Source organism: Pelodiscus sinensis, chromosome 1 (assembly GCF_052426305.1).
Source record: "Pelodiscus sinensis isolate ZL-2025 chromosome 1, ASM5242630v1, whole genome shotgun sequence".
NCBI lineage: Eukaryota > Metazoa > Chordata > Testudines > Trionychidae > Pelodiscus > Pelodiscus sinensis.
Genome location: NC_143052.1, coordinates 168,192,355 through 168,336,073, shown reverse-complemented (window position 1 = coordinate 168,336,073; position 143,719 = coordinate 168,192,355). Strand labels below are relative to the sequence as shown.

General features: G+C 45.5%; 4 protein-coding genes and 1 long non-coding RNA gene across 6 annotated transcripts; 2 read left to right on the top strand and 3 right to left on the bottom strand.

The window, feature by feature from the left end:
- Positions 1 to 9,267: 9,267 nt before the first annotated feature.
- LOC106732098 (uncharacterized) lies at positions 9,268 to 17,925 on the bottom strand. 2 transcript variants are annotated; one of them, XM_025185246.3, is made up of 4 exons: positions 15,454 to 17,925; positions 14,382 to 14,717; positions 11,359 to 11,465; positions 9,268 to 10,692 (listed from the first exon to the last, which is right to left on the bottom strand). In XM_025185246.3, exons 1-3 carry the CDS (start codon positions 15,617 to 15,619, stop codon positions 11,362 to 11,364), a joined length of 606 nt encoding a protein of 201 aa, XP_025041031.2. In that variant the 5' UTR covers positions 15,620 to 17,925; the 3' UTR covers positions 9,268 to 10,692; positions 11,359 to 11,361. The 2 variants fall into 2 exon arrangements, with proteins under 2 accessions (XP_025041031.2, XP_075765620.2); XM_075909505.2 differs by having other exon boundaries at positions 9,268 to 10,346.
- Positions 17,926 to 29,280: 11,355 nt separating this feature from the next.
- PDZK1 (PDZ domain containing 1) lies at positions 29,281 to 45,372 on the top strand. The gene is made up of 9 exons (XM_006124248.5): positions 29,281 to 29,436; positions 33,831 to 34,042; positions 34,384 to 34,624; positions 35,519 to 35,655; positions 37,663 to 37,858; positions 38,659 to 38,855; positions 41,563 to 41,754; positions 42,483 to 42,782; positions 44,300 to 45,372. Exons 2-9 carry the CDS (start codon positions 33,833 to 33,835, stop codon positions 44,375 to 44,377), a joined length of 1,551 nt encoding a protein of 516 aa, XP_006124310.3. The 5' UTR covers positions 29,281 to 29,436; positions 33,831 to 33,832; the 3' UTR covers positions 44,378 to 45,372.
- Positions 45,373 to 45,543: 171 nt separating this feature from the next.
- GPHRB (golgi pH regulator B) lies at positions 45,544 to 87,106 on the bottom strand. Its single transcript, XM_075909471.2, has 14 exons — positions 86,946 to 87,106; positions 80,874 to 80,933; positions 78,785 to 78,888; positions 75,525 to 75,631; positions 74,570 to 74,671; positions 71,198 to 71,318; positions 70,832 to 70,912; positions 63,583 to 63,692; positions 62,694 to 62,782; positions 59,855 to 59,947; positions 59,384 to 59,479; positions 47,647 to 47,736; positions 46,326 to 46,391; positions 45,544 to 46,219 (listed from the first exon to the last, which is right to left on the bottom strand). Exons 1-14 carry the CDS (start codon positions 86,985 to 86,987, stop codon positions 46,013 to 46,015), a joined length of 1,368 nt encoding a protein of 455 aa, XP_075765586.1. The 5' UTR covers positions 86,988 to 87,106; the 3' UTR covers positions 45,544 to 46,012.
- Positions 87,107 to 98,467: 11,361 nt separating this feature from the next.
- On the bottom strand, positions 98,468 to 115,559 carry GJA8 (gap junction protein alpha 8). The gene is made up of 2 exons (XM_089773402.1): positions 115,506 to 115,559; positions 98,468 to 102,580 (listed from the first exon to the last, which is right to left on the bottom strand). Exon 2 carries the CDS (start codon positions 102,568 to 102,570, stop codon positions 101,344 to 101,346), a length of 1,227 nt encoding a protein of 408 aa, XP_089629528.1. The 5' UTR covers positions 102,571 to 102,580; positions 115,506 to 115,559; the 3' UTR covers positions 98,468 to 101,343.
- A 4,959-nt stretch (positions 115,560 to 120,518) lies between these two features.
- On the top strand, positions 120,519 to 130,078 carry LOC142820477 (uncharacterized). Its single transcript, XR_012897712.2, has 4 exons — positions 120,519 to 120,600; positions 123,794 to 123,875; positions 127,235 to 127,296; positions 127,881 to 130,078. It is a non-coding gene; the product is annotated as an uncharacterized LOC142820477 (long non-coding RNA).
- Positions 130,079 to 143,719: the final 13,641 nt, after the last annotated feature.

Genomic DNA, 143,719 nt, shown 5'->3' with positions numbered 1-143,719 from the left:
ATCCAGCCTGCAGAGTGCCCTTTCCCCAGCCTGGGCTAGAGAGACATGTCGACTGTTTTAAAACTGCCGACGTGTCTCTCTACCCACTGCACACTCTTGTGGAATGAGGAAACTTCACGCACGCCCCAGTCCTTAGGCCTGATTGGCCTGGGAGCAGGGAGAGCATCTGAGGTCTCCTCCTACTAGGCATCTAGAGGGAACGCCAGCTGTTTTAAAATAGCTGGCATTTCTCTCTAGGGGGTGGGGCAGGAGAGGGAGTGAGAAGATTTCTCACGCTCCCTCACCCCAAGCCAATGGAGTGGGATGGGGAAGGGCACAAGAAGTCTCCTGGCCCCACCCATCTGCCCAAGGCCCCACTCCGGGGGGGCCCCAGGACCGCTTCAGAAATTTCTGAAGTGTCCCTTTTTAAAAATTATTGCCCACCCCGATCTAGGTGGTGCTTGGTCCTGCCTTGATGACCTCCCAAGGTTCCTTCCAGTTCTAGTATTCTGTGAGTCTAAGTAATTCTCCGACTACACTTGACATTGATAAGGCCTCTAATGGAGCATTGTATCTAGTGCTGGGTGCCACACATCAAGAAAGATGTGGACAAATTAAAGATAGTTCAGAGGGGAAAGAGAAAAAAATTGGGTTTGTTTAGTATGAAGTAGAGAAAACAGAGGGTGAGGGGCCACACAGGTACACAAAGAGCTAACTGGTTGTTATGAAAAGGATGATGATGAATTGTTCTCCTTGTCCTGTCCACAGTGGACAAGCAGCAATGGGCATAAATTGCAGCAAGGGAGGTTCAGGTTAGACATTGGGAAAAACTTCCTAGTGGTAAGGTCAGTTAAACACTCGAACAAATTATCTAAGGAGGCTATGGATCTCCATCACTGGAGATTTATAAGAACAGGCCAGATGGACAACTACCAGGGATAGTCTACATCAGTGATTCTCAGTCTGCAGCTCGTGAGCCACATACAGCTCTTTGAGATGTTGCCTGCAGCTCCTCAGGGCTCCCTCCCAGAGCGCTGCAAACAGCTGACTCGTGGCGCTCCTGGAGGGAGCGCAGGAGGATTAATGCAGGAGTTTTAGGGGCTGTAACCCAGGGCCGCCAGCTAAGGAGGCCCACCACAGGGAGATATCTCTGGGCTGCTAAGAGTCCAGATCTTTTTGTGGGGCTCCAGGCTGCAGCCACTACAGTACCTGAATTGATCTGGCTGTCAGGGAGGCAGCACCGTGTGCTGCTGTTCCCACCTACCCGCTTGGGCTGGAGCTGCACAGTGATCATGGAGGCACCAACCCTCAATCCATGCGCTGCCTTCACTCACAGGCAACGTCCCTGAAGCGCCCATCAGCTGGGAATCATGGACAATGGGAGGTGTGGGGATAGAGCCTGCAGGCAAGGGCAGCATGTGGAGCCACCTGCCTTCCCCTGTGCCAGACACTTCCAGGAGTGGCAGAGGGCCAGGGCAGTCAGGGAACCTGCCTCAGCCCTGCTGCATCACCAGATGGGAGCTGCCTGAGGTAAGTATCCCACCCCCAATCCTGAGAGCTCCCACATCCTAAATCTCACCCAGACCCCACGCATCCCCAACCTCCTGCCCTGAGCCCCATTCTGCATTCCAAACCCCTTCGTCCCAGCCTGGAGCCCCCTCCTACATCCCAAACCACTCATCCCCAGCCCAGGGGCTGCACCCCAATCAGCTCCCTCATACCCTTCCACACCTCAACACTCAGGTCTGCTCCAGCCTGGAGCTCCCTCCTATATTCTGTACCCTCATGCAATAAATATAAGTGAGCTACATTTAGTTTTTAATTGTACTGAACATTTGAAACATTTAGAGTATTTAGTTATATTTATAGTTGTGTATTTAATATTATTGTATGTGTGTGTTCGGTGGGGAGGCGTGCAGGGCATACACTAGTCATGTGCCTCTTTGGGTTCATGGCAGTTGCAAATGTGGCTCCCAAGTCACATAACTGCGAGTACCACTGCTATACATAACACTTTGTCTAGCACTAGTGCAGAGGACTGGATTATATGATCTACTGAGACTTCAGTTCTGCATTGCTAGGATTCTGTAGAAAGCAGAGACAGGGTTGGAGAAAAGAAGAGAAGCAGAAGGGAAGAGAACAAGAAAAGACAGGCAGAAAAGAACAGAGACCAAATGCACAGGGACGAATCTGAACTGGGGCATAGATAAGTTGAGGATATCCATCTGCCAAAGCATCCTAAGGGGACACTCCTTGAACAAAATGTTAGGAACCATCAATTTAGTCTGAAAGCTCTTCTGGGCAGGGACTTTATATGGACTTGTAATGCACTCTGGATGCTGTATAAGAAAATAAAAATAGATCACTGGTAACTAGACCCAAAATTGCAGGCACTCCTGCACCCAGACAGATATAGCTGTGTACAAGGAGTGGCAGGTAAGCATTAGTAAGCCTCACAGATGACTGCTGCTGCCCATCCCCTGCTGCTAGGAGACCAGAGTTTAGCACCAGGTGAGGAAAGGAGATGAGGCCTGGCCAGTATGACTCCTTTCCTGTACTGATTCAGGTCAGGTCTGGCCTCCTTATTCCATTGGGACATCTTTCGACCCACCCTTGCTGGCTAGTGGCCTTACATAGGTGACAGGGACAGAAGTAGTACCATGAATGCAGTTCCCCTCCCCCAGTCCTTCAAGTCCTACCAGTGCCCCATCATTCCATGGGAGTGACCTGAGGGAGAGGCGAGAGCACCGAGCAACCCTAGGGTGCAGTGACACGACTGGGGATGAAGCGGGGCTTGCTGAATGCAGCACTGGCTGCCTTGAGAAGAAGCGAGGATAGAGGGTGAGGATTCTGAGATGAGGGTAAATGTAAACACAGTCCCTGGGGCCAGAGATGACAGTGATGAGGCTCCATAAAACTGAATACAAAGTATATAGCCCAAGGGAGGGGCAGTTGGATGGGAGGGAGCGAGGCAGTCTGTATAGCCGAGTAGGAAAAGCTGTCAGGAAGCAGGAGGGCAACATGTGCAGCTGGGCTTGTGGCACAAGGGAGGGCACAGCAAGTTGGGGAATGTTCTGAATGGATCCTGAAATTCTGCTTGGCCAGAATCTGCCATTTCCCTCTGCTTCAATGACTACACCTGCTCTGAGGCAGAAAGCCTAGAGCAGTGGTCTCCACCCTTTTTACACCCAAGATCACTTTTTAAATCTCAGAACAAGCAAAGATCTACCACCTCATCCTTCCCCCAAAACCCCACCCCTTCCTTGAAGCCCCGCCCTCTCTATTCTCCTGCTCTCCATCACTTGCTATCCCCAGCCCTTATACACTCTACACTGCCACTTTTTCCCCCCAATTCTTCTGTAGGAAGAGGTTTTTCCAACACTTGGCCTGTCTAGACTGGACTAAATGTTAGAAACCCCCCTTCTTTTGGAATCCCCCTTATTCCTCGTGGAACGAGGAACATAGGGGTTACTGAAAGAGCATGTTTGCTCTTCCACTAAAAATAGCAGAAGAACAAATGCACCCTGGATGCGGAAGAGTTTTTCCGGGATATCTCTGGAATCCCAGAAAAACTCCTTCAGCCTAGCTGGACCCTCACTGGGTTGAGACAGGATGTGTGGGCTCTGGGGTGGGAATGAGGGATTTGGGTGTGGGACGGGGCGAGAGGGGCAAGCTCTGGGAGGGGACAGGGTGCCAGTGGGGGTAGAGAGTCCCCTGCACCAGCCTCCTCCCAGGACTTCCTCTCCCCCCAGAGGAGGGAAGCCCCCGTGTGCGCTTCCTCCAGGGCCAACTCCCCTTCCCGCAGAGGAGGGAAGCTCCAGCACGCACCTCCTCTGTGGACCCCCCCGCAAGTTCCGGCATACCACAGACCTGAGGTAGGGGAGCAGCCAGCACACTTCTGGAACCCCCGGAAGTGGCGTGCAGCTGCAGGACTTACATCCACCCCACAGGAAGCCGCCACTACCTCCGTTTTCGCTGCAGGTAGGTGGTGCGATTGACTGGTCAAGCCCTCACCATCGACTAGTCGATTGCGATTGACTGGTTGATGACCACAGGCCTAGAGAAAGAAACATTGTGGCTATAACAGGATTGCTGCTTCTAGGGTTACCAGGTGGCTTCAAAAAAGATACGGGACACACTTGATCTCAGATGAGGGGTAGGCAGACAACCAGCCGGGAGGGGAGCATAGTAGGCCAGGAGGAGGTGTGTGGGGGGGAGAAACGGGTCAGCAGGAAGCAGGGCTGGGGGGGGGGGGAAGAGGGTCATGGGCAGTGGGGCTGGCTGGGGGAGATCGGGGTGCGGGGCGGCTGGTGGGAAAGCAGGGCTGGCCGGGAGGGAGTTGAGGGGAGCAGAGCTGGCTGTGGGAGATCGGGAGGAAGAGGGGGAGAGAACCGGCTAGCGGGAAGCAGGGTTGGTAGGGGGGAGCAAGATGGGGGGCGGGGACAGGCCGGCAGGCAGCAGGGCTGGCCAGGAGGAGGAGCAGGGGGAGAGAATCGGCCAGCGGGGAGCGGGACTTACCCGGACGCATGCAGGTCTCGGGGTACTGCCCGTCCTGGGGACAGTCCCGGCAAATCACTAACAAATCCAGCCCCGGGGATTCCCTCCTGCCCTGGCCCCACGTAGTTGTGTACTGCCTGGCTAGTAGACATGCGCATGCAGCATGAGCGTGTCTACCAGCCAGGCAGTTCTCAAGTACGTACTGATACACCTAATAATAACCTTAATGAATTAGAAAATACCAGACATTTTATATGTCCGCTATTTTCTCAATTTGTTTCCTGGACAGAACCCTCAAATACCGGACTGTCTGGCTCAAATCTGGACACCTGGCAACTCTAGCTGCTTCCTGAGTCCCTATTCTTGCCAAAGGTGTCTCTAGAGCAGGGGTGAGGAAACTTTTTTGGGGTCAGAGGCCACTGACCCACAGAAAAATCAGTCGGGAGCCACACACCAGTGAGAAGTGAGAAGGAGAAAGACACTCCTCACATTCCCCTCACACATCAGCACCTGTGGGGGGCCAGGCTAGTAGATTTTGTGTGCTCCAGCCCTATGGGTGGGTAGCGAGGGGGGCTGGAACACCAGCATATGCTCCCCGAATCAAGGAGGGAATCCCTGAGCCTCGGGGCCAGATCTCAGCAAGCCAGAGGCCACATCCAGCCCATGGGCCTGAGGTTTCCCACCCCTGCGCCAGAGGCTCTACTTCTTTGTTTTGCCTCTGTTCTAGGCCCTTAAGGACCCACAGAGGCTCTCTCTAGTTAAACGAGTCCCCTTCAGGGATACTGTTAATACCAGAACCCGTTTACAACAACCTACAACCGCACACTTAACTCCAGTCTAGTAACACAAAGAAAAGTCCATACTTGCTCTAGCCTGTTCTCTCAGCTTCAGGACTCCTCTTCCATCTGGGTCTGATCTCTCAGCCAGTCCTTCCTTGCTAGGAGGCTGACCAGTGTTCCATGTAAGCTGTGCACCACTTGAAAGGCCATCTAGGAGAGATTCCAGTGCCACCCAACTGATTAGCAGAGCATATCCAGCATGTATTTCTACTGACCGTGCACATCTGCTCATAACTTGGTGTACATAACATTTATTCCACACACAAATGGAAAAAAGGTAGAAGGAACACTGGCATCCAATCCCCCAAAACAAGATTTTTCTGCCCCTCAGAAGGCTCCTGCTCACCTGGGCATTACCCTCCACACGCTCTACTATCATGAGCCTACCAGAATGCTTTTTTCCCCGAGCTTTCCCCTTTTGGTACAGCCACCTTCTGTTCTTCCTAGAAAACTGCCTGATTCCTCTCATGTGGGACTCATTATGCAATTAGATGGGACATAGCCCTAGGCTCTCCAGCTGCAGTACAAGCTGCCTAGCTACAACCCTGGAGAAACCAGTGTTAGGGCCCAACCTCTGAGGTGTGGGCCCTTGTGTATGACTAACTGAAATAGGCTCGTTAGAGCATTTGTCTCTATCAAGTACCTGAATTGTGTGTGATTGTTACACTGCATGTTGTTATGGCTCGCTTCTGAGACACTGCTGTATATGTCTGCAACAGCTGAACAGCCAAAAAGATATAAAAATGGATCATGGGGAGGTATTAGCTGAACTTTTGAACTATGCTAGTGTAACCCACACACCAACTGGGTGTGGATCACTGTCCCATGTTGTGGCACTTACAGAGAGAGAATGCGTGGGCTCAACAGCCTTTGCTGAAAACCAAATAGCTTTGTAGCTCAAGCTGTAGCGTAGAGGCTTATACACTAAGCTCCAGAGATCCTAGGGTTGGCTCTACCTGTGTTATGCTAGCTTTTAGCAAGCCATTTTTAATTACATTGTTACCTACCTTATAGCTCTATTTAAACTGTATTGTAACTTAAATTGATGGTGCCTTCTCTGATCTCCGCATGGAAGTCACTGAAATTTAACAAAAAATCTCTTGTATTGAAAATCTCATCCATAATCTGTGAACTCAACATTTTAACACTTAACAATTTTCTCAACAAAGAGACAGAGCGGGTCAACAACAAAAATGCTGTCCCTCAGTTGGGGTGAAAGTAACTTACGTTTCTTACAGGTATTGTCATGTTGCAACCCCCCTTGGGGACTCAGGGCAGGCGGTTGGGAAAGTGGGGAGTTCAGAGCAGGGGTGGGGACTGCAGGAGTCAAGGCAGGAGGGGCTCATGGCAGAGGATTGGGTGGGTCAGATCTCATGGCAGGAGGTTGGGGTGAATTTGGGGCTGAGAGTGTGTCCACCACATCCTTGGGGCTGGCTGGGGCACAGCTACTGCACTGCCTGGAAACCTGACCTCCGGGGCTGGAACCTGGGTGCACTGTAGCCATGTAACCCAAGAGCTGTGGATATTGGCTTGGGCCCACCAGGGGCTGTGGTTTGCTTTTCCCCACAGCTATCTGGCACTGGGGCCAGGGGCAGAGTGGGAGAAGCTCCTGTAGGGGGCAGAAAGGAGCACTGGCACAGGAACCTTACCCATGGATAGTAGGGTTTCCAGACGGTTTCAACAAAAATACCGGACACACTTGACATTACATCACAATCTACATCACAACTTATTTAGAAAATACCGGACATTTATATTTTCTCAATTTGTTTCCCCAAACAGAAAGCTCAAATACTGCACTGTCCAGTTCAAAATGGGACACTTGGCAACCCTAATGGACAGTAGCTGGCAGCATCCAGAACCCCATCCCCAGCTGGACAACCTCTTACTCACGCACTGCACTCGGGCACACGGGCTTACTTTCACCTTTGGTCCCAGCCAGTTGTGCTTTGAAATCCTCCAGCAGAAAAAGATACTAACAGCATGAAGCTGCTTGGCCTATGGCACAGCTGATCAGAAAAAAAAATTCCACTAAAAATGTCAAATTTTCAGCCAAAAGTCTGTGAGGGCGAGAGGGAGGGAGATAGTGTTTGTCTTGTTTTAGAATAAGTGAACATTTTCCAATGAAAACTTCATTAATTCAAAATTTCAGTTTTCTACAGGTTGAACATCTATGATCCAGGACACTCTGGTCCAGCAACATCCATGGTATGGCAGGACCACAAATGTTTCTGGCCCAGAGAGCCCCAGCCTCCGAGGTTGCAAGGGGCTGGCAGGCCTCAAGGCCAGCAGCCGAGAGCAGGGAGCCCTGCTAGCCAGAGGTCCGGAGTCCTGCTGTGGCCAGAGTGAGGCTGGCCCAGAGAGAAGCCCCACCCAGAGAAGAGCCTGACCAGGTGCAGGGAGGGAGCCCCTGGATACAGTGGTGCCAGCAGCCCTGTGAGGAGACCAACTAGGGGGCTAGGGGCAGCCGAGCCCAGCAGGTGGGATACAGGGAGCACACTGGCTGGGCTGCAGCCAGGAGGGGAGCGCTGGGAAAGCCCAAAGCTTGACCTCCCCTGGTCCAGCAAACTCCCTTGTTCAGGACTGCTCAGGTCCCCAGGGTGCCAGACCAGGGAGATCCAATCACTATATTGAAAAACGGTTTTGATGGAAAATATTTTTACCAGCTGTAACTAACATTCCAAACATGTGTGTCTCCCCATCCCATACCAGAAATAAAACAGTTCCTTAACCCCCTTATCCAAAACTGCCATTTTATCTGTGCCCAGATCCCCATGTCAGAGCTCCCACAGATACAGTCCTCTAGACCTTCATTATGGTTAATGAATCCCACTGATCTGAGTACCTGCTGGCTGGCAGAGGGAGGGGAATAATACTGTGCTCTCCTAGAGACTGTGTTGGTAAGACCTGTCACCTTAACTCTGCATTTCCCTGTTTTACCAATGGTTGAAATCGGGAAATCAAGCTCTCCCATGCTAGAAGGGCTCTAGGAACACAGGGCTACAGCCTGTCTACAGCCTTAGCTGCATGTTACAGGTTTTTTGCATGTGGATATTTACATCTAACAGGGACCCCGCTTTTGGTCAATATTGGACATATAATCTGTAGCTATTCCATCGAAACAGGAGTCATAGTGACTGTGGCTTAACTGAGGAATAGACTGTTTTATTCAAGCCATCCTATAAACACACACACAACTCTCTCTAAAGAAGTGCTTCACAGTCTCTTATTGATTGTGGCCCTGCTGTGGTGAAGGATTGTGCATTTTACTGAAAAGATTACAGATAACCTGGGGGTTGTAGGCTGCAGAAAATTGTTTTGGTGATGCTGTATATGAAAAGGCATCAACCTGGTATGTTGAATAGAATATAAAAATGCAAGAGCGTTCAAAGAGGTTTTAACTTCTTAAGTAAAGTATCTCTCTCTGTGGGTACAATCCTTACTTTTTCTTCCAATGTCTGGAAAAGTTCAAAATACAAGAATTTTCATTAGTCTCTTTATTTAATTGATACCCATATATTCACCACTAGATGGAAGTAGAGATATACCATGCTAACGAAATAGAATAATGCTCCAGTGTAGCTTTTGGGAGTACTGTCAGCTGACTAATAGTCCTAAAAACACCTCCAGTAGAGCCTGGTCCTCTCATAGAATCCTAGAATACTAGGACTGAGTGAAAACTGAATGGTAGCAACACAGTGTTCTTCCTGTCCAACATGGCTAGTGATGCACACATACCGTACACTGTCTCTGCAAGGTGAGGAGGCCCTTTAAGCACCAGGTTCTGTCAGGCATAAACAAACGCTTTATTATTTGAACAACTCAGATAGAGATTTATTATCAGGTTACTTATGATGAAAGGAACCACAAAGTATACATAAAAAGAAGCACAGCCCCTCACAGTTGATAAATAACTAGGTTAATTGACAGTGATAAACAGAGATAGACATCACATGACTTATGTATTTTATTCATTTATAGGATAATTCTCTGCCTTTACATTCCACATAGCCCGCACAACTATTACAACATGGCACAGGTTAGAAATGGTGATCAAACAGCAGCTTCAGGGCAGCTCCTCATGGACTTTGAAACAAAATGATACCAAGAGGCTTCATGCTCAAAACTGTGCCAACAGATATGAACACAGCACCATCGCACATAGATTTGATAGCAAGCTCTTTCTAAAAAGAGTTCCCTAACCCCTTACAAGCAGATATATACAATTATATTTGCAAACATATTTTTAAAAGCATACAGTCAAGATAAAATACTGTATTTAAAATCCTATAATTAATTAATTGGAAGAATTTAAAAAAATCATTTGCACATTTATAATCTCCATAGAAAAGTTACTTTAACTTTTAGTCTTTTAATCTTTGGTCATTTTCATTTTCCAGTTCTCATGCACTAGTCCAATGCTACTGTGCTTAGATTTACAGTTAGTACTTCGTTATTTCCGGTAGGTCCCATGGTGTGCTAATTTTGCAAATAGAGAAGGTGTTAATCCTGCTCTGAGGAGCCCACCACATACTCAGAGAGGATGTTCAAGTTCTCCCCAAAGAAGCTGTTGTAACTGATTTTTTTTTAAAGACTTCCATTGCTCTCTCTCCTCACACACATACAAGCTAACATCTAGGAGCTAAATCCCTAGAGGGTTTCTTTCCACTCCCCTTCCCCCCCAAACAGACCCATAGTATAAATCCAGTGGGAATCTATCCTAATGCTACAAAACCTGCAAAACCCTCTTTACAGAATTCTAACCCCAGTTTGCTTGGGATTAAAGAAGAGCTTCCAGCACCTTCAGAGCAACCCAGAAAGAGAAGGTGGTAGGACAGAACACGTCAAAAGACAATGCAGATCAGAAAATGGCGGCAGGCTAGAAGCACTGTAGAATCTCTCTTTAAAGAGAGAGAGAGTGGCACGTTGAGGCAACGAGGCTTAGAAGATCTCTTTGGGTTGGTCCAGAAAGAAGAGATGGAAAGAAATCTCTTCCTGCCCTTTAAATGTAAACACGGAGACATCCATTCTCTGAAAGAGTGAAAACAAAACACACAAGACTGGCATCACAGACTACAGAATTTCACTTGCGATGCTGATGACTATGTGAATCCCTCTGGCTGATGTGGAGTGTTGACAGGTTAACCACTAGTGCAGTAAATAATCCTGCAAAGCTAGTATCCAGGTGCTCAGACATTAAGCCCCTGAAAATCCTTCAGAAGCAGTGTTCCAAGAAATGATGAAATACAACTGGCTCTGTAGTTGATACACTGAATTTGCTATTACAACTTTATAGAAGTTTAGTCTATTAACTGTTACTTTGCTGTTTAGTGGACTCTTCCCAAGCATCAGAAACCACATCTTCATCACACATGTCCTAAGAAACAAACAAACAAAAAACCCTAGCAGCCCATTAATGAGTCGAGTGTTATGTCCACATTAACAGAGCATATGTTTGTCCAAACACAGACCAGCCTAAATCCCCAAAAGCCATCCCAGAGTTCATGCTGAAGGGCCATCACACTCCTAAGATGGCCATCTCATCTTTAAATCAACTACAAAGAGTCCATACGCAGTACTTGTTTGCACAATGGCTCAGATTACATTACTACAACTCAGGACTAAGAATCCCACCAGCCTCCTGGTCACACTTAATAAGCAACAAATGAAACCCATAAGCTAAATCTGCTCCAAAGCCACATGGCCTGCTTCATACACCAAGTCAGATAACCACAGATGTCACTCTTGCTGTCTGCAGGAGACCAAGGTTGGAGCAGTGTCACCTTGTCCCAAGCCTAGGAAAGAATAGGCATTAATACAAGCAGGGTTCACTCTGACTTCCTGGCTGGGGACTCCAGTCCATTAACTTCTATGATATGGCAGAAATGGGACCGGCAGTATTCTACAAAATAGTCGTTTCCTTATGAAAAAGGAAAGCAGGGTCATGTTGGAAATCCCATTGTGTGGCTCTATTATAATCTTAGAGGATGGCACATCACAGGATCTCTCTCCCAAGAGAATTTATGCATCTTTCTTTTCCTACCTTTTAAGGAAGAATCATCCAGAGTATCATGATGAGTGTCCGTATCTTTTCCAGCCAAGAATCCATCCTCAGAACTTTGTTGCCTTCAGACACAGCCTCTGGATTCCCTGTTGCGTTCAAAGAACTCACATGGTTTAATTCTTCTGCTACAAGCATGAACAAAATTAGGGTAAGCAAAAACAGTTGGTGGAACTACTCTATATCTCGCTGTAAACTCAAACCACAGTGGCTTTCTTAAGCCACAGAGAAGGTAACGAAAGAAAAAAAACTGAAAAGTGAGATGAAATGTTTTGGAGAAAGCTCCAGGCAGCATGAAAGACACTACAGTGAATGAGAATATAATTTTGATGCATTGTTAACAATTAAACTAGGTGAACTGCTTGGAAAGAAGATGAACCTGCTCCTTCTTGCCCTATTCAGTTCAGCCATGTCAAATCAGAGTACTGTAGCATGGATGTGACTGGCAGGCTTTGACCCACCACCACGCTGGGGTGGTGCCATGCTGCATTGCATTGTGAAGACGATCCATGAGAACTGGTAAGGTGACTCCAGTGTGGACACAGAGTTCAGGTTTGGTCATCGCTTACAGTAGCTGTGGTGCAGAGCTCACTCTGTGTGTACAGATGGGGGGAGAGCAAAAGCAAGGATAAAATAATATTATGACTGCAAGACAAATTCTTTCTTTGTGTAACTTAAAAGTGGAGCCAACTGATGGTTGCAGACTAGAGGAGTTGGACTCTGGAACACAGACAGAAGGAAAGGAGAGGGTGATGCTGAAGTAGGAAGAGAGACATTTAAAGATAGAATAGCATTTTGGTTCATGTTTGTGGACAAGGAGGTGGAACAGAGAATGTCTAGATTAGGGAACTGCTTGGATTCACAGGGGCAACAGCTTTGGCATTGCCTAAATGCATAGCAAATGGCCAAGCACTGTCATAATGTCAAACACACACGTGCTACATGTATCAGGCCCTCATCCCTCAAATTGCAGCATAGAAGTCCACAGTGTATTGCCTGTACTCAAGGGTGTATTCCAGTTGTGGCATTTAACATGCCTTGCAACCAGCTGGCTATACCCCATGGTATGAATGATTCCTCCTAGGCTGAGCTTCTACATGGTCTCCTTTCTCTTTGACTTCCCTGTTAGATTAGTTGCCCTGAACCTCTACCCTGAACTTCTGCAGTTTGTTTTTAAGCACTCTCCTCTGTCTGGCTCAGGAGCATTCTATATCCAGCGCAGGAAAGTACTGAACATCTACTTTGTGTCAGAAATGACTTTGCCTCAGAGATACCAGCAGGGACTTTGGAAGGTTCAAGGGAAGGGATGAGAGCTTTCTTTCGAGCATTGGGCAGGGGTTGCTTGAAATCTCAGATGAGAACTTTCTGCATGATCACCCATGAGGATTTAGAAGGGAAAGTGGCAGGGACCCTGGTATAATTTAGCCATTCCTGTCCTCTATGCAGCATTTTTTTTTCTTATTCATGTGGAACAGAAATGTAGTTCAACTCTGTGAGAAGTAGTTCAGCAATGCTGGCTCTGACCTCATGAGCTCCATGTATGAGAGCACCCACCCTCCCAAACCATACATTCAGCTCAACGAAGGGGTGGGTGATCCTTACCAACACCACCAAGGAGTGAATGCTCATATACTTTAAAGCATTTCTTTGCCGTGTGTTAATTTATCAGGTTTTGGGTTAAAAACAAGAGTGAATACCGGGCAAGCCAGTGTGGGAGTGAGCTTTGCCTCTGAGTTACGGACTGGCAACATAGCACTCTCACACTCCTCTCATCATGCCCTTGTTTCTTCCTCAACCCCCATAATTACAGGAACTGCTTTGGTACTGAAAATCCAAACCACACTGGAGGCTGCTCTCACCTCCTGTAGATGAAGTGGGGCTACCAGCCATATCCACAAAGCCAGTTACACCTCATCATAGAAGCTAATCAGATTGGTCAGGCATGATTTGCCCTTCATGAATCCATGTTGACTATTCCTGATCACTTTCCCCTCTTCCAAGTGCTTCAGAATGGATTCTTTGAGGATCCCCTCCATGATTTTTCCAGGGACTGAGGTAAAGCTGATGGGTCTGTAGTCCCCTGGATTGTCTTGCTTCCCCTTTTTAAAGATGGGCACTACATTTGCCTTTTTCCAGTCATCTGGGATCTCTCCCAATCTCCATGAGTTTTCAAAGATAGTGGCCAAAGATAGTGGTCATCTGTCCAAGTTTCCACTTCTTGTAAGCTTCCTTTTTGTGTTTAAGCTCACCAAGGATTTCCCCAGTAAGCCAATCTGGTCACCTACCATATTTGCTTTTCTTGCTGCAAATCAGGATGCTTTCTTCCCGTGCCTTTAATAAGGCTTCTTTAAAATACTGCCAGCTCTCCTGGGGTATGTCCAGACTACATGGCTCCATCGACGGAGCCATGTAAACTAGTTTACCCAGCATAGGCAAAGAAGAGGGGATTTAAACAATCCCTGCTTTATTAAAATAAACATGGCCGCTGCGCTGTGCCGACGATCAGCTGATCTGGCACAGCGCGGCAGTCTAGACGCGGATCTGTCGGCTGGGGAAGCCTTTGCTGACCGATCCTGTAAACCTTGTTTCACGAGGCATAAGGGATCGGTCGGCAAAGGCTTTCCCAGCCGACAGATCCGTGTCCAGACTGCCGCGCTGTGTTGGATCAGCTGATTGTCGGCACAGCGCGGCAGCCATGTTTATTTTAATTAAGCGGGGATTATTTAAATCCCCACTTCTTTGTCTATGCCGGATAAACTAGTTTACATGGCTCCGTCGATAGAGCCATGTAATCTAGACATACCCCTGGACTCCTTTCCCCTTCATGTAAGCATCCCAGAGAATCCTGCCCATCAGTTCTCTGAGGGAGTCAAAGTCCGCTTTTCTAAAGTCTAGGGTTCACTGACATTTTTTAATCAAAGGTAAATGTAGAGGACAAGAATGTATTGCTTTTGCCCCTCTAGCACTTCTTGGCCCAAGCAAACCGTAAAGCTACTGCTACTTACCAATTACTTTCACTCTGATATAGTGACCCACTGCAGACTTGTCTCTCCCACTTGCTCTGCACTGGTAACCACCGCTGTGTGACTGACTTACATTATGAAGCTGCAGAGACAAGATGACCCTTGCTTGGGGATTGGAGTGCTCTGTTGATGGGAAGTGTTCCAGCTCTCTGCCAACCTTAGCACAGTCGTTCCGATTGTCTACATGTTTACACCAATAGACATTCGGATCTGAAGACTGGTTCAATTGGTACCTCACTGTGCAATTCAAGGTCAGGGAATCACCTTCTTTAAGGGTAACGCTGTTTGATGGGTAAATGATTTCAAGTGTGTCACATCCTGGGGAGTAAGAGAGAAGACACAACACACATTAACTATTGTATGTGCATTACCTTGCCTAGTATTTTTCAAGTCACTTGCAAGCTCTTGGGGCAGAGTGTCTCTCACTCTGTGGGAACAGTGCCTGGCACAATAAGGCCCTGATCTTGGTTAGTGCTCTCAGGTGCTGTTCTAATACAAATAATTAATCATTTGGCTTTTCCCATAGCCTCAGTGTTACTTGGCGGCCCTGCCACAGAAAGGTGTGAGGAAGAGATATCCCTCAGTATTGTCCTACAAGGTCTAGACATGCAGGTTGGCCATATATTTTTTGCTAAGGCAAGCTTTGACAGAAGATTGGATTTGACAAATGTCAGTTTTCCTCCCCCCAAAAAGTGTATTTTTGTCAGAAAGCCTAAAAGCCCAAAATTTTTAATTTTCAGTTTGATTGAAAATGTCCAGTTTTTTAAAAGAATAATCTCATTGTTTTACAGGGAAAATAAACTTTTTTTTTCCAGTCAGCTCTAGATACTCCTTCCCCTCAGAGCAGAGTTCAGCTTCTCTCTCAGGCTTTATCCACAAACCAAGTGAAAGGTGCAATTATAACATGGGCTGTCAAACACCCTCCCCCCACTTAGCTGTAATCTAGCCAGCAGCGGTAACAAGAGCAGTGTAAAGATAGGGCACAGTTTCAGCACAGGCAAACAGAGTATGTATATACGGTACCTAGAAGGCATATTTGCAGGACTCTACTTACCTATATCTTTTATTCCCAATGCTGTCAGCAGGAGAGCCACAATAAGGCTGCCTCTTCCACACTCAATCAGCGAACCCCTGATTGTTCTCATTTTCTGGATGGCCATCAGATTGAAATCTTGGACAATTTTCGGCACCCCTTTCCTCTCACAGCAGAGAGAGTGCATTAGAAACCTGTATTGTCACCTATGAGCTGTCTGCAAAGTACAAGCTTCTCCCCTTACGAGTTCCGTGTTCACTATTTAAACCACACTGTCATTTAGCTTCATTTAACAGATATCATGGTGTAGAGATCTTCTTAAAGAGCCAGAAGACCGTTAAAGCTAGTCCACCACAACACACACACTCCCCCCCCACACACACCTACCTACCTACCTAACCAAAGGAGGCCTCACAAAGTTCTATTTCTTCCAAGGCTGGCCATCTGCAGCCAAGAGCATTGAGAATCACATATTCCTAGAATGGAGCTAAATAATCATCATCATTTCACTTTGCACCAACTTCAGTGACATTGTGGAAATTCTCAAGTATTTGACCATAGTCTTTATAGCTTCTCTCCTTTTTCAGCATGGCTTGATGATAGCAAACTGTATTTAAAAAATTTAAAAAATCCCAGTTTATTCTCTGTCTCATTCATTACCACGTACCAGAGAAGGCAGACTTTCTTTTTCCCACGGAATTCAAGTTTGCACTGAGGTTTCAGTGGAGAATTAGCCAAGCGGTTTTTTCTCTTTTCATTTGTAACCTACTTTGCTCTGCCTACTTTCACTTATTACTACTTAAATCCTACTGCTTCCACTTATGAATTCATTTGAATGCTCAGAGCAATTTAAACTGATAGCCCAGGTAACTTTTTACAAATATTTGATTTTAGTTGTTATGAAGCATGAAAAAATAGTGTGAATTCTGTTGCTTTTTCAATAGCTTTTTAAAGGGTGCTGGTTAACGTGTGTGTGTGTGGGGGGGGGGAGAAATTAGTGAAGCCACAGCAGTTTCAATAATTCATAAAGGCAATCAAGACCATAGACTGTGTTTGCAGAGGGGAGGTCAGCCTCCTACACTAGTTCAGAGTCTGAGAAATAAAATCCTCTACTTAGCAAATCAGCTTCCAGCAGCAAACTAAATGTGAACGACTTTAATGTTAGTGAAGGTGCCCGACGGACAACCCTTAAACAAGACATCTTCTGCCAGCAGAGCACAGAAGACTCAAGCAACAGTTGAAGATTCTCCCACATTGCCCTTCCTATCTTATCCACCCTTCATCATGCCTCAGTACTACCCTAGAGGGGCAAGTTCTGATGTTGAGAAAAGTATTTACCGTCTAGGGCCCATTAAATATCTGGCCTCCGCTGAGAGTGCTCACCCAGATAATATACTGTGACGGACCTTCCCCCACCACATTCTTTATGAAATGGACTCACGGACATGAATATACATAACTCAAAGGTGGTTTGAGTGAATTATTTCATGTAACTCATCGATCTTCATGTAATGATCTGCTGGTTCTGTTTATCTTACTCTATTGTATGTATCATTTGTGTGTGTAAAATTAGACACATGGAGTGGGGAATACTTGGTGAGTTTCAAATGTATGAATGGGAGACATGCAGGGTGTTACCTGCAACTTCTAGATGAGCCACTGTTAAACAATCTTTTATCTTTAAGTCTGAGCAGTGGTTGGTAGGGAGTGGCCTCAACTCCTTAACAAAAGGAATAGGAAAGGAGAGGCCTGGGTCTTTTGGCTGGGCTGCACCTGAAGGAAGGGGCCAGAGACCCCAGGGTGGGGAAGAGAGCCCTGGTTTAGACTGGTAGCTGGAAAAGAGGTTTTAGGGTGAGTTTAAGTTTGCACTGAGGTTTCAGTGGAGAATTAGCCAAGCGGTTTTGTTTCTTTTGATTTGTAACCTACTTTGCTCTGCCTTCTTTCACTTATTACTACTTAAATCCTACTGCTTCCACTTAATAAAACCATTTTTATTTTCTCTCAAACCCAGTGTAAACGAGTGTTACCTGGGGGGGGGGCAACCAGTGTGCACATTCCCCCTTTCATTGATAAAGGGGGCTTACCTGATTCTTTGGGGTTTGATCCCATCTGGGGAGTGATATCCCAGGAGGCTGGGCCCTAAACTGCACTCTCCTTGGACCTGAAGTGGTTCAGTGTCTGTACTGCTTCTCAGTGGGGGCAGGGACCTCAGCTCAGAGCCCCAGAGAGCATGAAGGTGAGTGGCAGTGGCCGGGTCAGCACCCCAACAGGCACCCTCAAGGGGCATCTGTGACTACATCATAGTCACTGTGATGGGATGCAATTATGTGGATACACATCGGCTACGTCTAGACTGGCATGATTTTCCGCAAATGCTTTTAAAGGAAAAGTTTTCCATTAAAGGCATTTGCGGAAAAGAGCGTCTAGATTGGCATGGACGCTTTTCCGCAAAAAGTGCTTTTGCGGAAAAATGCTCGTGCCAATCTAGACGCACTTTTGCGCAAAAAAGCCCCGATCACCATTTTCACGGTGACTTTTGCCCGAACGGGAGCAGCATAGTATTTCCGCAAGAAGCACTGATTGCTTACGTGAGATCGTCAGTGTTCTTGCGGAAATTCAAGTGGCCAGTGTAGACAGCTGGCAAGATTTTCCACAAAAACAGTTTTGCGGAAAAACTTGCCAGTCTAGACACAGCCATCCAGTAGAAACTGAACAGAAAAGCCTCCCTCTTTTCACACCAACCATTCTACAGACCTCAGAAGGTTAACTAAGAAACTTCAGGCTAATTGAAGCTGGCAACTTTGAAGCCTATTACCACTCCCCTGAGCCACCCACTTTCCCATGAGGCTGTTGGATTTTTGAATGAAGCAGCAAGGTGTCAGGAGCAGCATGTGAAACATAAACATGCCAGCTTACTTTATATAGAGCTACAAAAAAAAAAATATTCAATCAACCCGTTCTAATCCTCAACTAAAGAAATGAACAGCAAAATTCTATTCCCCCATTCACATGAAGAAATGAATGTTTGTTTTAAAGCAAATAAAATCTCTTTAGATTTACCAGTACCTGTAATTCCTCAGTCATACTAAAGTGTGGAGTGCAATTTTTGCCCAAAATGAATGTTTTCATGACAGTTTTGCAAGGGAAGGGCAAATTAGACAGGAAATGATCTACAATATAAGATGATCTAGTCTCTCCTTGCCATTGTGGAAGTGCTCCAGCGTGTTCATATATTCCATGATTTTTGTACTCTGCAGAATTTTTCCACACAGAAAAAATATTAAGAGTCCAGTACTTCTATATAATGCAGAGATATCAAATAGCACCTATATCACAAAACTAGGGTTAGTTTCAAAGCCTAACTTTAAGTATTTAAATGCAGTCACTTTTAAATTACTTTGCTAAAAAAAAAAAAGTCAAATTGTGTAATGATTAGAACTGATTGGAGTCTTTGGCAATGAAAATTTGGCAAAATGTTCTGTTTCATCTAAGCCAAACTGTTCCAGGAGGACACGTTGGTTTCCAAGAGACATTCACCAAAAAGACATTTTGAGAAGAATGCCAGGATAAATGAGGCTATCGCTGAATGAGAAGACTACAGGCCAGGGAGGTGTACTGGTCTCAGTGGAACAAATTTTGAAACTCAAAAGTTGCCATCAAACAGAATTATCATCATCTAGTCAGCTCTAGTGATTAATGGACAGTTAAAAGCTCCATAATTTGTCACAAACTGTTCTATGTGCACCCATATGAGATGGATGAGAGAGTTTGGAACGTCTCAATTTTTTATAAAATGGAGAGTATTTTCCTTGCATTTTTATGAAGATATTTTTGTCCCTGAAGAGGGGGAAAAGAGGAGAGTATATTTTCCCCAAGGCCAACTGTTGTGAGTGGAAAAAAGCATAATTACCTGGATATAAAAATTATTCCATTCAGATGATGCAGATTGCAACCACAGTGACAGGTATCTAGCTGGATTCTACAATTACACATCGATGTAATCACAGTAAATGCCCACTAAGATTCCACCAAATAGCTTAAAAAGGTAACTCAAGTATCTAGATGTGTAGGCTAACCAACCACATAACAAGTTCCAACCTCCATGAGAACTAAAAACTTGTATTGATATTATAAAACTGCTTCTCCCCACATTATCCCCTAGTTCGCTGGGATTTTTTTTTTTAAAAAAAGAACCCTATTGATTAAATGTCTCATTGGTTATTTTTACTTCTTGACATGCATCTTTCGGCCATGCATCTGCTCTGGGGAGAGTTAGCACCTGCATCTAGAGTCTGCAGCAGGCTATAATCAGCCTTTATCGTCTCCTCATCCTGTCCCCGGTCATAACTCTGAAGAACTGAGGGTTTGTTCCCATGACCACCATGCTGCCTGTAGTGTCAGACACAAGACTTTCAAAACCACAAGACGACAATAGCTCAGGGAGAGCAGGCACTCTCCTCCCCCACATTTCTTATTAGCAGTTCCACATAGTAGATACACTGCCATGCATTACCTCAGAAACAAAGCCAAATACAAATCATCTCAGAAGTTCAAAGATAACAGGAAACTAGCACTCAAAGGGCTGCAATTAGGTTGCCTCGTCATCTTCACAAACATGTTTAGACTTTCCAGTGCGCCCACAGCAGTGAGAAGAGGTGAACCCTACTGCAGGTCAAGCTACTTTTTGTGGCAGGACTGGGTGCACTCATTAGGAATTCTACCCCAAAATATGACACATGGTACATTTCATTCGCACAGTACTACCTAGCGTATTCTTCCAGCTCACAGCTATTTTAATATCAACTTTGCAGAAACTTCAATATGGAATTGGGAACAAGACCTCGGTTGTGCCTTTGGATGCATCAAGGTCTCTGAATCAGGGGCTTAGCTATAGGTGGGTTGGATGGGCCACAGCCCACCCACCTAACATCCAGGAGTTCGCCCTGCCTCTGCAGGGAACATTCCCTTCTCCGCCTGGGACTCCAGCTGGGCTTGGGGACAAGGGTCAGCAGCTTGCCCTGCTCTACTTACCTGGTGTTCCTGCCAGGGAGTGGAATCAGGGGCTTAAAGCCCCCATACTTTGATGCTTCTCCCTAGCAGGAGCACCAGGCAAGAGGAGCTGGGGAAGCCCCCACCCCTAACTCTGCTCACAGGCTGGAAAATCATGTGGGCAGGGGACTTTGTCTGTCTTTTTTCAATACCAAAACTTTTGCTCTTCTCCCACAATGGAATGGTAATTGAAAATGTTTCCGTATCATTTATAATTAAAATTTTGAAGTTAAACCCAATTTATGCTATCTGATTAAACAAAAAAGCAGGTGGAAACGACGTTTCTCAACACTATCTAATATAGTTTCCTTTGACTCAAACATGAATGCTTGTGACACTTTTCAGAGTAAAATGTTATTTTTACTCATAGCTATTCTCAGGCTAGTTATGTGCCACATCTCTGTGAGCTTTTACAAAGCTCGTTTACGCTCTCACATCCATACTCATTTTAACACACACCACTAAAAATGCACATTCATACCTTCAGGCAATATAATTGGTCCCGTGATATTACAAAGACAAGGTCAGTGAAGTAATATCTTGTATGGGACCAACGTCTGTTGGTGAGAGGGGCAAGTTTTCAATCCCTAAGGCTGTGTCTACACTACAGGGTTTTTGTGCAAAACCATCTGGTTTTGTGCAAAAACCCACAGAGCATCCACAAGCATCTGGTTTTTGCACAAGAAATGTACAGTAAAATGGCAGAACAGAGGGGTTTTTGCAGTGTAGTTATACCTCTTTCTATGAGGAATAACTCCTTTTTGCGCAAGAACTCTTGCGGAAAAAGACGTGTGTGGATGCTCAACAGGGATTTCTCGTGCAAAAAAGAGCCTATCAGAAAAAGCACAGGCGCTCTGATGGCCATTCTGTGCATGCCAATCAGAACTTTCTTGCTCAAGAGCATCCATATAGCGTGGACGCTCTCTTGCACAAGAGCACATCACTTTTGAGGTGTGGATGCACTTTTGTGAAAAGTTTTTGCAGGAGATCTCTTCTGTGAAAAGCTTCTTGCGCAAAAACCCTGCAGTGTATACAAAGCCTAAGTGTCTCAAAATCATGTGTGTCTCACCAACAGAAGTTGGTCCAATAAGAGATAATACCTCACTCAGCTTTCTCTGTTAATATCTGGTCAGCATTGGTGATGTGCGACTCCTAGATTGTGGTCCTGCCCCAAGGCCTAACACTACCCTGCTCCTCCTCCTCATGAAACTTGGTCAACACTTGGCCCCCTCCCTGATATCTCCCCCCACCACTCACATCTCCTTATCCCCCTCAGCTAGCCCCCTCACCATCCTGTTGCTCCTGCCGCTTTGCCCTTTCCCCCAGGCCACCCACCTGCCCATCAGCCAGCCAGCCAGCCAAACCAGCTGGCCAGGCTACCAGCCACTTGCACACGTGCAACTTCACCCCCCCCCCCTCCTCTGCAAGACTCCCATGCAGGTGGAGCAGGGTGGGAAGAGAATGAGCAGGACCGGAGATTTTTAAAAATCCACTAAATTCAAAACTAAACTAAACTAAAATTAAAACATGAGACTGAATTCTAAGTCTTAATTGCTGAAACACACATTCATGCATCTATTTCTGCATCTTCCTTCCTTCTGTCTCAAGACAAGCATATTATCAAAAGCCTTTTTTAATGCAATCATTTTTACTTGTTTTCCAGTGACCTGAGCAGAAACCAAAATAGCTGTTCATTTGACACTCATTGTAAAAGGAGAAAAAGACATTTATTTATTTATTTATTACAAACCTACATTTTTAAATCCACAGACAGCCCCAACAATTAAATAGTCATTTCAGTACACAGACCAGGAAAAAAAATCATGATTGTATATCTATGACAAATAACAAGAGAGATTTTTTTATGGAGTCATAGATTCCAAGGCCAGAAGGGACAATAAAACTTTCCCAAAATAAGTCTTGTTTGTACTAGAACATCTCTTAGAAAAAAACAGAGTCTTGATTTTAAAATTGCCAGCAATGGAGAGTCTACCATGATAATCTGGAACAATTATTCATTTAATTACTTACACAGTTAAAAGTTTACAACTAATTTTCGGTCTGAATTTGTCTAGTTCAACTTCCTGTACTATACTTTTTTCTGCTAGATTTAAAATAAAAAGCTTATCAAATATTTGTCCCCCATGTAGGTATGTATAATCTGTTGTCAATCACTTCTTAATCTTCTCTTGTTAATCCAAATAGATCGAACTTTTTGAGTCTATCATTATAAGACACGTTTTCTAATCTTTTAATTTACCTTGTGGCTCATCTATGAAGCCTCTCTCATTTATCAACATCCTTCTTGAACTGCGGACAACAGAACTAGACACAGCATTCCAGTAGCAGTCACTCCGTTGCCCAATACATCTCTGCACAACCTCTCCTACTGAGGACCACTGAGTTAGAGCACAGGGCAAGAATTCACAAAACTTGGGTTTTATTCACAGATTCTCCTATCTTTTTCAGTGATCTCAGGCAAGTCCTTTAAACCTTCTGAGCCTCAATTTCATTTGAAGACAGGGACATAACAGTTACTACATGTAATCTGGATGGAGGTGTTAAAGAAGCTCTAAATGTTATTTTACTTACTAGCTTTACACTTATTGAAACCTGGACTTACCCGTACACTCTACAATTAAACAAAGGTTTTTCTCTTAACACATCGTGCAAATACGATCCTGTAACTCAGTGATTCCCAACCTTTTTTATACCACGGGCCTACAAATCCATTCACAAACTTTCAGCAGGCTGGTAACATTTTATTTGTGTATTTGCATATTCATTATGCAAATCATGAAAATGCAAATATGCACATAAAATGTTTCTCATCTGCCAAAATATGTACCCCAACTCAGGCCCTCAGAGTCGATGCATAGCCGCCACCATGTGGCTAAGATTTAGTCCTGGATATTTTTGGCAAAAGTCAGGACAGGTCACTGCAATAAATAAAAATTCACAGTCAGTGACTTCTACCAAAAGAGTTCCTGGCTACATCTCTACTTCTAGTGCCCTGCCGGTCTGTGGGGCCCCTGCTCCAGAACTGTGGGTTGACACTCTCCCTGCCCCCACACCACTCCCAAGCTGGACCTCCAGATGCCCCTGTGGCTGCTGCTCCACGTGCCCTGAAATCGCTGTTGCTCAGGTGCTCCTTGGGGCTGCCCCAGAACCATTGTTTGGGCAGTCCACAGAACCAGCCACACTGGCTGCTGCTTGGGTGGTCCTGGAGCCAGCTGTCTGGAGCGTCCTGAGCAGCAGTGGGTGAAGCTGACCCCAGGTACAATAGAGTAGCTGGTGCAGCTGGCTGTAGTAGACTCAAGCAGTTTGCCCTGGGGCAGTTGTCCCTAGAGACAGCCACTGCAGAAGTCATGGAAAGTCTCGGACTCTGTGAACGAATCACAGCTTTATTTATAACCCCACCCTAAATTTTCAGAAAATGACTTTGGGGGCCCAACCCCAGGTTCCTTTTTAAAGGGGCTTGATTTTTTTCCAGAGGCAAAGTATGTGGGTAGGAGTACCATATGTATAGGTTTTCTTGGACATTTCCTCTTTGTTTGATACTCAGTCCGGGTGGATTTTTCATATGAGGAGAGGTCTAGGATTTTTGCAAGCAAACATTGCAAAATGTTCACAAACAGCCCCAATTTGGTTCCTCCCCTGCATCTGCAGCTGCTGGATCCCCCCACCCAGGTCCTGGCTCCTGGCACTGGGGAGAAGGAGAGGCAGGAAGGCTCTGACAGACAGCTATCACTGCATCCTGGGCCTGCATCAGCTGCTCTGTCGCTGACTGGAGTGACACTCTCCCCACCTCGACAGGGAGGCTGCAGATATCTTGACCATCACTATGTCCTCTTTTGGGGAATGTGAAATATGCTAACCCTATGCTCGGGACTTTCTGAAAAATCGGGTCCCTATTTAAAGCGACTCAAATTGGGCTCCCACCCACAACTCTGAAAATGTAGACTGTGCAGTTGAATTTAGATTTCAGATGAACTCCACCACAGTGCCAAAGCTTGCAGAAACAACATGCAGAAGTCCAGATTAATTCTGAAATTATCTGTTATTCTGATTTACTGCAAGGCTTGTGAGAGTGGATGTGTTTTGTAAGCTCCCAGATCCTGGAGTCATGGGGTATGAGATCCTTGATTTCTCTCCCCTCTGCTCCCCCTTAAAAGAAAAAGAAAAAAACCCCAAAAATTCTAGTCTACATGGTTGCAGAGCAAAGCTTGAAACATAACATGGTAGGAGGGGGCACCAGCCATGTGCCCCCTCAGCCTGGGGAAAGGCTGGGACAACTCCCCTCCATCTCAGGTCCTGCCTCTCACCACCCTTGCTCCACCTTTTTCCACTCCCCTGAGCTATGCGGCCTCGGGGACTAGCAGAGCTGGCAGCAGGGGCTGTCCTCTTCCCTCCTCCCCATACTCACCAGCAGCAGTGAGGCAAGTGGAGCAAGGTGGCCCTAGCTTGCTCTGCTTCCCCAGCCCCAATGCTCTGCTTTCCGGCAGTGAGTGTGGAGCCGTCCCGTCTGTCCCGTAAGAGATGTGACCAAAGGAGCACTGCAAGCTGGGGCCGCTGCTCCACTTGGCCTGCTGCTGGTGGTGAGTGTGGCAGGGGGCAGAGCCCAGCTGTAGGTACTAGACCCACCTCCCACTAGTTTCCCCGTTGGCTACTGGCTGGTCCCTTTCCCCTCCCACCCAAAGTGCTTGGGAAATTCATGCCACGTGCAGGCAGATGCTGGAGCTAAAGCTGGCTGCTGTGCGGTGGCTCAGGGGGCCAGGGCTGGGGTACATAAATATTAGCAGATGGGAGAACCTGAAAAGGCAAATAGCTAAGATGGGAAGGAACAAGAGCGAGCAAGTGCACTAACCAGGCCCTGAGCTACCACAGCCAGGATTTAGGTAAAGATGAATTAATCAAGGAGAGAATGACAAGGTTGTCATTGTTATAAATGGAACTCACTGCTTGTCTTGGAATATTAGAATCACAGTATTAAACTGTCCTGCCTCTGTATTGACAAGTCGTGCCATACTTGATGTTTCCTTAGCGCTCCTGCTCCTGGAATCAGGTGATTCTATGTGAATATCAACTTTCTATTTTTGAACTAACCATCTGGACCCCACAATGGCAGAGATATGTAGAGCCCTGTGGTGAGACAAAATTGGGATCCACAGCTGCAAAAATGATCCACAGATGCCCATGGACAGGGCTTGACAAATCATGTAATATACTCGCCTGTGGCGAGTAGATTACAAGCCGGCACAGCCAGCGTCACACGATCTGCGCATGCGCAGCGCGATCTACACATGCGCGGCTTGCAGAACTGTGCGGCTGGCGAGTGGGGCTCGCCGCCACTTGGCGAACCCTGCCCATGGACATAAGGCAAGTATCTGCAAATTATGCCTGGTTCTAGATCCAAAATGATATCTGTAGCTGCACCCGTATCTGCAAAAATGAGTCATGGATATCCGCATCTGTGGATATCAAGTGCATATCTGTGGATTTGCAGGGCTCTAGAGATATGCTTGTAAACCAGCCTTCCCATAGGGTGTGCAGGTGGGGAGGTTGATAGATATAGATAAGCAAGATACTGTATTAATCAGCAACACTTCAGGTTTCAAATATGTGCCTCTCCTTGCCAGCTGAATGTGGCACTGCAACCACTCCCTGCCTCCATTTTTTAAAATTTTATTCTTTTATAACACAAATCTTCAGAAGCATTTTACAGCTTAATGATAATCTTAGTAGATAAAAAGTACTCCAGTATTAATTGACCTGTGGAACCAGGCTTTTTCTGTTGCCCTTGGGATTCACGTGGCTTAGCCCTCTAGCTGGGTCACGCTCAGAGTTCAATTCTCTTCTGGGATCAGAGAAGTCCAAACAAAACAAAACATTCTTTCACACCCGGCTTGGGCCCCCCTCAGCCCACCCTCTGGGCTCAGGCTATCTTTTAATCTTTCTGGGATGCAGGGGCCTCTCCCAAGCTCTTTCCTTGAAATCCTCTTACAGTCTTGGCCCCTTTGGGATATCTTTGAGTCTTCCCTGCTCTGGAAGACCCTGCTTCAGGGCCCCTTTATAGGAGTATAACTTGCTCACTGTAGTTCCTCCCCCAAAATCAGTTCCTCCAGCCCCTCTTATGGGGGCATCTATACAACAAAGTGGCAGAAAGTCTCAGAGCCTGGGGCAACAGCTTCATGTTTGTGTGATGGTGCTAAAAACAGCAGTATAGACATTGTGGCATGACCCATGAAGCACACACTCCTCCCTAAGCTACAAAGTCCATGTTTTTTATTTTTAGCACTGTAACATGAGCTCAAGTCTCTAGTCTCGGGCATTGAGAATCCCTGCCACTTGCTGTGTAGGTATATAGGGTTGCCAGGCCTCCAGGATTGTCCTGGAGTCTCCAGGAATTAAAGATTAATCTTTCATTAAAGACTGTCATGTGATGAAACCTCCAGGAAATCACCCAACCAAAATCAGCAACCTTAGACATATTCTATGAGGTCCAGGTGTTTCAGGCAATTACATGATGCCTATTAATTCAGCCCATTCCCCCATCCGGAGCCTGGATGGCAGTCAAGCTCCAGTGGATGTCTGGTGCAGAAACTAGCTGCACTGCAGTGCCAAAAAGCATTAGCACTGGCCACCTCACTACCCACTCAGGTTTGGCCCCTCTGCCATGAAGGAGGGACAGTATGTTAAAATTTGAGTGATTGGCATTGCAACCTGATGCAGAGTGCAATGGAATTCTGGTTGACTCCCTTTGCCTCCCCCAAATTGGCCCTAGGCACATGCCTAGCTTGTCTATGCTTTAATGTGGCCCATATGCTTGCTTACTCACTCAATACTGCACCCTCATCCTTCCACAAAGCCCCATGCCCTGACCTCATTGCTCTACTGTTCGTGCACCCACATGCATTCTCCTACCCAGCTGCTGGGTCAAACCCACCACACTCATTCCCAAAGAACATTGCCAGCCCCATTCCCATTTACCAATTTTCCTATAACTCACTCACCATAGGAAGAGAATCCCAATCCCTCACCCTCAGCTGGTAGACACTCCCCAACACTACCTCCCTCAAACCCCTGCTTGCCCTCTGGAACCTACCCACACAGCCTACCCCCCTTCTTCTGCCCCTCTGGCCATCTCTGCCTCTACTTCAGTTGGAAGATGTTATAGGCTATGTCTACACTGCATGCTTATTTCAAAACAACAGAGTGTGTGTCTACACAGCAAGCCCATTATTTCAAAACTATTTTGAAATAACAGGCTTCTTAGTCCGAGCTCCGTAACCCTCGTTTCACAAGGAGCAAGGGAAGTTGAAGAGAGTTCCTCCTTCGACTTCCTGATGCGTAGACAGCGCCAAGAGCCAAGTTAAGCTACTTCAACTTCAGTTACGCAATTAATGTAGCTGAAATTGCATATCTTGACTTTAGCCTGCAGTGTAGACATACCCATACAGGCACAAATTACTGTTCTCAAAACAACATGTGGGCTGTTAGAGCCTCATCTGTATCCACCAAGCTCATTGAGTCAACTGGCCCTTAGTGAATATCAATGAAGCTACTTTGCATCAACAAAACCTCCCGACACATTACCCAAATAGCATGCTGCTCCTAGAGACTTAGGTTCTAGTCCCACCTCCACAACTTCTGGGTGACCTCAGACATGTTGCTTTCCACCTCTCTGCCTCTGTTTCCTTATCTAGCCTTTGTCACTCACCTGTTTACATTGCAAGCTGTTTGAAGCAGGGATTTGGTCTTACCATGTGTTTGTCTAGCACCTACCAGAATGGGGCTTCAATCTTTATTGAGGCCTCTGGACACTATTGTAATACAAATAATTCCTACCCTCAGAATGCATATGGAGTCCCATGTCCAACATCCAGAAGGAAGATTTTCATGCATTTCCACATTCATCCTGCCTATATGCAAAGATCATATTAATGCAATATTCAGACAGATTTCGATGCCTTTTACTTCCACCCCTCTAGCCTGTTGGGACTGTCTGTTCCTATTCTTTAGCTCATAACAGACATGGATATAATGCATCACAGATTCCCAGGCCCGCCCATGGAGAGGACGGGGCCAAAGGAGCAACTGTTGTCGGGCCCAGCAATACAAAAGAGTATTGGGGTCTTATCCACCACTACCGCAGTAGCTGGAACTCTGGGCCCTTTAAATCACTGCCAGAGGGCTGGGAGGAGGGGTAGGGACGCTGTGGTCCAGGCAGTGCTGAAAGGTGGCTATTCACAGCCATGCCTCCTTCCACCTGAGGCCCCGCCCCTTTCAGGGGCACAGAGTAGGGGGCTCTGCCTTGCTCAGGGCCCAGCAAGGCTGTTGGCCCCACTGCTGATTCCACAGAAAATTTGCTCACGGTTACACAGGCAAATATCTTAAGTTTACTTTTCCTTGTCAACGGAGCTGATTTGCTAAGGAAACAATCAGATATTAACCATGGAACCTCACAATGCCATTTTGCAACAGTGTAACTAAGGCAGTTATTAATTTGGAGACTATAACCAGTAGAGGTACAACAGACGCGTTCTTTCCAATAGCTGAGTCCCTGTCACCAGAGCCTGCCTGCCAATGCTCATTTCTAGTGGTTGAAACTTGTCTTGGAACTGCTCTATGTGAGCCCTTGTCTGTTTTAGGGGAAAGCTCTCACCAAGAGCAAAGATCAGGCTTATCTTGGATCTGCTCCCTGTGAAAGTCTGAGTTTGAGAGTATAATGATCAATAAAACCCCAGAGCAGAATTCAAAGTTGCTGAGAAAGGAGAAGTGATTTGCACCACTGCAGGCAGGTTATCAAGGAGGTGAATACATGAAGTAAGACTCAGTTAAATAGATAATCTTTTAACTCAACCTTTGCACAGTCCAAATTCAGCTGTACCTACAGGCAAAGCCACAGGAGAGACTGCTGAGAATTCCCTAGGGGACAGCACCCTGCAGACACAGGTAAGAACTTCCCTTCTTTCTTTACTAACCCTTGCCCCCAAACCTCCCAGGAGTTACTACCCTGGTTACCTTTTTAGGTTGTTTACCCCTATTCCTCAAAGCTTTTGTGCAGCAAAAGGAGTATTAGCATTAAGCCCCGTGCTAGCTTCCCCACTTCCCCCCCTGAAGTGCATGAGTTCAATATCTGCCTTTTCCGGCACCTGCAGATTTCTTCGGCTTGGTTTTCGCTGGGATTTATCTCTATTTCAGGGACTGGTGAAAACTCCTAGGATATTTCTACACTGCCCCCGTTTTGCGCAAAAAATATGCAAATGAGGCAAAGCATGGAATATCACAGCACTTCATTTACATAATTAATGAGGCTCTGTTTTCGTGCAAGAGGCTTGTGCGCAAAAAAGAGCCATCTACACAGCTCCTTTTTGCGCAAAAACCCTCTCTTGTCAAGAGCCATTCTTCCTGAAAAAAAATGCGGAAGAACAGCTCTTACAAAGAGGTTTTTGCGCAAAAGCCTCTTCCGCAAAAACGAAGCCTAATTTATTATGCAAATGAGATGCAGCGATATTCCACGCTTCGCCTCATTTGCATATTTTTTGTGCAAAACGGGGGCAGTGTAAACATAGCCCTAGAGCAGGGTTTCCCAACCTATGGGTTGGGACCCAAATATGGGTCGCCATTACATTTCAAAAGTGTCTCCACAGGTGGCTCTGCCTCCCCACCTCCCCCCATTTTTGAATTGCCTTGGGTCACCAAGTCTTCCTGCATTGTCAAAATGGGTCCCCATCTGGAAAAGGTTGGGAACCGCTGCCCTAGAGTATTTAGAACAAGCCACTATGCGCTGCAATTTTCACAAATGCAGCCTGCTCCAGTTTAAAGCAGGTCAGTTCCACAAGGGCAAGTGGTTGCTTTGCCTGTCTACATGGAGGATTTGTCATAATACCAGTGCATGGGGGATAGAATCAGGGCAAATCGTGACTTTTCAAAGGAAAGGCAGGTAAATCGTGTGCTGTGGTCTCCTCTTTACCTATAGGAGAGCTGTGTTTGGGATTAGAATCTCTACCAGGAGAAATTTTCAAAATTGGGTTTAGGAAAGGATGCACCTGCTACAACTGAATTTACTTCAGTCTTAATTTCTCTTTTGTGGATATGTTCAGTGCTAAGTATTGCAGTATATTCAATCTTTCCAGCTATGGGCAGGGTCCTAAGCTGACAAAACTGTATCTTCCTTCAGCTTCCATAACACATCTGTGCCCATCTGACTTTCAATATGCTAGCTGACCTAACTCACCCATATCCTTTCACCTATAGGGGCAATCATCTTTTAATAAACGGGGAGGAGGAGATTGTTTTTGAGCTTGTTTATACATGAAAATTAACTTATTATGAAATCTGGTGTGAATTTAAAGCATCTTTTCCTTGCAAACCTTTGCGGGCACTCTTATTCAAGAAAAAGAGTATCTTAAATTCTGACTTTGTTAAATAGCACCAGAATGAGAGGGTTCACACAGAGAGTTAATCTGGAATAATTATTCCAGATTATAATCTGATTGTTAAGAGTGATATGTGCATGTGGGCCTGTCTATCCATCTTTAGGGGGATAGCAACAATACAGAGAACAATTTGGAGGGACAAGTCAGCAGCTAGAGCTTCGCTGGCATTAATGGGATCTTGGACAAATTTTGTCAATGCTTCTTAGAAATAGTCTTGTTAATTATCTCCACACCCACGAAGTCCTAGGCCAGACCATCCCTGCAACATGGGCCTATTTCTTTATAAACGAGCCCAATTTATTTTGAATAGCTCTCTCTCTAGTCACAAAGCTTCTCATGGACTCTGCTGACCTAGGCTAGCATCCTGTGGGTGGTCAGAGAGAGTAGTTCAGAGTCACAAAACTGAATTGATTAGAATACCAGACAGCTGAAACGAGACAGAGTTTCTACATATATCATCCACAAGGTCTGGCGCATAAGGAGAGAAACACAGAGTACCTAGGAAATCTTTACAGCAGGACAGGTGATCACATGGACTGTATTTATCTGGGCTGCGATTAATGTGTAATTTGTACATCACAGCTTGCCTTGGTCACATGACAGCTTTTTCTCTTAGTAATAAGCAGACAAAAGTCCATCCAAAGGGTTATCAGTCATTAACTACATAATTACCGTATTTTCCGGCGTATAGGGCGACTGGGCGTATAAGACGACCCCCTATCTTTTTAATTAAAAGATAGGGTTTCATCTTATACCCCAGCGCCCTTCCGCCTCCTTTGCTCCCGGTGTCCCTGGTCTGCTGGAGATGGTCCCCAGCAGACCAGAGGCACCGGGAGCAAAGCCGCCAGGAGCGCCTGGGCTCCCCCCGCCGGAGCCCCTCCGCGGCTTTGAAAGCCTCGGGGGAAGCCGGCGGCGGGGCATCCCAGGCGCGCATGGGCTGCCCGCCCGCCGGAGCCCCTCCGCGGCTTTGAAAGCCTCGGGGGAAGCCGGCGGGGGGGCATCCCAGGCGCGCATGGGATGCCCCCCCTCCGGAGCCCCTCCACGCCGCGGAGGGGCTCCGGAGGGGGGGCAGCCCATGCGCGCCTGGGATGCCCCCCCGCCGGCTTCCCCCGAGGCTTTCAAAGCCGCCGAGGGGCTCCGGCGGGCGGGCAGCCCATGCGCGCCTGGGATGCCCTGCCGCCGGCTTCCCCCGAGGCTTTCAAAGCCGCGGAGGGGCTCCGGCGGGCGGGCAGCCCATGCGCGCCTGGGATGCCCCGCCGCCGGCTTCCCCCGAGGCTTTCAAAGCCGCCGAGGGGCTCCGGCGGCGGGGCATCCGGCGTACAAGACGACCCCCGATTTTTGGGGGATGTTTTTTAACTTCAGAGGTCGTCTTGTACGCCGGAATATACGGTACACAGATTTTTTTGAAGAGCCAGTCAGAGAAAGATGTGTTAGTAAACCACAACACTCACTAGGATAGCTCTTTGGCAGGAGCTGTTGAACAGTGAAATTGCCACCCCCTGGACCTACTCCCCAGAGTGAACCTTATTTACCATGTATTACATTTTCCCTTGTTGTGAATTTTATAATGGTCAGGCACAGAAAAGAAAAAAAAAATTCCATCCCACCGACTAGTAATATCCCAAAGACCCATCTGGCTACACAGTCAGCTGGCCCTGAATTCTGCCAGAAAGTGCTCTGGTTTGCATGGCAGGCTGGGGCAACAGATTGGAAATTCAGCATCAATTAATACTTAAAAACTTGAGTTTTTCAATGAATTAAATGGAAAGTAATGAACCCAGTCCATACAGCAACCTACTGTTTCTGTAATTCCTTCAAGATATGCAATTTCCTCCAAAGTGTGAAAATATTTTTGTACATCATTGCACTGTAGAGGTCATCAGGGCAGAAAGCTGGAAGATCTGGCAATTAGATAGGTAGTGGGCAGAGATCTTTGGTACCTGAGAATACAGGTTAAGATTGTGGTATAAGCACATTATCTAGACATTTGTGCTCTAATGACCAGCAGCAAAAGATTTAAAACCCCTTCCCAAACCCACAAAGCCTTCTCTGTGCTAGCACAGCCCAGTTTTGTAGGTGTGCATCCAAAGGAGTTTTTCCACAGGTGTAATATTACTACCTGAGGGTATGTCTACACTACCACCCTAGTTCGAACTAGGGTGGTAGTGTAGACATACCCTTAGGGACATTAGCCCACTTCTGTTAATATACCTGCATCTACACTGAAGGCTTTGGCAGCATAGCTATGTCAGCGGGGGGGGGGGTGGATTTTCACACCTCTGACCAACATAGCTAAGCTAGTATAAGTTTTAAGTATAGCTCAGGATAGAAGGGACTCAAAATATTTAGTACACCCACATTTTTTCCTTAGCATCTTTTTCTTCTCTCCTCCATTACAGCAGAAACATCTGCAATAGCAACGCCTACCTTTAGTTCTCTGCTCCTGAAGTCTGAGTATGAAGAACACTATCAGAGCCAAAGGACTTTCGGCCCCTTCTGTCTCAGATATTTGAATTTCATATGTGGGACTGTCAGCACTTAAAGGGGACCAATGAAGTCCTTGGTTTCACTTCAGATTAATTCTGTTTAGCCAAAAACACTAAAAGGGTCACTTTGCTCAAAACAAGCAAGCAAGCTATCTAGCTTGCTTTCTCTTGACCTCCTCTAAGAATCCAATTTTAGCCACACCTCAATTTTCTTTACTCAGCAATGGAATAGGCTCTGATTACAGTTTTCCTATTTTATTTTCTTTATCATTTTGCCTTCAGTCTCGTCCTTAACAACATCAGAGTTGGAGGACAAAAGCATTTTCTTCTTTAACTTTGTTAAAAGCACTTTGGCTCAAATGACATGCCTCCTTTCACCTAGTCCTGTTTTGACATACCCCTTTTCCATTCTACTTGGCAGAAATGACCTTTGCTCCCCAGCCTCGAGAATGCAAAGTAACCAAACAAGAAGGGGAGAGTTATGGATTCTACCTGCGCATTGAAAAAAACAAATTGGGTCATCTCATCCGGAATGTGGAGGACAGCGGTCCAGCTGACAGGGCTGGGATGAAGGATGGAGACAGACTTCTGAGGGTCAATGGGTTGTTTGTGGACAAAGAAGAACATGCACAAGTAAGTCTAATTATATTAGTCCTCAGACAGTCCTCAAAACTTCAGCCCCGCTTTGGATATCTGGTTCAGCAAACCTTTATCCGCCACTTCTCACATAATTCCTGCTACAAAAGCTAAGAGCTGAATAACTGAGCATACAGGATTATTTTTCTCTCTCAGGCATCAACAGACCTCAAGTTGCTCCAAAGGAGCTTGAAAAGATCTTTGATGAAATGCCCCAGTAGGCAGGGAAAGATGCAGAACTCCCATGTGCTGTGCTTCAGTGATAGGGGAGATTTTATATAGGCCATCTGGGTGCTTTTCTGCATTTACCACCTCCAGGCTCATTCTATCCATTGCAGGTAGTGGAGATGATCAAAAAGAGTGGGAATTCTGTAACCGTCCTCATTCTGGATGAGACAGCCTATGAAAAGGCAGCGAAAGAAGGGGTGAACTTTGAAGAGCTGGGTCAGAAGACAACTCAGCAGCAAAAGAAAGAGCCTCCAGTCATGAATGGAGTAACAGTTCCAGTTCCACAGCCTCGGCTCTGCTACCTGGTGAAGGAGGGAAACAGTTATAACTTCTCCTTGAAAACCACAGTTGGTGAGAACAATGGGCGTAGGCGGTAGGCAAGTGCCAAAACATACAACTTATAATTTCCTGACTGCATATTTTCTCTGGTTAGGTGGGGGGATAGGAATTGATTCATCATCCTGTCCTATTTTCTGCCAGCTGTTGAAGCAGACTTGCTAAAACCATTTGCACCAGGCTCTCAGCTGCCAAAAGCACCCAACAAATGATGGCTTCAAGTCCAATGCACCTTCTTTGAATTACCTCAGGGTTCTGGAGCTTATTTAAAGGCAACCATCTGAGAGGGGCTGAACCATAGTATCACAGTGTACAAAAGGAAAAAAGCTTCTTCCAATCTATGTGTATTCACATGAGAAGCAAGACATTTAGGATTTTTTTTTCTTTTGAACCCTCTTTCCACAATGCAAGTCAAAAGAATGGGCAGGATTCTGTAGACCTGTACTGAATTTCTCCCATGAAGCTAATACAATGTAAATAACACCGTGCCTAGAATAACTCAGGGACCACATGTGGAAGTCTTTCAAACACAAGAAACTCTGAAATATGGATAAGTCACATTGAATGACAAAAGTGGGCCTTAATCAATTCTAGCTTTAGAAAATAATTCAATTCTCCATAATACTAAGGGTCAAGCAATAATCAGAAGAGAGGTGCACAATAGTTTGGGTCACAGATGAAGTTCCCTCTCCTCTCTAGAGGTTATCCCTCCAGGGCCAGAATGAGGCAACACAGGTGTGGCTGGGTAGAGAAAACTTGTCATTGTAACTGTTCTGTGGATAAACAGAGCCCCTTGGTCTCCAAGGCAGTCATTGCAGAACCTTACATCAGCATGAAATTTGCTTGGCAATCTGTGCAGGCATGTTCCAGTGACTTGCTCTGTGCAGTAAGTTCTCTTGCCTCTTCTAGGTCAGAAAGGCATCTTCATAATAGGTATGTCTCCACAAGGAGTGGCTGCGAAAGCAGGAGTCCAACATAATGACCGCCTGATCGAAGTGAACGGGAAGAATGTGGAAAATGACACACATGAGGAAGTGGTTGAAAAGGTATGTTAGAAGAACTCCTCTTCTTCCTTCATTTAAGCCATTTCCTCAGCCTGAGGCTACTAATGTCATTCAGAGAGCAAGTGAAGTCAATACAGTACGTTATCTGCAGTATTGCAGTCTTAATGTAGGCGACTACTTTGGCTGTGTTTCTTGGGTGGGTCAGGGACAGAGTACAAGGCTGCGGAAAAAGTTGGTTGTTCTTGACAAGTCTGGCATCAGACATTATAAGCTTGCTTTGGAAGAACACTGCCCTTGAGGCAGGCCTGAGTGACATAAGCACCATAACTGTACTGTTGCCATAAATCTGAAAAAAAAAGTGGTGGCACAGGCCTAGGAATTCTGAAAATCTTTCCGGTGCTTAGGAAGATGAGTTAGTCAGCATGTCTGGGGTGGAGCCCAGTAAAAGAGGAATCTTTCTGATATTCAGATGGTAAGACTGGAAAGCAAAGCAGATTGTACTCCATGAGTTAGATGAAGGGGGAGGAGGGTTCATGTGAAGATCTGGATAATTGGGGGGAAAAGGAGGATGGGATTCTCTCCTACTAAGAAATGCAAAACTAATTTCAACAGTGCCATTTACAGACTCAGTCAGAGCCAAACAACGTAACCTAGCGATCAGTAAAAACAAAGTGTATAGCAAACCTTGCATGAAATGTCCTGTTGTCACAATATACAACTGGTATATTCTTATTTGTGGTGAAGGTGGTTTAAAGATCTATTCTGTATTAGGAAAAATAATGAACATAATTTGAAAAATCAAACTCGACATTGATCCACTGAGAGAAGTGTCAGAGGTAAGGATAGAAAGAAAAGAACATGTGATTTTTCCATTAGTCTCTTTTGGAAAAAAAAAAATCACATATGCGGATGCTTTAAGCATTCAAACACCAGTATGCCTATGAAGCAACTTGAGCTAAAAAGGCTTTTAGAATATCTAAACTAAAAATCCTACAGCATTTCATTGTAATAGTGCTTCTCAAATTATGGGGCAGGCCTGAGGATGTGTCAGGGGAGATGTGAGCTGTGTGTTTTGTTTTGTTTTGTTTTGTTTACAAGTGCTCTGGCTATCAGCCCCGGATGTATGGGGCTCATGTAGAAGCCAATGAACTAGCAGAAACAGGGACAACCAGAGCCTCATCTCCCAGGCTTGACTATCCTCTCCCTGCCCCCTCAACCCTCCATATCCCACAAGGCTCAGAGTCTCCTCCTCATCCTCCCAATCCCACACCGGGAGGTGGCAGGGCTCCTGTTGTCAGTGCAAAAATAAGGATGGCAAATAGGGCACTAAGTCTGCTATGAAAAGTGATATTGCTGAATATTTCTTTTCACATCACCGCCCTTACTTTTGTGCTGCTTCTGGCACAGTGCTGTCTTCAGAGCGGGGCACTCAGTCACCAGCCGCTGCTATCCATGTTGCTATCAGAGCTAGGTGGCAGTATATGTACTTGAGGGGCAGGACAAACTACTAGACGAGAAGCCCAATTAAATAAGTTTTAGAACCACTGCGCCATACTGATCCAAATCACTATACTAACTACAAAAAACTGTAGTGCTTGTGTTGTGTGCTGTTATTGCAACACTTTTTAGAAGGAGAGGAAACATAGAATCATAGAATACTAGGTCTGGAAGGGACCTTGAGAGGTCATCGAGTCCAGTCCCCTGACCTCATGGCAGGACCAAACATACAAATTTTGAAGATGGAGGTAGAGAAGCAGAGGTACAATGGGGATAGACAAAAAACACATGCAATGGTGATGGCAGTGTAGGGTGATGGAAATAGTTCCAGAGCAGTTAGAGATGAATGTTATAGCAACATGTGGTAGGTTTAGTGGAGTCAACAGTCATATAGGCATGTATTAGAACACCACCCTGCTGTCTAGTCTTTGTAGACCCTACAGCCCATTTATCTACAGCCCAGCATTGTACATTAAAGAACATGCCAACATAAAGCTCTCCACAGCCCCCACACTCCATTCAAAGGCCTTTGTGTGTGTGCACCATTAACAGGTGAAGAAGTCTGGAAGCCACATTGTGTTTCTGCTGTCAGATAATGAAACTGATGAGTATTACAGCAACCACCAGATGATGATGAAGAGAGAGACAGCCAGCCTGAAACTGCTTCCCCACAAACCTCGAATAGTGGAGCTCAAAAAAGGAGATGACGGTTATGGGTTTTATCTGAGGATGGAACAAAATGGTAACGGTGAGAGCTCAGCCATCAGCCATCCTCCTGTATGCTCTGTAGTACTCTTTTATGGGGCCCTGAAGGACTCCTACACTCCAGTGCCCAGTGTCCATCTTGGACAGATCATTTTCTACCCTGCTACCAACCCAATTCCCTTACCCCACAACACACTTCATCACACCATCCCTCAAAGCACACCTTGTCACAGCCAAACAACCCCAATCTATAGCCTATGTTATTCAGGAGACCTAACTAGATATTCACAAATGGCCCCTCCTGGCATTGGAATATATGAATCTCCATCAAACTTTCCAATCTGAGGTGGAACTTGTGATGTTTGTGGCCCTCCCCACCTGCTACAATCTAGCTCCCGTAATTATCACTACGAGGCAGTCTCCAACCCCTTCATTTTTGAGGGTCAGCAACATGTCCAGAGTAACGTCTGGTGGTTTTTTACAAAAGAACTCTACTTTATCTGAATAACTTGAAAAGGATCCTCAGATGCTCTCTCATAACTGGGTTCACCAAAACCACAAAGTTCTCAAGTTTAAGTAGACCACATTTTTGCCTCCAAGTAAATCACAACTTTAATTTGGGGAAACATTTTCAAGTCACTTAGAAGGAGATCTAGATTCTACACTAGAGTTAATATAGAATGAGCTAAAAATCAGGAATCTTATTTCAACCTGAAGTCAGAGAGTGAGTTTCTACTGTCCTACATGTTTTTCATTATCTTAACCAAACTTCACCCATGAAATATCTGCTTTTCTCTATTAAAACTAGATCTGTTTTTTTTCTGTTTGTTTTTTTGAGGTCAGGTCATTTAATTAAGGACATTGATTCTGGCAGCCCAGCAGCCAAGGCAGGTCTAAAGGACAATGATATCCTGGTGGCTGTAAATGGGGAGTCAGTGGAGGCACTGGATCACGACACTGCAGTGGAGAGGATTAAGAGGTGTGGGGAAAAGACCACATTGCTGGTAGTGGATAAGCAGACAGACACCATGTATAAATTGGTAAGGAAATGCAGACTGGGGTCAAGCTTGTATAGCTCCTCACTAGGTTAAGGAATGAACAAGCAAGGAAAAGATGGGTCTATTTTGAAAGAAGCACCATTACAGAGACTTTCTAATAGCTCTTATTCAAGTACTCTCTACAATGAACATTTGAGATGGGCTCATTTCTGTCTTACTCAGGGGAGACTTCTACAATAGGTCACTAAACTTCCCAATTTACTCTTGCCCTAGACCAGAGGTGGGCAAAACCCTCTCCGCAGGCCAGATCCGGCCTAACCAGGGCTTTGATATGGCCCCGCGAGGCAGTTCCAGGCCCTGCCCCATAGTGCAGGGGTCGGCAATCTAGGGCATGCATGCTGAGGGAGCTCAGCCCCGCCCCTCCTCCCCGGCACAGCCATTGGAGAGCACTCCCTCCTCCTTGAAGCAGATTAGGCTGCAGTGGGACGAGGCAGCACTGGGGCTGAGACTCCTCAGCAGGGACCGGAGGCACTGCAGCCATGCAGTCCAGAGCTCGCCATGGAGGCGCCACTGCTCCAGCCACGTAGTACCTCTAGCCTCAAGGGCCAGTTCTGGATTACATGGCAGCAGTGCCGGCCCCGGACTGCAGGGTTGCAACAGCGGTACCTCCAGGGTTGGCTCTGGACTGTGTGAGTATGCTGCAGCGGCGCCTCCAGCCTCCGAGACCAGCCCCAGACCGCATGGTTGTGGCAGTGGTGCCTCCGGGGCTGGCCCCGGACTGTGGGGCCAGCTCCCTTCACCTGGCCAGACACCCTATTCCCAATCAGCTTCTGCACCCAACCTCCCTCCCAGATCCTGTATCCTATTCCTATCCTACTTGTGGCAGCCCTGTCCCACATACTCTACCCCTCACATTTTTGTTCCTACCCCAGAGCCTAAGGAAGTCCATAAAATCCACTAATTCTGGAACACCAGAAAAGTAAATCTGGTCTATGGGAAGCCCTGAACCTCAGTCCCTACCTTCCCTTCCCCTCAACCTGGGGAGGAGTGAGGTGTCTCAACTGGGACTACAGTGAGCCCTCGCTACTTCGCGGTTCGACCATCGCGGATTCACGACTTCGCGGACTTTTTTCAAAGCCTCGGGGGAAGCCGGCGGGGGGGGCATCCCAGGCGCGCCTGGGCTGCTCCCCCGCCGGAGCCCCTCCGCGGCTTTCAAAGCCTCGGGGGAAGCCGGCGGGGGGGGGCATCCCAGGCGCGCCTGGGCTGCTCCCCCGCCGGAGCCCCTCCGCGGCTTTCAAAGCCTCAGGGGAAGCCGGCGGGGGGGGGCATCCCAGGCGCGCCTGGGCTGCTCCCCCGCCGGAGCCCCTCCGCAGCTTTCAAAGCCTACTTCGCGGATTTTCAGCTATCGCGGTCGGGTTTGGAACCTATCTACCGCGATAAACGAGGGTTCACTGTATATCAGTGAGTGTTGGGGGGTTTTGAAGGAGGTTTTTTTGCTTTTCAGTTTATACATGGTACCCAACTGATTTTTCTGTGGGCCAGTGACCCCCCCCCCCAAAAAAAGGGTTCCCCACCCCAGACATAAATAAAGAAAAAGTTGAAACTTTGTGTTGGACATAATATTTTACTTTATTTGATAAACTAACATGAGAAAGTTAAAACGCTTAATCAGTTTCATAAGTTAAATTAAACCATTTTCACTAGCTGCAGCTGGTTCAGAAAATAAAGTCACTGTACCCAGCCTGCCCTTGCCTTCCCTCCCCTGGCACACAGATCCATGAATACGTTAAATCTCATTAGGCCACTTCTGAAAGGCTGCCGACCTCTGCACTGAAAGGTAAGATCTGCATCTTTATTTATTTATTAATGAAGCTGCTGTAAGTAGGACTATTATTGACTTTTAAAAGTATTACAGGCACTCAGACCCGTACATAGAGGCGAATAAGTCAAATCTCAGCACTCCACCTCTGAAAGGTTGCTGACCCCTGCCCTAGTGCATTGCCTAGGAGCCGGAGATATGCGAGCCCTTTCAACCGCTTCTATTTAAAGGGCTCGCACTGCTTGCTGGGTGGCTGCGTTGCCTGGCAGGTGCAAGCCTTTTGAACAGAAGCAATTGCAAGGGCTCGCAGCTCTCAGTCCCACTGTCCCGTTGCCTGGGAGGCATGAGCCCTTTCAACTGCTTCTATTCAAAGGGTTTGTGCCTGCTGGGCGGCTGCCAGGTAACAGGTTAGCAGCATGGCCAGGAGCTGCCAGCCATGTTATGTGAATTCTAAGCCTCCGCCCCAGACAACTCTGGGAGGAGGCTAGCCCCCAGTACCTCTCTCCAGGTCCCTTCCATTGGCCAGAAGTGAAGGGGCAGGGACCCCAGGTCAATCAAAGCTCCCAGCAGGGTAGTTCTCCTGTGGCCACTTCCAAAATTTGTGAAGTGCCCTTCCTTCCAAAATTATTGCCCACTCCTGCCCTACACCATCCTATATACTGCTGAAACACCCGATTTGAGGAGGTCGAGAGCAACAAGTTAATCAAATGCAACTATGAGGCAGTTTCTGTATTAGACAAGAGATCCCTGCTCACGTTTGTGCCCATATTGCAGCTTTGTATCTCGTTTACTGGATAGGTTTTAATAAGCAAGTAGAATCCATAGGGTCGGATCTATACTATTGTAAAGATTTCAAACATAAAATGTTTAGACAGATATCTGTGAGAGTTATTACATTAATATGGACTTTCCTTTGCTTTGGTCTTTCAGGCTCAAGTTTCCCCATGTTTGTACCTCCGGGAAATACAAAAATCCTCTCCAGTTGAAACAGAGGAAGAGCCGATATCACATGTTGATCATGAGGTCAACCACAAGCCCAAAATCTTCAGGCTGGTGAAGGGTTCTAGTGGATTCGGCTTCCGTTTAAATAGAAACGAGAATATGCCCACACAGTTCAAAGAGGTACTAACCTAGGGCTTCTAGATTGGGAGAAGCGGGAGACACTAGAAGGGAGAGTATGGGCTACAATTAGACATCCATTTCCTTCATTCTGTGCTGTGACTGAACTTGGAACAAGTCATTCTAAACTATATGTAACAAAAAGGCAAGGTTTGTCCTATGTGCTCTTGGAGGATAAAGAGTTTTAGTCCATGAACTCAGGATAAAGTCATATCCCTAGAGATGAAAGGGTGATCTTGTGATCAAGGTACAGGAGCAAGAGTGAGACGACCTGGGGTATACTCCTAGCTCTGCAAGATTTCTGGGGTAAAATGCATAACTTTTGTCTCTCTTTCTCTTCTTCGTTAATACTTATCTAACCCACAGGGGTGCAATATTAAATTAATGGTTGTAAAGGACCTGAGTCTGACAAGATACTATAAAAATGTAAAATACAGCAAGCCATTCTCTCATTCCCTAAGCACCACAGTTAGCACGAGTCCTAAGCCTCTTCCTCACAAAGTCAAAACCCCTTATAGGACTATTAATAAAATATATATTGGAACGTGTTACGGAACAGACATTTCTCCAGATAAGTTTTGCTCAAATTATTTTTTTCTAGTCTGTACTCTACCCCCTGTATTAGGGAAAAAAACCACATAACATTCATTTTCTATTTATTATACTTGAGCATTAATGCACCTTTAATGGTACTGTGCTGGTATCACAGCTTGAGAGCCTGTTATTTACAGATACAGAAAGGTGGGCCAGCTGACACAGCAGGACTGAAAGAAGAGGACATTCTGGTAGAAGTGAACGGCGTGAACATGTTGAATGAACCCTATGACAAGGTTGTAGCAAAAATCAAAGACAGCAGTGACAGCCTGACTCTACTGGTGTGCAGCAAAGCAACTTATGAATACTTTAAGTCTCAGAATATTCCAATTACTGCCCCTCTGGCAGATCAGCTCTGTGACACTACTGATCCTCCTGCTTATACAGAGGACCCACCAACAGAGCCAGAGAACACCTCCTCAGAACCAAGAGACAGGGTAGGTAATCTTGAGGTAACCAAATCTTGGGGAGCAGGGGGTGGGGAAAAGAACCTGAATAAGACATTACATTTGCTTGAGGTAGGAACTATGAATTCTATTTGTATTCTGGATTTACAAAATCCTGATCTACAATAAATAGTATGCAATGGCACAAGCCTGGTTACAGAGGATAGAACTGCCTCCTTTTCTTAAGCCACACCAGACTATCTACTGGATCCAGGGAGGAGAAGAGAAAGAATGTGTGTTTGTGTGCACGTGCCAATGTTAGAGAGAACATAAAAGGCAAGTGGAGATACTATGCTGTTGCAAGTAGGTCTACCAATATAGCATTCGTTAATGTAAATGAGAATAGTGATAGAAATGTAGCCGTGTTAGTCTGGGGTAGCTGAAGCAAAATGCAGGACAATGTAGCACTTTAAAGACTAACAAGATGGTTTATTAGATGATGAGCTTTCGTGGGCCAAACCCACTTCCTCAGATCTGAGGAAGTGGGTCTGGCCCACGAAAGCTCATCATCTAATAAACCATCTTGTTAGTCTTTAAAGTGCTACATTGTCCTGTAAATGAGAATGACATAATCAGGAATCTTTTGTTCAACCACAGGCAGCACAGGCCACAAACAGGATTTAAATACAACTATGACCATGGGGAAACCATGGGAAACATTCTAAAATGATGCAGACTCTGGTGGGCATGAGATGGGTACACTGTGACACACTGTGACCAACGAAGGTCCCAAAAAAAATATTGGTGCCAGTAACAAGTTTGACATTTGCTATTGTAAAAAAAAATGAAACCTCTATTCAACTGCTCTGACTCCTGTGTGGATTCAGAGTTTTATCTACTTTGCTGTGAAAAATAAACAAGTTTTTACTCATGTTCATTCAGAAGAGACACCACAGCTAGGGAGGAACAAACTGGATTCTATTCCTCCACATGTATTATCCCCACAATTGTTAACTAAGGCTTTGTCTACAGTAAATAGAAGATTGCCACTACTGTGACCGATCTTCCGGAGTTCGATTTAGCAAGTCTAGTTAAGACTCACTAAATCAAACTCAGAGCACACCCCCACTGGCATCCAGTACTCCTGATTTTGCGACAAGTAAGGGAAGCCAACAGGAGCGTATTCTACATACCTGGAGTTGCATACCTTAAGCCAAGCTGCCTGGTCTAGTGTAGACATGTCTTAAGTTCCAACTGCAGATTCTTTCAATGATGTCTTACACCCCAGGCTGGATTTGCAGAGCTATAGTTAAACCCTTCTTTTTATCTGTGACCTTGGTTGATTTGATAGGGAAGTTGAACAAGCACATGGAACTCCCACTAGACAATTTAGTTGCTTTGTAAAGTGCACTTAGAAGAATAATTCACTAACTCCCCATGCAAAGGCAAATACCTAATGGGCATAGATTTGGAAGAGACTGATAGAGATTCCTCATGCCACTGTAAACTATCAGACATGTTAGCTGCAACCTTAAAATAATAAATTTCTACTTATTGCTTTTCCACAGGCTAGCTCCTCTTCCTCCTCCTCTTCCTCCTCCCTCTCAGTAGCTTCAGCAGAAGAGGATGAAAACACCCAGTTATGAGACAGACTACAACAGAAGCTAATCAAAGAGACATCTTCCAAAGCTTAAAAAAAGAAGTTCTCTTCCTCTGAGCGGTCTTTGTTCTTTCACTTCTCAGAACCACACTATGTTATGGAACTTCACACTTGTGAGGGCTGGAACAGCAAGTTCCTTCTACTTAATTTTTCCTGAAAAGGAACACCCCACCACCACTCCCACTTACCTAATGGGAGTTTATTGGCCTTCTGCCTGGAGAAGCGGACAGTTCTTTACTACTTATATTGCTCTGTAAAAGCTTAAATGACTAATAAGGAATTTCTGCCACCTTATGGGGGGAGGAAATGTGATTCACAAATCAATAAGTATTGTGGCCTTTTAAAAACAAGGAAGATCCTAAATATAAAAACTGATTTATCATATTCCCCACAAGAGACTTTTTTCCTCTAATCAAACCCCATCAGCTAAATCATTGTGAACAACACTCCTTCCACTTGTTAAAAAGCTGTAGATATTGTCTCTTCCAAACAACCAGTTAACTGTTCGCTAGCCAGAAGGTACAAGCATCATTCCCTCCACGCCTCTCTTGTAGCTCAGATTGTACAGTATCTGTAATTTATATGTAGTCTGTTTGACTACACGCCAACATCTTGTCTCTAATCAATGAAATATGAACCAGCTCTGTAGTACCAACAGTATATGCTGTACCTCCTTGCTGTAAACTTGAGACAAAGCATAAATAAATCAGAGTGGCTATTTCTCTTTCCTGGGTCTTACACTCCTGCTCTGATGTACACTCCACAAACAACTTTGAAATGAGCAAAATCTAGGAGTGGTTTTCAGGAAGCTATATGTTTATTTGCATAGGTGAAATTTTCCATAGTGACTTGCATTAAGGAGCATGAACTGATGTAGCCTATATAGGTTGGTGGGGAACCCAAAATTTCGAGTGTATAATGTAAACTTGTTATAGCTGCCATCTTTGACTTCACATTAAACTCTAAGTGATAGTAACACAAGGCTGGACTCTAATTCATTATGCATTAAATGGTAACAAAGGACTGACTTATACTAATCACACAGACCTCGCCTGAATCCCAAAGCTTTTCCCCTTTTGCCAACAGTGACACATTCACACACTTGCTCATCCACATTAAAGTCTCTGGGACTGATACAAACAATTGTGATGCTTGTGTGAGGTATTACAGAAGCTGATTTAATTAAACAGATTCAGACATTCAGATCCAGGATCAACATCCTCCAATGCTGGATTAAGACTGATTTGTTTTTAAACTAAAATCATGTTTCCTTGGTGCCTTCTATGCAGAATTCTTCTACCCGTGATTTTAAGAGGCCTCTCCTCGGACCATCCTTTGCAGTTTTTTCAATATCAGAAGATACCACTGTCCCATGGAATGTCCTATTCCATGGCCCTCAGTTGTCTTCCACTATTCTCCCACTTCTGCTGTTTCTTCAGCTCATGGCCTCCTCCTCTCAGGATGAACCATATAGCTTCTAAGAGCAACTGTGAAAGTCAGAACAGACTGATATATTATCAGAACACAGCTGCCCTTCCACTCTCAAAATCCTGTCACCCCTGATGAGTTGCAGTAGTCTGCCAGAAGTGATTACAGAGCAGTAGGCAGAACTGGAATAGATTCAGAGTGCCATGTGCTTCTCTGGGGCCTGTTTGTGCGCCAAGTAGAGGAAAAGGATGCTGGAGAGAGCGCTAACCAGGAATATCACATCAAACCAACGATGATAGAAGTTGAACTGCAGCTCCCCCAAGACTTCTGTAATGATAGTGCGATACTCTGGGGGCATACTCATCCGGATTAGGAGCACTGAAGAGACGAAGTACATCCCCTGGAGATAAGATACAGGAAGTACATCAGTTTTCCAATCCATGGGTGGCTATACTGTTGAGATGGGACAATATGACAAAAGCTCACTACCTGCTCTGGATACTCACCATGATCTGTGCCAGCAACAGAACAATAACATTGGAGGACTTGCTGCTGGAGATGGCATAAAAGAACTGTAACAGAGGAGGAAAAAGTACTGAAAATTGAATTGATCACCAGACAACTTTGTGCTCCCATCTATAGGAGCATATAACTAAAACATGCTCTAATCATTCCCCTTTAGTCCTAGAAACCAGCACTGAAGAAGAAAAAAAGACATGCTTCCTAGATGTGTATGTACATCACACTTTTCAAACGGTACACACCTGGACCTTGACCCGAGTAGAGCTACAAGTTAAGCATCTTTACATGGGTCCCACTAACCCAGCTATTAATACTGCATGGCCAGCCAGTGTGGAGAATCAAGTTTAAAAAAAATTCTAACCAACATACCACTAAGCATACCACTAAATTTACAGGTCAGCATCAGGGTCACCCCGTTATGTGTTGTAACAATTAGCCCCATGGTTATATAAAAGAATTAATCCTCTACCTGGCTCCCCAGAAAAAGGCAGCTGTTTAAATGAGGCAATGCAAGAACTCTTAATCACCATTTAATACCCAATACTAAGAAACCAAGGCTGCCATATCATTGTTAAGCACTGTTACACTTCCTCTCTTAAAATTTCCTAATCTTTCTACTACTAATGGTAAAAAAAAAATGGAATGGTTCATATAAACTGCCCACAGGCAGCAACCAGGGATTTAATCACTAGATATGTTCTGAACAGTTACAAAGCCTGCAAATTAAAATGTATAGGTAGCCACTTTGGGGGAGGGGCAGGGAAGAGGAATCTAGTGCAGAGTCAGTCTCACAGATTATACTAAGAGTTTTAAAATATTTATAATACTATTTAGAACCCCAACATCCACACTATCCCTACTCAACTTTGACTGGAGGCACTTACAGACTATGCATTGCATATAGTAACTGAAATTGATGAAAGAATTCTCAAGAGGACCAGAAAAAGTAAACCAGAAAAAGTTATCCTCCTCTAATTCTGCCACAGGTAACTTTTTTCTCCATCCCACTCCTTGCAAGAATTTCTATTCCAGTTCTCAATGCCCTATTTGTCCACTAACTGAATATAAATCAAAGATCCTACATTTTGTACTGAAGTTTTATACCACTGGTTTTCAACCTGGGGTCCAAAAACTGTGTTTCAGGTTTCCAAAGTGGGCCGAACTTCCATTCAAGATTTTTAGGGATCCACAAATGAAAAAAGGTTGAAAATTTCTTGTTTATATAATGCGCTCTTGACTGTGTTAGAAATAGATACAAGCTCTCCTGGACTACTGTTGCATAAAGAGGTCCCTAGCCAGCCATACCTTTGTGAGTGTAATCAATAAGCCCCTGATGGAGGTTACGATGATTATTCCAACGAGGATAAAGGAAATGTGCTGAGACCAGAATTTTACCTGCACCAATAGAAAAAGGAAACTGTTAAATCCCTGGAGCCATGCAGATGAAGAATGTGTGGGGATATGCACTTAACAGGATCTCTGAATTCACATACCATGCAGGTATTCACCACAGGGAAACTTACAAACCAGTATATATTCTCCAGGAAGGAGACATACATGGGTACTTTCATGTGCAAGTACTTACTCTACACACATGAGAGATGAATAGATCTAGCTTTTATGGACTTTAGGGAAGGAAAAGACAGTTACCTGTTCTCGTGACTGGTGTTCTTTGAGATGTGTTGTTCACATCCATTCCAATTCAGGTGTACACATGCCGTGTGCACAAACATCGGAAACTTTTTCCCTAGCAGCTCCTGTAGGGTCGGTTGTGGAGACCCCTAGAGTGGCGCCACTATATCAGCATATACATAATACTGCCGACCATACCCTCCCTCAGTTCCTTCTTGCTGGCTACTCCGACAGAGGGGAAGAAGGATGGGTATTTGAATGGACATGAACAACACATCTCAAAGAACACCAGTTGTGAAAACAAGTAACTGTCTTTTCTTCAAGTGCTTGTTCACACTGATTCCAATTCAGGTGACTCCCAAGTTAATTACCCTATGGAGGTGGGGTCAGAGTTCAGAGACACTGACTGAAGGACTGCCCTGCCAACTGCTGCATCCTCCCTGGAGGATTTACCAATTTTGTAATGGACCATGAATGTGTGAATCGAAGACCAGGTAGCTACTCTGCAGATTTCCTGCAAGGGGACATGTGCTACAAAAGCCGCAGTTGACGCTTGGGTCCTGGTTGAATGGCCTGTGACTAGAGGGGGAGGAACCCCAGCTAGGTCATAGCAAGTGCGTATGCAATGCACCATCCAGGACGAGATGCACTGAGTGAAGCCTGGATCTCCCCTCATCCGTTCTGCTATAGCCATGAACAGCTATGTGGATTTCCTACATGGCCAAGTACGGTCAATGTAGAAGGCTAAAGCCCTCCTTACATCCAGTGTATGCAATACCCTCTGCCTATTACTACTGTGAGGCTTAGGGCAAAAGACTGGGAGGAAGACCTCTTGCAACAGATGGAAATGGGAGATCACTTTCAGCAGAAAAGCTGGGTGCAGCCTAAGCTGCACTTTGTCTTTGTGGAAGACCGTGTATGATGGGTTTGAGGATAGGGCCCTAAACTCAGACACTTGTCTTGCTGATGTGACTGCTACCAGGAAAGCTACCTTCATAGACAGTTGCAGCAAAGAACATTGAGCCATCAACTCAAAGGGTGGACACAAAAGTTTGAGCGCTAGATTCAAGTCCCAAACAGGTACAGGTGGATGACAATATGGATACAACCTGTCCAACACCTTTCTGAATCAGGTCACTGTGGGATGGCCAAACAGGGAGTATTGGGAACGACCAGAGTGGAAAATGGACAACACCGCCAAGTGCACCTTGACTGAAGAGGGTGCCAACCCCTAATATCACATGTACAGCAAGTACTCCAAACACCTCTGGGATGGGCGCCTGCCCTGGGGACACATCCCACTCCCCACAACATTTAGAAAACCTTTTCCATTTGGCTAAATACACCACTGGTAGAGAGCTTTCTGCTGCCCAATAAGACCTCCTGTACCTGGGCTGAGCACTGAAGCTCCAATGGATTGAACTATCCAGCTTCCACAGTTAGATGGAGGGAGCACAGATCTGGGTGCCTGAGGGACCCCCGATGCTGCATCAGGTCAGGGTACAGGGGAAGGGTTATTGGGATTTCCACCGACAGGATGAGCAAGGTGGAAAACCAATGCTGACATGGCCATGCAAGTGCCAACATGTTTAGACGGGCCCCATCGCTTTGAGCTTCCCAATCTATCAGGGAGACTGGGGGAAAAGCATACAGGAAAGGTGCCTCCCCTAGTGGAGCGCAAACACATCTTCTGTGGAACCCTGATAGTGATTCTGGAATGAACAAAAGGCTAGGCATTTCTTGTTTTCTGGGGTGGCAAACAGGTCTAAACGGGGAGTCCACCACCTTCAGAAGATTGATCTGATCACGTCTTTCCTGACCAACCACTCGTGGATCATAAAGGTCCTGCTGAGGGCATCTGCCAACATGTTCTGTAGACTTGAGAGGTACCGGGCTTCGAGATGGATACTGTGTTTGATACAATAGCGCCATAGCCTCTGTGCCTCTTTGCACAGGCAAGATGACCTCGCCCCCCCCCCCCCCCCCCCCTTGTTTGTTTATATAAAACATCGCAGTTGTATTGTCCGTACACATCGATATGCACTGGCCCTGCATCTGGATTCAGAACACCCAGCATGCCAATCCGACCACTCAGTTCCTTCACATTAATGTGAAGACTCGTATCCATGGGGGACCATAGTCCTTGCGTCCTTAGGATGCCCAGGTAGGCTTCCCACCCCATGTCTAATGCATCTGTCACTCGAGTCAAAGTGGGGTTTAGAGGAGCAAATTGTATGCCCTCCCACCACCTGAGGGACTCCAACACTTTCTGGGGAATGGATACGACCATGTCCAGGTTGTGATATACAGACACGTAGATCGAAGCAAGCCACTCTTGAAGGGGCCATAGGCGTAAATGAGTGTATCTCTGTGATGGCGCAGTCGGGGTTCCCCCGATCCTGCACCCCTGTAGCAGCCAGAACAGTTTCCACCAGCCAGAAGAATAGAAAGGGGTTTACTGATTTTCCAGAATACAGCACAGCATAGACGTGATGTGGCAATAGGAGGGGGGCTAGGATGCCCCAGACCCCTTAAGACGGGATGCCTGAGCCCCTAGTCTCCAAGCCTACTCCCTAGGCTATCTCCATCATGTTTCCAGCCCAGACTAACTCTTCCTCCGAACACTCACTTCCCTAGTTCCCTTGCTGCCCCAACTCATCTGACCGGTTGGGTCTCTGTCCACATGACTTGGGCAGCCCACCTGCTGGGCAGTGCTCACAGGCAGAGTCCAGTCGGGGTCACTCACAGCCCACAACCCAAGCACAGCAACCAGCAAGGTACTGACACTACATCACAACATCTGGGAGAGTCAATGGGTATCACACATCACATCGTAGGGGGACACCGGGATACAGAGCAGTCAGCACCGCCACTACGCCACAATCTCACCATTTAATAACATGACGTCGTGCGGCCTATAAGCCTGAGACACATCCTTGCAGTCGTGATAAGATACCACATGAGGGAGTCCATAAGGTCCCTAAGGCTCTGGGCCATGGACTCCGGCAGCAGAGCCTTCCCTTGCAACATGTCCAAGGTTGCCCCTATAAACTCTATCCTCTGCACAGGGGTCGACACTGACTTCTCCTTGTTGAGGATATCCAGTGCTTCAAAGAGCTCTAGGGTGAGGTCTATGTAAGTCATGAGTTGAGGTCTGGAGCAGGCCTTTATCAGCCAGTTGTTTAGGTAAAAGAAGGGAGGCTTCCTTTTGAAGGAAGGCTGCTACAACTGCCATACGTTTGGTGAACACTCGTGGTGCTGAGGAAAGGCCAAAAGATAGTACCGCAAAATTGGTAGTGTTCCCCCACTAATGTGAACTTGAGGTAATGCCCGTGACAAAGAAGGACTGAAATATGCCTCCTTCATGTCAAGGGCAGTGAACCAGTCTCCCGGATCCAGACAGGGAATTATAATGGCTAGGGTGACCATCCTGAACTTCATTTTTCAGATATATCGGTTGAGTTCCTTAGATCTAGGATAGGCCTTAGGCTGCCCTTTGCTTTTGAGATGAAGAAGCAACCTGAATAAAACCCCAGAGACTTCATGGTTAACCTGGAGTCCTTGAGGGAGTGTAGTTTATTGTCAGTCTGAGAACAGGCTACTATCCTCAAATGGTAGGTCCTGCAATGTAGACTGGACCCCGGAGAGGGGAGGGGCGGAGGCCTGATGTCTGGAGCTATGCAGACAGGCACATGGCTGCTCCCGTTGAGAGGGTTCATGCCACTGAGTCCGCAGTGTTTAGGGCTGCCTTGAGAGGTTCTAACCACTGCGCAGCTCTCCTCTAACAAGGCACTGAACTCCTGCCTATCGTTGTGGGACAGCCTCTCTCTAAACTTTGCTAGGGCGTCCCATGACTTGAAGCTATACCTGCTAAGGATCGCTTGTTGATTAGTGATCGTCAGCTGTAGCTCCCCTTCCTTCCGAACAGGTCGGTTCTTTTGGCCTCCTTTGACTTGGGGGCCAAGGCCTGCTGCGCCTGTCTGTCCCTCTTGTTGACTGCTGAAACCCCTATCGATAAGAAGTGAGGGTGGGAGTATGACAACTCATAACCTTTGAGTGGGATAAAGTACCTCCTCTCAACACCCTTAGCAGCCGGAGGAATAGAGGATGGGGTCTGTTACAGGATCATGTAATTCAGCTGTATTGTCTTTATGATTGGCAGAGCCACCCTGGATGGCCCCTCATGCGAGAGGATGTCTAACACTGGATCCTCGAGTTCCTGTATCTCCTCCAACAGGAGGTTCATGTTCTGTGCTACCCTCAGCAGTAACTCTTGATATGCTCTGTGGCCCACAGGCGGGGATCCTGACATGGAGATGCCTGCCACTGCTTCATCTGGGGAGGACGATGAATAGAGCTGGGCCAGGGCACTGTCTTCCACCGGTGCCTGGGCTCTGTCTTCGGGATCCACTCAATGTCCTTTCCCTGGTGGCTGTTCTCTAGCCTCAGGAGGTGGGCTGTCCCCTCGAGGTGGGCAGGACTCCACAGATGGTGTCCTGAGGGGAATGGGATCTGCAACTCATGAACACCAATAAGCAAGGAGCGCCCTGGTACTGATGGTATGCCCGGGGGTCCAGAAGAACCATTGCGCTGGTGGCGGCCAATGCTGTTGCCATTGTACTGGCTGGTCCCTTGCACTGCACCAAGAGCAGCTGCGCCAAGACCTGCACGACACTTCATCCGACTCCAATCCCAACTGGGACGACCGTGGTGGTGCCGATGCCGAGTTACAGGACCGTGTCTGGGATCCCGACTGATTCGGAGGAAGCTTGGAAGGGGAGCAGCATCTCAAGCTCCTAGATTGTGACCTTAACCTGGAGACCGAGCTCTGCGCCGAATGACAGTCTAGTATTCAGTACCAGACTCTCTCGTCGTGCCGGCGGCAGGGAACATTGCGCCAGCAATGGAGGACCCTCGGAGGAAGAAAAGCCCTCCCAGGACCTCTCAGTGGACTCTGGTTGATGGAGCATAGCAGGCTTTCCCCTTGAATGGTGCAGTCCCTGAAGTACTAGGAGTTTTGTCTCACACCGTGGACACCTTGGCCTCTTGAGATTTATATCAGGTCTCTGGCCACTTCGAAAGTGTCCGGCACTGAAGAGGAGTTTAAGACCTGCACCGGGCTCATGTCTCTCAGGGTATGTCTACACTACAGCACTAATTTGAACTAACTTAGTTCGAATTAGTTAATTCGAACTAAGCTAATTCAAACTAACGCATCCAGACTAAAAAACTAGTTCGAATTAGCGTTTTGCTAATTCGAACTAGCATGTCCACATTAAGTGGACCCTTAGCCGGGGTTAAAGATGGCCGGAAGCAGTGCCGGCAGGGCATCAGATGAGGACTTAGAGCGTGGTGATGCTTTCTCAGGCTAGCCGAGGGCGGTGCTTAAAGGGACTCGACCCCCACCCCGGACAGACAGTTCTCAGGGGTGCCCCGCTTGCAAAGCAGTCCTGGCTTGGATTGCCTGGAGTACCCACACTGGGCACATCACAGCACTCGGCCATCAGACCAGCTGCACTTGCCGCAGGCTGCCATCTGGGGAGAGGGGGCAATTAGGGGGCTGCAGGAGAGCTTCCACCCCCAGAAGCCCGCAGAGCCAGCCCAGTCCTCCCCATCAGGGGCTCGTTCCCCATTCCTCCCTCACCTCCTTCCACTTACCCCTCCCTAGCCCCCCTTCCTGATGTACAAAATAAAGGACACTTGTGTTCAAAAACAGAATCTCTCTTTATTGAACAAAACTGGGGGGGACTGGGAAAAGGAGGTGGGAGAGGGGAAGAGAGAGGGTGGGAGAGGGGAGGGCAACTACAATGATGAGGGGTTTGGAACAGGTCCCATATGAAGAGAGGCTAAAGAGACTGGGACTTTTCAGCTTAGAAAAGAGGAGACGGAGGGGGGATATGATAGAGGTCTATAAAAGCATGAGTGGTGTGGAGAGGGTGCATACAGAAAAGTTCTTCATTAGTTCCCATAATAGAAGGACTAGAGGACACCAAAGGAAAGGAATGGGTAGCAGGCTTCAAACTAGTAACAGAAAGTTGTTCTTCACAAAGCAAAGAGTCAACCTGTGGAACTCCTTGCTGCAGGAGGCTGTGAAGGCTACAACTAGAACAGAGTTTAAAGAGAAGTGAGATAAAGTCATGGAGGTTGGGTCCATGGAGTGGTCTTAGCCAGGGGTAGGAGTGGTGTCCCTGCCAAAAGTATGTGGAAGGCTGGAGAGGGATGGCACGAGACAAATGGCTTGGTCACTGTCTTCGGTCCATCCCCTCCAGGGTCCCTAGGGTTGGCCGCTGTCGGCAGACAGGCTACTGGACTAGCTGGACCTTTGGTCTGACCCAGTACGGCCATTGTAAGCTCAGGGCTCAGGATCGGGGGTCTCAGTGGACCACCTTGATTTTCATGCACACCTGCTCCTGCGTGGCCAGGCTGGCAGCTCTCCTGCCCTAGACGGCCACTTTCCTGTGCCTAGTGCGGAGGTCGTGGACAAGGTCCACGATGTCCGCACTAGACCAGGTGGGTGCCCGCCTCTTGCGGTCCCGGGCAAGCTCCCGGGAACCGCCAGCCTGGTCCCAGGAAGAGGGGGAGGGCTGGGGGGCATCGGGTGGGTGGTTCGAGCCGTGCCAGGTGCAGGGTCTGCTGGCTGGGTGCTGGCAGGCTTGCACCTGGCACGGGCACCGTAGCCAGCCCGTGCCCCTTTAAAGGGTCCGGGGCCGGGAGAGGGGCAATAGTTTCCCCCTGGTGTTGGCCAGAGTGGCCACCAGGGAAAGCTGGGGAGGGCTAGCCTCCCACTAGTTCGAATTAAGGGGCTACACACCCCTTAATTCGAACTAGCTAGTTCGAACTAGGCTTAATCCTCGTAGAATGAGGTTTTCCTAGTGCGAACTAAGCGCTCCGTTAGTTCGAATTAAGTTCGAACTAGCGGAGCGCTTGTGTAGTGCCTATCAAAGTTAATTCGAACTAACGTCCATTAGTTCAAATTAATTTTGTAGTGTAGACATACCCTCAGTGGGTGGCCATGTGCTGGACTCGACAACCCTGGAGTCAGAGCCAATGGCAAGTCCTGGACCTCCTGCACCAGGGATGTCCTCTAGACATGGTCCTGTCTTTGCCGGAGCCTGTGGGGGGACCTGCCTCTGTCCTCTCTCCTGCCCTGTAGTGCTGGCAAGGTGGATTTATGACTTGGCACTGTTGTTTTTGGTGCTGGGGATCCCCGGCACCAAGAATCTTCAGCCATGCCCGGCTTCTGTGCCACGTCTCTCATGAAGGCTGGGATGTTGCACACCAAGCTGGCTCCCAGGACTGATTTTTCAGTCTGAGGGGGTTTTAGCACTGCTTCCATCAGGAGCTGTTGGAGCAAATGCTTCCTGTCCTTTCTGGTGCAGGGCTTGAAACTTCTGCAGATTCTGCACTTCTCAGTATGGTGTTCTTCACCCAAACAGCAAAGGCACACATCCTGTGGATTGCTGTTGGGCATATGGCACTTACAATCTGCGCATGCTTTAAAGCCTAGGGTGTTAGGCATGCCCCGGCACCTCAGGGGGCTAACACTTAGGAACTTGCTCACTGTTCTTTTATTTGCTTGAAGATCCTTATCATAAAACCAAGCTGAAGACTAGGAAAACGAGAGCTACTACTAGGGACTAGGCATTTGCTAAGCAAAAGTCAACTACAGTTCCAACATCGCCACGGATGGTAAGAAGGAACTAAGGGAGCATAGGGTTGGCAGTGTTATATATGTGCCGATATAGTCACGCCACTCTAGGGGTCTCCAAAAGTGACCTTATAGGAACTGCTAAGGGAAAAGTTTCCGACATTTGTGCACACGGTGCACATACACCTAAATTGGAATCGACATGAACAAGCATTCAAAGAAGAACTGGGTGTTCAGATATGAATATTTATCAAGTAAATACAGAAGAACACATATTATATGGTATAGAAAGTTAACTGCCAGCGTTTCCATTTGCTCACAATAAAGAGGTGAACCACTGCCCTCTTCTGGGTAGATGGTATAAGACTGCAGCAAACAGAGGGAATTATTATTTTAGGAGGGGATGGTAGCCCCATTTATTAAAGTTGACCAACATATTTCATTATAAGAAATTTGTTATAACTTTGTCAAATTGTAATTATTTGGGCTAAAGTTTCCATGGAAGGTGTCTACCTCAAAAATCCAAAAACTTTCAGTCCAAACAATTCAACCAAGAAAAAGGATGGGGGAAAATACATTGTTTTAAAAAAAATTAAAAATTCTTGGGACCTTTATTTGAAAAGCAGTAGAGCCCCAATACGCAGAAGTAATTTAGGAAGGAGTGACCGTTGTGGTCCAGAACGTGCCTTTTGACATCCTTGTGAAAATCCGCCCAAATGTGTCCAAGTTACATAAACATGTGGAAAACTGCAGGTTACAAAGATTGGTGGAAACTTGCTAGAATGCCATTATGTTCCCTGCCTAGTAAATTCTTATTGAAAATGCTCCAGCCATAGTTCAGCAGGACTTTGCCTGCAACTGAAGCTCTTGAGCTGCTGAGGTTGTGCCGGGTGGGTAGATGAAAATCCATTATTTTTATTTAAAACAGATTTTTTTTAATTGTTTAAAGTCTAATAAGTTTTTCTTTTTAAAATAAACCTGATTCAAATAAAATCTGAATTTAATACACACTGCATTAAGGCCTAGCCTTCTAAAATTTATTTGTTGTAAATGGGAAGTATTTTGGTAAGAGACATTTATATATACAAAATATTTAAGATTGTTTTGTTAATATACATATCATATGCTGTTTTGTGTATTTAAATAAATTCCAGTTGCCATCCTAATACAGCTTGATACAAATGATTGAGCAAAAAGTTAAATATATAGTAAACAAGTAATATATCGTTCACCATTTTAGCATACTAAAATATAGAATTAATAAGAATCTAAAAATATTAAGCTATGTAATTGCTTAAATAACTATATATGTAGTATTGTAACCTTCCTAGGTAGCAAAAAGGTACATCAAAACTAGTGTTATATATAGGGATATATTTAGTTGTAAATCTACATTTAATGATTACATCACCCAATGAGAATTACCTTCCTTTAGAAAATAGCTGAAGCACAAATGGAAAAGTTGATTAAAATTAATTATTAAAATAGAGACTTTCCACTTGGTGATTTAAATTGCCTTGCAGTTCAGGCTCCTAAACTGAGATCAGGGAGCCTGTCTCTATTGGGCTCTTAATTATTCCTCTTTTCTCCTCCCCAAGCTGGTCCAGCAAGCCTGAGGGAGGAATGGGGAGAGAGTGTACCAGGAAAGGGAAAAAAAGAGAGGAGAAAATAGAATATGATCATATAATTACAGACTGTACCAGAATGCACATGCACAAGGAAGCTGAATTAAGTCAGCAGAGACAACCTTAATGCTGGCATTTCCTAACTTTTGTGTGCTTTCGCACCCTAAAACATGACCTTTTAGTGTAGTTTTGCATGTGTAATTATTTTTATGGCACAAGAGAATTTACAAGAAAAAAAACTAGTATAGAAACTGCAAGTACACACATTACTATTCATACAGAATGCTCGTTGTAAATATTGTCTATCCAATGAATACACTAACATGGACAGTAAATTCCGCAGCTCAGAGACTATTTCTCTCATTCACAGCTGAGTATATTTGTCCATCCTTATTAGCAAATGCTAATTTAAGTCCTCAGACAACTATTCACATGAGCTGTAAATTCAAACACACACATTGCTCACTGTGCCCCTTCACATTTTGACATGTCAAGGACAGTAACTTCTACAGTGCCTTCCATTGAAGTGCTCTGTAAACAGTTAATGAGGTCTCTACATTCCATAAAACAGGTGGTATTATAAATTTACGGATGGGAAAACTGAGGCTTATAAGGGTTAAGCAATTTCTCCAAGGACACAAGTCAATGGCAAAGTCACAAACAAAAATCCAACTCTCCTGACTTCCAGTTCTCTGCTCAAACCATGAATTTCTGCTTCAGTGTTATAAACCCACATATGGTAATAACTCCATTAAGATGGGGCAAATGGAATGCTCACACCTTATGAAGCTGTGACATTAAAGCTCAAAAGACCCTCTCCTTCCTCTAGGACAGGGAATGCAGCAGAGAGCGCTACTAGCATGTGCTAGCTCTGTTCTGTGGACAGTAGATTTCCTCCAGCATTAACTTAAACTAGAAACATGGTTAAAATGATGCGCTTTCTTGAGGTGATACCCAGAGGATAATGCTGCATTATATCCATCTCTAGAAAGGGGATAGGTGTAGACTTGGGATATCATAAAAGATACTTGCACAGACAAGTCATAACTTTACAGCGAATGGAGTGTCCATTATATTTGCTAATGTGCTAACAACGTTAATCATAGAATCACAGGACTGGAAGGGACCTTGAGAGGATATCTAATCCAGTCCTCTTCTACACCCATGACAAGACTAAATATTATCTAGACTAACAGGTGTTGTCTAACCTACTCCTAAAAATCTCCAATGATGGAGATTCCAAAATCTCCCTTAGCAATTTACTCCAGTGCTTAACTACCCTGAGATGAACAACTTAAACCACCCTTGCTGCAAATTAAGCCTATTGCTTCTTGTTCTATCCTCAGAGGTAAAGAACAAATGTTTCTCCATCTTCCTTGTTATAACCTTTAAATACTTGAAAAGAGTTAACATGTCCCCTCTCGGTTTTCTCTTTTCCAGACTAAACAACAATTTTTTTTCAATCTTCCCTCACACATCAAGTTTCTAGACCTTTAATCATCTTTGTTGCTCTTCTCTGTACTTTTGCCAATTTGTCCACATATTCCTGTAATGTGGCACTCAGAATTGAACACAATAGCCCAGCTGTGGCCTTATCAGCATGGAATGTAATGGAAGAATTTCTTTCCATGTTTTGCTTACACTTCTGCAAATACATCCCAGAATGGTGTTCACTTTTTTGCAAGTGTTACACGGCTGACTCATATTAGCTTGTGATTCACTAGGACTCCCAGATTCCTTTCTGCAATACTACTTCATAGGCAGTCATTTCCCATTTTGTATTTGTTCCTTCCTAGAGTACTTTGCATTTGTTCTTACTGAATTTCATTCAAATTATTTCCAACTTTCTCTCCAGTTTCTCCAGATAATTCTGAATTTTAACCCTATCCTCCCACTTACAACCCCTCCCAGCTTGATGTCATCCACAAACTTCAAGTGTACTCTCTCATCTAAATCAGTGATATTGTTCACTCTATTTTGTCCACACTGTATTTCCCACATTAGAAACTGATGGAGAAATCTAAGAACCTTCTCACAGCACTGATAATCCCACCAGCTGCTCCCACAATATCAGTTCAGTTAGTAATAGATAAAAATAGAAATTACTGATGGAAGTGGGGTTTTAAATGGTTCTCACATCAAACTGGATTCCCAGATAATTTACAGTGATCTCAATTCCTCTTGTGACTGGATCAGTCTTCCCAACTCGATCAAATACGATATTAATGGTTGCCTACAGGAGAGAGAGCAGTGCATCAGCACTAAGGAATGTGATACACAGCACAACTGTATCTATGACACACATACATGGCCTTTGTTCTGTATTTCATCATAGAACAGTCCCATAGAGTTAATTGACAGTTTACAAATTATATGAAAGCACACAATGCAGTAAAAAACAGAGTTATCCCAAAGAGATGTCAATTTCGTTCAAAGACTTAATTTCCAGGAGCAGGACATTTGAAAGCAATCTGGAAGAATACTCTTCAGGAGCAGGCAAGAATCTGTGTATAAAGTCTCCCTATCCATGTGTGTCAAACACAATCTAAACAAGGTGGAAGCCTCCAAGCAAAATGTTTATAGACAACAATATACAATATTTACTTACCATGAAGATTTTCCAGACACAATAGATGGAGAAAAAGTAACCCAGGAAATTAAAGTATTTCCCCTGGAAAGTTTTGGAGTATTCTATTCTCTCCTGAAAAGGAATTGAAAAAAAACCCAAAAACAATCCACACATTTAATATTTTCAGGTTTAAATAAAATTCAAATGTATACGTTTTAGCAATTACCAGTAAAAACAGCAATGACTATGTCCTTCTACAGCTCTTGCCACTCAAGTATTTACAAACACTTTACATTTATGAATTTACCTCAAGTCCCATGTGTGAGACTGTAACAGTAGCTCCTCTTATTATAATGGGGAAATTGAAGCAGTGACTAATTAAGTGCCATGGTGTCATAGCTAATAAAGATCTGAAAAGAAAATACCTTGTCTCTATAAAGCCATGCCACATTAGAGATGTTAAAAAAATGGTTAAAAAGGTAACCACATAACCATTAAAAATCCTTGTGGTTACACATGCTACAGGCTCTGCAATATAAAGTTTATACTGCATAGCCTGCAGCGTGGGGTGCCAGCCAGCTCCCCAGGAGCAGGGCCGGGAGCCAGCATAATGGAAACTAATCCATTTGAACAGTTACACTCTTACATCCGAATGCCACATCCTTACATTTTAGCATTGATGTGTATTAAAATATATGAACTTTTATAGAACATAAGAACTCATCACCTCAGTACATTGTGAGGCCAATCCACAGAAGAAAAGACTAGCTTAGGGCCTTATTAACAAGGGAACTGAGCAGAGGCCCTTAGGTTACTCACTCTCCTCTCCCAAAACAGTTAGGGATTTCTGGCCCGAGACAAGGTACATGTACCACTGCACATCTGAACTGGGGAAAAGTGTTTGCTATCTGACCTTAAATATCTAAGAAACAAACTCTCCCAATACAGGCAGTCCCCGAGTTACGCGGATCCGACTTATGTCGGATCCGCAGATACGAACGGGGATTTTCTCGCCCCAGAGGACTGGAGCGGCAGGACGCCTGGTCCCGCCGACCGCCTCCTCCGGGGCGAGAAAAGCTGCTCCCAGTCTCCCTGGTCTGCTGCGGGAGCCAGCAGACCAGGGAGATGGGGAGCAAAGCGGCGCAGGACCTGGGTCCGGACCCGCAGCCGCTTCCAGATCAGCTGGAAGCGCCGTGGGTCCGGCCCTGGGTCCTGCGCCGCTTTGCTCAGCGTCTCTCTGGTCTGCAGACCAGGGAGATGGGGAGCAAAGCGGCGCAGGACCCGGGGCCGGACCCCCGGCGCTTCCAGCTGATCTGGAAGCGCAGCGGGTCCGGCCCGGGTCCTCCGCCACTTTGCTCCGCGTCTCTCTGGTCTGCTGGAGGGGACGCAGCCAGTGCCCCCCTCAGCAGACCAGGGAGATGTGGAGGAAAGCCCGGGGCCTGTGGTAGAGCAGGTGGGGCGCTGCCGGTTGGTCCCACAGCACTGCTCCTTGGCGCTACTGGACCAACCCGGCAGCACCCCAGCTACTCTGCTCCAGGAGTCCTGATTCAGCCGCTGCTGATCAGTTTCAGCAGTGGCTGAATCAGGACGCCTGGGGCAGAGCAGCTGGGGTGCTGCTGGGTTGGTCCAAAAGCGCCGAGGAGCGGCCACGCTACTGGACCAACCCAGCAGCACCCGAGCTGCTCTGCCCCAGGCGTCCCCAAGTTAGCCGCTGCTGAAACTGACCAGCGGCTGACTACAGGAAGCCCGAGGCAGAGTTGCTCTGCCCCGGGCTTCCTGGAATCAGCTGCTGATCAGTTTCAGCAGCAGCTGGCTTGGGGAGCCTGGGGTTCTTAAGTTGAAGCTGTATGTAAGTCAGAACTGGTGTCCAGATTCAGCGGCTGAATCTGGATGCCAGTTCCGACTTACATACAGATTCAACTTAAGAACAAACCTACAGTCCCTATCTTGTACGTAACCCGGGGATTGCCTGTATTGTGTTAAATCTGAGAAACCAGCTGCTGTTTTTGTTGACAACAGCTGAATGGCTTTAAAATTACTTCTCTGAAAACTTCCACTCAATGTGCAGCAGAGGTCAAAAAAAGCAAACAGAATGCTAGGAATCATTAAAAAAGGGATAGACAATAAGATATTGTCTCTATATAAAACCATGGTACACCCACATCTTGAATATTGTGTACAGATGTGGTTGCCTCATCTCAAAAAAAGATATATTAGCATTTTAAAAGGTTCAGAAAAGGGCAACAAAAAAGATTAGGGGTTTGGAACAGGTACCATATAAAGAAACATTAAAAGGACTGGGACTTCTCAGCTTAGAAAAGAGAAGATTAAGGGGGAGACATGATAGAGGTCTCTAAAATCATGACATATATGGAGAAAGTAAATAAGGAAAAGTTATTTACTTGTTCCCATAACATAAGAACGAGGGGTCACCAAATGACATTAATAGGTAGCAGGTTTAAAACAAACAAAAGGAAGTTTTTCTTCACACAGCGTAAAGTCAACCTGCAGAACTCCTTGCCAGAGGAGGTTGTGAAGACCAGGACTTTAGCAGGGTTCAAAAAAGAACTAGATAAATTCATGGAGGTAGGTCCATCGGTATTTATTAGCCAGCATGGGTAGGAATGGTGTCCCTAGCCTCTGTTTGTCAGGGGCTAGAAATGGATAACAGAAGAGAGATAACTTGATGACTTCCTGTTCTGCTCACTCCCTTTGGGGTGTCTGGGCATTGGCCACTGTGGGAAGACATAATACTGGGCTAGATGGACGTTTGGTCTGACCCAGTATGGTCGTTTTTATGTTTGGCCTACTCTGATTCATCCTCTCCCAGACTATCAATCTGTCCATCAGACATCTGTACTGGCGCTTTGAGCTGTACCTTGGTTGCATGCAGGTCAGCAGTTTCCAGGAAAAGCTGCCGACTCAACTCTTCCAATGCATCCACTTCTTGCTGGATAAGGGATAGATCTGGGAAACCAAAAGAGTCAAGGGTAGAATCCTGCAAAACAAACATCCTGAGGTTCCTCCATTCTGGGGCTCCCTACACAGACACAACTTCAGTTTAAATTGAACCAAACCCCCTCCTGTGATACATTTCAAAGCACTCCATTATAACCACACTGGGTAGCATACTCCGTTCAGCAGGGAAAGATAACTGTTCTCTGTATAACAATCAAATGAACACACACTACCAAGTCTCTCAAAAACTGCTTTGTTTTATAACATCTCCATTCTTTAATCTCCACTAAATCTTCCTTGTGCAACTGGCCCTCCATCATCATCTACAGGACTTCTGCTGAGAGTTACAGACTGGTTACCAATTCATTTGAATATACTTCCACACCATCCAATACCCTTATACACCTTTCTGATGGCCCAGGACCTTACCCATATGGCTCTAAGCAACATTCCCTGCCCCCCTGAAGCAGTTTGGGAGATTTGAATCTGAAAGCTCAGCACAGATAGGTTAGCAATAGGTTTCTGTAATTCCCACTGTTTGCCAAATCCACCCAAAACTCAAGAGGATTTCTTTCTACCCTGTTCTCATCAACCCTCTCTCTACACCAACCCTTACCTGAGCAGATGTTCAATATTTTTGTTGTACTCTACTGTGAGCACTTTGGGGCAGAAAATGTTCCTTTGCTTAGTGATGAGCTATGTGATATATTCATGCTTAACAACTGGCCTCCCCATCCTTTTTCCTAATTAAATACCATTTCTTCTCAGCAGGAAATAGCCTGGAGCCACATGGACATGAGAAAGGATACTTTCACTGCCAGGGGCCGATGATGTAACACTTTTTATCATTCCCCAGAAGCCAGTGGGTTTGTTGTGCACTTCCCCTCTTTGAAACATGATCCTGTGGGCCATTGCCATCCTGAAAAGAGAAAAGATTCAGTTCTCAGCAGAGGTGAAAGCAATTGAAATTTCTTACAGGTACTGTTGTATTGCGTGCACACACCCCAGTGGGGGGGGGGATGCTCAGAACATGAGATGGGGGGGGGGGGAGGTTGCGATACAACAGCACCTGTAAGAAATATTAAAGGTGGAATGGAGTGTGGGAGCCTCAGGTCAAGGGTTGGGAGATGCAGGAGTCAGGGCAGGAGCTTGGGGGTAGGGCTCAGGTCAAGAAACTGGGTGTGGGGTGCAGGAGTCAGGGTTGGCATGTGTGAGGAGCGGCTCAGGGCAGCAGGATGGATTATATGTGGATTGGGAGAGTGTAGAGGGGCAAGGGTGTTATTTAGGGGGGCTGAAGATTCATACCAGGATGCTGCTTGTTGTCCTCTTTCACTCTTGGGGAGCGAGAGGGAATCTCACAGCATGGGTCATTCACTCCTCTGCCCCCTTCACTCCCCAGCCAGGAGTGAGAGGAATGCAGGCATGCTGTGTGCTTTCCTCTTGCTCCCAGATGGGAAGAGGAACAGCAAGCAACATTCCTGTATGACTCTTGGTGGGAGTGGGCTTCAGCCTCCCCTGCACTCCCTAAATGGTGTTCTTGGGAGTTGGGGCTTGAGCAGGCCCAGACCAGTGGAAGAATAGGTTTCCAGACAGCCCCTTTAAGCTGTCTGACTGCCTGCAGTTTAGTAGAAAGCCACTGGAGCTCAGCTGGGAGCATGCCATGCCTCCTCCTGCAGCGAGTGCCCCACCCAGATGGCTCTTTCTTGCCAGAGCAGTGCATGGGGGTGTTCCAACTTACTGTCACCTCTGACTCGCAGAATAAGATGCATTCTGCTGCAGCCATTTGTAAAACTTACTCAGGGCAGAGAGACGTCCCAATCATCCACCCAACCACCAATCCTGCTCCAAAACAGACATCTCACTCAGCTCAGGAACGAAATCCAAACCTAATTAAATAAGCTGCCAAGCTATTCATATTTCAACAACACAGAATGGATTTCACACCAATTAAAAATAAAGATTCAAATGGTGTCTCAATCATGTGACTTGTCAGCTTTCCATGTCTTCTTCCAGATCATGTGACTTTCCGTGACCCCACAACCGATCAAATGCCTCTTTTCCATGGAACCTCAGTCACTATATAACTGTCTTCTCCCCAGAGCTATAAGGACTGGACTGAATATCATTACTGGGCTGTGAGACAAGCTTTCATAAAGCAGAATCATATAAAGCCATTATAGGACTAGACTGTTTAATGCTGTAGACCAGGGCTACTCAACATGCGACCCACTGCCCATTTGTTTGCAGCCTGTGATCCGGTTTGTGTTTATGTGGGGCTCAACAAGTGGTTCCTTGAACATGGCCTCTACTGGGAACACACTCCACAACGGCAAGGCATCTCCCAGGTGGAGTGAGCACTGAAAAACACATGTGGATGGGCTGGCTGGAACAGATGGGAACAGGATGTCGGCTTTTCTAGCCCCAGGAAGGAGGTGCTTTATGTGAAAGAAGCTATTTGCATATACTTGCATATTTAGTTGCATATACATGCAAATATACTTAAGTTGAGGCCCTCAGCATGTGCTGTGAGTATCATTGTGGCACCTGGGGCTTCCAAAGTTGAGTAGCCCTGCTCTAGTCTAGCCCATCTATACAAGACTTCAAGAACTGGATCAAATACAAAATCAGCTGCTGTATACTGTGCTTCATGCTCCTATTTGGACTACAACATAATCCCTATAATCACTGCTGTCACCCACCCTCATTACTTCAACATTTTGCTACACTGAAATGTGAGAACCACTTATCCAGACTTAAGTTGAAACCTATTCTTAGCACTGCCGATGCAATCTATGATTCCACTGTGTTTACTGGTCCCCTTTTTTGTATCCGCAGCCAGTACTGCCACATTTGGCATCATGCCCTTTTTAAGGGCTTGATAATTATTAAGCTAAAGCAGCCCACCCTCCCAACTCAAAATATGGAGCCTTATGACACCTAGCACAGCACAGAGGAGAAGTTCTCCAAAAACAGAGAACTTATAACTATCTAATTCCTCCCTATCACAAAAATATATGGCTGGAAAGGACCTGAAAAGTCATCAAGCCCAGCCTTTGTGCTGAGGCAGCACCAAGTAAAACTTAGACCTGTGGTCACCAACGGGTCAATCACGAGCTACTGGTCGATCTCGAGGCCTTGACCAGTCACTCGCGAGGCATCCTGTCCGCCCCGCCCCCATTTCCCTCCCACCCCTCAGAAGCCCCACTACCTACCTCAAGAGAAAATGGAGGTAGTGTCGGCTTCAGAAGTCCCGCAGCTTAGCGCCACTTCCGGCAATTCCAGAAGTGCACTAGCTGCTCTGCCGGCCCCCTGCACCGCACAGGACAGGTGAGTCAGCCCCGCGGGAGGCGCGCAGGGGATTTCCCGGCACGCGGGGGGGGGAGGTTGGCCCCGGGGCAGGCGCGTGCGCGGGGCTTCCCTGCGCGGGTGGGGGGGGTCGGCCCCCTGGGCAGGCACGCACTGGTTTTCCTGGGGGGTGGGGCAGGAGGAGAATGCTGGGACGAGGGAGATGAAGGGGACTCTCTGCCCCCACTGGCACCCCACTCCCGAGCCACAGAACGCTGTCCCCACTCCCCTGTCCTCAGCTACACAACGCTGTCCCCACTCCCGTCCCCACTCCCCTGGCCCCAGCCACAGAACTCGGTTCCCATTCCTGTCCCTACTCCCCGAACTCTGTCTCCACTCCCCTGTCCCCAGTTACAGAACTCTGTCCCCATTCCCATCCCCACTGGCACCCTGTCTCCAGCTGCAGAAACCTGTCCCCACTGGCACTCTGTCCCCTGCTGCAGAACTCTGTCCTCTGCCCTCCTGTTCCCTCTCCCCTACCCCCAGCCGCAGTACTCTGTGCCCACAAAATGTATAATTATAAATGCTTCATTTTAGATTTAAATAGCATGAATAAAAAACAGACCATTTATTTCATAACTATAAACACGTGATTTTAATTGTATGTATCTCATAATTTAAAAATAAACTGTTTATCAGAGTGTGTAAGTAAGGGCTGGGGATAGCAAGTGATGGACAGGAGGAGAATAAAGAGGGTGGGGCTTCAAGGAAGGGGCGGGGCTTCAAGGATGGGGCGGGGCGGTAGATCTTCACCTGTTCTGAGATTTAAAAAGTGATCTTGGGTGTAAAAAGGTTGGAGACCACTGACTTAGACAATCCCTAACATGCATTTGTCCAATTTTTCTTGTTCCCTTGACAGGGATACCACAACCTCTCTTGGAAGCCTTTTCCAGAGTTTAACTACCCTTAAAGTAAGAAAGTTTTTCCTAATATTTAACTTATATCTCCCTTGCTGAACATTAACCCTGTTCCTTCAATGGACATGGAGAACAATTGCTTGCTATCTTCTTTATAACAGTCCTCAACGTTGCTGAAGACTTATGTCCCCAGCTTGGTCATCTTTACTTAAGACTAAGCATATCCAGATTTTTAACCTGGCCCTCATACTTTTTTATAAATCTTTTCTTTTTTTCTGCTCTCCTTTGGACTCTCTCTAATTTATACACATCTTTCCTAATGTGTGGTAACCAGAACTGGACATAATACTCCAGCTGGGGCCTCATCAGTGTCAATTAGAGCAGGACAATGCCCCTAAGAAAGAACAATCAGGGTGTTTTCATCAAGCTCTCTTCCACTCACCTCTAACATTGACAGGTGTACAACACATTTAATCCCAAATAATCTCCAATTTCTTTAGTGTCTAGATGCTATACTGTGCTAAAGTGAAATGCAGCCACTTCTGGGGTAAAGTGCAACCAGCACACAACATTCTGTACAGCAACACGGGAAGTAAGGAAACATGTGGTCCACAATACAAAGGCAAATCCCAACTCATAAAAAGTGGGCTATTTAATGCCTACAAAGAAAAGGTAGGAACTCAAATTGTAAGACCAAATACTGAAAACCAGACCCAATCTGCATGGAACCCAATGCATCTACTTTGGAAGGAAGAAGGGCTGAGCTGCCCCTACCTATTCATAATTTTAACTATAGTTTTAGAGAATCTATGCAATTCAAACCCAAGGTGCTTCCATCATGAAAGATTTGCCTCTAAATGATATCCTCTTGTATGCCTTGAGGCTGGGGTCTGATTAGTCTGTATGACTGGGCCTAAGAAGAGCAGCACATTAGAGAACAATTTTTGAGCAAAACAAACAGTGGGAAACCTATTTGCAATACTCTTCTATATCTGAACAGAAAGAGGCCATTAATAACGGTTAGTAACAAAGCAGAGAAGCTGCTGGGACTAGCGACTGTAGAGAACAAATTGCAATTTTTTCCTCCAGTTCTACCAAACAACACTATGCTCAGATTAACAGAACTCTGTTTTAAGCTTTTCCTTATATACACACATCAAGTCCAATTATGTGATTGGACATCTGTCTGGAAAAACAAACAAAATCTCAGTATAATCTTACTGTATGATCATAGCAATTTGCATTTTATATGACAGGCAAGAGATTTAAATATCAGGTGTTTACCACACTACAGATGCCATTTCCTAATAGTCTACGGGTGGCTCTGTATCCAGAATGTTTTCTTACTGGTAAAAAGCAGGCCTGATCTGGCAGCAGCAAGTCCCAACCATCTCTACCAACCCTGACAGCAACATGGCAACCAGTGACTAGAGGTCCCAAAGCACTGTACTTCGCAGCTAAGATACTTGGATCAAGATGCAGCATTGTATGTAAACTATGAAGGCCACACTTCTATACTATGAGAGCAGCTATTAACTGTGTTGTGTAACAGTCAATCCACATTAAACCATGGGTTTTGGGTTTGATTAAGTCTCTTCCCACTTACTGTCTGCTAAAATGTCTCTGCAATTACTGACTGAACTTTAGTTCACTAACAGGTTTTGGAATTTCTCCATCTTCTCCCTTTACAATTTAAATCAGATCTAGAATTTGAAGGGGAGTTAATCAGCCACGTCAGTGAATCAGCCAGCAGAGCAGTAAACTAGAAGCCCTTGTGCAGCAGATACATTATAACACTATTATAATGTGTTCCAAAAGCAGTTGTTTGGGGTGGGGGGTGAGGGGAGGGAAGGTTACTCCCATTTCTTTGCTGTGCAAATTTGGTGCCAGGTTGACAGTCTAGGAGAGTGAGGTCCCCTGTAAATCTGCAGAATGGCTACAGCCAGATCTATATTAGGGATGTTAGCTAGTGGGTAATACAGGGGTGGCAATAATTTTAATGGAGGGCCACTCCAAGATTTTGGTAAGTGGAGCACTTCTGTGGAGAGGACACGGAGCCTGGGATGGCGGCTGGGGTATAGAAGGGAGCTTGAGATAGAGGACTGAGGTGCAGGAGGGAGTGTGGGTTCTGAGAGGGAGATTGAATGAGGGGGTTGTGATCTGGGACAGGGACTTGGGGTGCAGGATCCAGGAAGGGTTATGGATGCAGAAGAGGATTCTGGCCTGAGGGAGGTTTCTAGGAGGAGGTGCAGGGTCTAGGAGGGGGTTGTGTCCTAGAAGAGGTGGGGAGAGGGGATACAGAGGATTTCGGTGATGACCTGGGCCAGGGAGTTGAGGGGAGGGAAGGGTTGGGATGCCATAGGAAGGCTCTGGCTGGGAGGCACACACTTGGGCGGCTCCCAGCCAGCAGTTCTGCAGGTACCTAAGATGAGCTCCCTGTCTATGAGCTGGGCAGGCTGCTTCATGTGGCTCTGCTCCAGCACAGGGAGGGAAGGAGGGAGCGGGGGAGTGAAGAGGCTTCATTCGTTGACCCTGATTTCCACAAAATTTCTCAGTGCCTCTTGGCCGAAAACTAGCCAAGGGGGGGGGCTGAGGGATTTTGCTGGGGGGGGGGGGGACATGAATCCTTAGCAGTTAGTGAATAATGAATATAACACATAATCAATAATGAATAATGAATATGCAAATAAAATGTTACTGGTCTACAAAAAGTTTATGAATGGGTTTGCTGGTCCACAGTTTAATACAAGTTGGGAACTACTGCACTAGCGCAAGGAATCTTATCTGATACAATCATGCAACTACTTCCTAGTGTTCCTTGTAAGCTATGTGCTTGTGAGGCCACTCAGGAGAAATTCACACACCACCCAGATGATTAGCAGAGCACCCACAACTAGGTTTTGAGTTTCTATTGGTGGTGCACATTGACACATGCCTCAGCGTACATAAAAAAAATTGTTCTTCATGTGTATGGAAAAGATTAGAGGGAACATTGCCCACCGCTCTGTCCTGCTGGGCCAGAAACTCTGGTCTCCCCCAACAAAGGTACAGAGTTGTGGTAACAGCCCCCTAGCATGCAACATAGGCACTGAGCAACTCAGCTCTAGAAAGACTTAGTTACAGGGACTTGTAAGCATCCAGGAGCACAGTCCCAAATGGGACAAAAACCGCAAATAAATCGGTCTTTGTATCAAAGTTTTACACAGAGCAAGCTCAAACTTCGCTCTTGTTATCAATGAAAGAGATATGCACAACCGCTGTCTTCCTCTCCAGTATCAATTATTTACGCTGGGTTTAATAATAAATGAAAGTGAAGTATAAAAAGTAGGAAAAAAGTAGTTTTTCCAGGTATTCTTGTGTATCCTCTTATCGTGGGGAAACGGTTTAAAAAACCAGCTGAAGATAATAATTGTTTGCTCCTCATCCCTTAAACAGAATTTCCCAAGGGCAGGAATCCTTTGTTCAATTCTCTCCCCGCCACTCCCCTACCAGAAGAATACGAAATTCAAGATGGATTCCAACACCAGGTGGCATGGTCACATGTCTTTGTAGAACCAATCACAGTTTGGGCTTATGGGATAAAACAAAAGTATTTACAGATCATTGTCTTCAGAACCGAACCATTACGTTCCTAAAGCGCCTCTAATGGCTTTCACTAGAAGACCTATATTAATAAACAGGTTTACACTTTATATTTCTAACTTCACGTACAAGAATAATCCATACACATAAATATAGATATTCCTGAACGATAGGTTACTTGCCCCATTTTGCAAAAAGCATATTTGAATTATGCATGTTCATATCCCAGGCTACATTTTCATAAAAAAATACGGGGGCATAATGTCATACTCACCTTTTCTTCTTACTGATGATCATGTCTATGGTTTGGAGCAGACGACGTTCCAGGGCTAAAATATCTGCATCTGTCACATTCCTGAAATTTACAAACAATATCCTTGGTACTCCACTCAAAAAAAAATGTGAATAAGGACAAGCGTGTCGGACAACAAATTGGAACTGAAGAGCCTACGTTAAGAGAGCATACACCAGTGATGGAAAGGGTCTTGCATTGTAGCTGGGACAGCTAGAATCAGCAGGCTTGGGTTTAGGAAAGGAAGGACCAGAACGAAACCTGTGCAAAGGCCTAGGGGAACAGATATGGGAAGATAGAAAAATCTCAAGGAATGTACAGAATAAAATTCCAAGAGGCTGTGGTTACCTGAGAAAGTAGGACATGTACGTGTATGGACAGTTGACAGCACCAAATCCAGAAAGCAGAGCCATGAGTGTCACTCCAATCACACCCACACGGCTGATGAGCTGCTCTATGGACAGGATTCCTGAGACACACAAAACAATGTCAGTAAGGGATTATTTTTACTGCATTGCTTTATACTTTGGTATCCTCATGAAATAATACAGCAATTATTTGATTACTTAGCCAAACTAACTGCTTCAGAGTCCAGGTGTCAGAGGTATTTCAAAACGTATGAGGCAGGTGGTAGGGAGAAGAGGAAGAGAATGATCTCCCAGGGAAGCACATGGAAAACTCAGGTTTTAAAATAGGACAGGAAACTAAAGCTAAAAAGAGTCTGTAGGAGACTAAATCACTGGCCCAGAAGTGACTAGTTTTAGTCACACGATGGCTGTTGGGCTTCATTTTCTAGCAGACATCTGTCCATGTTACCAAGTCCACTCTCACAACTAGCACTATATGGCAACAAAGGGTATCATTCTCAGCAAAATGGCCAAGAACTGATGAAACTTCTAAGATCAAAACTGGCCCCTCACTTGCAGAAGTGAGCCCTCCTACACCCATGTGTCAGATCTGATATGGACAGGGAGATGCTTACGCTGCTGCTGGCTCTGCTATAGCCAACTTATAGATACACATTATCAGAGGTACTGTGGTACCTCTTATGGAAGATCTTATGGAATTACATTTACATATTATTGTGAGCAAGGATTTGAGGGAGAGATGACAAATATTACAGCCTCGAGCAGTACTTTTGAGATCCATTGTTTCATCTGAATAACTATGTCGAGTTCTACTACATGGAACAGGACTCCCTCAGCTCCTCAAGAAACTAAAACACCTGGTAAATAAAGTGTCCAGCGGCCCACCAGGGGCTAGTCCTGGCGAACTTCCTGCAGGCTGCTTGCGGCATGTCTACACTGTGCACTGCTTTCAAAAGAAGATATGTAAATTCGGCGTGAATTTGCATATCTTCTTCTGAGATCATTTTCAGAAGAGTTTTTCACACACACAAAAAGCCATCTAGATGTGGTTCTTCTGAAAAAACCCACTTTTTCGAAAGAACCCTGTACACCTCTTCTTTTTTTTTTTTGGAAGAGGGGTTCTTTTGAAAAAAGTCCCCCCGCCCCCCGAAAGAACCGTGTCTAGACTACTTTTCTTCCCCCCGCCAAAAAACTGTTCTGAAAACGGGATCAGAAAATGTACTGAATTTGCATATCTTCTTTTGAAAGTCACAGGCAGTCTAGACATGCCCTATTGCCCACCTTTGCAGTCATGGGTGCCCTCAAGGGACCACAGAGGAGGGATACAGGTGCAGTTGCCATGAAGTGTGAGTCACTGACATTTTATATTACTGCTAATTTCACACTAAAAATACTACTTCAATAAAAATACACAGACTTAAGCTCTGCATTGCAGCCAATGCTGTTTAATATTTTAATATTAATATTTTATCAAAAAATGGGATTAAGTTTCAATTGTCCTTCCCAATTTTCTCTTGCCTGTCACAAGCACACACCAGGTTTTCATAGGTATCTAGTACCATAGACTCGTAAACACTGCTCACCTTTGGGAAATGGGTTATAAAGCAGCAGCCACACATTGCATGTTTGAAGTTTATATGAATGTGAAGCCGAGGTGGCTGACAGCCAGGCCACATTTCATGCTTCAGAGAAGGGAAATAAATGATGAAAACAATACGAAAGGGCTTTAACAAAAAGGGGCTGAGACCACAGAGTCATGTGCAGCCAATGCAGATTTACACCAATTAGAGAACAATACACTGGCCTTTTGCCCCACATGTTGTTATATACTAGCAAGTAAAAAACAGATGCCTTTAAAAATGACATGTTAAATTGCTTAAAGCAAGATATCCCTAGCTTTTCCTAGCATTTCTCCTCTTCTGATCAGAGAGGAGACATACACAATATTCATTTTATAAAGCCAGAATGGGAGAAACAAAAATTTTAGTGGAAAACTAATTAAAAGTATATATTATCACACTGGTGATGCAGCAGAAGGCACTCTTCTCTCATAGTTTCTTTGAGCCAAGGCCTGCATATAATGCTACGGGGCACTATGTGACTGAAAGTGCTGTGTTTAAGACTAAACGTTAAAAATGAGATCCTTGAAATTTCTAATGGTCAAAGATTTAATGGCACTTTTGCACATAAAACATCCTGGCCAAATTCCAGTTGGATGGCTACAATCTGCCAAACCGAGCTCCTCCTGTAGTTTTAAACTACTTTCCCCCTACTCCTTAAATTGTTGTGCAATGTTGCTCTACACTACTGAAAAGCTACTATATTCAAACCCAAAGAAAAGTAGATTTCAGTGGGATGTGAAATAATCAGGCACTATTTCACAGAGATAAAAAAATGTTTTGGAATCATGGGTCAAGTATCTCAGGGTATGTCTACACTAGCCCCCTAGTTCAAACTAGGGAGGCTAATGTAGGCATTCGAAGTTGCAAATGAAGCCCGGGATTTAAATATCCCAGGCTTCATTTGCATCTTCCCGGGCGCTGCCATTTTTAAATGTCCCTTAGTCCGAACTCCGCGCCCGCGGCACAGAGTAGGTAGTTCGAATTAGGATCTCTAATTCGAACTACCGGTACACCTCGTTCCATTCATTTGCAACTTCAAATGCCTACATTAGCCTCCCTAGTTCAAAGTAGGGGGCTAGTGTAGACATACCCTCAGCTATTATAAGGTCAGACCGCACTGTTAATTTTCCCTTTCTTCTTTGGTCCTTTCAAGGATGGGGCTCACCAATGAGGGAGAATTCATCCATTAAGCATTGAAGGAAGGATTCTGCAGACATTCTTGTGCACAGAATTCTCTCGTTTCAATAGAAGCTGGAGAACACAATGATAAATATCAGGCCTCAAGAATTCAGTACTGACTATTCAGTAATGGCTGTTGATTTTTCTAAGTTTTTTTCTAACATGGACTTACTTTAGCATCCACAAGAAAAGAAAGAGTAAATATGGTGATCAACATTTAAGGCTTACATTTTCAGTACTCCCAAATAAGCAGGAAAAGTATGTTAAGTTCCTCTGGAATCCAGATTTGCCCATCACTTCCTGGCCTGCTAGATTTTTGCTGTTTTCAGGAAGGAAAACAATCCTGATGAATCAAGCAGTCCAGTTTGAACCTGTGTTGCGGTGACACTAAAGGTTCATGGGGGTTTCCTGACTGTCAGAGCTTATCCTCAGGAGTAAGCAACCAGCTATGAAATGTACTTTGGTTCACAGAGTTGCCAGGAGCCAGACAGTGAAATGCTGAAGCACTATCTCTGCAAAGGAGGAGGAGAATATATGCATATGAAACTCACCATGTTTTGGGCTGAGGATAGGAAATGGATCTCCTAGTTTCCAGAAGAAATACATGAACGTCAACCAAACAACACAGGAAAAGAGTAATCTTTGTCTATGCACTGAGAAAAGAAAGAAAAAAAGGCAGTATTAGGAAGTTCCTCGGTCTAGGCTTCATGAAAGGCTGCAGAATCACTGCATTGGTCCCAAAACTGTGCTGCATACAGATACAAAACGAGAGCAATCTGGCACTGCTACAATGCTAGCAGTATCTAGTACAGCCGTGGTCAATCCACAGCTCGCGAGCTGCATGAGTCTCTTGCCCCCCAAAAGTGCAGCTCACGAAGATGCTCCTGCGTCCCCACATCCCTCAGTGGCCCCCGCCCCCTGCTGGCTCCTCCAGGTTTCCCTGTGCTTATCAGGTCAGGGCTGCAGGGTTTTAAAAATGGTGCCCAAGATGGCGGCTGTCTTAACGGGGCAGCCTCCTTTTTAATTTATTTTGGGGGGGGGGGGGAAGAGAAGCTTGACAATTCTGGTGTGGCTCTTCGCATGTCTTCCGCCGCTGTTTTGGCTCTCTTTGTTAAATGGGTTGACCACCCCTGATCTAGTACTTTACTGTTTAGGAAACTGACCAATCATAAAAATGGCTCAGTCACCTGACAGGCACAATCAAGAGTAAGGAGTCATGCAGTGATGTCCCTTTGTGGAAGTTGAGAGTGAGCTCCCAAACAAATAAGGAAACATGTTGCTAAATATTAAGGATCCTCCACAATGGTTAATTAAATTACTTTCAGACTGAACAGTCTTGTCACATTGGAAACCCTGAAAACTTTCTGAGATGAGGAGTTACCCAATCAGAACTGACACAGTAGGAGGAAAAATGGGAGGTATCCTTCAAAGAGAAAAGGGCCTGTCCCACACTGAGGCATAATTCTCAGACTAATCAATCTCACTTCAGTAAATCTGCATACTCACATAGTCGAATATTGCTCACAACAAAATAGCCAATGTAAAAAGGCACCATGAAGACAAGCACAAGCAAAATCACACACAGGTTCAGTTTCCAGTGAAAATACCGGGAGCTGAAAAGAAATCAGAAGACTAGTCAGGGCCTGATCATAATCAAAGGATTAAAGCTGAACATAACTCATCCCCCTCCTTCACACTTTTACATAGCTAGGTAGCACCTGCCCTGAAAGCAGCACTCTGGGACACCCCATACTGTATCTTACTCTAGAGGTCACAAATGTGCAAGGTAAGGAATTAGCATACCAAAACACAGCAAGGGGCCAGCTAATCAAGTATCCTATGTCCACAATGGTCAATGCAACTCCATAATTGAGCACCTAACTGAGCAGTAAAGCAAAAAAAAAAAAAAATCCTAATTCTAGCTAACAATCAATGTATGTCCCAAAGCAGGAAAATCTGAGAACGCCTGTCAATTTTTCCTAACCACTTTAATTATATATGTTCTTATTTGACAGTAGTACTTATGTGGAAATATCTCTCTCACTTAAGTGTATTCTTCGTCTCTGGAACTTGTATTGGGAGAAGTAGATTTCAGTATATCCATTTTAAATGTATTGCCTTTTCATTTCCTTAAGGCTACGTCTACACTACAGGCTTTTTGAGCAAGAAGCCTTTTATGCAAGAGTTTTTGCACAAAAACTTCTTGCACAAGAGCACGCCCACACATCAAAGCACACTGCAAAAGTGATGTGCTTTTGCACAAGAAAGCGTCCTCACTGCATGGACGCTCTTGCGCAAGAAAGCTCTGATAGCCATTCTGTGAATTCTTGCACAAATTCTTGTGCAAGAATTCTTGCACAAATTCTTGTGCAAGAATTCTTGCACAAACGGGAGTCATGCCTCATAAAAGGAGGTTTACCTACGGTGGAAAAAGGCCTCTCTTCTGCCATTTTACTCTTGATTTCCTTGCGCAAAAGCGCATTTGAGGTGTGGACGCTCCATGGGTTTTTGCACAAAAACCTTGCAGTGCAGACAGCCTAGATGTGTGCACTCTTATTCTTGTACCATGGAAAGAGGTAAGTAAGAGCATCCAGTTGCCAGTCTTTATATTTCTGTTTAATCTCCCCTTTTTCTACCGTTTTTTGAAGACCTGATATGTTGAACTCTGTTTTTCTATGGAAGTCATCACTCCATGTCTTCAGTCATTTTAGATTAGTCAAGCAATAGTGATTACAAGATGAGAATGTATCATCAATTTAAAACTTACTGCCATATCATTCTTACTCTTCAGCAAACATAACATCTTATTTGCTACTTTCATCACCACAAAACACTGAGCAAATACTCTCTGCAGCTTTTATAATTACAGACCACTTTGCAAACATTGTCTGAGGGAAACAGCATAAACAGAATCATCATTTTGTAGATGGACAAACTGAGAGGGAGGTACGGGACTTAACCAATTACAGTAAAACTCCGATGGTCCGGCATCTGATGGTCCGGCACCATCAGGAACCCGGAAGTGCTCCGGGCAGCCGGACCATTGGAGCTGCTCTGCCCCCAGCTTCCCCGATTAAACCGCTGCTAAAACTGACCAGCGCTGAATCCGGGAAGCAGGGGACAGAACAGCTGGAGTGCTGCCGGGTAGGTCCAGTAGCGCTGCCCCTCGGGGCTGCGGGACCACCCGGCAGCACCCCAGCTGTCCCGGATTCAGCCACTGCCGAAACTGACCAGCGGCTGACTCCAGGAAGCCTGAGACAGAGCAGCTCTGCCTCTGGCTTTCTGGAGTCAGCCGCTGATCAGTTTCTGCAGCAGCTGACTTGGGGACACCTGGGGCAGAGAAGCTGGGGTGCTGCCGGGTTGGTCCAGTAGCGCCGAGGAGCGGCGCTGTGGGACCAACACGTCAGCACTCCAGCTGCTCTGCCCCAGGCGTCCCCAAGAGCAGCTGGGGTGCTGACAGGTTGGTCTCGCGGCGCCAAGGGCCGGCGCTACTGGACCAACCGGGCAGCACTCCAGCTGCTCTGCTGCAGGCGGCCCCGATTCAGCCGCTGCTGAAACTGACCAGCAGTGGCTGAATCAGGGACTCCTGGGGCAGAGCCGGACTATCAGAAGGGAGGGCTATGAGGGGGTCTGGGGTAGCATCCCCCCACCCCACCTCAGACCCCTCATAGCCCCCCTTCTGATAGTCCGGCATATCTGATAATTCGGCACCCCCTGGGTTCTAAAGGTGCCGGATTATCGGAAGTTTACTGTACCCAGTAAACACCACCCTTATCAAGTGATGCTTACCAGATAACAGTAGGGATATAAGCAGGTAGTTGAGTAGGAACTCAACCAGTTGCTTTTCCCCCCTTGCCGCCTCTATCAGAGAGGCAGAAAGGTTGGGGAGCACAAGTCAGCTCCCCCATGCACCATCTCTGCAGGGGGCAAAGGAAGAAGAGGGCAGTGGAAACAGTGCGAGCGGGAATTGAAACAGTCCCACTCCTGCTGATCCATCTGCTGCTCCTCTCCCTTTTAAATGTACAAAATCCGCCTGCAGCTCTTGTACATTTCAAATGAAGAGGCACAGAGGGGAACCTGTGCCAGTGGGGACTGCTGCATCAGTCCCCGATGGCATGGGTTCCCGCTGCCTCTGTCCCTTTGAAATGTACAAGAGATGTGGGCAGCTCTTGTACATTTCAAAGGAAGAGGCACAGAGATATAGCAAGCGTCCCCTCCCCCCTTATCAACTAAATGAGTAGTCGATGGAAATTCCATTGACTACTCGTTTAGCTGATTAATCAAAATGTAACATCCCTAGATAACGGTTAACTGGTGCCCAGGAGCAGCCCCCCACTTGGGCCTAACACGCTGCAGACTCGGGCAGAAGCTGGGAGTCCAATGCAGGGCCAGCAAACCAGAAAACCTGAGAGGGCTGGGGGTTGCTTCAGCTAGGCTGGAGCAAACCTCTACCCAAGATCCCACTTAATAGGTTAACTAGATAAAACTAATATTTAACCGGGTACTGATTAAATGGGATTTTACATCTCTATCTACCACCCTGAGCAAGATGATAGCAGAAACTGGATGGGAACTCCTGGCTTCCAATCTTGTGCTCAATCATGCATGATCCTACTGCTCAGATGTCTTCACTGAGTTATTCACATTGTTGCTTACACCTTGATATGTGGACATTTAACTCAGAAATTGTACCCAAGCAGATAGAGAATAAGAGAAAAGCTAGGCCTTTATCTAGGAAAGCATGGGCTGGCAGCCCCCACACCTACCTGCTATTTAGCACCCCTAGGATCTCAAAGATGATGAGTTCAAACATGGTGCAGCAGAAGGCGAAAGTCACAGAGAAGACCACCTGCACAACATACTGTCGCACCTGAGATGGAGGAAACAAGTCAGAGACAAGAATCACTTCCATCTTCACAGGGTACCGGCTATGTATAGTTCAGAGAGGGGAAACCAGCCTCAGCACAAAAAGGTCAAAACTTGAGATGCCTGGACCTTGCCAAAAAAAGGTCAGTTTGCAAGGAGTCAGAGGATTACACAGAATTTGTACAACTTTAAGCTGACTGCAGTTACCTTTGTACTTAAGACAGAGGTACAGTACACAGAGGTATGTCTATACTGGCGCGATCTTGCGCCAGAGCTATGCAAATGAGGCTAAGTGTGGAATATCGCCGAGCCTCATTTGCATATCTAATGAGTCGCCATTTTGCGGAAGAGGCTCTTGCGCAAGAAGGAGCTGTCTACCCTGCCCCTTCTTGCACAAGAAAAACCCTCTTGCGCAATGCCGTTATTCCTGAAAATAATCAGCGTAACAGCATTCCGCAAAAGGGTTCTTCTTGTGCAAGAAGGGGCAGTGTAGACAGCTCCTTCTTGCGCAAGAGCCTCTTCCGCAAAAATGGCAGCTCATTAGATAGTCCACACAGCCTCATTTACATAGCTCTGGCGCAAGATTGTGCCAGTGCAGACAGTCAGAGAAATTATATCGGGGTGGTTCGGAACCTAAGGCCTGGGGGCCAAATCCAGCCCCCGGGGCTGAGAGCTCCACCCTCAGCACTGGGGAGCCTGCCCTGGTGCTCCAGCCTCCCTCTCTCTACCGGGCACTCCCCGCCACCCCACCATGGGGCTTGAGCACATAAAGTCTCCTAGCTTGGGCCCTCCTGGGCTCTGGTGTGCAAGTGTCTTTCTCCTCATATGGGGGCCACATCAGTGAGACTTGGTTTGTTTGTGGGGTTTTTTTGGTTCTCGCTTGTGTGCCCCCGACTGATTTTTCTGTGGATTAGTGGCCCCCAACCCAAAAGAGGTTCCCCACCCCTGGACTACATGCTGCAGCCAGGCCATGTGAATCAAGATGGTACATCACTTGCTGACTCCTGTAGTCTTAGCTAGTCCAAACTCTAAATTCTAGACATGGGAAGTCATGGCTTGCACTGCAATGCTCTCTGGGACTGCATTTGGCCTGCAGTTTGACCATTCCCAGTCTACACAATCTCGCTCTCATTTTGCTACACTGTCACAGTTTTATCCTATATCATCTTTTTCCTAACAGTCAAGTCACACTGTCCTTTTAAACACCTTTCTAAAATTTAAAATCAAGGGACGCTATCAACTCAAAAATATTGTCTTTTGTCTGAAAATTTTATACATACTACTATTATGAGGAAGACCAAAGATGAATATAACCCAAAGAGATGAGGAATAAATATTACATATAATATTAAATATATATAAACATGACAAGCATTTTCTACATTTTCAATTTGTTTATATTTAACAGCACTGTGTATGGTAATTTTCACTAGTTTTCCTGGAATAGTCCATTTCCTCTGTTGTCTAGTTGTTGTCAAAGAGCAACAGGAGAGGAAAAGTAATCTTTTTAAAAAACAGGAAAATGTAACTGTAAAACCACAAAAATACAGCTGGGAGAACACAAAAGAAGGTGAACCCAAAGGAAGTACAGGCAGTCCCCGGGTTACATGGATCCGACTTACATCGGATCCCTACTTACAAACGGGGTGAGGCAACCCCGCACTAGCTGCTTCCCCGCCAGCAGACCAGGGAGACGTGGAGCAGCTTTTCTCAGCAGACACCTCAGCTTGAGAATAAAGGACTGAGGGAAGTGAGGTGTGGGAGAATAAAATTGAGCTCTGGAGAAATGTTTGGCTAGTTTCCCCTACAATATGTATCAGTTCCGACTTACATACAAATTCAACTTAAGAACAAACCTACAGTCCTTATCTTGTACGTAACCTGGGGACTGCCTGTATTCCAAACTGCTTTTTACTCATTTTATTTCAAGGTGACAGCTTCATTTCAAGATGTAAAGAGTCACAATTTGAATGAAACGCTCCCGCTCACCTCATAATCCTTGAATAGCCGGCGCATGAAGAACAGCCATCCAAATCCAAAGAAGAGTACCTGTAAGAGAAAGGACAATCCGCAGGTATTAGCTAAGAAGAAACTTCCAAAATGGTAAGTCCCAAACTTGTTGTTAACACTATACCAGACAAATCACAGAAAGCAGTTCCTAAGTATGCAATAACCTAGGACAGTGGTCCCCAACACGGTGCCCGCGGGAGTGCGTATTGGCCGCTCGTGCCCCGGGCGCACGGCACTTGGAGGGTGAGGGGGGGAGCGCCGGCCCCGGGCGCGCGGCACTTGGAGGGTGAGGGGGGGAGCGCCGGCCCCGGGCGCGCGGCGCTTGGAGGGTGAGGGGGGGAGCGCCGGCCCCGGGCGCTTGGGGGGGGGGGCCCCGGGCGGGGGCGCCGGCCCCGGGCGCTTGGGGGAGGGGGGGGGGCACCGGGGGCGCGGCGCTTGCAGGGGGGAGCCGGCGCCGGGAGCGCGGCGCTTGCAGGGGGGAGCCGGCGCCGGGAGCGCGGCGCTTGCAGGGGGGAGCCGGCGCCGGGAGCGCGGCGCTTGCAGGGGGGAGCCGGCGCCGGGAGCGCGGCGCTTGCAGGGGGGAGCCGGCCCCGGGAGCGCGGCGCTTGCAGGGGGGCCCCTCCCCCCAGCACGCGGCTATGGGGGGCCCCTCTCCCCAGCACGCGGCTATGGGGGGGGCGCCCGCCCCCTGGCGCCCGGCAGGCGAACGGCCACGCCCCCCTGGCGCCCAGCAGCCTCTAAAGGTTGGGGACCATTGACCTAGGAGGTCCAAAATGGCTATTAATGTTGGGAGAGGGAAATATTAAAGTGAGACGAAATATAATAGACACAGTTTCACTGTCTTACTGCAGACCCAGTAATGCACAACTTTACAATGAGAGGAAGCAGAGGCAAAACAAGCATCTTGGCTTCCACAATGCATGCTTCTTCTAATTATAAGCAGACATTATGAATAGGGATATGAATACATAATGGTGTAAATGGTTTACCAATAAGCCTGGGGTTATCAGTTAACATTCACGGTTACACATAGGCGCTCGCCCCACTCCTTGGGAGCTGGCTGCGGCTCCCACACTGCTGCCTCTATATGACGAGGCAGCTGCGCAGAAGCAGCAGCCAGCTCCCCAGGAGCGGGGCTGAAAGAAGGAGCTGGTACGCTCTGGGAACTGGCTGTTGCCCCACACTGCTGCCTGATACAGAGGCAGCAGCATGGGGCAGGAGCCGGTGCATGCCAGAAGCCGGCTTTCAGAGGCAGCAGTACAGGACTGCAGCCAGGGAAACGGATTGCCACTGCAGGTGCACATAAATGTGTAACCACTGAGCTTTTCAGTGGTTACACAATTACCCGCTTTTTAACATCCCTACTAACGAAATCATCTTTCATTAGACTAATGAAGACCTAGAATAAATTTTATTTTTATATAGCTGCCTTAACACACTATCACAATATTTTAGAACAGAGATTCCCAAACTTTTTGGCATCACGCGCCCCCCTTCTTGATTTTTGAAAAAACCCTCATGCCCCCTGCCAAAAAAAAAAAAAAAAAAAAAAAAAAAAAGCAGCAAAACTTGTTGAGGGGGGAAAAAAAGGAACTGAGCAGGGCAGCAAAATTTGATGGGGAGATGGAGGCTGGGTTGCCTCGCAGTCCCTCCCCCCCCCCCCCCCCGGGGGGCACATCCCCAGTTTGGGAATCCATGTTTTAGAAAGAGGTTTAAATGAAAAAATATAAGGTGAGAAGCAGCTTAAAGGTAGGGAAAGAGTTACAAGTAAGGCAGAGTGTATGAAAGCCAGATCCTCATCTATAAACAAATTACAGAGTGAAGACAGATCAGGTCCAATAATGCTTTTCACTTACGTGGCACTTGTCATCAGAGATTCTCAAAGCGAAACACTTTATTACTTTACATTAGCTAGGCTTCAATTTTTGGAAGACAGAATACCATATCCTTTTAGGAGATGGATAAACTAAGATGTACAGGGGTTAGATGACTTGTTCAAAATTGAGTAATTAAATTGCAGAACTTAAAATAGGAATCTAGAAACCTGACTGCCAATGCCCTCCTCTAGCCACAGGATCTCACATCTGTTTCTCAAATGGCACAAAATCATCAGTCTGAAAAACAGGTGGGTATAAATTAAGAGAAGATGAACACAAAGAAATTTTTTTAAAAAAATCTTCCATGTTATCTTAAAAGGATAATTTGATGAGATGAGAAAATCCGAAAGCCAAACCGGATGACAGTGATACTGCATCATTTCCTAAAGTAAGGGGTAGCCTGTTTTTTGTCAAGGTCCAAATTTCTTGGCCAAAGTATAGGCAAGGTCCAAATTCCAGAGGAGAGAGAGAAGAGAGAAGAAAATAGTAGTAATCATAAATAATAATAAATAATAATAATAATATGTAAATGAAAAGATTTCAAGGTCCATGCAAAAGTTTCCATGGTCTGGATTTGACCTATGGTCAGGGCTGGTCTTACCATGAGGCGAACTGAAACAAGCACCTCAGGTACCAGACTGGGGGGGAGGGGAGGGCGCCACTAGGACCCGGAGAGTAGAAAATTGTGTCTGCTGCTGGTGCAGTGAGAGGGTATGGGGGTATCATTTGAGCTCCCCACCTCAGGTGCCAAAATGTTGTGGGCCGGCCCTGTCCATGGTCCACCTACTGACTACTCTTATCCCCAGAACACATTAAAAATGTAATAGCATTATGGCAGACAGAGCAGTGACTGAGGAGGAACAAATAAATAAATAGTAACAAACAGTAAATGAGCACTAAGAGGACAAATTCTGTCTAGACTCCCAAAATGGAAGAACGACAGTCAGAGATAAGGAAGACATGGAAAGAATGAGTCAAGGAACACCAAACATTTTTGCCTGGAAAGCAAATTAACATTTGAATTAAAGAGAGTGATTGAAAGCAATCAGAGAAAATGTGACAAAAAAAATATGTTCATTGAACAACCGATAGCAAAAGGGTAAGAAAGGGGTATGACTTATTCTCTAAGCCTTCTGTCTGAGGGTGAGTTAAGAAAGTATTATAGGTGTTACCAACATAAAGTGTTTATTCCAACGCTGAGGCTGACAAGGAACAAGTACAGAGGGAACAGAGAAATACATACTAGAAAACTATGAACACAGACAAATTTTTACCTAATGTCATAAAGATTAGGACTCATTTGATACTTACATTGGACAAACACTCGGGAAGACACAATCTGAAGAGTTCATGGTCTAATTTAAGATGCTACAAGTGAGTATTAATATAAAGGGCTTAGAAGAGAAAGAAATACAGGCAGTCCCCGGGTTACATACAAGATAGGGACTACAGGTTTGTTCTTAAGTTGAATTGGTATGGAAGTCGGAACTGGCTCCAGATTCAGCCGCTGCTGAAACTGATCAGCGGCTGACTACAGGAAGCCCTAGGCAGAGTTGCTCTGCCCCCGCTTCCTGGAATCAGCCGCTGATCAGTTTCAACAGCGGCTGAATCTGGACTCCTGGGACAGAACAGCTGGGGCACTGCCGGGTAGGTCCCCACAGGACCAACCCGGCAGCACCCCAGCTGCTCTACCCCAGGCGTCCCGCAACAAAAGCCTGGTCTGCTGGGAGGGGGGGGGGGGGCGCGCACTAGCTGCACCCCCTCCCCCCAAAGCACAGCAGGGAGACCCAAGCAAAGCCGCACAGGCGGCGGGGTCCCCCGCCTCTGCGGCTTTGCTCCTGTCTTCCTGCTGTGCTGGGGGAGTCCCACCCAGCACAGCAGTGAGACCCGAGCAAAGCCGCACAGGTCTGCTGTGCTGTGCGGCTTTGCTCCAGGGCAAAGGAGCAAAGCCGCACGGGCAGCGGGGTCCCGCCGCCTGTGCAGCTTTGCTCGGGTCTCCCTGCTGTGCTGGGGGGGGTCCCCCCCCCCGCACAGCAGGGAGACAGGAGCAAAGCCGCAGAGGCGGGGGACCCCGCCGCCTGTGCGGCTTGCTCCGGGGCAAAGGAGCAAAGCCGCACGGGCAGCGGGGTCCAGCTGCCTGTGCGGCTTTGCTCGGGTCTCCCTGCTGTGCTGGAGGAGTCCCCCCCCAGCACACCAGGGAGACCCGGAGCAGCTTTTCTCGCACCGGAGGACGCGGTGGCGGGACCGCTGAGCTCTGGGAGGTCCCGCCACCCGCGAGCTCCGGGGCGAGAAAAGCCCCGTTCGTAAGTGCGGATCTGACGTAAGATGGATCCGCGTAAGTTGGGGACTGCCTGTAGCAATAAATTGGCACAATTACTCAGGCTAATTTAAGTACCACTTTGATGTTTCTGGAGATGATGCAAAGCCTCCACAAAAACAAAAGAGAAGCAATTTAAGGTGACAAGATATCAAATCAGAAAATTAGCAAAATGGAGAATTGCTCAGGAGAATAGTATGATCAACATCTTCAAAAGCAACGCTGAAAACAAGAAGGATAAGAAGATAATGTGTCATCAGAAACAACGCACAAGTCACTATTATGCAGAAAAATTCAGTACTGCAAAATGGTCAAAACAGAAGTTGTAATGGGAAATAAGCACAGAGGATACAAAGATTTTAAGAACCTCCTCCTCAGGAACTGGGCAGGCAGGGGCTAGTGACTCCGTACTCAGGGAAGCTTCGCTGCAGGCTCTGCAGTATAAAGCTAAGCTAAGCTTTATACTGCAGAACCTGCTGTACAGATAATGTAACCACTGAGATTTTCAAAGGTTACAGGGTTACCCTATTACATGATTTTTAACATTCCTAGTTGTAACAGGGCAATGATCCATTTTAACTGGAAGAACTCCACGTGAGAATATGGCTATGCCAAAAGTAGAGATTATAAAAGATGACTGGAGGAAATGAAAGTGATACAGATGGTCCTAGGTTGCCAGAGCCAGCCCACAACATGTTGGCACCTGAGGCGGGGAGCTCAAATGACACCTCCATGTCACCTTTTCTCTTTCCTGCCTGTTATGTCTCTTATGCCTTCCTTTCTTATGCCCTCCTTCCTCCAGCACAGCACTCCACCATCTCTGTGCATCTAGAGCAGAGAGAATACACCAGCAGCAGACACAATTTTCTACACTCTGGGTCCTATTGGGCCTTCCTCCCCCCCCCTCCCCCCCAGTCTGGCACCTGAGGTAGCAGCCTCAGTTTGCTTCATGGTAAGGCCAGCTGTGTAGGTTGCAGGTGGCTGAAAGGATAATGATGTGTCTGAGCTCTATTTGTCAAGAAAACACATAATAGAAATAGATTAAAATTTTTCAAACTTGGAAAGTGAAATTGCTATAAATGTCTCAGTGCTAAACAGGAGGCAGTGGCCATGAGTAACTAGTGCTCTGGACACTGACAGAGCCAAGACAGCCAGTTCGAAGGACAGCCATGGCAAATCTGGATTTCTACCAATTATGATGGGTTATAGGAATTCAAGTCTCAGCAATCAGTCACACCATCCACCTTGCGATGACAATCCTGAGATTATTCTATTCAGTTGAATACCGGTTTAGTAATGAAAAGATCCAGATTCATCTTGAGATTTTTGGGTAATTTTATTCTGATGCCGACTTCACCAGGTTCTCAAGAGGAATCACCAAAAGATCCTGGGCGGCTTTACACTCTGGAAAGCCCTGATTCCCCCCCCCCAGTGAAGCGTTACATGAAGAGCTCAGGAACTATAAGCGCAAGCGACAGGGCAGGCAGCAGTGGAGCTGCTCTCACACTGGGACACCCCTTCCCCGTGTGCAGCCCCTTCCCCCTCATAACCTCGGGGAGCTCAGTGAGCCCGCCACAGGCCACGCAGCGTGAGGGATTAGCCCAAGGACCGGGCCGTGCGGAGACATTTGGGGCCCCAATGCGCGCCCAGGCGGGGGCTGCCACCGTGCCTGGCTGCCGGGTCCATGGCTCGCAGCAGCCCCCCCCGTCCCACGCTCCCTGCGCCCCCGAGCGCCTCGAGCCGGCCGGGGCCGCAGCTGTTTGGAGGAGCCGGGCCCCCCCCGTGGGGCAGCGCTGGGGGGCCGCGCGGGGTCACACAGCAAGGGGGAGGGGCGGGCGGGCGCGCGCCGAGCGGTACCTGGGAGGTGACCATGATGCCGGAGTCGATCAGGAAGCTCATGGTGGGGGGGAGGGGGGCGCTACCCGGACCCACCAACGGCTGCTCCGACTCCCAGCGCGCGCCGTCGGCCCGGCGTGGCTCCGCCCCCCTCCGCTTCGCCGTCTGCGCGAGGTGGGGCCAGAGAGCAAGGGGAGGTGCCTGCGCAGCTGTGGGCGAGGCCCGAGAATCTGAGGGGAGGGGCGGGGCCAGGCAAAAAAAGGGCGGGGCCTGGGAGTTCTGCGGGGGCGTGGCCATTGGGCAGGGCAGCTCTGCAGGCAGGGGCGTGGCGGGAGCGGGGGCATCGTAACAAAGGCTTTATCCTTCTAGCGCGTGGTATTTGCCTCATTTTTGGGAGCATCTTCATTGCAAGCCAGCCACCCCCTTAGTGGAAGCGTTTGATGCTATGACTTAGGGAGCATTTTGTGGTGGCAAACTTTGGTCTTAAAGCACAAAGGCCTTCATAAAATCTTGTTGGATTTAAGAGAATACATAAACCCGGCAACTCACCTACTTATTATTTGTGCCAGTGTCTGGGCCGGCAGTTAACTGAGCACAGTTTGTTTTTATTTCTAGCAGCTAAGCTGCATTAACTGAAAACACAGTAAACACGTTCCCAGTTTCACTTTTTCCATGTAGTTGACATGTTACTGGGAATGGGAGGGGAGGCAAGTGCTATTATGAAGAGAAAGGATCGTGATTCTCCATGAGTTGTGGTTCATGCTATGCAAAAGTTAGGGAAAGCAGGAAAACACCCTATATTTACATGGTTTATTTTTTGAAATTCCATTCTCTATGCCCACCTATTTAAATGGCACTATTTTTAAAGTAAACATCTTAGTGTATAAAAAAAATAACCATCTGGAACACTACCGGAAATATTTTTTTCCTAACATACCTTTCCATTTCAGAAAAATTAAGTTTCTGGCCATTAGAGTAGGGCTATTAGGGGCTAGTAGCACTATTATTGCTGACAATGAGTTAAATGTTGAGTAGAGGATCTGAATGCTAGACTTTATAGTTGTTTTTAGAGTGCTCATAAGGAACATTGAGGAAGCTTAATTCAGTTTCCTAACTAATGCCAAGCAATGAGACCAGCAACTGATAGGGAATATATGACCACAGAATGTGTACAGGAGGCAGCAAAAGGAAAGGGCCAGCAAACCAAAGGACAGGAGATCAATAAGAGGCATGAGTAGAGTCCCACTGCTTTTTCCTTGTTTAGATTCCTCTATTCCAGTTACATTATCACACAAGTTCTGAGTGCATCATACATCATCTGAGTGATCCAGGGACATCATCCTACATAAGGGGAACAAATTCCACTGCAAATAATAAGTTCCCATACAAGATCCTATTAACTACATATTTTTAAAAAGATCCAGATTGTAAACTGGAGTGATGGAATTTTTCCCATAAGTCTAGTATAAATAGCACAAAAGGGAAGTGAAAGTTCAGCCATGGAATTTCCTGGGATTGATCAGTTTGAGGGTCAGCCCATTATATTATGATCATGCACTTATTTGTATTTAATAGTATTATTTATTGGTCTCTCAAAAATCTGGGCCAAGCCATCTTTAGTCAGAAATTTAAAAAATAACTGTAAACAAAGAGGCTAATGGTTTTGGAGTTGGACAAAGCACAGCATACTGCTGTTTGAAAGTCAGGGACATTTATTAATTACAGTGTATTTTATTATTAAAATTAATCTCCATTGTGTGCTATTGAGTCACCAGATAGATCTTAAAGTCTCACTCCATTTGGGAATTCACGTTGCAAATCTTCTTGCTTTGATTTTTTTCCCTTTTCCATTACATTGTGAAGAAGCAAAATGTCACCGCTAGTGGGGAAATTAACATAGGAGATGTACCGTACAGGATCTGAGTCCTTTCTTATAATGAAACCTACTACCATCCAGTGGTAGAGCTGACTGAAGTGTAAGGGTAAAGGTATGACTGCCCCACCTGCCCAGCCACCTTTAGGTGTATGTCAGTACCTTTTCAAGCCAATAGGTAGACTGGTTTAATAGCAGTGACCCATGACCCTCTCTGGCTCTGTCACTGCTCAAAATCTGGTTCTGATACTGCTATTATCAACTGTAAGGTTGATGTCTGAGTTTTCCAACTTCTTTCTCTATGTACTTATACTTAAAACACATCCTCACTAATTCCATGGAAGTGTTGGATTTGATATTTTATATTAGAAATGACCATTATACAAGGTAAAATTCTGCTCTTGGTCACATCCTACTGACATAAACACATAGTCTGCGTCTAGACTGGCATGATTTTGCGGAAATACTTTTAATGGAAAAGTTTTTCCGTTAAAAGTATTTCCGTAAAAGCGGGTCTAGATCGGCACAGATGCTTTTGCGCAAAAGCATCCATAGTCAGTCTAGACGTGATTTTGCGCAAGAAAGCCCTGATCGCCATTTTAACCATGGTGGTTTTTTGCGTAAAACAGTTCTTCCCTGTCTACACTGGCCCTCTTGCGCAAGTATTCTTGCACAAGAAGGCTTTTTCCCGAGCGGGAGCGTGAAAGTATTTGCGCAAGAAGCACTGATTTTGTACATTACAAAGTCAGTGTTCTTGCACAAATTCAAGCGGCCAGTGTAGACAGGTGGCAAATTTTTGCGCAAAAGCGGCTGCTTTTGTGCAAAATCTTGCCAGTCTAGACACACCCATATGGTATGTCTCCACTGCACCCTTAAATGGAAATAAGCTATGCAATTTGAGCTACGCAAATTGCATAGCTTTTGAGTGTATTTCAAAATAGCTTATTTCATAATTTGGTACAGTCTACACAGCACTAAATTTTGAAATAAAACGCTATTCCAAAATGTCCCTTAATCCTCATGGAATGAGTTTTACAGGGATGTCAGAATAGCACAACCATTATTTTGAAAGATATTTTGAAATAACGAGCACGCTGTCAAGACACAGAATAGCTATTTTGGGATACTAGAAGTATCCTGAAATAGCACCACAATATAGACGTACCCAGGGCTCACTGAACCGCAGCGAGCCCTGCTCACCAGCCACGCTGTCCGGCGATCTGCGCATGCGTAGATCGTACTGCGCATGCACATATTGTCCGAACCCGGCTCTTCCGGTTTGCAATCTACTTGCCACGGGCAAGTAGATTGCATTATTTGTCGAGCCCTGGATGTACCCCTAGAGATGACTCAGAGCAGAATTTGGCACTTGATTTTTAATTGTTCTGTTATTGTATGTGTTTATGAAAATCTTTGAAGTGTTTGTCCTTTGCTTTAAATGGCTGATACCTGAGCAATGGAAGATACACAGTGACTACGTCTACATTGGCATGATCTTGCGCAAATACTCTTTAACGCAAGAGTTCTTGCATTAAAGTATTTGCGCAAGAGAGCGCCTACACTGGCATGTGCCTTTGCGCAAGAGCATCAGTGCCAGTGTAGACGCTCTCTTGCGCAAGAAAGCTCCGATGACCATTTTAGCCATCAGGCTTTCTTGTGCAAGAAATTCATGTTGCCTGTCTACACTGGCCTCTTGCGCAAGAACAGTTGCTCAAGAGGGCTTATTCCTGAGCAGGAGCATCATAGTTCTTGCGCAAGAAGCACTGATTTTACACATTAGAACGTCAGTGTTCTTGCGCAAGAACTCCCCGCCAGTGTAGACAGGCAGCATGTTTTTGTGCAAAAGCAGCAGCTTTGGTGCAAAATCATGCCAATGTAGACACAGCCAAAGGGGAAAAGATGGTTTTTTTAAGTAAGACCTCAAACTCATACCTTCTCCAAAAGAGCTGTGGGAGATGAAAAAAGAGGGCAAAAAGAAGGTAGGATATTTATTCTATAATATTATTTATATAGCACCAGTTGTATCCATGCTGTTTCACAGATATTTAAGAAGACAAGTTCCCAGCCTTGAAGGGATTACAATCTTGATGAACAGAACATGCATGGAGCTGGTGGGAAGAGTTGTACAAAGAAGGGTATAAGATAAAAATGAAGTGATTGAACATGCTTCTTAATAGTTCCATGTTTTAAGTTAAAAAACTCAAACTGTTTAGCTACGTCTACACTGGCATCTTTTTCCGGAAATGCTTAAAACGGAACAGTTTTCCGTTATAAGTATTTCTGGAAAAAGCACGTCTACATTGGCAGGATGCTTTTCCGGAAAAGCACTTTTTCCGGAAAAGCGTCCGTGGCCAATGTAGACACGCTTTTCCGGAAAAAAGCCCCGATCGTCATTTTCGCGATCGGGGCTTTTTTGTGGAAAAGACTACTGTGCTGTCTACACTGGCCCTTTTCAGGAACAGTTTTTCCAGAAAAGGACTTTTGCCCGAACGGGAGCAGCATAGTTTTTCGGGAAAAACACTGACAATTTTACAGTAGATCGTCATTGCTTTTCCGGAAAAGCAAGCGGCCAGTGTAGACAGCTGGCAAGTTATTCCGGAAAAGCAACTGCTTTTCTGGAATATGTGGCCAGTGTAGACACAGCCTTTGGGCTCGTCTACACTGGCCCCTTTTCCGGAAGGGGCATGTTAATTTCAGAGATTGTAATAGGGAAATCCGCGGGGGATTTAAATATCCCCCGCGGCATTTAAATAAAAATGTCTGCCGCTGTTTTCCGGCTTTTAGAAAAGAGCGTCTACAATGGCCCCGATCCTCCGGAAAAAGCGCCCTTTTCCAGAGGATCTTATTCCTACTTTGAAGGATCTTACTCCTCAAAGTAGGAATAAGATCCTCCGGGAAAGGGCGCTTTTTCAGGAGGATCGGGATCAGTGTAGACGCTCTTTACCGGCTTTTCTAAAAGCCGGAAAAAAGCGGCGGACATTTTTATTTAAATGCCGCGGGAGATATTTAAATCCCCCGCGGATTTCCCTATTATGATCTCTGAAATTAACATGCCCCTTCCAGAAAAGGGGCCAGTGTAGACGAGCCCTTTATGTTTAGTTTGTAATGGGAGCTAAATTAAAGGATCTGAGCTAAGTGATGAAAGCTGGGTGGACTGATAGTGGTGGGAAACTAACCCAAGAATTGTATTGTTTTTAAGGAAGAACTTGACACAAAACACACTGGATTTCCAGTATGACGATTACCACATAAGGTCTATCTTATTGGAATTTGCTGACCTCTGAATTCTTGTTAAGAGTCCTGCAAGTGGTACCACATCCACGTGACTTTTGCTGCTGTTTTTCCCATTCACATTTAAAGCTTTAACATGAAATAGGAGTCTGATCCTTCACCTGAAATATGAATGGGAATTTTGCCATTGATTTCAGTAAGTGCAGGATACAGTCTATGTACATAAGATATGGAGGGTTTTTTTTTCCAATTTGGCTGTCTAATGGTAAATATCTAAGTGCATGCTGAGGCTACTAAATAAGTGACCTGATTTCAGAGGTGATGATCATCTGTAGCCCTTCTGATTTGGAGAATTTTGGATGCTCTGATAACAATGCCAAAATATAGACCTAATAATCCCTAATTTTTTTCATCTGTAGATCTCAAAGCACCTTTCAAAGGAAGTGAGTGTCATTATCCCCATTTTATATATGGGAAAACTGAGGGATAGAGAGCAAAATGACTTGTTCAAGGTCATCATGTCCTCTGCAGAGCCAGGAAAAGTACTCACATCTCTTGTCTCTCAGTTCAGTGCATATTGACTAGACAAATGTTAAATATACTGGCTATACTGTAAGGCCATGTCTACACTACAGACAAGATTGAAGCAGCCGCAGCCGATCTTCTGGGATTCAAATTAGCAGGTCTAATGGAGACATGCTAATTCAAACTGAGAGGGTGTTCCCGTTGATGCCAGTAGTGTTGTTTCTACGAGGAGTAAGGGAAGTCGAAGGAGAGTGTGCTCCCTTCGACTTCCTGCAATGTGGACGGCACCAAAATTCAAGTTAAGATACTTTGACTTAAGCTACACAATTAACGTAGCTGAAGTTGCGTATCTTAATTCAAACTTATCCCCTAGCATAGACCAGGGGTAAATGAAAGCAGACTAAGACTCTGTGGAATCTACATTATAGCCACTCATTTTTTTCCTTGCTACTCCAGGAGTCCAAACCTTTCTTGATCACTTGGAACCCAATAAAACTGGGCAACTACTTAACATCATTTCAGAAAAGATCCTGTGGTCATCCACAGAGAAGCAAAATAATCATTTGTTTCTGCAAAATAAACAAGACAACTGTAAGGTAGTAGCATTGAGTATTTTTGCATTTTCTCTTTTTGTTACAAAAACTAGAAGTCCACCTGCCCCATTGTCATTATTATGTTATTAGATGGATGACAGAAAAATCATTTGAAATGTGCTGATAATGAAGGTGCAAATAAAAATAACTGTTTATAGAAACACAGTCGTGACTCATAATGTCTGGTGTTTTTTTCTAAAGAGGGCTGAAAACTTCTTACCTTCTCAGTGATATACCTTTTCGTATCACTTTTATTTTAATTTTTGAATCTTGGATAGAAAAAGAACCAGTGCAGTTGTAGCTCACTATGTCAATTTATGTCACACTAATATGCCTCTGTAGTGGCTGGAATACAGAGCCCATAATTGTATCTGGTAATGGAGATACTCCAACTCAAGTGGTAGAGGATGGTTACATGATACTTTGATGATAACAAGACCACCAAGCAAAGGAAGGAGATGGAGCAGAATGAATGACCTACAGAAAACTAGCATTATACAATCTATAAGCCAAGAGAATGTGTCAATATAGCTCGTATACTGGCAAATGTCTACAGGACATATTAATTAAATTTAGGCTTAGCTGGCAATTGACTATTTTCTTTCATTTTCTCTCCAGTGCATCTCAAGATTAAGATATCTGAAGTTTGGAAGAATCAGACATTGGTATGATTTCTGAACTCTTCTAAATTCATTTGGCGCCAGCTTAGGGTATAACTGCAAACTGGCTCTTACTAGCTACTGGGGAACCTTCCAAAGTTTATTTATGGACTCACCCAGATAAGTACTGAAAATTGTATACGTTTATCCAAACGTTTCTGAACATCTTTGTTCTAGTTCTTCTGAACATCAGCTAGGCTGTAATGACATCAAGAATAGCCTTCCTCATGTTCGTTTTGTTTCTTAATTTTGCCAAAATCGGAAAATCAGAAGAGGTGTATGCATCTTATATATATATATGCTTTAAAATGGTTTCTGAACTTTTTAAAACCTCAGAAAAGCTTGGGTTCAATGCAATTAATGAATTCAGTAAAGGCTAAAGTTCCTTTCCCCTTCCTTTGTTCATACCTCTTACCTGGGTAATGTACTGGTGATTTCAGCCACAACCTAGCCTCAGTCTTCCCCTGCATTCTTATACTTATTTGCTGTGTTGCTCTGGAACCCACCATCCATCTGATGCTAGCTGATATGTACAGGTGCCCATCTGCAATCTGATATCTGCTTGGTGGGTTTGTGCAATCTAATATTTTTGTGCTCACTTATAACCTGCTGTTCTTTTTACTTTCCGCTCAGTTTCATTCTCCTAATTTGCAGGAAGACCCAAGGAAAGGAGCTTTCAACAGACTTTTCCATTTTGTGATTCTACAAAACTATTTCCTTGCCACAAACCTTCATGACATTGACTTACAATCTTGCTGGTAGTCCACTCTTAACTCCCAATGCCATACAACCTTTCCCAATGTGCTAACCAGAAAAATGGTCTGGTTTCCTTCAACCAAACAGTTCTGGATTTAGGAAATGTAAACATTGTACTAGTGAAAGTCAACACACATCATTCTTCTTTCTCATGTCTTCCAAAATAACCTTGAAATCACCATTTCTTCTCAGTTCTACTTCAACCCAGGTCAGCGTGATCCTTGTTCTAAGAGGGAGAACCTTCATTTAATAGAAAAAAACAATGAGGAGGCCCTGGAATCACAGTTCATCCGTGAATTCAGTTCACATGGGAATGGACTCAATTGTGACACTACCTACTTAATAACCACTGAAGGTGCTAACAGCTCTCTGAGTGGTATCCTTCCTGTCTTAGGAATCTATCTATTGACTTTAATTTTTATCTGCTTAGGTTTAAGTACCCATTCTCCAGATACTTAATGATGCCCTGTCTCCCACCTCCTCCCTTTTTCTTTCTCTCCCCTCTCCCCTTCCCCTCTCCTATTTATTTTGAGTTTTCATATCCCAAACTCATAATTCTGCTCATCTGAAGAAGTGGGCTGTGCCCACGAAAGCTCATGATGCCATCTACATGTTTTGTTAGTCTATAAAGTGCTACCAGACCATTCGTTGTTTTTTTCTGTAACAGACTAACTCAGCTACCCCCTGAAGTTCATTTAACAGGACACTAAAGCCCTGTCCACATTATTACTGAGGTTTTTTGAATGGATCTAGGCATACAATTCCAAGTGATATGAATGGATGGTGTGCCTCTAAATCCCCTCAGTGACTTTGAATATTTCAGACTACTAAGACAATAACTTTTTTTTGTAACTGGTTTGTGACATTCTTATCTGATCCAGTTACACAAAGTCAAATATGGTTCTGTCCACACAGCAGCTTTTTTCATGACACAAGCATCAACTCTGTTTGCTTATCGACAGTGTTACCATGTTGCTTATCTGTGTTTGGTATAAGTGCATCCTGGGAAAATCTGAGCAGTAATTCCCACATTCTCACCCCAGTGCTTCAGTAAGGAAAAAGTGTCCAGAACACATGCACATAATGCAGCACTAGCAGCACATGAGACAATGCACTCTGCCCAGAGACCTGAGAGGAGACCTGGCCAAACTATTTACATGGGTATGATTAAGGGCTCTTGCCTGTACTGCCAAAATAAGAACATGCCAAACTAGTTACAGGAAGACAACTATGGGCCAGCCAGGCTAGGTCCTTGGCAAGGATAACTCATCAGTAGTTCCCATCATTGCCAACTATTCGCTAGATTGTATGTGGATGCAAAGCCTATTGGGGGCCATGTTAAAAGTCGTAGCATAGACAGAGTCTAACAAACGATAGTTCCTTGCAATTTGGGAAGGAAGTTGGTGCCACTATCTGGATGAGTCTGCTGATGTGATTTGTTCATCTGACTGCCAGGCACTTTGCTCCCCATAGTTTTGTCCCCATCCACCCGTTCCTGCCCCAGTCTTATCCGTCTGTTTTTCATGGCAGCTCCTGTTTTTATAAAACAAAAACAAGCTTGGGCTGGGATTACTCTCAGCTGTGTGACTGAAAGGCAGCTTTGTATTTAAACAGCAAACTGCCAGCTTTTCAGCATTGTGTGGCATGGACTCTCTCTACATGTAAAACTGCATGATCAGTGAAAAAGGGAGTGACAGGAAGACTGGATTCTCTTTCCTAAGCAAGTGGATCTCATGCCCTCAGAAGTCCCTGCTAAACCAATTGCTCACCTGACACCACAGGGCTGATATTTTTGTTAATGTCTATCTCACATAGTGGGAATAGTTTATATATCAGGATATTTGTGTCAGTGTGGATGCATGGGGATGGCAATTTTTCTGCACCTGCCACAAATTATTATGAGTAAAATTACTTTTACTGCAGGACTGCACAGTAAGGTATCGGGTGCTTGCTTGGATCTGATTATATTAGGTATTAGCAGCCCCCAAGAGGTTTGTAAATACCAGGCCAAATCCTCAAGTGGTGTCAGTCAACAGCATTACTGAAGTTTACAGTGCTGTGCCTGTTTTAACCAGGTGACAATCTGGTTCACAGTATAACTGTGGTTTTGAAGTGTACAGACACTTATTTCATAATGACTCAATAGCAGAGCTGGGAATAAATATGACAAAATTAATTCTTCATCCACTGCATTAGACACTAACCTATACCAACTCCCACATTCTATTTTAAGTCAAGACTGCCTCTCTCTTCCCCCATCCACCTATTTTTGTGACTTTGACACTTGCATATTACACTCCTCGCTAAAAAAACCCAACCCCCATGAAATCAATCAGTAACTTGTTCGTAGTGGGAAGCCAAGGAAATTCCTACTCTTAGCTTTCTTTAATTTATCTATTCCATGGCTCTAAATGTTCAGTAACTTCTCAGCTAGGGAGTGGATTTTTGCCCTTCTTTCTTTGTTCTCCTGTGTTTTTCATAACCATTTGTTAAATATATTATTATTACTGTATGTACTAAACTCACAGCTCTGAAGCCATTATGTGACTTCATTAGGAATTTCACCAAGAAATTATTGTATTGACTGTCATTAGTTCTTAAATGATTTCAGATCTTGAAATATACTAATACTTTTACCCTCTATAGGGACTTATATCAAAGTGCTTTACTAATATTAATCAATTAAGCCTCACAACATCCTTGTGAGGTAGGAAATTATTGCTTTGCTGGATTTTACAGTGGAAAAAATTACTTGCTCAAAGTCACCCACTGAATTAGTGGCAGAGCTGTGAATTGAAACCAGGAGGCATGATTCTCAATTCATTGCTCTCTTAAGAAACACTGCCTCTAGTACACGGTACACACATTTGAGCTAGAGAGTATATAAGGAACACAGTGAGACTGTCTGTAACCAGGCTGAGGAACCAAATATGCAGTTGGTTGTATACCACAGGAAGAGTGGAGTATTTTTTCAGTGTGCCATGTATCATACTTGGTATTGTACCAGGAGCCCTGCAGCTGCAGCCAGCGTGTGCTACAGATAAATTTAATACACGGGCTTTGTGCAATGTATTTTACCCATATGCTACAGCACAAATTATGTATTCCACACTTCGGCTGTGTCTAGACTGGCCAGTTTTTCCGGAAAATCAGCCGCTTTTCTGGAAAAACTTGCCAGCTGTCTACACTGGCCGCTTGAATTTCCACAAAAGCACTGACTTTCTACTGTAAGAAATCAGTGCTTCTTTCAGAAATACTATTCTGCTCCCGTTCAGGCAAAAGTCCCTTTTGCGCAAAGCTTTTGTGCAAAAGGGCCAGTGTAGACAGCTCAGATTTGTTTTCCGCAAAAAAGCCCTGATCGCGAAAATGGCAATCGGGGCTTTTTTGCGGAAAAGCGTGTCTAGATTGGCACGGACACCTTTCCGCAAAAAGCGCTTTTGTGGAAAAGCGTCCATGCCAATCTAGATGCTCTGTTCCGAAAATGCTTTTAACGGAAAACTTTTCCGTTAAAAGCATTTCCGGAAAATCATGCCAATCTAGATGCAGCCTTCATGTATAGTATCTGGATTGTGATAACAGCCATATTTCTCCCACTGGTACATAAGCATCACTATGATAGGAGTGTTGCATGCATGCACAAAAGAGGGCAGAAATTGGCTCTAATATATGTCAGTGTCAATAACATAGACAATTATTAATATGTTTTATTGTTTAAACGGCCAGTCAGGTAATTAGAAATGTATGCATTGGACCTGTATTGTCATTTTTGGCAGTGTCACATGCTTCAGAGGAAGGAGCAAGAAACCTCATAATGAACAGCAGTTGAATCTCCTGCCAAAGGGGAAGTGTATTTCTAACCCCATTCGGTTTGTGGGCTCATTTATACCATGAAGCATGAGGCTTTATGCTCCTTCTTTAAAATGAAAAATTGTGTACTCTATCCAATGAAACAGCAAATGTTCTTATAATTCATGTAAATGTCTAATCCTATTTTAATCTTACTAAGTTTTTGGCTTCACTGGAATTGTGTGGCAATAAGTTACTCATGTTCATTATGACTTGTACAGAAAGTATTTCCTTTTATTTTCCCACTTTTTGCCTTTCAGTTGCATTGATTGCCCCTCTTGTTTTTGTATTATGAGACACTGGAAGCATTCTACATGGGTTCTCTGCACCATCATTATTTTATATTTCTCTAATAAATACCCTCTTAGTTACCGTATCTCCTCTCTAAATAGATGCAATCTTTAGAGTCTCTCTTCAAAAGAAAGCTTCTGAATGTCTCTCATGATCTTTATCAAGGCTGCAAAGTTTAGAAAAAGACAAGCCCAAAAGGAGCAAAATTCTTAACAATGTAAAAATGTGGCATTGTTATAGTACTAAAGAATCCCAAAACACTTTACAAAACATATACATACATATAGTAATCACGTCACCCACCAGTGAAGTGAAGCCATCTCTGGAGTGGAATATGGCAGCTGTTTAACAAGGCACAGGAACTCCACAGAGCCATTTAGAATAGTATTGCCAAAATCATAATATCCAATGAAACTGAAAGGGGAATTTACTGTTGAGAAACAGAAGTGCCATTCAGCTACATCATCAGAACTCAGTATTTGATCCAAAGCACTTTGAAATCAATTGACTTCAGTGGGCTTCTTGTCCGGCTGTAGGGATACGTCGATACAGTGGCGCTATTTCAGTATAATGTCCATTATACCAAAATAGCGCTGTGCGCATCTTAACAGCATGCCCATTATTTTGAAATAGATTTGAAATAAGGGAAGGGGTCTTATTTTGGCTTCCTGTAAGACTCATTGCATGAGGAATAAGGAAGATGCCAGAATAGTGCTCTATTTCGAAATTTGGTGCTGTGTAGATAGTGCCAAATTTCGAAACAGGCTATTTCGAAATAAGCTACACAATTTGCATAGCTCAAATTGTATAGCTACACGCGACTGTTTAGACATACCCTAGGAGTCCTGCCCTCATATCATAGTCCACGGGGCCTTTTCTAGCCAGTTGCAGGATTTGGTTTTATGTCTCATGTGAAGTACATTTTCTGAAATGGATTCTATTCCACACTTGAAACAATGTACATGAGCTGCTGCATAGCAGAGAAAATTTGCTGAGCTGGCAGGGACTGAGGTCTGGAAAGCAGAACAGAGGAAAACATGTACCCTAGTACCCATAGTTGAGAGTAATTGTGGGTAAACAGCATTTACCCATTTGTCATTTAGGAAATAAGGTTCGTTTACTCACTTTTGTTTGTTTTTTATCACTGCACATATCTATACTTTTCAGACAACAGATTCAGTCTTTGCATAGTGATTAACTTTTAAACAACTTGCTGCTTTATCCCAGCCAAAGAAAGACTTTTGTGACCCTAACATTTGAAAGCCATTGACATTTTTAACATTAGCTATTACACACTCAGAAAGTGGATGTTCTTTCTTAATTTTTTCTAAAATAAAATAGACTTTGCTGGAGCTTTGTGGCATTCCTTTAGTCCTTTGGGTACAGATATTTTTTCTTACTGATCCTTTGAATGACCTTGCTCTATTCATTTATGTTCATTAGCTAAGTAGAGTATTGGAAACTCCTGCAAATTGAGTTTCTTATCAAATTAGCAACAAAGCAGGATGTCTAATGACCGTTGTTATGTTATTCAAAATAAGGGCCTATTTTTCAAACCTGAGCACATAAATCAGGTCAAGAAGTTTGGCATTTGGGTGTTTAAGCAGTCACTTAGCTGCCGAAATTTATATTTTAGGATACCAACTGCCAAGCTGAGTATCTCAACACACTCTCTCAGACTTGTTGAGTGCCCATATCTTCCTGGGAGTTGCAGGAAGGAAGCACCTTTTGAGATCTAGCTGCAAATGCAGCACTGGGAGCCTTACGTTGGACATTGTGCTCTATGTACAGTAGTTCTACTTACAGATGCCTTCCTATCACTCCTTTGTAAGTCAATTTCCACACCCCAATCACCCCACTTAACAACAAATATTAATTTAATTTATTCTTTGCACTAACCTGACAAAGGTCTTTGACTGAAATGACCCTGTTGGTAATAAATAACCCATTTGTGTGCATCTGCTAAATTCTTACAAGAAACTAGCTTTAATCTTTTCTGTTATCAGCATCACTTGTAGATCAAAAGTGTTTCTAACCAAGGGGATGCCGGGAAGGTATTTATAAGCAACTGAAATTTGCATTCACAAACAAAGCAAGGCCATTTTGGTGATAATACTTTCATCTAGTTTCATGATATTAAGCACAGGATCCTTTTTTGTGAATGAAATAACTGCAATTCTATGCTAGCAATGAAGGGAGGACCAATGTCATTATGCCACATGCTAAAACAGAGTAAGAAATATCCAAAGATATCTATTTATCAACCCTTCAGCCAGATACTGTCTGAAAGAGCCATTTCCCCCATATCTCTAGTGAAATGTGGAACATAAAACTGTCAGCAAGTGCAGCCATAGTAAATACATTTGGATTTTTGTTTTGTTTTAGTTTTAAAATGCTTCAGTGCCATGTATAGCACAGGTGCTGTGAGAAGTGAACTGGCATCTGGAAAAAAAAAAGAAACTGTTCCTTTGAATATGTTACATGATAGCTAGCACCAGCCATGGGACACACAGGACAGACAAGGTGCAGTTACAATGATAGCACCTTTCCAGCGGAGAATCTCAATAGGAAATATTCAAATGACCATTTGAGCATTTTGTTTAAAAACGTGTGATTTTGTGTGTGCGTAGTTACTCCCCACACCCTTATACAGTCAAATCATCTGACCTGGCCCGGCTGCTGGTTTTGCTTAACCTGCTGGGAGGTCTTGTGTCAGTTGTCAGTTCAGCAGGCACTGCAGGCAGTTCCTCTCCTGGCAGTTCCTGTTCCGCTGCCATCTTCTTCACCTCCAGCTCTTCTTCTGGTTCCTGATGCTCCTCCTCTTCTTCTTGATCCTGCTCCTCTTCCCCTGCCTCTACCTTCTCCTCCTTCTGCTCTTTTGCTTGGGCATAAGATGGTAATCTCTCATCAAAGGTCCTGGAAAGGTCTTCTACGGGACCCATACCAAGCTTCTCATCCAAGTCATTGAAAGAAGATGGAGGGGGAGCAGTTTCTACCCCCACTTTTGTCAGAGGTAAGTAACGGGACACCGGCTTCTCTTCCTCCAGCAGCTTGTAGCCCTTGACCTTCTGAATGGAAGAGACTGCAATGGAGTGGAGGGGCTTCTCTGGGATCTCCCCCCGTTGTTGCTCTGTGGGCCTCCTGAAAAACAGGCGAATCTTTTTCAAGCTCAAGTAACTGATCTCCACAAGGTTGAGGACGAGGGATACTGAGGCTACAGCCAGCATAAACATAATGAAGACTGTCTTCTCAGTGGGCCTGGATACAAAGCAGTCCACAAGGTTGGGGCAAGGCCACCGGCCACAGCGGTACAGGGGTAGAATTCGGAAGCCGTACAAGAAGTATTGACCTACTATGAACCCTACCTCGAAAATGGCTTTAAAAATGATGTGACAGATGTAGGTTCCCAGGAGTGTTCCCTCCAGTCGGAACTTCTTGGCCCCCTTGGGATTGATTTCATTTGTGTTCCTGATGTCCTCTTGGTCTGGAGTTAGCGGTAGCCTCTCTTCATCCATCTCAGCTTGCTGTTGCCTCTCTGCCTGCTCTCTCTCTCTCCTCTTCTCCACCATCCGCACATGATGCACAGCATGCCCCACATACACCAGTGAAGGAGTAGAGACAAAGATGATCTGCAGGACCCAGAGCCGGATGTGGGAAATGGGGAAGGCTTCATCGTAACAGACATTCTCACAACCAGGCTGCTGCGTGTTGCACACAAAGTCTGACTGTTCATCTCCCCAGACAAATTCAGCAGCTGTTCCCAGAATCAGGATTCGAAAAATGAAGAGCACTGTGAGCCAGACTCTCCCGATGACTGTGGAGTGCTCATTCACTTCTTCTAAAATGTTCCCCAAGAAACTCCAGTCACCCATCTCTTACTATCTAAGAGAAGAGAAGGAAAGAGAATGGCCATAAACCACATTAAACAAACAAGAATCATTTTTCTACTCATATATAACTTGCTTCTGACTTTAAGTCACATGTATTTCTTCTCCAAAGTAGCTTATACCTTGAAAATGTTTTCACCTTATATTACAATACTGGGGGGGAGGGAATAAAAAGACAAGGAAATTTCCTCTGTAAACTCTCTCTTTTGTGGCTGGGAGACCTCTCTGGGTTTTTCTGTCCTTTAGGAATGACACAAATAATTCAACAAGATAAAGACGCATCAAGACTAAAATGGAGTCATTATTCTGGTCCTTCTACCACATGAACATTTATGTCCACATCTCTGTACAAAAACCATTGAGAATGTGATGTCATTCTCCCATTTATACACCTCAGATGTGCAAGTTTGGTGAGCCACAGTTTGGTGATTTAAACAGTAAGACACATTTCTGCCCTATCAGCTACTAAAGTTGTGTAAAAAAGTGTATTAATGTGAGCACTTGAACAAATACAATACAAAGATTTTATTGTTTACATACATTATCTAAACGGATTTAAAAGTTCCATTTCTACAAACACACATAGCATTTCCTGATTAATAAACCAGATAATTAGTGCAACACAATATAAATGTCATTCTCCATTCAGTGTAATTAACAGTCCCACAGATATTCTACACACTTTGCAATAATCTAACACCAAGATCCTCTGCTATCAATAAGCTGCCTTCATTCCATCTTGGAAAAGTGGCATTGTTATGCATTATAAATCTGTTTATCCTCTGACAACTCAATGCAATAGAGAGAGAAAAATGGCTTCATACTACTTTCTTCTAAAATCCTACATGCAACTTGCTGCAAATGGATAAATCTTCTCAGGAACTTCAATAAAGTAGCATCACACATTTCAAAAATCTGCCTTGTCCCACATTCTACTTAATGAGCCTTTATAAATTAAATGGTTCTTAAGCTGCTGCATGTGCTCTTCCCGGCACAGCCCCCCAATCATCTATTACAATTAAATTGGACAAAGCCTTAGAAAAGGTATTTCAAGGGAAAATCCTGCATTGGCTTGAGTTGCATAATATAACAATTTCTTAATTTCTTGAATTCGATCAGAACTGCCCATATCAATCCCCTAAGGTCCAACATGAACAACAGTTTCTTGCACATTTAGTTTGGGTTGTGGCTTTTTTTTTTAAGTTATAGATTGGGAGTTTCAAAAGTGCCTAAGTGAATTAGGAGCACAAGTTCCATTGAAACCCAACAGGATTTAACAATCCTTCCATTAAATTCCAAATCCTACGATTTGATCAAGCTAGAGACAAAAGAAAGCATATATAGATTAAGGCCATCCACCAAACAACTTGCCACAGTAAAAGACTCCGGTGAAGGAACGTGTCCTCCTTCTCTCTTGGCACTCTGCAGCGAAGAGTGAACTTTTGTCTCTTTCCTTCCCTACTGTAAAAGTCCCAACCTTGTCGCACGACTGAGCAGATATGACTGGATCGGCTCTGATGGGTGGGTTTTAGTTACCCTGCAATATTTAAGCTCCAAGCCAGACAGCTTTATGAAGTGAGCGACATTTGGTGATGTAGAGAACAATAGAGGAGAAAGAGAGTCAGAGATGGAGAGAAGAGGTGAATGCATTGAACATGAAAGGGTGGGGGAGGGCAAAGGGGTAGGCAACAGGCAGTGAAAATTCAACCCATGCATAAATGGAGTTTGCACAGTCCAGAAAAGTTTGTTCAGACTTTCACTTGCACAGGGGGGAAGCTATTAAGCAGGGGCTGAACCTTCCCTGCTATTCTGCTTCACTCTAGCTGAAAAAAAGAGCACTCATCTTTCTCATGATGGCAGATCTGACTAAATGCAAGCGAATGCTGCCTATTGCCCTGTTCCTAGTTCTGGTAGTGGAGTTCCAAAGGCGATTTCTAGAGTCTGCATCAAGCAGTGTTTCAGGCCAGATCTTTTGTAGCATGCAAACACAACTGGGAAAGATCCATTCTTTCCGTCACCTTTCAGCCCAGGCGTTAGGCATTTACCATTGGGGAGGTTTCTTCAGGAATTGGGAAATGTAGTCACATGCAGGGCTCAATCCTCATCTGGTGTCAATCAGATCAGCTCCACTGAAATCGATGGAATGCTGGCAGTTTACATCAGCTGGGATTATAGACCTGAGGCTCTTCATGTTTCTAGTCAAATATCAAACAGTGCACGCATGCACACACACACCCCCCAAAAATAACTAGATCAAATTATTTAGTTAATGAATGCAGTATGATTCCAATAGTCCAACAAACAGAGGGAGCAGCACAATACAACCATCTTCGAAACTGCTGAGGCATGCAGGAGAGCCAGATCAAGGGAAAAGCTACATTTTTGTAACCATTTGCTCACCAACAAGCAAAAATCAATTCCTCCTCCCGAAGCCTAGCTAGAAATGAAAGCAAGAGAATTTCTTGTCACGTCATTCTGAAGCCTCCTCCCTTTGGCCTATCAATATGGAGTTTGAATGTTTCCTGGGGGCAGAAAACTGAAAATGGCACTATTTAAAGAGCAGGGGATTGTGGGAAGCGGCATTATTATGCAGTTTGAGAGCCTCTCAAACACTTTGAGAGTCAACAGATTCAGACATTACAAGAAAAGAATAGGGTCCAAAGAGAATGTACAACATCTGCAGATGACAGGATTTTTATGAGACATCTGTAATCAGATGTGCCAATCAACAACTGGCTTAGTTGCTCACCAACAGCATCATAGAAGATGATATCCATTGATCGATGGCTCAGTCCGTAGTAGTAACTATTATGCAGCAATACAGATAGCATACATCATATTCTGGGGATTCAGTACAGACCAACAAGAGTTGTATCACAGACTGTCCTGTAATCTTGGTTACCTTAAAAAACTGCGGCTGTAACTCTGAGCTCGGACATCATCAGCCATCAGACAAGTATGCAAGTCCCAGACTGTCTGTGTGATGGGCAGCCCAGCTTCAGTGCTGTGAGCCCAGCATACAATGTTAGCAGCTCCACAACCAGCCTTGGTTACTATTTGTAGGGTGACCCCAATACACTTCCTGTCCAGAACTTCCCCAACACTATCCACTCTAACGTGTCTAGCCCTTTCCTTAAGTGGTCAGAATTAATAAGATTTGTTGCTTTTTTAGGGAGGCAAAAGCTTATTACTATAACTGGAGCTAACACATCAATTCAAACAGAGCACAGAGTTGATCTAGAACAAGAGTAGAACAATTGCATATCTTATTTTAAGGCTATTTCAAAATAGCTTATTTTGTCATTTGGCGCTATCTACACAGCACCAGATTTTGAAATAAAGCTCTATTCCAAAACGTCCCTTACTCCTCATAGCATGAGGATTACAGGGACGTCGGAATAGCGAGCCCAAATAACGGGCTTGCTGTGAAGACGCAGAATAGTTATTTTGGGATACTCCAGTATCCCAAAATAGCATTGCAGTGTAGATGTAGGCAAGATGACCACATGCAGTCGTCTTCCCATGCCCTGCTGATCTGTATGTAAACAAATCTTCCTCTTTTTTTTTGGTCACACCTTGCTCAGTTTAATTGGGGACAGGTATATAGCTGCCTTCTCTCCTGTCTACACTACAAAGTTAGTGTGAGTGTGAGTATGAGTATGTCTACACTACAAAGTTAATTCGAACTAACAGCTGTTAGTTCGAATTAACTTTGATAGGTGCTACACAGGCAAACCGCTAGTTCGAACTTAATTTGAATTAGCGGAGCGCTTAATTCGAACAAGGTAGACCTCATTCTACGAGGACTAACACCTAGTTCGAATTAAGCAGTTCGAATTAAGGGCTGTGTGGCCACTTAATTCGAACTTGTGGGAGGCTAGCCCTCCCCAGCTTGCCCTGGTGGCCACTCTGGGCACCACCAGGGAAACTCGTCTGTCCCCCTCCCGGCCCCAGAGTCCTTAAAGGGGCACGGTCTGACTACGGTGCCCGTGCCAGGTGCAAGCCTGCCAGCACACAGCCAGCAGACCCTGCACCTGGCATGGCACGAGCCGGCCACCCGCTGCCACCCAGCCCTCCGCCTCTTCCCAGGACCAGGCTGGCGGCTCGCAGGAGCCTGCCCGGGGCCGCAAGAGGCGGGCACCCGCCCGGTCTAGTGCGGACATCGTGGACCTCATCCATGACCTCCGCACTAGGCACAGGAAAGTGGCCGTCTAGGGCAGGAGAGCTGCCAGCCTGGCCACCCAGGAGCAGGTTTGCATGAAAATCAAGGTGGTCCAGTGAGACCCCTGACCCGGAGCCCTGAGCTCAGAACATAAAAACTTAAGAATGGCCGTACTGGGTCAGACCAAAGGTCTATCTAGCCCAGTAGCCTGTCTGCCAACAGCGGCCAACACTAGGTACCCAGGGATGGCAGCCTGCGGCAAGTGCAGCCGGGCTGATGGCCGAGTGCTGTGATGTGCCGAGTGTGGGCATTCAGGGCACTCCAAGCCAGGACTGCTTTGCTGTCCCTTATCGAGTTAGACAAGCGAGTGGGGAACCCCTGAGAACTGTCTGTCCGGGGTGGGGGTCAGGTCCCTTTAAGCACAACCCTCAGCTAGCCTGAGACAGCAGCACCACGCTCTAAGTCCTAATCTGATGCCCTGCCAGCACTGCTTCCGGCCAGCCTTAACTTCGGTTCAGGGTCCACTCAATGTGGACATGCTAGTTCGAATTAGCAAAATCCTAATTCGAACTAGTTTTTAGGTCTAGATGCACTAGTTCGAATTAGCTTAGTTCGAATTAACTAATTTGAATTAAGTTAGTTCGAATTAGTGCTGTAGTGTAGACATACCCTATGAGAGAACCTGTTTCTCTCTTTAGTCACAGCCATTAAAATGTGCCAAGAAAATGGGATGTGCCTGGGATGGGATTGCTTCTCATGAAACCATACAGAAAAGTGACAGAATCACCAGGCAAGTGAAAGGGGCTGGCTGGGGGCACTCCTCTCCCTGCATCCAAGACTGCCCCAGCTCCAAGCCTCTCACTCCCAATCATTCTTTAGAGTGGTGGGAGAGCTGAAATCTCCCCCTCCCTCCGCCCAGATTTGTACAGGGACATTGCTGGCTGTTCCCCTACATAAGAGAGTGATGGAAAAGTACACAGTTTTCTGCATTCCTCACTCTAGCTGGGGAGAGCAAGAGGCAGACGAGTTATGCACTTTGCTATCGCTCCCTGACAGGACCAAGAAGGGGAAGAGCAAGCAGCCCTGGTACAAACCTTTGGGGGGGACAGCTTTGCCCCAACTGCTCTCCTAATGCCTTCTGGTCTTCTGACCCCTCCTACACTTACACACACACATATACACACAGAGTTCCCTGTCCAGAGTCCCTCCTCACCTCTCAACCGTGACACCTGCAGCCCACAAACTGCCAGCCCCCTGCCCTGAGCCCATCCTTAAGAACAAAAGGGTAAACCTACATTATATTTATGATTTATTTTGCTATAATGTTTACTTTTAAACCAAACTGTAATAGGAATAGGGACAATGGCTAACCTTAATATTTGTTTAAACTTTGAGCTGGCAGTGTGACTCCCAACCCTAAGTCTCATTGACTAGTGCACTTAAAATTGAACCCAGCTGCAACAGCGCAAGTGGTGGAAGGGGCTAACCATCCCTTGATGCACCTTTGGCCTATGATGGGCATACAGTTGAGGCTCCAACCCCAACCCATCCCTGTGGCTACATGCTGCGTTTAGCACACTAGCTTGAGTACTAGTATACAAGTCTCCTTTCGCTGGGAACCATAGCCTCAGTGTGAAGTGTAGACATACCTTTGACTTTCTACAGAAAGCAGTGAGAAGGCGGTTGAAAAATGCTTCCAGGCAGGATGCAGAATTCCTGAAGAATGACTGCAAATTGCCAAATGTGACTGAGCGGTCAAACCACTATCCCAGATCCAAACACTGTGGAAAGATCAGAACACACAACTTGGCTAGACTCTGGCTATGTCTACGCTACAGGGATCTATCAGAAAAAGGTACACAAATTGCACTCTGCAATTTGCATACCTTTTTCCAATCGTTTTTTTTGGAAGAAGCTTTTCCAAAATTTGGCCCATTTACACTGGACCAAATTTTGGAAAAGCCTCCTCTTTTGGAAGAACCCTTCTTCCTCATGGGAAAAATAAAGCAAAAGAGCAGATGCATTCCCTGGACACAGTTGAGTTTTTCTGGGATACCTCTGGTTTCCTGGGAAAAAAACTCCATAGTGTAGACATAGCCTCGAGCTCTAGAATAGGATGAACCAAAATCCCATGGTCAATCAACCCCAGATTTTATGGAAGCCCAGATCCAGTGATTTGTGGCTGATGTCCATTTGTAGACTAAACCGGCTGCTGCCTTGTAAAGTTTCCTTTAACCATTTTGTACTCATCCTTCTAAATACCCAGAAACTGAATATTCTGAATATGCAGAATAATCCACCTTGAAAAATATGGCCAATACACAAGCTATTTGGCAAATATAAGTCATCCATCCTTTCTGTACATTATTACCCTTTCACATAACCATCATAAGTCTTTTTCATAACTATGGTATAGCCCTTCGACATGGGTTGAAATAAGTCACTATGCAGTTAGTTTCTCAGGTCATAGACATTTTTGCATTGGAAAGTTCTGCAGTCTCTTCAGCTGGATTCTGGAAACATTTGCAGCTGAATGCTGGGTCAGATTCTCGGTTGTCTTTCCAGGTCACCATATGAAAGCAGCTTTAACTCAGCTGCAGATGGCTATTAAGGAACCCCTTTGTGCAGGAGAACTCTCTGCCAGTGGAAATACGGCAGAGGCAGTATTGCTGCCTCCTAATCCAAACTTGAGGGGACGGGGCAGAACAGTGCTGATCCTGCAGTTGTATGGGTTGGAACCTTATCCTGCAGTTGTATGGGTTGGAACCTTAGGCTGGGCTGCAATTGGCTCCCTGTGTCCTTTCCAGCTCCCACATCTCCATTTGGTCCGAGCATAGTTCAAACAGAGTAGAAAATCAAGGCCTTTACCTTCAAGTTCTGGGAACCTGTCTTTCCCCAGCTCCAAAGCATACATTGCATCACCCAATCTCAGTCAAGGTAGTTTCTTTAACAGGGGGTACTGATCTCTACTTCATCTTTGGCCTCCCAGCTTCAGGGTCACCCCTCCCAGGGCTCTCTAGTTCTCCAGCTCCTGTCAGTTTCCTAGCTGCAGTTAGCTCTGCTACCTTCCTAAAGCCACAGTTGCATGACTGCTTTCCTGTGCCCAGACCACCTGGTGTCAGGGACCCATCTGTGACGTAGTGGGGGTACCTGGCTGGTTTCTATGCTGCTGGCTCTGGGGGAACCCCCACTGGCTGCCGTGGGTACCACGACCCAGCAAAACAGGATGAGTCACTATGCAAACCAGTGGCCAGACACCCCCCATGGAGAGGAACAAAGGAAGGTGGAATGCTGCCTTGGCTGGGGGGCAGGGCTGGAAGTGAGGGAGTTGGTTGCTGGCTGTCGGAGGGCATGGAGGAGAGCCTAGGAGAAGGAGCTGGAGTTTAGGGGCCCAGTCTCCCCCATCTCAAGGGGGCCTGAGGCATCCTAGCCCAGTTCCTGTGACCAGATTACATCTGTGCTGCGCTGTGCTGGAGGAGCAATAAACCACCCTCAATTCCACTGGCTGGTGCAGTCTGTTTGTGCCATTTCGGGGTGCAGGAGACGGGGAACCCCCAACGCGCCGTCACACCATCACAGGTGCTCACTCTACTCCCCTGTACCTTTCCCTTCTGATGGCCCAGGCCTGCCTCCCATAGGAGCCCAATAGCAGCCCTTTGTAGACCCAAATACATCCCAGTCCTCTTTAATTAGCTGGATTGGGCTCACCTGCTCTGTCCAAAGACACTGGGCTCAGCCTAGGATCAACTACTCTGTGACAGGCCCATAAGGCCCACACTGTGGGGACCACAACTTTGGAGGCATTGTTGTGAAGGGCCAGCATTTTCAAACATGGGTTCCTACAGTTAGGCTCCTGAGCTTGGATTGAGGTTCCGGACTAACAGAATTTCTGAGGCGCTGAGCGCCTGTAGCTCCCAGTACAGTCAATTCTAGCAAGTTCAGTGTGGTCAGCTAAGCCAGCTGAAGTAGGAAGGTACGGCAGCCCCATGCAGGCTACACAGAGTAACTGAGAAGAGCTTTCATTCTGAGTAAGGTTTGATGTTCCTCTGAGTTGCTCTTTCCTTTTAAAGAAGTGGAAACATTTCCTGGGCCTGGTATCTGTGGCTTTTGTTTAGAAAGGAGTTATCTTACTTGCTGGGGTTGCTGTTCTTTAGCCACTTTGTCCTGGTCTACATTAGGGAGTTATTATGAAATAATTCCCCTTATTTTGAAATAATAAGTGGAGCGTCCACACTACCAAGCCTGTTATTTCGAAATAAGGGGCTGGTTATTTCAAAATTATAACTCCTGCTTTCCACAAGGAATAAAGCTTATTTCAAAACAGTTATTTCAAAATAGTGGCAGTGTGGACGCTCCACTGCTGTTATTTTGAAATAACTACTCCCCAGAGTTATTCAAAGTAATTACTCCCCAGTACTTCCCAGAGTTCTAGGTCGAGGGAGCAGGTCCACATTAAGGAAGCCTGCCTCAGACTAATTTCAAGGCTTCCCTGTAGTGTGGACATGCTATTTCAAAGTAGTTATTTCTCAAGATATTATTTCAAAATAAGTTACTTAGGAATAATTTCCTAGCACAGACATGCCCTTAGAGAGGATCTTCACAGGGCTCCCCTTTATCGCTATGACAGGAAAAAGCTAAGGTTCCACTACTGCCCAGCCTTTTTATGAGAACACAGCACACGGTCTTCGGTGCACTGACTGGGGGTGGGGCAGTGTGGGACTTGCAATTCCAAAAGGATTTTCTGTGCAGACATGATGTCAGGACAAGGCAGGGTAGCTCTATTGAGCAGCTCAGTTCATGCATGAAGGCAGATTGTGCCATTTATACAGAGCATAACCCTGGATAACTGGACATCTCCCTTTAACAAAGTTATCATCTCCTGATCTGCATAGCTAGAAAGCAGCACATGCTTCCTGTTCTTGTGCTGAACACACAAATCTCCCAGTAAACATTGAAGATGAGCACTGTCATGTTCAGATTCCCTCCAAGAAACTGTGGAGCAAATTTTTCTCTTATTTACATCCGAGAATATCCAGAGCAATGCAGTTGAAATATGACTGTTTTCTAAGGATGTTTCTGTCTGTCTATTCTAGGGACCTACTGGACTGAGCACAGCAATGGGAGCTGTTGTATTTTAGTCCCACCTCTGCCACCTACTGGCTTCAATGCTACATTGGGAGTTAGATTTTGTAACCTCCTATGAAGTAGGCAAACATCACTACCCGCAATTTACAACAGGGGAATATAAACTGAAGCTCTCAAATGATGAAAATATTGTCCAAGTTCACACAATAAGTCAATGTCAGTCACAGAGAACTCAGAGGCTGTACAACATCCAGGCACAAAGGGAAGGAAAGAGAGAAGGATAGAAAGAATCAGGAAGGAGGGAAATTTGGGAGAAGCACAGGGAACAGGAGGGGATAGTAGGGAAAATGGGAACTGTCGTCTAGGTAGGGGCTAGGCTGTACAGAGCCCTGAAGCTGAGGATCAGCGGCTTATAATAGGAACACTCATTTTAAGCTTAAAGGATGGAATGAGAACAGGCAACAGATAAGGATAAACAAGGCAAAAGTGTCTATGCTTGCTATGTGGTGCCTTTCAGTCCCTGTATGTCTGAAAGTCCAGTTCTCTGAAAATGAACTGGTCAAATGCCTGCATGGGCTTTAGCAGGTTTTGTCTCTCAAGAGATTTCCAAATCAAATGTGTTCAGTTTAATTTTTTTTCTTAATGGTAAGCCTGGCAAACTCAACCTGAGAACTAAGTGTCAAGCTGAGAACTTTTTAACTCCTGCGTCAGCCCCAATAATATAGATTTAACAAATGGAACAACAAAAAGCTAACGAGAATTAGAAAAGGTGGCACAAGACAGGGAGGCTTAGAAAGAAACTGTTGATGGCCTATGCTCCCATAGGAGTTAAGGGCAAAGAAGAAGAAGAAATGGATCATAATTAACCATCCCATTGATGATCTAAAAGCCAGAAGAGAATACAATTCCCTGTCCAATAGCTTTGTTGACTAGTAGGAATAACTTATTTTGTCATCATTGGAGTAATCAGTTATGTTTCTGAATATGGTCAGGGCACAGACCTGCTCGGCACAAAGGTGCCTGTTATATACTGGGCCTTTTCTAACTATAACTATACTTTCAACTTTTTGTTCTTTTAAGAGACTTGCTATTTTATTTTAAAATTAAATGAATTTTTCATTAAAAACAGTATATTTCAGAGAAACAGAGTTCAATTATCAGATTTATGCATTCATAGTACATCCATAAACAGTAATAATCTCTTGTCTACCTCTTGATATATCAATTAAATTTTCACATTTTACTTTGATGTTGTTTTTAGTGGGTTATTTTCCACAGAAAGTTAGTAGGAACAAGGCTTATCTACTTTTCACCAGTAAAATTGTTATAGTAGCACCAGCAAAGCAAATTTAAGTGTTGGTCTCCAGAAAAAATAAAATTGTTCAGAAGCATTCAGTCTTTCTCCACCAGGGGGCAATATTTTATCACTTCCACTCTACACTGTAGTAAAGAGAATAAAAATGCTACAGAAAAAAGCGTGATGTGATCCAAAATGCTTATTCTTTTATGTTTTTTGCCAAACTCCTTCCTTTGCTTCCCCTAGTCCTCATACTTCACAAATCTTTTCTTCTGCAAAAACAAATCTCTGGCCAGCTCTGTCCTAGACACTTTTTTTCTATACAGAAATGTTGGCAAGAAAAGTGCGGGTCTTGGGGGTTTTTTTTGTATTTTTTTTAACATTTCTATACTGGCAAAATCTCTAGTGAAGACAGATTTATATAGGTTGAACCTCTCTAGTCTGGCACCCTCAGGACCTGACTGGTGCCAAAACAGAGAATTTGTCGAACCATTGGAGATCAAATTGTCTAGCAGCATTATCAACACTTCCACTGCTTACTGGACTCTTAGGGTGTGTCTAGACTACATTCCTCATTTTTTTTAGGAGTACAGGATCTTTCAAAAAAGGGTTTTATTTTTGAAAGATCCCCGTCTAAACTGCTGGATTTTTTTTTCGAAAAAGCCCCGTTTCGAAAAAAAGCAGCAGCCGCCATTATGCAAATGAAGCATGGGAAATTCAAGTCCCCGCTTCATTTGCAATATCAACATGCCTAATTTACATCCCTTTCTTGAAAAAGGGATGTAGTCTAGACACACCCTAAGAGTCCAGTAAACATGTATATGCAACCGCACTGAAGTTGCAGCCCTCGGCATGAGCTGTATCATTGTGGCCCCAGCTTCCAAAGTTGAGTAGCCCTGCTCTAGAATGTCTTGAACTCGTTGATAGAGTGAATGGACCATCATGACTTCAGTTGCAGAGTTCTCAGCACTTTGGAAATTCTGCCCCTTTCCCATAGATGTCTTAACATGGATTTAGGCAACTAAGTTGAAATAACCAAGTTCCCAAATGGTCACCTGACTCTTTAATCCAGGTAGAGAGCAAGTCCAATAGGGTCTATTTCAGACAGTCACTGACTAGATGTTATTGTGGGGCAAGCTGCTTTTCCATTGACTGCAGGCCTTGGAATCTCATAACTCACAGGACCAAATGTAAAGGTTATGCATAAGGAGATGTATGTTAAAAAATTAGTAAGAGGGCCAAGGAGTGGACAAGGAGACACAGTTGCTGTAACTCCAATTACAAGAAGCCAGAAGGAGATGTACATTAAATGAGAGGATGGTTTACATGTACATATACCTTCCTATGGCTGCCTTTTAGTTGCGGCACTCCTCTGGCCCCTCAGTTCAGACTCAGTGATATGAATTCAGAGGGCAGGTATAAGTTACATAACTTACATGGTACTGAGTAATTATAAAAACTAGAGTCTATTCTGATGTAAGCTACAGTTAGGGAGCTGACTGTCTCATATCCTCTCTGTCCTATGCCCTGTAGACTACAGCCTCTCCGCCTCCTTGCAGCCAATCTTTCTCCCTCTACTTGCCTGCCATGTTCCCCTTTTAAGAAGGTCCCTCCTTAGGGAGGGTGCCCAGAAGCTGCCGAGGGGAGGATCTTCTTGGGCCAATACCGTTATTTCCATTTTCACAGTCCAAGACTCACACCTGAGACCAACAGGTCTGTCATAGGAACCATAATCATGGCAAAATCCAGAACAAACCATATATAAATGGCCTGCCAGGCCCAGAAAGCATCTTTGTGGTAGGGTTGGAGCATTCCACTAGAGCTTGGACTTTTTCCTATTAACGAGTGTAGGCACCATTTCCTCATTAAATCCCACAGGTACATTACTTCGTGATTAGCTAGGTGGCATGTAGTGGGGTTAGCTATGAGTGCCACACTTCCAAGGACTTGCAAGACTGTTCTGACATGTTCTAAATGCTCATTCCAGGACTTGCTATAGAGCACAATGTCAAAATACACGGCTGCGGCCTGGTCATGAAGATGAAGCAAGTCATCTATGGGTCTTTGGAAGGTGGCTCCTGCACCCTATAGACCACCTAGGATAGTGTTGCCTGATTTATTGTTTATGGATTAATTTATAGATTCAGTTTGCACTTTGTCATTTGGTAGTTTCTTGTCCCAAGACTAGGTCTAGTATTATCCAAAGTACTACTATGGGAGCCACGTGGAGCACAGCAGTGACAACACTCAGATGCAGGAAAGCCCTTCTGTAACTGCAAACGTTTCATTATTACAGTTATCCCCAAAAAAATCCAAACATGAACAATGAGATGAGACAGCACTGCTAGGATGCTATTTTTACTCTTTTATACTCACTCTGTCCTTGGGGAAAGCTCTAACTGTTGAGACAGATCCTAATCCAGCTCTGGCCTGCCAAAGAAAAATGCCAGTGGTTATACCTGAGACCAGATATTTTACAGGCCGTGATGTCTCTCGTGCATATGTATACATAGCTCTTCCCTTCTTTACCATATCTTAACTTCTCCATAATAGTGGGATGTCATTAGCCTGTAGTTAGTATGTTAATTAGGCAAAGCTCATTACGATATATATTAATTAGATGACTATGGTAACCTGAGGTTGAGCATATTCCCCTCTGAATATACTCTAAACTGCCTTCTTGCAGTTAGTTACCAATCAGCTGTTTGTCACATTTATAATTAAAGTCTTATGCCGTCTTGTTACTTAATGTCACTATTAGTTTACTTATTTATGATAATGTGTTGAGCACTCTTCTACTCAAGCCATAAGGCCTTATACTAATTACTCAAGTTATTCTTCTATGTCTTCTCTTTCCGACTTTTGCTATCAGTTCCTTATCCCTTTATCCTATTATGATTACTGCCGTAATTACTATGTGGCTACAACTGTTTTAAGTTGATATAAGCCAAATAGTATGTAGAAATCTGTCTTTCTTTTGGGAGGAGGGGGAACTCCAGCCTTACAGGGATCTGCCAATAAACCCTGGTCAGGTCAAGAGCTGTGACATACCTGATTTCTCCTAATCTCTCTAACAACTTGTCAACCCTTAGCATGAGGCAGGCATCTAATTATGACACTGCATTGACCTTCTAGAAATCTGTGCAAAATCTGGTAGACCCATCCTGTTTAGATGCGAACACTATAGGGCTTTGCCACTCATTATGTGACTCCTTGACTATCCCAAGGTCTAATCTAGCTTGCATTTCTTTCTGTATTGTTTCCCACCTATGTTTCAGCAATGGCCAAAAGTTCTTTCTCACCTTTTCTCCTGGTTTGATCTCTATGTGATGGAACACTGGGCGAGTCTCTCTTGGAACTGTGGAAAAGACTAGGTGAATTTTTGGATCTGATGCTTTTGATGCACCTTCAGATCTTCTTCCCTTGGGACTTAGTTGGAACCCAGGACTATATTGCTGAGCTACAGTTCTGGAGCAAATGACCTTACCAGGAGCTCTTCCCAATCTTTCTACACCTCTACTGGGTTGACATAATACACCTTAGTATCTATTCTCTTGCCTTATAGTTTACTCCTCTAATTAGTCTGTTTATTTCAAAGGGACCTTCCCATCTGACCAACCATTTGGATTCTGAGGTGCGAAGCAGGAGTAACACGTGGCCCCCTAGTTGGAGCTCCTGGTTATACACTTCCCTTATTATATGCTTGTGTTTGCCCCTGTTGCACCTTGACTAAATTCTCTCACAAACTCACCTAATATCTATAACTTCTCTCTCAGCTGCAGCATATATTGTACCCAGTCTTTGGTCCTGTAATGACATTCCTTCCATGTATCCTGAGAGAAGTCTAGTATTTCCCTTAGCTGTGTCCCAGGTCCTAATTCAAATGGGGAGAGCTCTGTCAATGCCTGAGGGATTTCATGGTCAGTGATGAAGTGTGACAGAAGTAACTGGATCCACTGGCAAAGTTCCAAGGCTACTAACTACTGCAGCATCCTTTTCAAGTATGTTCAATCTCTATTCCAGTCCATCAGACAGAAAGACACACTGATATTCTTAGGACTTTTATCTTCAACAGTCTACACAGTTCTCATATAACCTTGGACATAAAGTTGGTATCCTGATCTGGGATTGTTTCCCATGGACTCCCCACCCAGATAAACTCTTTACAAAACTCTCGGGCAAGGACCATCACCTCTGTTGAGCAGAGCAGAATTGCCTCACCAGAGCCATGTGGCATAGTCTAACATGACCAGTATGTGCTGGAACCCTGCTGCACTCTCTTTTAAGAGGTTCACCATGCCCATGTCAGTCCTCTCAAATGAGGTCCCCTACCACAGGCAGAGAATCAACTGGGCCTGGGATATGTTCCCTTCACTTGCCCACTAGCATTCTGGGCAGGAGGTGCAGTACTCTCCTACCTCCTGGTGAACACCTCCTCAATAAAAACAAAGTGTCACTTGGCAGAATGTTGTCTCCTGACCAACGTGTCTCCCATGGGATTTTTAGAGTGTGCCATGCAGATCTCTTCAACATGGCTCTGCAACCTCAGCTGCACCTTTTTCATGGGGTAAGGATACATAGCCCCAGGATGCACTGCAAATACATACATTCCACGAGGAGTAACGGTAGTTCAGACTAGGAAGCCTAGTCCAAACTACCTAGTTCGTGCCGCGTGTAGCCGCGCGGCACGGGGTTCGAACGAGCAGGGATTTAAAAATGGCAGCGCCCAGTTTATGCAAATGAAGCCCGGGAAATTCAAATCCCGGGCTTCATTTGCAAGTGAGGTATGCCTACATTACCCCGCTAGTTCGAACTAGGAGGGTAGTGTAGACATACCCTTAGAGACTAACAAAAGTATATATAGTGTCATGAGCTTTCGTGGGTAAGACCCACTTCATCACTCCAACTCATCTGAGGAGGTGGGTTTTACCCTCGAAAGCTCATGATTATATTGTTAGTCTCTAAGCTGCTACAGGACTACTCATTGCTTTTAAAGTAGGTCCCCCCAGAGGGAACATGTCAGCTGCTGCTGAGAGGCAGGGTCTTTGTGGCACAATATTGTTCCAGCACTCCCTTAGCCTTAGCATGGGACCTGTAAAACTCCATCAGAGCTCATCATCCCACAGTGCCCAGTGATTCTCCAGCCTCTAAGCATTCCAGTCACTGTGGCTCTTTCCCCCCAAAAACACACACACACGCTTCTTTTCCCCCCTTCTCTCGTAGTCTATCCCCTGTTCTCACACCCTGCAATTGGCTGATTGCTGAGTGGGGAGTGAAGACACCCCGGATATTCTAATGAGAATATCTGGCAATGAGAATATCCGGGGCGTCTTCACTCCTCTCTCCACCATGTCTTCTGCTCATTGACTGGTGTCCATGCTGCAATGTTAAAAATTGTGGCGGGGGGAGGTGGACTGCATGCAGACCTACATATTCCAGCCATTGCGGCTCTTAGGGGGAAATGGTACTAAAAGCCTGACTGGGGCAACAATAGTGGTAATAGGAAGCAGAGTTTGGGGCTCCTCCTGGGATTTGTTTGGTTTTTGTTTTGTTTTTATGGTCTGGAGAAAGAAGCAGATCTTGCCTTGCCCTGTGAGACTCTGGCTGAACCTGACTTCCCACTTCTCACAGCAGAGTGTGTTCCCAGCAGCTGGCTGGCTCCCTCCAGGGAGGACATCCGTGGGGACTGTTCCTGTTTCCCTACCCTTCCAGCCACTTGCCTTCCTGAGGCTGATATGATTGTTTCCCTGGGTATAGCACAAAGATGCCAGCAAGGAACGGAAGCCTCTCATGCTTCAGCAATTTATTAAAAAGAAAAGGTTATTGAACTTGGACGTCGTTGAGCCAGTGGTTCTCTTTTCCTGATATGGGAGATAGCCTATTCACAGACAATTTGTCCATCCACAGGGGGACAACAGGCATTCTCTGGCCATTGAATTACCCTCCTCCTATGTGAATGTCCTGGCTGTGAGGAGAAAATGTCTAGGTGTGCAACACTTTTTGCCCTCGCCTGATATAGTGGGAGCCTTAGAACCCATGTGGCTTCGCCCACTCACATATTCTGCCTGTACACTTGCCCTACCTATCAAGGTGACATAGGCCCAGTTTCTGGAGCAGTGGGAGCTCAGTGGGGTTCGGTTTATATTATTTTCACAAATACTAAGTCCTCCCTAACTGTGCACAATTCATCAGAGCAAGTGCAAGTACTTGTGAACTTGTGTCACTCTCCAGTGGCGGGAGTCCTGAAAAGGAGGAGCTAACCCTCATCCTAGTGCCAGCCAATGGAGAATCTTCTTTAGCTGAAGAAGCAGAAGGTCCAGAGTGCTATGTATGGGTATTCAAGCGAGGGATGTAAACACTGGTTTAAAAAGGTAACTGCATAACTGCTAAAAATCCTAGTGGTTACATGCTGCAAGCTCTGCAGTAGAAAGCTTATTGAAGCTTATTGAAGCTTTCTACTGCAGAGCCCGCACTGAAGACTTGCTCCCACGGAGGCTTCACTGCCACAGAGAAGCCACTTCTCTGGGAGCAGAGCCAGCAGGGGCTGCTGGGCGCACGCCTGGGAAGGAGGCTTTGCTCCTGGGGAGGCTTTGCTGTGGGCTCTGCAACAGGTGCCAGCATGTAACCTGCAATGGGGGAGCCAGGCAGGGCACATTGTGTAACCTGTGGTGGGTCTGTGACGTAGTGGGGGGTACCTTGCTGGTTGCTATGCTGGGCAGTAGGTTGTGAGTGACCCCCACTGGCTGCTGGCTGCAGCACAGCCCAGCAGGGCAGGGGATGAATCATTATGCAAGGGGGCTTCCGAACCTGTCCGACCAGTATCTCCCAGGGAGCAGAACAATGGGAGAGTGGGAGTGGAGCCCTACCTGGGGGAAGGGCAGGAAGTGAGTTGGTTAGTTTCTGTCTGGGAGCATGGAGGAGACAGCCTAGGGAAAGGGGCTGGGATTTAGGGGCCCAGTCTCCCCCATCTCATGGGAGGCTGAGGCATCCTAGGCCTACCCTGTAACCGGATTACATCTGTGCTGTGCTGTATCCTGGAGAAGCAATAAACACCTCTATTCTACTGGCTGCTGGAGTCTGTTCGTGCCATTATAGGGGTGCAGGAGACGGGAAACCCCCAATGCGCCATCACAGAGTCTCACAGAGCTGGAGCAGCCGTCCGCCTAGGGCGGACAGGGAGCTACTCCAGGCCATAGCAGTTAGCCAGAATTGGTCAGTGTGACGGGGTGACGCAACCCCGCCACTTGTTAACGCTGCGTGCCGCGGCTGCTAATGAGGGAATTAGCGCCACGGCCGCAGCCGCGCCAGGCCCCGGAGCTAAAGCGCAGGCACGTCAGCAAGACGCGCCGGGGAGGGGCGCTGACGTCAGCAGCGCGCCCGAGAGGAGGGGGGAGGGGCACCCGGAAGTGCGAGCGTCCGGCGGCGCCGAAGGACGCGCAGATAAAAAGGGCCCTGGGTGAACGAGAAGGAGGTTGGTGCAGGTGCAAGGAGAGGGGAGGAGGGGGCCGGGAGAGGCCGAGAGCTGGGCTGATAACGGCGCGGCGGGGCGGACGTGACCCAGGGCGGGCCGTGGAACCCGGGAACAGGCGTGTTTTGGGGTACACCCCCGCCTGTTACCGTCAGGAGGTTCTCTCCTGGCGTTAGGGCCCTGGGTCGGGGTCCAGAGAGAGGGTGGGCCCGGACCCCTCGCCCCTCCGGCGCGAGCTATAATCTGAGGAGGGGCGATTCGCTCCCCAAAAAGGGGGGATGCCCCGTGACAGTCAGCATTACCCGTTTAAGGCAATGCTTACAGGTTAACAGTTAACCGGTTAACCTTTCACATCCCTGATGCAAGTGCAGCTTATCTCAGTTGTGGGTACATCATGCAACCAGGGATTTTGTGTGTGTGTGTCCCTTCATACAGGACACCATCATGTGTTCCTGTATGAAGGCAAATATCCTTCAATGGTACAGGTGTCAATAATGGTTGACTTGTTCCCACTACAGGGCGTCCCTGCTATACACTGTCCCGGTATACATGGGTTCCACACTAACATCATTGACACTTGTAGGAACTGCTGTGTTATAAGTCCCCCCATTCCCCGCTCTTACGTCTCTCTCTCTCTCTCTCTCTCTCTCTCTCTCACACACACACACACACACACACACACACACACACACACAACCAATCCATGCAAACAGAAGTCAGCGATGGGAAAAAAATATTCTCCGCTGCTCCAGCCCATCCGTGCCCTCTATGCTGTGAGCTGCTCTGGCCAGGCTGGGCCCACTGTTGGCAGGAGTTGCTCTAACTGGGCCCACTGGGTCGTTCTGCGGGCAGCCGTGGGGGAAAGGAGCTCTAGCCGCCTAACCACTGATATCCCTAATTTTCATCCTCATCCACAGCACAGGAACTGTCAAACTAAGGGTGGGCCCATGCTACTGGGTACCAGAAAGCCTCATTTATGTTGTTCTCTGTCTCTCTTAGTTCCTTCTGTTCAACTATGGGGCCTCAAGTGCCTGTACTATGTCTCTAAGGGCCATGAGTTGCTTAGATTTCATGCATACACATGCCCACAAGGCAAGTAACCAGACATGCTGCATTCAGTGCAATAAACTGGATAGTCCCCACTTTGCTGCAGATGTCTGCCTGCCTTTTTTACCTTGCATGTTTTTTTAATGGGTTGCTTATTGACCCAAATTTAGAGCATGTTTGTTAGGTGTATTGGGATTGGTTTAGATATTTTCTTCTCTCTCTCCTCCCACCTCATTCATTTTCATGGGGGGCTTTTCTAGCACCTTTCTAGTAGTTAAGTTATAGCCCCTAGGCCTCCTCCCTCTGCCACTGAACACTTATTGCTGCCAAAATGTCCTGACCTTGGTAGCTCACTCTGTCTCACAGCTCCTAATTGGTAGCAGGGATCTCTCTGCTTGAGACTTGGATCTGAAAGGAATGTTTCCCACACACCCTCACATAACTGTTCCCCAGCTCTTCTGGTCACACAGGAGCTGGCTTGTTAAACTCTTATTCTCCATGGGTTAGCCCCAACCCCTTGTCAAGTGATCCTGAAGGAGTTATGGATAAAGAGATAGAAGGCTGGAACTTTGCTAGTAAGATATCAGCCTAGCCTAGCACACAGCCCCTGGAACATGTCACTCTGGAATCTTCAAGCACACGACCAATTACCAGACAAACTCGCCTCACAAATCACATCACTTCTTCTTCACCAGAAGAACTCCCTTGCAAAACTCCTCTGTTTTCTGCTCCTGTCGACTAGCTTCTTTGCTACCAAATGTGAGACCACAACTTATCTACCATAAGTTTGGATGAAGGCCCTAACTGCCAGTGCATTTCCTCACTTCTGTGAAAGTCATTAGACATTTTAGAGCTACACACTTGATGCCACGGCTTTGTTTGAAGGGCTCAGCTATATGCTGCCCCTTTTAAGTCAATGGGAATTGAGTAAAGCATTGTCAGAACATACACAGAGCAAAGGAGATTCAAGACAGAATATTCATACAGTTCAGAAGCCATGTAATCAGCATGGAATAGCTACCATGCTGTTTCACCTTCCCTGAAGTCATGAGTCCACAGTCCTAAAGAAAACAGCAAATAAGTGCCTAGACTGCCTCCTTAGGAATGCTAGGTGGCTCTCTGAGCATCCAGTAACAACAAAATCCTGCATATTTTTATGAAATAAGCAAACCTATTTGCTCCATTGGTATCAGACTCTGGGTAAGAGTCACCCAACTATCCTGTGAAATATGCTGAATTGTTTGTCCATGCCATCAGCATATACCTTCTCATCAGCAAGAGCAGGCACAAGTGTCAGTATGTGGAAAGTCTCACCGATAGGTAATCTCCAAAGACCAATACCCTGCAGCCCATTTACTGTAAAAATAACTCGTTCCCTTTCTCACAGCACCGACCACTCCTGATTCCCCTCTCTCCAGGGGTGTGTCTAGACTACATGCCTCCTTCGACGGAGGCATGTAGATTAGCCAGATCGGAAGAGGGAAATGAAGCCGCGATTAAAATAATCGCGGCTTCATTTAAATTTAAATGGCTGCCCCGATCTGCCGATCAGCTGTTTGTCGGCAGATCGGGGGAGTCTGGACGCGATGCCCCGACAAAGAAGCCTTTCTTCATCGACACAGGTAAGCCTCGTGAAACCAGGTTTACCTGTGTCGATGAAGAAAGGCTTCTTTGTCGGGGCATCGCGTCCAGACTCCCCCGATCTGCCGACAAACAGCTGATCGGCAGATCGGGGCAGCCATTTAAATTTAAATGAAGCCGCGATTATTTTAATCGCGGCTTCATTTCCCTCTTCCGATCTGGCTAATCTACATGCCTCCGTCGAAGGAGGCATGTAGTCTAGACACACCCCAGGAGTAGGATGAAGGGAAGAGACACTGGAGATCAAGCAGTGACTTCCCTCTTTCTCACATCCCCTTACCACGAGAGAAGTGGCCCCCAAATCCTCCCTATCCAACTTCCCATCCTGGAATCTGAGTGCTTGCCTATTTCCTCTGCATTCCCCATTCTGTGCCTGAGTGGCATGTATCTGTTCTATGGATAAACAAAAGGCTTTATTCTCCATTATGGCTGAATCCACATCATTCATGATCACAAACTAATCCCTAAAAAAAACCCTATTAGCAAACTTCTCCCATTGCTTCTCAAGAACTATGCTGCGAAACCACAAGCCTGCCTAGCAAGCAATCACAACTTTGCAAAGTTCAGCAACTGGACATGAACGCAATAACGTAAGTAACATGAGTAAAAAAAAAATCAAACAGGTATTTGCCACAAAAATTCAGTACCAGCAAATGAGATATAAGAGACCAGTAGATGATTTGAAAGAATGACGGACAAGGGAAGTAGTGGGGGCAAAAGATCTATCTGGCTTCAAGATTAAACTAAATGGGTTTATGAAGGGGATGGTTTGATGAGAGAACATGATCTTGGTAACTAATTGACCATTCATTATCAGTGGTAAATAGGTCAATGGAGGGATGATAGGAGTTACTATAGAGAACTTTCTGGGTGTCTGGCTGGTGAGTCTTGCCCACATTCACAGGGTTTAGCTGATCGCCATATTTGGGGTCAGGAAGGAATTTTCCTCCAGGGTAGATTGGCAGAGGCCCTGGAGGTTTTTTGCCTTCCTCTGTAGAATGGGGCACAGATCACAGCTGGAGGATTCTCTGCATCTTGGGGTCTTCAAACTATTTGAAGGCTTCAATATCTGAGATATAGGTGAGAGGATTATTCTAGGAGGGAGTGGGTGAGATTCTGTGGCCTGCACTGTGCAGGGGGTCAGACTAGATGATCATAATGGTCCCTTCTGACCTTAAAGTCTATGGGTATGTCTACACTAGAAAGTTAGTTCGAACTAACGGACGTTAGTTCGAACTAACTTTCCTATGCGCTACACTAGCGCTCCGCTAGTTCGAATTTGAATCGAACTAGCGGAGCGCTTAGTTCGAACTAGGTAAACCTCATTTTACGAGGACTAACGCCTAGTTCGAACTAGCTAGTTCGAACTAAGGGCTGTGTAGCCCTTTAGTTCGAACTAGTGGGAGGCTAGCCCTCCCCAGGTTTCCCTGGTGGCCACTCTGGCCAACACCAGGGAAACTCTATGCCCCCCTCCCGGCCCCGGACCCCTTAAAGGGGCACGGGCTGGCTACGGTGCCCGTGCCAGGTGCAAGCCTGCCAGCACCCAGCTAGCAGACCCTGCACCTGGCACGGCACAGAGCCACCCACCCGATGCCCCCCAGCCCACCCCCTCTTGCCGGGACCAGGCTGGCGGCTCCCGGGAGCTTGCCCTGGACCGCAAGAGGCGGGCACCTTCCTGGGCTAGTGCGGACATCGTGGACCTTGTCCACGATCTCCGCACTAGGCACAGGAAAGTGGCCGTCTAGGGCAGGAGAGCTGCCAGCCTGGCCACCCAGGACCAGGTGTGCATGAAAATCAAGGGGGTCCACTGAGACCCCCGACCCTGAGCCCTGAGCTTACAATGGCCGTCCTGGGTCAGACCAAAGGTCCATCTAGCCCAGTAGCCTGTCTGCCAACAGCGGCCAACCCTAGGGACCCTGGAGGGGATGGACCGAAGACAATGACCAAGCCATTTGTCTCGTGCCATCCCTCTCCAGCCTTCCACAAACTTTGGGCAGGGACACCACTCCTACCCTCTGGCTAATAGGACTCCATGGACCCAACCTCCATGACTTGATCTCACGTCCCTTTAAACTCTGTTCTAGTTCTAGCCTTCACAGCCTCCTGCAGCAAGGAGTTCCACAGGTTAACTATTTGCTTTGTCAAGAACAACTTTCTCTTACTAGTTTCAAGCCTGCTACCCATTCCTTTCCTTTGGTGTCCTCTAGTCCTTCTTTATGGGAACTCAGGAAGAACTTTTCTGAATGCACCCTCTCCACCCAACCCCTGCTTTTAGAGACCTCTATCCTGTCCCCCCTCCGTCTCCTCTTTTCTAAGCTGAACAGTCCCAGTCTCTGTAGCCTCTCTTCATCTGGGACCTGTTCCCAACCCCTGATCATGTTAGTTGCCCTCCCCTCTCCCAGCCTTTCTCTTCCCCTCTCCCACCTCCTTTTCCCAGTCTCCCCCAGTTTTTTTCAATAAAGACAGAGTCAATGTTGGAAGAAACGTTATCTTTATTTTGTACATCAAGAAGAAGGGGGGCTAGGGAAGGGCAAGTGGAAGGAGGTGAGGGAGGAATGGGGCACGAGCCCCCGATGGGGAGGACTGGGCTGGCTCTGCGGGCTTCTGGGGGTGGAAGCTCTCCTGCAGCCCCCCAATTACTCCCTCTCCCCAGATGGCAGCCTGCGGCAAGTGCAGCCGGGCTGATGGCCGAGTGGTGTGATGTGCCCAGTGTGGGCACTCAGGGCACTCCAAGCCAGAACTTCTTTGCAAGCGGGGCACCCCTTAGAACTGTGTGTCCGGGGTGGGGGTCGGGACCCTTTAAGCGCAGCCCTCGGCTAGCCTGAGACAGTATCTCCATGCTCTAAGTCCTCCTTTTATGCCCTGCCAGCACTGCTTCCGGCCATCCTTAAGCCCTGTTCAGAGTCCACTCAATGTGGACTTACTAGTTCGAACTAGCAAAACGCTAGTTCGAACTAGTTTTTAGTTCTAGATGCGTTAGTTCGAACTAGCTTAGTTCGAATTAACTAATTCGAACTAAGTTAGTTCGAACTAGCGCTGTAGTGTAGACGTACCCTATGAGTCTATAAGATTGCAGAAGGGGAGGAGTGAAAAATGTGGAACTGGTGTTACTGAGAAGCGAAATCAGAGAACTGCTTGGAGCACTGCTGGAGAACTGCTGTTACTGACAGGAGAAATCAGAGCAGCAAGAAAAAGAAGGAGCAGCAACCAAAGCGGTAACATAGACAGGACCAAAGGCAGCCCACAGAGAGCTACAACATTATGTGTTCTCTGAACGGTAATAAAGAAGTGTGCCCCGCCAAGACGCTGTCGGGAGGCCCCAGGTTTTTCTCAGTCCAAAGAATATTGGACATTGGAACATGGACTCTCTACATTCAAGATGAAGGTGGCTGCAGTTTTCTTTATTTTCTGCAAATTAAGCTGCAGATTGCAGCTCCTGGTGAGCTGCCAATGTGGCCTACAGATGGGAAAAATGTATGTGGCCCTGTGAAGACATATGAAGGGTGAATTTGCTCACATTGTTACCAGGTTGAAAACACAAAAACTGAAATGATTTATGCAAACTGTATTTGAGGTTGCTTATTATATCTGGAAGTTGTCACATGTCAGTTTCCAGCTGACTGTCACACATACAGATACCACATGCAATCTATAGATGTCTACACCTTAGCTGGAAATTGACATGTGGGCTGATTTCTGGAAGTGACAAATTTAGACAACCCTCCCTCTCCTCCACTTAAATTTGTTGGTGGGCCACAAATGCCTTATGGAGCCACTTCACTTCTGACAAACAACTGAGTGTTGTTAGTCATCTTGAATGTATTTCCATGTTTGCCTAAGCCTAGACAATGGGAGCACAGATCAGTGATGTTGCATACTGTATTACTGGAAAAGGAAGGCATGAGTGGGAATGAAAGTGAAGTGTTTTGGTTTCTCACCCTCCTTCCAGGAATGGATTAATTGCCTCAATCATCCAAGAGGACTCTGGGTGAAAGCAAGATGTCAAGAGGGGTAAGAAAAATCTCACCTGTGAGATTGCAAATCAAAACATATTTCTCATGATAGAAGAACCAGGGGAGAGTCAGGCTGGGATTTTCGAAAGCACTTTGTATTTGCCTAACCTGAAAGCAAAAAGTCCTCTTGACTTCAGTGGGTGCAGAGCTAGGCCAATACTGAGTGCTTTTCCAAAGTCCACCCTCGTTGTAACTGAAAGGCAACAAATTTAAAAGTGACAAAACACAATGCATTTTTACACACACATAATTAATCTGTGGAATTCACTGTGTCAAGATTGCACTGAATCCAAGTGCATACTAGATCTCAGAAAAGGATTGCATAGCTGTATGGGAATAATGAGAATATCTGCAGTTCCATTGGCCAGCAGAAATCGGCTTAAAAAAAAAGAGTCGACATATGCAAAGAATGGGGTCTGTGTGTAGTTGAACTGAGTCATTACCTCAGCTATTATACACAGTGATAAAGCCCAGATAAAAAGACAGCCAAGCAGCATGAAATGCAGTTTGTGAGGGATAAATGGGGGTGGAGTGGATGTCCATCTTTCAGATCTTAACAAAACAATTCATTTTTAATACCAGGAACCAGATACATGCCTAAAGAATACAGGTTAAGGAGCAAAAAGAGTTACCATCAGGAACTGTACAGCACAAGCGAGAATTTGGCAAGATTCTGGCAGAAGGCATCAAAGCTGATCATTACAAGGGCTGTTTAGGGTCCCTCGTGGCCAGATTGTGCAAACAGCAGGCCTGTGCATGTGCTGGCTCATAGCGATAACATTGTATGCTGAGATTGGCACGAAGTCCTGGTGAAATCATAATTGGAAAGTCTTTCTCCACTCTCAGAACTGAATAGTCACACACAGAGCTCCTAGTTTCCTCCTCAGCCCTAAATGCTATTGCATCTCTCCCCTGGTCACCTCCCCAAACTCAGTCCATTCCACTCTCAAGGGAATATTTTGTCTGGTTTGGCTTTCTTTCATCATGTTGGCACAAGATTGAATCATGAGCAGCCATTGTGTTGTCATGGGAAATATACAGAATGTGACCAGGCAACTTTGGTAATGAGTAAGGGCCCAGATCCTTACCTGGCCTTCATCAGCATAGCTTCACAGACCTCAGAGGCCCTAAGTCCATTTATACCAGCTGAAAATCTGGGATCTTTGCAAAATATTTTCCATTATTCCTACTATGGTGTGAGATTTTTATAACTTTCAGAAACATTCTTATCTGAAGCTGATTTTCTGCCCCACTTCTGGTTTCTGCCAAGGTTAAAGTTATGGCAGAAACCAGAGAAAGGAGAAGAAAGGATTTATCAGTTGTTCTGGAGTGATGGGAATCCCTTTTCCATTGGAAAAAGCCCCAGACTTTCTGGACCAGAACTGCAGGGGGGAGAGGAATGGTTGAGGTCTTGAAATTCGAAAGTTAGGCATGGCCAGGGTCCTGGGCCTAAGGAGAATTAAAACAATACAAATAAAGAAGTTTATAAGCAATTGAAAAATAATAACTTCTGAGCTTATGTAACCCACACACCTTCTGGTGTGGTGTACTCATGCTCAGTGGGCACATGGTAAAAATTTTGAGCAGAGCCTAATAAAGACTCACTTAGGATATGTCTACACTACCACCCTAGTTCGAACTAGGGTGGTTAATTTAGTCATTCAAAGTTGCAAATGAAGCTGGGCTTCCTTCCTCCTCTGAATCCAACCCTGCATAGCCATAGAGGAGCAGGCCTAACTAAAGAGGACTGACCAGCTCAAGACCTCTGGTTATTAAAGGGACAGGCCACCCTATTACAGTGCTTTAACTGGAATATACATAACAACAATCTTGCATTGCTTGGACAGAAACAAGAGTTAATGCCTTAAGCTGCTACCAGGAACATTTGCTTTCAGGAGGTTATAGATGCCTCAAGATTGCATGGAGTTCAAGTGACACATATACAGCAACTGCTTCTAAAATAACTGCACATAAAGAGTTTACAATCTAGAATCCCAATCCCACAAAAAACCTAATGATCATGCTTAGCTTTATTTTAAGGCAGGGGTCCTCTCTGTCACGGGCCCTCCCCCCATGCTTTATGAAAATTGACTTATGAATATGCATAACTCGAGGGCATTTTAGGCAAAATGCAAATATGACATCATTTTTAAAGTTACAGTCTGCTGAATATGTATATTCTATTTCTGTGCATGTGTCATTCTTGTATGTGAAATTTTAAATGGAAACCTGCTTTGTTAATATAGGTCTTCTTGTGAAAGCTATTAGTGGTACTTAAGGAACTTAATGGCCCAGTGATCAAGCCAATGATCTGTAAATGGTTTTGTTTTTCCTATAAGCCCAAACTATGATTGTTCCTACAAAGACGTGACTATGCCACCTGGTGCTGGAATCCATCTTTAATCTGGTATTTTTCCCTGGGGATGGGGAGATAAAACAAAGGATTCATGCCCTGAGGAAATGCCATTTAAGAAATGGAAACTAATAAGTCTTTGGTCTTCAGATGGCTTTTGAAATTGCTTCCCCACCCTAAGAGGATACACATGAAGAAACCAGAAAACAAAGAACTCTAAAGATGTCTGAGAAGCTGTAGACTCAGACTAGTGAAAAAAGATCAACTCTGTCCTCAATGATTTTAACTGAAGTAAGAACTAGGATGAGAATTATGATCTGTAACAATCTCTCTTAGTGTATTAGGATTAGCTGGCATGTTTGTTTATTTTGGTTTAGTAACTTGCTTTGATCTGTCTGTTTTCACTTGCAATCACTTAAATCCTACTTTTTATACTTAATAAAAATACTTTTGTTTATTATCAAACCCAGTGCCAATAATTGTTATCTAAGGGGGAGATACAGCTGTGCATCTCTCTCTTCCATTGATAAAGAGAGCAAATATATGAGCTTTCTCTGTGTAAAACTTTTTTGCTCTGCTTGGGAGTGGTTGTGCCAACTCTATGCCTTGCATGGGGTAGACTAGAGCATCTGGCCCAGCAGGACAGGGTGATAGGGCACTCCAGAGGACAGGTTGATGAGTTCAGTGATATGATTAGCACACCAGGTGATAGTCCCAAGGGGATCTCTGTGATCAAACCTGTCACACACTCAAAGGGCATGAAGTTAACCCCATGCTTAAGTCTTTGAAGGGTCAAGCCCTAGAAATAGGAACACCATGCAAAAAGAGTGGGTGGAGGGGATATTATTTGGAAAGAGATCTGCATACACACTTTTTTCAGGTGTATGATTACTCAGATAAATACAGGTTTGAATTCTTGGTTTATAGTTGATTAAGTAATGATCCAAACAAAAGCCATTCAAAATTACAAGTTAGCCTAAATATGGACTCCCCCTGACCTCCCAAAGGCTATGTCTAGACTGCAGGCTTCTTTCGAAAGATGCTCTTTCGAAAGCATCTTTCGAAAGAGCATCTTTCGAAAGATCGCGTCTAGACTGCAGGCGGATCTTTCGAAAGAAAAATCCGCTTTTTCGAAAGAGAGCACCCAGCGAGTCTGGATGCTCTCTTTCGAAGACGGCCTCTTTACATTGAAGAACGCCTTCCTTTGAAAGAGGAACTTTCGAAGGAAGGCATTCTTCCTCGTGAAACGAGGTTTACCGCCATCGAAAGAAAAGCCGCGTTCTTTCGAAATAATTTCGAAAGAACACGGCTTGAGTCTGGACGCAGGGGAAGTTTTTTCAGGAAAAGGCTACTTTTCCCGAAAAAAACCCTGAGTCTGGACACGGCCAAAGTGGAAGCAATTCACTCAGTACTAGTGTATGCTTAACAACAACCCTATCATAATGGGTTGTAGGTATGATGAGTGCCTTTACCTGCCGAGCAATCCCTCATTGTTCAGACTCATGGTGGGCAACAAGTTTGGGATTCTATTTCAGTTAGGATAAGCACCACTGGCTACTCACACCCTGGGTTTCTCACTGGGGGGGGTGGGATATCGCAAACTGGGTTAAAGGGAGACTGACTAAAGCTGAGTGAAATGTTTTGGCCAATAATAAATTGTCCAAAAATGCATTTTTAAGGCATGAAAGCTGTTCACAAATCGAGGTAAAATTATGCACATCGTTTTAGTAAAAAAAAAAACCCTGAAAATATTTGGAACTGTCAAAATGACAGGCTTTGATGTTTTTTAAAAAATTGATCATTTGGAGTTTTGTTTTGAAGTGACATTTTCAAAATGAAATGTTAATTTGAAACAACATTCAAAATGTTCCGTTCAACTTGGATTACATTTTTTCAGTTTTGTTTTAGTGAGAAAAAACAAACAAAAAAAATAGTTTCAATTAGAAATAGAATTGTTGCCCCAATTTTGGCCACTGAGCAGAAAAATCAATTATTCACTCTACTCTAGTTCTGATTACCCTGCTTTTCTATGTGGCTGGGAGGGAGAGGACTTCTTAAACTTTTTCAAATCGTAACATTGGGTCTCGGAAAGGAAAAGGCTGGGCACCATTGGCTTAGCCCAACTAAATGAATGACTTGAGCCTGCAGAGCTCATAGAAACAGGTCATTCCTACACACACACGATTTCCCATACTTCTTTCATTTGTTACTTCCTGGTCCAGAGAACAACCTTCCTCCTAGAACGTTTGGGTGATGATTTGGTAGGGAAGGTGGTTTTCCATATCATCCAAACCACTTTGCCCATTACTATGTCAGATCAAATTCCACTGAGGGAACAAGAATATCCAGGACCACAGTGGTTTGGGTTTCTAATTGGTGGTGACTTCTATTGTTGTCTTAAGTGGGGTTATATGGAGTAACAGGAGCCACTTTTATCTGAAGAAACCAACCTGGAAATTAATCTTTAGTAGACCTGGTCTACGTCATATGACTGGGGCCAAGAAATGAAGAGAGATGTCCTACCAGCATTCCTGAATGCCAACATACTTAGTTAATAATCATTCTGTTATATGAAACGATAAGTCCAAGTGGGTTATGAAGTGAAATAGCAAACAAATCCATCTGGAGCTCAGTTGCTTTCCAATTATTTTGTGGAAACATGGATCTGCTCCGAGCAACCCAATATGGAGAATCTGGATCTTGCTATGAATAGTGCCTCAGTAATCCTGGAGACTTAATGGCATTACCTGAAGGACAAATATGGCTCTGAGGCTATGTCTAGACTACAGAGTTTTTCTGGGATATCCCGGAAAAACTCCGCCACATGCATCCAGGGAACGCGTCTGCTCTTCCGACATTTTTTTGTGGAAGAGCAGATGTGCTCTTTCGGAAGCCTTGTATTCCTTAGTTTATGAAGAATAAGGGTTCTTCCAAAAGAGGAGGTTTTTCCGAAATCTGGCCCAGTGCAGATGGGTCAAATTTCGGAAAAGCCTCTTCCGAAAAAACAATCGGAAAAAGGTATGCAAATTAAAGAGCACAATTTGCATACCTTTTTCCAAAAAAAAGTGGCAGTCTAGACATAGTCTGAGAAAGATTGGTGTGTCCTGTCAGAGCAGTGCATGGGGATACAGCTTTTACTTAAAGACTTCAAGCTCAGTTTCTAACCTGTAACACCAGACCTAACTTACCCAGAACTGAATTCATTATTTCTGGGATGAGTCTGATGGCTTGGATTTTCCATGTGTGTTTTACTATGGTACAACAGCATGTAAGTATTCAACTGTTTCCTTCCCAGTTCATCTTCTCTTTCTTACTCACTTTCATCTTCTTCATCCCCCATTCTGCTCCTCTCCCATTTCTGTATGTCTTTCCTTCCTTCTTTGTGTCATTCCACCCATTCATCTCTCAATGTGCATCCTCTTGAATCATTCTCTCCAGCAGCACCAGGGTTCCCAATCCCCTCTCAGTGATGTGGCAGGAATGCATATTTCAGTAAGACGAAACCTGTAAAGACAAGCAGACGTCTCCTAGTTAATGCCAAATGCTCATTGCAATACAGTGAGGAGACGCCTGTAAAGTGATAGCCTCATATCCGCAAAGACCTTTGGCATTTGGAATGCTCTCTCCTTCCATTTTCAGGGCAAACAGCTGAAGAAACTAGGAATTCTCCTTCCCCATGAGGATCTCCTCTCTCACCGAGACATCCTGGCCCTACAGATACCAACCTTACCTCCAGCCCCTGTTGTTCAGCAAATGCACTATCATATATCCCACTGTTTATCCAGCCCATGCAATCTGATCTGGCACCTATATCCAAGAGGGTGATTAGCATCTATGGGTGCTTGAGAGCTGACTTTCCAAAAGTCATGATGCATTTTTGGAATGGCAGGCGGAGTCAAAAGGCTTGTTAAGCCCTTTGATCAACTAGACTTCCCGTTAGCAGACATGTATCATCACCCGCTCCATAAATCCTGTCACTCATTCCCAGCTACACTACCCCATAGGCCCAGGAACTTATTTCTCAGTCACACTATCCTCCCTCCTCCAGTTACAGGAGTATTGCCTCCAGGTTTTATACGCATTCCCCAGCTCCCAAAGTATTCCAGTTATCATGAGGGAGTTACATTCAAAGGTTCAGACCGCCATTTTGTCACTTGTAAGTCCTTAAAAGCCAGCAATATTAGAGACGGGTTAATAGCGTTCCATCCTTTCTCATAGTTCCCTTTCCCTTTCCCCAGACTCTCAATTTGCCCAATGTCAACTACCCCTATTAACGCCCTGATATTTGCCACTTTAAAACTCACTTAGATGGTGGAATTTTGATATCAGAATTAGCCAGGCTTCCCTCCCCCTGTTCATTTGCTCCCTGCCTCTCTTTCCATTGCACTCTGCTCTCTTCCCTTCACCTCCTCACTCTCTGCTGCTCTCATGAGCTTCTCATTGCTCTTGTTTACTGAGAGCTTGGTATAGCGTCGTACCAAGGAAGACTTGGTTGCTTCTCCAAGAACCTTGCAAGCTAATGCAAAGAGATGGGACAGTGCAGGCATGAGACACATTGGGATGACCACATTGTTTCAGAATGGATCAGATTATCTCTTTCCACTGCATATCACATCATCCTACAGCTTCTGATTCAGGTGGCTTGGCATTGCAAGGCTCTGACAAAAAAGTGTGTTGTAAAGAGGGACTTAATGCAGAGAGGGGTCATATTTTTAGCCTGGTTAGAAAGGGATTTCCAAGTGCAAGGACGGGGCATCAAACAAGAGGTTAAGATGAGACTGAGGAAGGACCAAAAAGGGCAACCATGTGGGTAGCTCTGGAGTAATGTCAGTAGCAGAAGGGGAGACAGGAGGTACTAAGGGATGAGATGTGGCCAGGGCATGAGTGGTAGTGCAGAGTGCAGAAAGTGAGGCTGAGAGGTTGGATTTCATAGAATCATAGAATCATAGGACTGGAAGGGACCTCCAGAGGTCATCGAGTCCAGCCCCCCGCCCTCAAGGACAGAAGGCAACAGAAAGCCTGTCAAGGGTGTTGAAGATAGGGAACAACGTACCTGTAGTTAGAGTAGCAGGACTGTAAATGGCCTGAAGGAGGGTGAAGTAACGTTAGGTGATCACTGAAACTGTGATAGCAGTTGAATAGATAGATGGGTTTTAGTGTGGGGAACAGAAAAGAAAGGTCAGATATTAGACATGACACAGAGGAACATCTGGCCTGGGGCAGGGTAGGGCTGGATTATAACACCATGTTTGCAAACCTGGCTATCAATTTCAGCAAGAATAGTGAAATTGTTATAGTGAAGGGGAGGAAACAAGGAAGTTTACTGTTTACCATGTTGAACCTGAGATGTTAGCAGAACATTCCAAAAGAGATGCTGGAAAGATAGCTGGGAAAGAGAGTGGAGAAGCGGGAAAGGTCAAGGTAAAAAGGCAGCCCTGGAAGACATTGGCATAAAGACAGTAACTGAACTCATAAGAACAGATGTGTTTATGTTGATATAAGCAGAAAAGGGAGGAGGAACAAGGACAGAGAATGGAGAGAGCTAGAGAGGCAGTCACCAATGGTGATGCATATTAGAGAAATTCAGGATCAATTCCTGCCTCAGGGACAAGGAACAGAATGAAGGGAAAGGGAGGGATCAGCATAGCTGAAATAAGAAGAAAGATCAAAGAGGATCAAACTAAAAGGCTTCTCTCACTAGGCAGCCCTGTGGGGAACAATTTTGGGGCGATGAAGGTGAAGCTAGGCTGCAAGGGATTCAAGGGAGAATTATAGGGGAAAGAGAAACCAAAGTCATGAGAACAAACAACACATTCAAGGAACTCACACAATCTTAATTTGTTTGTTAGCTCTTCAGGGCATTGAGCTACGTTCTGTGAAGCGTCATGTATATTTAAGGCACTGTATGATTGTAAATTATAAAAAGTAGGTAACAAGGCAAGAGTGGAGTTAGGGCACAAGGAGAAAAACATACAGAAATGCAAGCCTATTATTAGAGCTGGTTGAACTCTTCTGAAAGAAAGGGTGTCCCCATCAGAAATGGCTGAGTCAACAAAATCTGAACGTTTTGCAGCAACATGTTGATTTAATTTATGTTTTAAATGAAAAATTAGTGAAAATTTTGGGTTCAGTGAGGTTGAAGCACTTTGTTTCAATTTGTTCATGACAAAACAGAAATATAAAATCAAAGTGCTTCAATCTGATCAAGAAACAAAGCCTTTCGATAAAGTTATTTTGATTTTTCCAGCACAAAATTCTTTAGAAATTTTGTTCGGCAGGAGATTCGATTTGTCATTCCGGTTTTTGGAGAAAAAAGTTTGTAAATGTCAGAAAATAAAAGTTTAGTTTTGACCGGCTCTGTTATGTAACAAGTGACCAATGTATCTCCCCGCCCCTCCCCCCCCCCCCCCCCCAAGGCTAAGCTATGAGTATTGGGGTATGACTGTGCTATTGCATCTAATCTAATGGACACACTCCCTTAATTCAGTAGAGGTTTGTGATTTTACATCCAAAAGTCTTCCTGGACTGAAATTCCTGCAGATGACCTATCCAGGGGAGACGTGGTAAGTGGTATCCCACATGGAAGAGTTCAGTTGTGGTGAATCCAGGCGGAGAGAGGAGGTAACAATTGTATATTCAAAAACAGAAGCAACACTGAATGACAGTTAAAGGTTGTAATAAGACACGCCTCATCCACCCAAAACCTTGAGAGCATGGAAATAAGAAGTGAAGGGGAACACTTGTGAATTTCTTTCCACCTTCATATTGACAGTGTTGTAGGCAATAGCTCCACCATTCCATAAAACTTTCACTTCCAATTCCAATACACACCCCAGCTTCAAACTTGCAGGCTAATGCAAAACCTTCACAGCAACCTCACATGCTGATCTACTGTTAAAAAAACAACAACCCATATCTGATGTTCCCTGTATTTGGGAAGTTTTTCTGCCTTACTGTCTCAGGTTATAGCTATCCTTTATTACCTTGATCTGGACCTTAGTCCAGGCCTGGAGTAGATGCCTGTTCAGCTCATTCGGCCTCTCGTGCTCTGCAGCATTCTCAGCCGAGTTGGTCAGGAGATTACACCCGGGCTGGTATGTTATCAGAGCTGCTACGAGGTGAGTGAAGACGCGATAAGGACGTGTTAAAAGTCAAGGAGGTGCCACTGACAAGGACCAAAGTTGGGCTTGAACTTCCCCGCCTGTCATGTGTGCACTGACGCTCTACAGTCCACCACTGTTTCTGCCAGCTGCTTCTTTGGCAATTCGTACTTCTCTCATTTGTGTGCACTCCTCTCTGCCCAGCCAACTGATCTCTAATGGAAGTACAACCATCTGAGCTTGTGGGGAATGAATCCTTTCCTGTAAAATCCTCACTGTGCCAGATTCCCCAGAGAATGGGGAGGGGGGGCACTTTTCATTCCCCCCCCCCACACACACACACACATACACACACACGCGCACTCTGATGTGGAGGCAGAAGGGTGGTCTTTACTTTCCACACCCTGATTTGAGAGGACTTTTTAGCTGCTGAGCTCTGTGGAGAGCTCTGATCCAGAACATTTACCATTCCACTCACAAAAACAGACATAGTACAATCCACCTCTTTCCCAATTCCTTAATTCCAGGATTCTAGGGCTCTGTTGTGATTTAAGATCCTTCCCAAGCTATCCAGATCAGTGTGCACCCTGTTTTCAGAACAGCTTGATTCAAAATACTGTTATCGTGTGTGAGGTGGTGGCGTTTTTAATGCCTGCTAGATGGACTGAACTTCATGTTACAGGCCCTAACAGTGAATGCAGCGTGGTCAGTGGACCACAAATGGTCTGTGACCATCTTGTAGCTAGCCCGCAGGCTCAGGATTTGCCTCCCTCCCCGTCCCACAGCGGGAGCCCCAAACATTGTGAGCCAGCTCCAGCTCACAGTGGGAGGAAGCAGCTCTGCATCCTGCTGCTCTCTTTCCCTCTGGCTGGGGAAATAGTAGCACTCTCACCCTGTTCCTGCACCCAGCCTCCCAGCCAGAGCCTGCACTTCACCCCGTCCTACACCCATTTTGTCATCATGGGATACATCTACACAGCACCCTAACTCCAAAAAAGATACCCAATTTGTGTTATGCAAACTGTGTATCTTATCAAATCTATTTTGAAATAGCTTATTTTGAAATTTGGCATGTCTACACAGATGCACCAAGGATTAGCAGGATGGCAAAATAGTGCACCCGTTATTTCGAAAAATATCTCTGGTGGGTCGCAGAAAGGTTTGTGTTGAGCAGGGTGGGTCACGGGCCAAAAAGTTTGAGAAGCACTGAGCTAATGAAAAGTCTCCTTTACAGGAAAATCAGTCTAGCTCCCTGCACTGAGGCAGGACCAAAGAAACCTAGATCATCCCTCACAGGTGTATGTCCAATCTATTCTGAAAGGCCTCTCATAATAGGGATTCCACAGCTTTTACCAGTTTCGCAAATGAAGGGAGGACTTCTATCACTAGCACTGAACTTAGTCTAAGAAAGAGAGAACATGCCTGATTTAACTGCCCTTTTAGTTGGAAAGCTTTCTCTAATATGCCGTCCTCCATGCTACATTTAAGCCCTTTATTTCTTGTTCTAGCAGCTGTAGACAGAGAGAACAATCGATCATGCTCCTTTTATAACAGCTTTTAACATATTTTAAGACTTGTCAGGTCCACCTTTGGTTTTCTTTTCTCAAGACCAAAGATTTTAAACCTCCCAACTCTTTTTTTCAAACTCTCCACATAGAGAAAAGGTTTGGAAAACTTGGCCATTTTTGGTGCTGTCTTCTGGAATGTCTCCAATTTGTCCACATCTTTCCTAAACTGTGGTGCCCAGAACTGGACACAGTGCTGCAGCTGAGGCCCTCGTCAGTGAGGAGTAGAGCAGCACAAGTATCTTCTGCGAGTTCAGGGATCAGTTTTATCTAATTATATACAAAAAGTATCAGCTCAGCCCAGATCTTCCTGCTAGAACAGCCAGAGGAAAGCTCCCATTTGGTTCACCTGGTAGAGCTACTGCCAATTAGGGATGTTAAATTTCTATTAATTAACTAATCAAATAGTTGATGGGATTTTCATCGACTATTCAATAAGAACTAGCATGGCGTTCCGCCTTTGAAATGTACAAGAGCCCCAGCAGGGGCTCTTGTGCATTTCAGAGCAGAAGCGCCTGCATGGAGCCCGGGGTCAATGGGGGACTCCCTGCTGACCCCGGGCTCCACACGGTGTTTCAATCTTTGAAATACATGTACATTTCAAAGTTGGAACACTGCCGCTGCGACCCTGCCCCTCCCACGGAGGTGGAGCTGGGGGGAATCGTGGCAATGATCAGGATGCACACCCCTGTCCAGACAGTGTCCTCCCCTAGCTCGTTATAGTCCAAGCCCCTGCCCAGGGTTTCTGTGAAAAGAGCTGATAGTCTCAGTTAAATTCCTCATGGGCATGAGTCCACATCAAACAACTGGCACCAATTGAGCCCTTGTTAACATTCTGAGCAGAGAGTCCCAGAACTGGATGGGGTGGGAACACAGGATGACATAGTCACCTAAAGACAGGGTCCTCCCTGCTCACGATGGGGGCACACAGACCACATAGGACTAGGAAATTTACATGGCTGCTGCCCATATTTTGTAAATATTGCAAATGAAGAGAGATCTTTTATCTCTAGTACTGAACTTTCACAAGTAGAGAACATGCCTCTATCAGTCGCCAGTCTCGTAAACATCAATACTGTCTCTTTTTTCAGTCCTTATAAACAAGGTCATTGAATGGCTGCCTGGGGGCAAGAATGGCTTCCCCACAATCCATGGGCTGATCTACAAACCCACATTACAGTTATGCTACTTGTAATCAACAAGTATGTGGACAGAACTCTTACCCTGACCCCTCTAGATGCCTGGGAGAGAAAGCTAGTGTGCAACTGTGGGCCTGGGAACCAGAAACCATGTAGGGAGAACAGCCCCCTACAATGCAAAGGAATTAATATTATCTCTGCACTGGCATGGCCTAAGGCTTTTGAAGGGTGTATTTTCAATTAGACTATTCTGCAGCATCCAGCACTGACAATAAAACAAAAAGTCCATTATTATCAAAGTTAAGCTCAAGATTCAAAGGGGGACACATCTTATCAGAGGCTTATATTTGCCTTTCAAGAAAATCTAGTTTCTTATATTTCAAGGACACTTCCCATGTTGTTGGTAACTCCGCTCAAGCCCTCATCCTCTGCAGATTTTGTACCTTAGGGTTCTGGTTCGGCCCGCTGACAGATGTGTGTAAAAGGGAGCAACTAGCCCAGTGATAGCAAAGAGTCCAGAATTTGTGGCAGTGGCCAGAGCCATGGACCCCTTAAACTGTTGCCGGAGCACCATGCCGTGTGCTCCAGGCCGCACTGAAGACTTCCCCGCCCCAGCCCTTCCCCGGAACAACACCTGAGTGCTGCAGCCCGTCTTGCTGTTAAAAGTCCACTAAAGGAGCTAGGCAGGGCAGATATGCAGTTATGTCACAAAAGACTTGTTTAGGGTCTGCTAAAATTCTTAGTGAAGGCCATGAGAGCATGATCTCAAGTAAATTTTCATGAGCCTGTGATTTCAGTACCTTAGCAAATGCACTAGTCCTAAACAAGAATCATGGCCTACCAAGATACACATCACAAACTTCAAGCATTTTTCCTGGATTCCTGTTTTTTAAAAAGCGTTGGGCCACTTTTTTATGGTTGGAGAGTGTTTCATTTGAGTACATAATCATTTACAGTGTCCCCTGGCATGTTGGCTGCCACCCCCAGTAAGGGACCAGTGATTTGTGATCTTAATTCCATCATGTACTAATTGGGGGGGACGCTGTACCCCTGACAGACCCTCTCAAAGTTGAGGAAAAAGTTCTCTACATTATCTCCCACTTGGTACACGGGGAGTTTCCTGGGGGGTTGAATAGTGATGGAGGCAGGGTTGTTGGGTGGGGTACCTGGAGTGTCCGATCGCTTCGCTTTCTCTAGCGCAACGTGGGCCTCCGCTTGTCTCACCTGTGCTTCTACTTCTGCTCACCTCACCTCAGCCTCCACTTGAGCGTGCTTCAACTCGGCCTCTGCTCGCCTCGCCTCCACTTGTGCACGCTTCTCCTCCATCTGCAGGAGAAACTCCATCTCTTCCTCCATTAAAGGTCTGCCTGCTTTAAAGGCAATTTCCCACACAGAAGGCAGTGGTGAGCAAGGAGGAGGGCTGCCATCTGCTGCTCCTGCCCCCTCATGGTTACTTCCCCCTGGACTCACAGGGACATGCTGTTGACTCCCCTGCTCGGGGTGTGACTATTCCCTGGAGCTGGACATCTTGCCTTGATCTGAGGCTGTTTCTACCTCAGGGTATTGCTTAGGATGGGTTGGTTGCTCTAGGGCTACCTTGCCTGACTGCAAAAGCATGCACTGGGCTGTTTCCCTGCCCTATTCTATCCTAACTATCCAGTTGCCCCGAAAGCTAAAAAAAAAACCTCTTTGGGTTGGATTGTCTGACTTTAAGGTTCACCTGCTGTGTGCCTTTTCCCAACACACCAACTGAAAAGAAAAAGAAAAAAAACTCCAAAGCTTGCAACTAGTCAAAATTAAAACATGTGTCCTTTTAAAATTCTGGGTTCTCAAAATGATCCCACCGTTCTGCCACCATATCAAGGCTGTTCCTCACTCTGGCACGATAAATGCAGAAGTTAGGGGCCCACATGAGCACTCCAAAACCTTGCCTCTACAGGTTCCGGTAAGAAAAAAACTTCCCCCCAAAATCCTAATGTCCAGATTTTGGAGAATCTGCTGCCACCACCCAAATAATTCCACGAAAACCAGAGAAGAGATCACTTGGGAAATCTCCTCCTTAAGGTAAAACTCTCCCCCTGCTCTAACCTCCGTTCTACTTGGAGTTGGGAAAAACAGAGGGAATCCACAGGCAACCATGGACTTTTCCCTTGTAACTAGGTGCTGAGTCCTAAAGACACAACAATCAACCAATCCTGGTTAATTAGAAAAGAAAACAATTCTTTTATTATCAAAACATAATAAAAGCATAGTAAAGTGGCTAGATGGAAAGAGACACCAATTAATATAGATACTAAGGGAAACCCCCTGGGTTAACAGACTTAGTTACAAAAGAAAAAACACAATTAACAGCTCAGACATTATTTCCAAATCCCCAAACAAAGAAAACAATAAACCCTGAAGGACTAACTAAACTTTTCCCTACTTACACCTTGTAGGAAGTCTGTTCTTGGAGAGAGAAGTGTCTCCCATCTCCCTTAGTACTTGGAAGAGACTGCTCTGAATCTCAAATAAAGAAGAGAAAGAAAACCCCTCTTTTCCAGTTTGAAATTCCTACCTGCATTGTTATTGGCTGACCAAGCCTGACTTGATGACTTCCTGAGGTCTCTTCCGGCTCTATGATTCTATGACAACTGGATCCCTGGCTGGATACAGAGATAACCCTTTAGTTACCAGGTGCTGGTCAGCACTCCTGATTATGACACCAACATCTCAGAATCTCCCAAACCAGGTGGGCATTCCTGGATGACAGGTGCACGTGGAAAGATCAGGGCAAAGGCAATTTGACAGATGTGAACCTAACTCCTAACTCACCTTTCACAGCTCAGAGAGGTTCCTGCAGCACCACTCAGGATGACCCTAGCCCGCACCAGGATGGCCTGCACCAGGGGTTGAGCTGATCCTCAGCAGCTCCTCAGTAGAGAAAGTACAAGCCAGCCTCTCACTGTCCCTGCATCAATGCTTGTATAAAACGGAAATTTTAGTGAGACAAGGGAACTGCTCATTGCTCAGCCAGCACATAAATCTTAACTCAGCTTGTATGGATTCAATATGCTTGAACTAAGCTTTTGCCACACTACTTATTCCTTCTTTTGATATTTAAAGCTGCACAGAGCCATAAAACTGGGGAACAAAACTGCCCTTTCCATTGGACGCTTTGGGGTGGCCACCCTGGATCCCATGCTTTGGGCATCCCACAACGGCTACCTCAACCATCCTATGGATGGAACAATCCCTCATATCAAGGTTATCCTAGGGCAGACTGGGGGATTACGTGCGGGACCTGGCACTGGGCAGCAGCAGGGGTCGGGCCTTTGCACTCACCATGGCAGTGGGAACCACAGGAAATGGAGTGATACATGCAGGAGCTTGCTCTGGTCTGCCTCCATCTCCAGATGAGCACTAGCCCCTGCTTGCTCCTCCACATGCTTGGGGGAAGGGAGGCACTGCATGTAACCATGAAGGTTAGCCAGTGAGCCCAGACTTACCGGTTAACCATTTAACTATGTACACTATCACATCCCGAACTGATACCCACCCTTAATCCATGCCTGTTCCCATTCCCAGCTCCAGGAGTTATGGCCACTGGCTGCACTCAGGGCTAGAGTCTCCCTTCTGCTTATGGCCTCTTTGCAGCATTCAGGCAGAGTGAAAGGGCCAAAAAGATGGATTAATCAGCTACCTGGGGAGGATTCTTCTGGGGTAGGGAAAATCCCTGGGTGGCTCTGTGCCATTTCTCCCCCCGGCCCTTGGTGTGGGACAGTGTTTCTCAAAGCGGGCTGTGGACCCACTCTGAGGCTATGTCTACATTACGAGGTTATTTCAAATTAATAACTCCTGCAATAACTCTTTTGAAATAAGCTTATTCCTCTTCACAAGTGGGAGTTGTTATTTTGAAACTAACCAATTAGCCCGTCATAAGACAGGATTTTCAGGTCTCTCCTCCACGTCAGTCTTCTCTCCTGAGCCTCCAGTCTCTCGTTCCATCTCTCTCTCTCTTTCTCTTCTCCTCCTACTTCCTCCCCCCCCCCCTCAGCTCTCCTCCCCCTCCTGCCTCTCACTCGTGGAACAGTGGAGCCCAAATGGCCGTTTGGGCTCCGCACTCCCCATGCTGCATGGGGGGTGCGGAGCCCAAACGGTCCCTTGCGCTGCTTGCTCCCACGCAGCGACCTGGCTGAGCGGCGCAGAAGTCAGCCGAGAGCCATGGCGGGAGGCGAAGGGAGGTGGGGTGATGATGTTCACGGCCAGGGGGCGGGGCCTGGAG

Excerpts from the sequence above, each read along its gene's own strand:
- LOC106732098 (XM_025185246.3), bottom strand. The coding sequence starts at position 15,619 with ATGCACTCTCTCTGCTGTGAGAGGAAAGGGGTGCCGAAAATTGTCCAA. Across the intron at positions 14,718-15,453 it reads ATTGGGAATAAAAGATATAG|GATGTGACACACTTGAAATC; the intron begins GTAAGTAGAGTC and ends CTTACTCCCCAG. Across the intron at positions 11,466-14,381 it reads TATCAGAGTGAAAGTAATTG|GGAATCCAGAGGCTGTGTCT; the intron begins GTAAGTAGCAGT and ends TGAACGCAACAG.
- PDZK1 (XM_006124248.5), top strand. The coding sequence starts at position 33,833 with ATGACCTTTGCTCCCCAGCCTCGAGAATGCAAAGTAACCAAACAAGAA. Across the intron at positions 37,859-38,658 it reads GATGGAACAAAATGGTAACG|GTCATTTAATTAAGGACATT; the intron begins GTGAGAGCTCAG and ends TTTTGAGGTCAG. Across the intron at positions 42,783-44,299 it reads CCTCAGAACCAAGAGACAGG|GCTAGCTCCTCTTCCTCCTC; the intron begins GTAGGTAATCTT and ends GCTTTTCCACAG.
- GPHRB (XM_075909471.2), bottom strand. The coding sequence starts at position 86,987 with ATGAGCTTCCTGATCGACTCCGGCATCATGGTCACCTCCCAG. Across the intron at positions 78,889-80,873 it reads GGCTATTCAAGGATTATGAG|GTGCGACAGTATGTTGTGCA; the intron begins GTGAGCGGGAGC and ends CCTCCATCTCAG. Across the intron at positions 46,220-46,325 it reads TGTTGCTGGCACAGATCATG|GGGATGTACTTCGTCTCTTC; the intron begins GTGAGTATCCAG and ends TCTTATCTCCAG.
- GJA8 (XM_089773402.1), bottom strand. The coding sequence starts at position 102,570 with ATGGGTGACTGGAGTTTCTTGGGGAACATTTTAGAAGAAGTGAATGAG.